The following is a 144,179-nucleotide window of genomic DNA, read 5'->3' as shown; positions in this document are numbered from 1 at the left end:
TAAATGTAAGACATTGATAAGACAGGCTAAGAGAGAATTTGAAAAGAAGTTGGCTGTAGAGGCAAAAACTCACAGTAAAAACTTTTTTAAATATATCCGAAGCAGAAAGCCTGTGAGGGAGTCAGTTGGACCGTTAGATGATCGAGGGCTTAAAGGGGCACTTAGAGAAGATAAGGCCATCACGGAAAGATTAAATGATTTCTTGCTTCGGTGTTTACTGAAGAGGATGTTGGGGAGGTACCCGTAATGGAGAAGGTTTTCATGGGTAATGATTCAGATGGACTGAATCAAATCACGGTGAACCTAGAAGATGTGGTAGGCCTGATTGACAAACTGAAGAGTAGTAAATCACCTGGACCGGATGGTATACACCCCAGAGTTCTGAAGGAACTAAAAAATGAAATTTCAGACCTATTAGTAAAAATTTGTAACTTATCATTAAAATCATCCATTGTACCTGAAGACTGGAGGATAGCAAATGTAACCCCAATATTTAAAAAGGGCTCCAGGGGCGATCCGGGAAACTACAGACCGGTTAGCCTGACTTCAGTGCCAGGAAAAATAGTGGAAAGTGTTCTAAACATCAAAATCACAGAACATATAGAAAGACATGGTTTAATGGAACAAAGTCAGCATGGCTTTACCCAGGGCAAGTCTTGCCTCACAAATCTGCTTCACTTTTTTGAAGGAGTTAATAAACATGTGGATAAAGGTGAACCGGTAGATATAGTATACTTGGATTTTCAGAAGGCGTTTGACAAAGTTCCTCATGAGAGGCTTCTAGGAAAAGTAAAAAGTCATGGGATAGGTGGCGATGTCCTTTCGTGGATTGCAAACTGGCTAAAAGACAGGAAACAGAGAGTAGGATTAAATGGGCAATTTTCTCAGTGGAAGGGAGTGGACAGTGGAGTGCCTCAGGGATCTGTATTGGGACCCTTACTGTTCAATATATTTATAAATGATCTGGAAAGAAATACAACGAGTGAGATAATCAAATTTGCAGATGACACAAAATTGTGCAGAGTAGTTAAATCACAAGCAGATTGTGATAAATTGCAGGAAGACCTTGTGAGACTGGAAAATTGGGCATCCAAATGGCAGATGAAATTTAATGTGGATAAGTGCAAGGTGATGCATATAGGGAAAAATAACCCATGCTATAATTACACGATGTTGGGTTCCATATTAGGTGCTACAACCCAAGAAAGAGATCTAGGTGTCATAGTGGATAACACATTGAAATCGTCGGTTCAGTGTGCTGCGGCAGTCAAAAAAGCAAACAGAATGTGGGAATTATTAGAAAAGGAATGATGAATAAAACGGAAAATGTCATAATGCCTCTGTATCGCTCCATGGTGAGACCGCACCTTGAATACTGTGTACAATTCTGGTCGCCGCATCTCAAAAAAGATATAATTGCGATGGAGAAGGTACAGAGAAGGGCTACCAAAATGATAAGGGGAATGGAACAACTCCCCTATGAGGAAAGACTAAAGAGGTTAGGACTTTTCAGCTTGGAGAAGAGACGACTGAGGGGGGATATGATAGAGGTGTTTAAAATCATGAGAGGTCTAGAACGGGTAGATGTGAATCGGTTATTTACTCTTTCGGATAGTAGAAGGACTAGGGGACACTCCATGAAGTTAGCATGGGGCACATTTAAAACTAATCGGAGAAAGTTCTTTTTTACTCAACGCACAATTAAACTCTGGAATTTGTTGCCAGAGAATGTGGTTCGTGCAGTTAGTATAGCTGTGTTTAAAAAAGGATTGGATAAGTTCTTGGAGGAGAAGTCCATTACCTGCTATTAAGTTCACTTAGAGAATAGCCACTGCCATTAGCAATGGTTACATGGAATAGACTTAGTTTTTGGGTACTTGCCAGGTTCTTATGGCCTGGATTGGCCACTGTTGGAAACAGGATGCTGGGCTTGATGGACCCTTGGTCTGACCCAGTATGGCATTTTCTTATGTTCTTATGTTCTTATGTTGGTGACAATATAATTTAGGTATCAGAATTGATTTAAGGGAGGCATGAGATGGGTGGGGGGGGGGAGAGGTCAGGGGGGGAAAGGGGTGTGTGGGTAGGTCATGGAAGGGCGGAAAGGAGGGTGAGATGAGATCTAACTCACATACAAGTATTTATTTACCCATCATTTAAAGAAACCATACATTATTAGTTTCTGTCCATAATCAATGCTCGCCATCAAGAAAAAGCCAACGAAACCAAACTTTCTTAAACAATCTATTAAATTAAATTCACTTTCTGTAAAATCCAACTCATTTCTCCACAACTTTAATACCTCATCGGTCTGTTTATAACTTTCAAACACAAAAAGCACTTAATATAGACCAGTTCTCCCCTCTGTTTCTACTTGCTTATGAGAATTACTTTGAGCTTTACATAACCCACGCTTCCTCTTATCTTCCAACACAGTTAACTCTCCAGCTTCCAGTGTCCTTTCAAGTTCTGAAACATCCACGGCAATTGTAAACTGAGACTGAGCTGTGATTCCTAGAGTGGATCCCCACTCACTGCGATGCATTACACCATGGTAGCAATCAGACATAAACAGAAAATCCAATTCCAAGCAATGCTTTTCCAAAAACTTTCCCTTCTTATGCTCCTCTAAAGGACTGAATGTTGCCATCTTAAACCTCTTTGTATTGTTTTCCAATACAAATTTATTAACAAATATACAGGCAAATGAACCAGAATCACTCTTAATAAGCTTTCACTAATTATGCTAGAAAGAACCTAACAATGAGTGGGTGTCCCCACGGCAAATCAAAATAAATAATGCACTTTTAACTACAATTGGCCAAAGAAAATCTTTTACTTACAAACAACAACAATTAATATACTTACATACAGATCTGTCTTTCACTCACGCTGTGGTGCGAGTGCATCTTCAAGTGTCTGCTTTCTCTCTCTTTCTCTGTCTGTCTGTCTCCGGGTATAACTTATCAATAGTCAAATATCCAGAACACATTAACTGGGTAAATTCCTTAGGACAAGAAGCCAATTGAAGTCCGAGTACCAGTGTTGGGTCTGAGCCTGACCAGCAGATTCAGACGCAAGACTGTGCAGTGCACAGTGGCCTCAGCCACCTCTGAGTCCTGCCGCAGTCACCAGATGTTAAGCGCCAAATCACGCTTAAGGCACTTCTCCACAGACACAAGGATACCATACCAAATTTTGTAGCAACAAATATCAATTTTGTATTGCATATCAATAAGCAATACAGGTACCATTGGGAGGAACAGAAGGGCAGGGCTTCTGCTTATGAAAAGCACTAGCCTCTGTCTCCCTCTCTATACATTAGTGAAGTCTTCTTTTTCTGGATATCCTAGACAGTCTCAATCCCTAAATTGCATGAACCTATGGGAGTATCACGTAACCAGTTTCTCATGTTAAAACAAGATGAATTAGACCTATGTTATCCTGATCCCCCTCCCAAATTGGGGCCCACTTGCTTGATGTTCACATCAATCTTCTGTTAGTTCTTTGTCCTGTCATTTTTTCACCCTCAGGGAGATCTCTAAGACTCTGTTGTCACCAGTGCCACTGTAGTTGAAATGTTAGCCTGTGAGATTCTGACCATTTCCTTCTGCCTTTTTGTGACCCTATGACCTGCCATCACAATTTTAGACAGCTCCGGCTGCTGTCCAGATGTCTCCTGTAATTTCTGCAAATTAGGGTCAATAGGGCATTTAAGGTTCCCATGGCCAGAACTGCAAGCAGGCCAAGGCAGCAGAGGATTCTGGGTCAATCATAGTCTCCATGCTGGTCTCAGACTCAGGCACACATATCAAGATGTGAAAATTGAACAAATTTGGAGCTATTATTTCTTCAAACGATTTTTTAAAAAGAATATTTGATGCTGTATAAAACATTCCCATTTAATGCCCATATTTCAGTCCAAGCTTTGATGTCCAGAATTCTTGTTTGTTCAAAAAAATGTTTAAAACAGGGAACCGAGCTACATCTGAAAATGGTATGGGAAGTCAGGAGGGAATCATATTAATCACTTTTCTATGATGCCTCTGTACAATTCACCACAGGAGAGAACAAAATCCAACTTTATCGAAGACAGTTTTTATTTTGTCTGTTTAGGAAATGTTAGACATTTTTTTATGACTGCACAAGATTGGCAGGAGCCATATTTGTAATGGCCCAAAGGTTTATTCTCTACCTTTTTGATGTCAACTGATAAAAAAGCCAGACTGAGCCTCTCCTTCAAGTTCTTACCTCTACCCATACCATACAAATAATAGTTCCAGATCTGTTCAATTTTCACATCTCAATTGTCGTTTTTGATTGGCCAGCATATCCTTTTATCTTTTTGGAAGTAGATGTCCAGCACGGAAGTTATCACTAGTGGGCAATTGGCAGCCATCTGAAGTTAACTGTTACTGCAGACTCACAGTCACGAAGAATATTAAGCTAAGTCTTTTAAGCATTCATATGGAAACCTGGCTGCAACACTCCCTTTGAACAAGTAATCTTACCACCTTGCTGATAACTGGAGGTTCCATACATTATAAGTAATTTAATAAGAAATAGCACAAACACGTTTCAAAAAAATTCTTTGTGGTTATGATAAATTTTGAAAAATAACAGCAACAAAACATTTTCCCTCTGGAGATTGTTTAAACTAATAATGGTGCCTCAATTCACCTCATCATCAGCAGTTTCTGCAGAGATCAGGCATCTGAAGTTTTTTCCTCCAGTTTGAGTAATCACCATTGAGTTTAAGTAAAGTTTATTGAGGGCTTTTTTTCTTTTCCACTCGTTGTATTATAGTCACTTAGTTCATTCTCCTTTTTCATATGAATTGATTTACCAAGGTCTCTCAACAAGTTTTAACCTGACTGATTGCTGAATCTGCTCCAATATACAAGCCTCAGCATCTGCGTTCTTAGCCACCTCTTTGTTTCAAGTAGTGCCAGCAAATTTGAATGGTTGGTAGAAGCAAGGAACCTGGGGACCAAAGGCTGTGAGATCTCTGGCCAGCATGACTTAAATTCATCTGGCCTGGCAGGCAGGCCCAGCAGACTGGTGTTTTCATGTACTTTCAGAAGGCAAAGGATCTAATTTCACTCATGAGGAAGATTACTCTATGTGTAACAATACAGTCTTACTTTTTTCAAATGATACTTATGGAATCCCAAAGGGTTGGGAGTATGAAAAAACGTATTTTATGTTTAACAAGAAACATGATGAACATTGACCAGTAGGTGTATTTTTCAATAAAACAGGTCTGTGCATGCTTAGATGGCTATGTGAGGGATGATGAAGAAATGGGTAAATTCTTAGCCTTGCCAATACAGAAAAGCAGAAAAGGTGACTAGGAGAAAAATTGGAAAGCTATGACCAGAAATGCTATGACCAGAAAAGCTATGACCAGAAATAAAATCCCAGACTTACAGGTCCTAAAGGTGGAGGCAGACTTGGATTTTGTTGCTGTTACATAGACATGGTTCATGGATTCTCATGATTGGGATATGGCCATACCAGGCTATAACTTGTTAAGGAAGGACAGAGCGGACAGAAAAGGGGGAGGAGTAGCTCTTTATGTCAAAAACAATATCCAAGCAACTGAACTGCAAGGAATGTAGGGTAGAGAAGAAGCATTATGGGCTGTTCTAAAAAAAGAAGATGGTGCATCCATTTGTACTGTAGTGGTTTACAGGCCTCTGACTCAAACAGAAGAACTAGACAGAGATCTGTTTGAAGACATCCAAAAGGTGGTAAAGAAAGGAGAAGTGTTGATTGTTGGTGATTTTAATCTTCCGGATGTAGGCTGGAGAATCCCTGCAAGGGACTCTGTGCAAACAATTGGTCATGGAACCCATGAGGGATGAACTTATACTCAACCTAGTGCTCACTAATGGGGATAATGTCTCTAATATTTGGGTGGGTGCCCACCTCAGCACCAGTGATTATCAAACGGTATGGTTTGATATTGCAAATAGGATACAGAAATGTCATACAAAGACCTGAGTTTTAAATTTCAAAAATATGGACTTTGTCAAATGGGGACATACCCAGAGGTAGAACTTAAAGACTGGGAGAAAATGAGAGAGGTGGAACAGCAGTGGGCCAAACTAAAAAGAGCAATTACAAAGGCAACAAATATACATGTTAGAAAAGTAAACTAAAGCAAGAGAAATAAGAAACCGATCTGGTTCCCAAAGGAGGCGGTTGATAACATAAAAGCAAAAAGAACAGCATTCAAGAAATATAAAGGATCCCAAAAAGAGAAACAGAAGGAAAAAAATCTGGTGAAACTGAGGGAGACTAAGAAAGAAATCAAGAAAGCAAAAGGTCAGGCAGAAGAAAGGATTGCCAAAGAGGTAAAGCAAAGTGACAAAACATTTTTTAGATATATCAGAGAAAGGTCCGAAGTGGTATAGTGAAATTGAAAGCTGACAAAGATCAATGTGTGGAGAGAGATGAAGGAATGACTGAAATATTAAACAAATACTTCAGTTCAGTGTTCACTAAAGAAGTTCCTGGAGAAGGACCATCACTATTTGACAGGACTGTGAATGGGAGTGAAGTAAACAAAATTCTATTTACAGAAGAGAATGTATGGGAAGAGATAGGAAAACTGAAAGTGGACAAGGCCATGGGGTTAAATGACGTACATCCCAAGATATGGAGGGAGCTCAGAGATGTGCTGGCGGGTCCATTAAAATCCTGTTGAATAGATCCGTGGAAATGGGAGTGGTGTTGCAAGACTGGAGAAGAGCAGTGGAGGTCCCACTTTGCAAGAGTTGGAGCAGAGAGGAGGCTGGAAAGTACTGGCTAGTTAGTCCACCTAGGTGGTGGGAAAACTAATGGGGACTCTGATGCAGGAAAGTATAGTGAACTATCTACAATGCGGTGGGTTGCTGACTCGAGGCAGCATGGATTCACCAGGGGAAGGTCCTGTCAGACAAATCTGATTGATGTTTTTGATTGGACGACTAGAGAATTGGATCAGGGAGGAGCACTCAATGTGATTTACTTGGATTTTAGTAAAGCTTTTGATACAGTCCCACATAGGAGTCTTGTGAACAAAATGAGTGGGTGCCAAGGTAGTAGCATCGATTGCAAACTGGTTGACTGATAGAAGTCAGAGTGTAATGGTAAATGGAACCTACTCTGAAGAAAGAATGGTGTTAAGTGGAGTGCCACAGGGATCGGTTTTGCGACTGGTTCTGTTCAATATCTTTGTGAATGACCTGGCAGAAGGGATAGAAGCTATAGTTTGTCTATTTGTGGATCATACTAAGATCTGTAACAGAATGCATATGCCTGAAAGAATAGAGAGAATGAAAAGTGATTTCAGAAAGCTTGAAGAGTGGTCGAAGATTTGGCAGCTGGGATTCAATGCCAAGAAGTGCAGAGTCATGCATCTGGGGTGCAGCAATCCAAAAGAGCTTTATAATGGGCGGTGAAATATTAATACACACGGACTGGGAGGAAGACCTTGCTGTGATAGTGTCTGATGATCTGAACGCAGTGAAGCAATGTGACAAGGCGATAGCTAAAGCCAGAAGAATGCTGGGCTGTATAGAGAGAGGAATAACCAGTAAGAAAAAAGAGTGATAATGCCCTTGTACAGGTCCTTGGTGAGGCCTCACCTGGAGTACTGCATTCAATACTGGTGCCTGTATCTCAAAAAGAAAAAAGAAAGGATAGAGGTGGTCCAAAGAATAGTGACCAAAATGGAGAGAGGTCAGCATTGGAAGACTTATGAGTAAAGGCTAAAGGATCTGAATATGTATACCCTGGAAGAGAAGAGGTGCAGGGGAGATATGATATAGACCTTCAGATACCTGAAAGGTTGTAATGATGCCCAATCGTCAAACCTTTTCAGTTGGAAAGAAATCAATAGAACTAGGGGTCATGAAATGAAACTCCAGGAAGGATGACTCAGAGCCAATGTCAGGGAATATTTCTTCATGGAGAGGGTATGGAAGGCCTGCAATGCCCTTCTGGAAGAGGTGGTGAAGATGTAAACAGTGAAGGAATGCAAAGGGACATGGGATTAACACTGCAGATCCCTAAAGGCTAAAGGATGGAAATAAAGAAAAGAATGCATGGGGGTAACTGGGGCTAACTTGATAGTGTGGAAATTGCTACCCTTAAACATATAAGCCTTGATAATGTTAATGCAACTCCATCACTGCTCTCTGCTTCAATGGCAGAGGGAAAGGGGGAATTGGATTCAGGCAGCAACCAACAAGGGCTATGACTTTTACGGTTGGGGTAACTTGCTGATGCGGTAACTTACTACCCTTAATCACTAAGCCTGATACTTTTGATGCAACTCCAACATTGCTTTCTGCTTCCAAACAGCATCTGAGAGCCCTGACTTTTATGGTCTGGGAAACTGATAAGCATGGGGTAAACTACACAGTACAGCAGATACTGGCATAAGCTTGCTAGGTAGACTGGGTGGATCATTTGGTCCTTTTCTGCCATCATTTCTATGTTTCTGTGTGTATCAGTGGCCAATTCTAAATTGTTCAGATGAACAAAATTATTATATAGACCCCCTTCCACAGTGGTTGAGTTTCATGATCCAAATGGGATATCAAATGTAATACTTGATACCACAAAGAATTATTCATATGTTCTATACCCTAATAACAGATGGGATAAGGCAAATGCAACAGTACATGCTAACTGGGACAATTCTTTTTAACTAACAAGATAAACTGATAAAGCATACAAATATAATGATTATCATTGTATTACCCTGGGGTATACTGTTTCAAATTTTTCTGTTTTCAAACTTCAAAACCTCACTCAGATCCATGATACCAAAGCACAAACCTTCCTAATTGCATTCCACTCTGGAAGAAGAGTAAAAGTGTCCTGGTCTTCATTTTGAAAAGGTTTTCTAGGTGTCATTTTGCTTGGCGCAGGGGTCATCACTTTAAATTTATCTGCTGTTGTGGAAAATATTTCACTGGAAACTGGCACAACACTTGCAGGATTGCAAGGGGGGGGGGATTTAAATCCTTAGCGGGATTGGTTCTTAATAATAGAATAGAATTGGATATTTTGTCAGCACACGAGGGAGGTGTTATGTCAGGTAATTAATGTCTCTCCTGCTGTACTTATGTTGATAATTCAGGATAGATAGCCCATTCCATAAACACCCTGAATGACTTACCCCATGAAGCCTATGAAAACCTGGGAAGGAATGACTGGGACATCCTGGGATTAGGAGCATTATTTGGAGGTCTCGGTGGAAAACTTGTAGGGTGGATATTAATTATTGTGGTGGGATTAGTTGGAGTGTTGTTCTTCTGAGTGAGGCAACAATGTGCCATGGCTATGTATAAAAAGAATGTGGCCACAGCCACTCCCATAATGGCCATGAAAACATCTGAGGTCACTACCGACTTGCCAATGTTCCAGAAACATGTTTAATGACTGAAGTCAGAGAAAAAAGGGAGAAGGAAAAGATGGCAAGGATCAGTGTTCAGATTTTGTCATATAGGGCCGGTGCTAGCTTTGTTGCTGCCCTGTACAAACAATTACTGTGCTGCCCCCCACCCAAAGCAATTAATTCATTCTCTGTCCCGGGCCCGTCAAATAAAGTCCTCTAGCAATCTATATTTTTAAAAACTGGCACCCATCCACCCTTTCATGGAACTCATGGTGAAGGGAAGGGTATTATATACAGTAAGGAAACCTTACAGCCTTGCTCACATGCCACCACCCCCACTCCCTCTATAGTCACACAAAATTTAATTATGCACCTATAACAAATTTTAAATGAAAAAGAATATTTAAAATAGTGTTCTGTGGCAAAATATCATAGTCTGCTGTGGCAAAATATCTTTTACAACATATATATTATATTTACATGCATTGCTGTGGTGCCAACCAGAAAACTCTTAAAAAGACACTTGGAACTCCCATGGAATTTCTAATGGCACCTCAGAAAGCCATGAATAAACAATTACCATTACAATATAGAAAACCTCCCATACCAAAACAACCTTACTGCCAACACTCAAACAGTAGCAACCTTATCTTTGAAAATGTAAAACTGCAAATATTATACCAGGCTCTTGAACACCAATATACCTCCTATTGGGAAAACAGAACAAACCAGGCTGCTATAGATCCCTACAAAGAAATTACATGCCAGCAAAATAACTCATCTTGGTCACATATGCAGAATACAGACAGATCCTAACCAAATACAGAATAAAGACTCTAGAAAGTATAGATAGAAACGTGCTGAGAACTGAACTGGAACCCACAACAACTCAACCTCTATATGCAGATCAACAATGGAAAAACAGAAACCAGACTGACTGCTGTCATAAAACATTAAATAATAAAATCAAGAAATATAAAACATAATAGTAAAATCATATTCACAAAAAGAATAAATATTTCAAACCAGTTAATGAATACAATATCCAACATTTCCTAAACACCAATACAATATTTCAAAAAATACAATAATTAAAAAATGTTCTATTCCCCCACCCCAAAAAAAAATAAAATATTTCAAAACAGAAAAAATGTCAAAATACCCCCAATAATTAAAACTAACAAGCATTAAAAAATCACCTGCTCTCCCTAACTGGGATCTTTTGATTTCCAATCAACCTGAGATTTTCGTGGATTCGGGGAAATAGGGCAGCACAAACTTTATCATCTCTCTTTCACACACTCACACAATAACAAATTGATTCTCTCACATACTCCCTGTCTCATATACATGCCTATACTCTCACACATACTCCCTCTCTCCCTCACAGACACATAGGGGCAGATTTTCAAAGGGGTACGCGCATAAGATATGCGCATACCCCCCGAAAACCTGCCCCAAGCTCCCCCTGTGCGCGCCGAGCCTATGTTGAATAGGATCGGCGGCGTGCACAAGCCCCGGGACGTGCGTAAGTTCTGGGGCTTTCCTGGGGGGCGTGTCAGGGGCATGTCGGGGGTCATGTCGTGGCGGCACGTCATCCGGGGTGGGGCCGTGTGCATGGTTCCGACTTGGGGGCGTTACAGGGGCGTGGCCGAAGCCTCCGAAACCACACCTGGGCCGGGGAATCGCGCGCCGGCCGGCTAGCCAGGGCGTGCAAGTTACGCCTCCCTCGGTCAGGCATAACGTTTCCAACAAAGGTAAGGGGGTTTAGATAGGGCTGGGGGGTGGGTTAGGTAGGGGAAGGGAGGGGAAGGTGCGGGAGGGTGGAGGGAACGGAGGCAGGCTGCGGGGCTTGGTGCATGCAGGATGCCGATTTTGCGCAGCCTTGCGCGCGCCAACCCCAGGTTTTAAAGGATACACGCAGCTACGCGCATATCTATTAAAATCTGGCGTACTCTTGTTTGCGCCTGGTGCGCGAACAAAAGTATGCGCGGGCATACTTTTATAAAATCTACCCCATAATGCCTGTTAGAGCCTATATGTGATACATAGGCTCTAACAGGCACAAACACACGCACATACACACATATATATATATATATACATATACACACACATATGCACACAAGCACTCACAGACACACACAAGAACATAGGTTCTCACATGGCCACACACTTGCATATAGGCTGTCACACACACTCACAAAAGCTTTCACACAGACACAGATACACACATACATGGCCTGTTTTCTTCGAGCCATGGTGGGATGAGCTCCATCATGGCCTCGCAGGCTCCTTTTCTCATCGCCCCACCATGACCCACTGGCCTTTCTGCTTTGGGGGGGCTGGTACTGAAGAGAGAAAAGTTGTGTGAGGGCACACATGCAGCATATTATAGGGAACACTGAGGCCGCACAGTATTTCATTTTCAGCCACCAGTGTGTTGAACTTTGACAGTGACTGGCAGCCTCTCTATCTCCAACCGCCAGCAGATTTGGCTCTACTAGGGATCCTGCGGCCTCTCCTGTTGCCATTGCCCCCACCCTGGTGTGCTGCCCCGTGCAAATGCACTGTATTCACACCCAGTCACGCCGGGCCTGATAACATACCAGTGTCTGGATTAATTGAGCCTTATGCTCATTATGGTGTGTAACTGACCTCCTAATGGAGACTCAACAAAAGGGAGGATGTGTACAATTAAAATAGAAAAGACCCTCTGGTAATGGTGGTTGAGGTCTTCATTACTAGGTCAGTCCTGCAGAGTGCAATGCTGTAGAACAGAAAAGCAAAACTAAGCATTTTCTTTATGCATGTGACCATTCTCTTGTTTGCCACCTGCCACTGACCTTGTTCTAGACCTGGACTACGCTCTTCTCGCTGCCTGTCCCGACCCTTGACCTGGACCCGGTGATTCTCTGATTGCTGCCTGCCCTGACTTTAGGCCAAACCCAGACTCTCTCTTTGTCATTGACCTGTTGAACCTTTGCCTAAGTCCTGCCGGCCCCTGGAATACAAGGACTCAACATGCAGGGAACAAGGCTGGTACAGATGAAGCTCTAGCTCTTTCCCAACCCATGGCACATCCGCCAGCTGTCAGCATGGGCCTAGCAGCTTCACCTGCTAGGCTGTGCCAATCACACCATAGCACAAAAGTCTAATTCGCTTACAAGATTGCTAAGGTCATGGACCCAGTGGCCCTGTCTGCCCTTCAAGCTATCCAAGGCCTAGCCCAGCATATTCAAAAAAAGCAAGGGATCCTAGATCAAGTGAGTGGACTGCTCGAAGTATTGGCAGGAAGGTTTGACACCATGCAGGCCCCACCAACAGTACTAGTCCCTCTCCTCCAGAGCCAGCTCGTCTCCCAGTACCTGTCCCGCATTTGCCACCATCTCCTCAATACCTTGAGGACCCTAAGGAAAGCAGGGGCTTTATAAATCAGTGCAGAATGCATTTTGAGCCAGTGTTGCCAGATGGGCGGCTTTCACACCCAATTAGGCTACTTTTTGTGAGCGGCTGCGGGAAAGTTTTAGCTTTTTTTTGGTTGCAGGATTTTGGACTAATTTCTTAAGCATGTGTGGTTTTTCGGGCGTTTTGCCGGAATGGGTGCAGAGTAGGCAGGATGTACCGGCTTTAAAGCCACAGTAAGATCTGGCATGGTTTCTTCACAGGTTATGATCACTTTATTGGACCAAGAAAAGAATTACCCAAAGATGTCAGTTGTGCCGGAGGTGGACCCTTGGGCCTAGGTGGGGTTGACGCAACCCATAGGTAGGGACCTACGGGTCCCCACCGTCAGCAGATGGAGAGGGCTGATGAACAGAGACCAGTTGGAGCTTCACCAATACCAGCCCTCATTCTCCACGGGTTGAGCCTTTGGGTGCCGGGGCTGGCTGGACTTAGGTGGGCCTCTATATGTAGTCGATGAGGGGATCAAGTTCAGCCTAGAGACAGCAGGAGAGAGGTGGTACAGTCTTACACTGGACAAGTAGTGTCCTAGAGACTTGGGTGCCTAAGGAACAAAGGCAGACAGGGGGCGCCCGAGTAATAGCAGGCCGAAACCTGAATTGTCCAAGTCCAGGAGGTAAACAGAAGACGCATCAAGGAACAGGCTTGAGTCAGGGCTGGTGGCAATCTGGAAGCAGTGACAAGCAAGGCTGAGCTCTGATCATGGAGATAGTCTAGAGGCGTAGTCAGGCAATGAAGAGATCTGGGTCTGGGGAGAGACAATGGCATATTCAGGCAATGCAGAGGACTGGGTCTGGAGAGAGGTAACAATGTAGTCAGGCAATGCAGAGGTCTGGGTCTGGGGAGAGGCAGCGGCATAGTCAGGCGATGCAGAGGTCTGGGCTTGGAGAGAGTCAATGGCATGGACAGGCGAAGCATAGTTAAAGTCCGTGTAGGCAATCTGTAGAAAGTTGTAAGGCAGAAACATAGGAACAAGGAGACAGGAACCAGGATCATATGAGGAACAGGAACACAGTAACAAGACGAATCTCTGAGGAGGCAACGAGTACTCGACCAGTGAGGATACCTGTTGCAAAGGCAAAGCTAGGGAGCAGCCCCCGGGCTTAAGTATAGGAGCTCTGCTGACATCAACATCCAGGGCCGCGGCTAAGTTCCCGCCGCGGTCCCTACTTAAACTTTGGAAATGCGCGTGCGCTGAGGGAGGGGTGAGCGCTGAATAGCAGCATCTCTCTGTGGGCCATGTGGAGAGGCCCGATGTGAAGCAATGAACGTGGTGCTAGACCGGGAAAGCCAGAGATAGCAGCTGACCCGGAGGCACCAGGGGAGGCCCGAGGACAGAGCTGGTGGCCCACCGCCGCCAGAGAAGAGGAACCAGGAGCTGGAGTCAGTGCAGAGAGGTGAGGGGGCCATGCCATGGGACTGCTGTGGATAACTGTTACAGTTTTGGCTGCAGTGCAACCGCCTCACCACCAGGGGTCCCTCTAGTGCTGGCTTTCCGGACAGGCCCAGTCCATCTTATCTGTCCACTCTGTGCTCTGGGTGTGTCCTTATAACCCTGCCTGACAGTTGCCTCGGTGCTTCGGCATCGAGCTCACCTGGGCTCCCTGCTCTAGCCTTGCGCGGCCTTCGGGCCTTTCCTTGCCTTGCCCTGCGCGGCCTTCGGGCCTTTCCTTGCCTTGCCTTGCGCGGCCTTCGGGCCTCCTTCCTCGTTGTTCTCACCTGGCCTACGGGCCTTCTGACCTGCTTGCTCTGCTTACGGTGTGTGGCCTACGGGCCTTCTGTGTGTGTGTGGCCTACGGGCCTTCTGACCTGCCCTGCTCTGCTTATGGTGTGTGGCCTACGGGCCTTCTGTCTGTGTGTGTGGAGCCTACGGGCCTTCTGACCTGCCTTGCCCCGCTTATGGTGTGTGGCCTACGGGCCTTCTGTGTGTGTGTGGCCTACGGGCCTTCTGACCTGCCCTGCTCTGCTTATGGTGTGTGGCCTACGGGCCTTCTGTCTGTGTGTGTGGAGCCTACGGGCCTTCTGACCTGCCTTGCCCCGCTTATGGTGTGTGGCCTACGGGCCTTCTGTGTGTGTGTGGCCTACGGGCCTTCTGACCTGCCTTGCCCGGCTTACTGTGCCCTGACCCAGCCTGAACTTAGACTCTGCTCATTGCCGCCTGCCCTGAGCCAGCCTGAACTTGGACTCTGCTCATTGCCGCCTGCCCTGACCCAGCCTGAACTTAGACTCTGCTCATTGCCGCCTGCCCTGACCCAGCCTGAACTTAGACTCTGCTCCTTGCCGCCTGCTCTGACCCAGCCTGACCTAGACACTGCTTATTGCTGCCTGCCTTGACCCAGCCTGGAACCAGACACTGTTTCTAGCTTCCTGTCTCTCTCCACCTGGAGCCACCCTGCTGGGTGGTGTTCACGCCTCCTGACCGGAGCCCAAGCGTAACAATAACATGCGTAACAGTACCCCCTTTACGCCCCCCTCTTGGAGGTCGGGTTTTGCCCGGATGGGCACGATGAAAGGGCAGGAGGAGGGTTTTGTCCTGGATGTTTCGAGCTGGTTCCCACAAGTTTTCTTCGGGACTATAACCCTCCCAGGAAAAGAGGTATTCCCACCGGCGGCCCCTATGATGGATGTCGAGGACTTCATGTGCTTTGAAGGTCGTATCAGTCTCAGCCACCAACGGAGGTGGTTCAGGAGCCTTTCGAGAAGGCCAGGACAAGACCACTGGTTTTAGAAGAGATTCATGAAATGTATTATATATTCCCAGCTTAGGAGGCAGCCAAAGCTGGTATGTAACTGGTCCAATGCGTCGGGTGACTGAGAAAGGCCCAATGTACCTTGGAGTGAATCTTTGAGATGGTATCTTGAGTTGGATATACCAAGTGCTTAACCTGACTTTCTGGCCGGGAAGAAATTCAGGGGCTGAGCGTTGGTGACTGTCAGCAGATATCTTGGCCCGAGAAGCAGTTTGACATAAGCGAAGGTTCGTCTGTTCCCATAGGGCATGACCTACTTCACTTTTCAATTGATTACTTATTCTTTTGATATATTGTAACTGAACCTTTTGCGGCACCTGTTAGAATGTACTATAGTATGCACTCAGTCACCTTAATTTATGTGCCAACATGTAAACCGTTGCAATGGTATTTAACTTAGCGACGGTATAGAAAAGATTTTAAATAAATAAATAAATAAATAAATAAAGCCTACGCTGCAGGAGAAGGTACTGATAATGGTATGGGTAATGGAGTTTGTGGTTTCCCATAGACGATGGAGAATGGTGACGTGCCTGTAGCAGGGGTGATGTGGGAGTTGGGAGAAAACTCCACCCAAGGTAGAAGTTCAGACCAATTGCCTTGGCGATCGTTAATGTAGGCACGGAGAAAGGCTTTTAAGGAGTGATTCATTCTCTCAGCTTGTCCGTTGGCTTGAGGATGCTAAGCGGTTGTTAGACTGATGTTAATGCCGTATTTTCGGCAGAGAGTGCGCCAATATCTAGCAACGAATTGTGGACCTCTATCAGAGACAATATCCTTGGGTAGGCCATGTAATCTAAAGATGTGGTGAAAGAACAGGCATGCCAGTTCAGGAGCAGATGGTTGGCCTGGTAGAGGGACAAAATGGGCCATTTTTGAAAATCAATCTATGGTTACCTATATGACAGTATGGCCCTTAGAGGGAGGCAAGTCCACGATGAAATCCGTAGACAGGTGGGTCCACGGTTCCTTGGGAGCTGGAAGTGGCTGGAGTAAGCCCCAGGTCGACCGACCGGGGGTTTTTGTTGTGCTAAAGCATATGGTTTCTGATGTATGCTTTAGCGTCAGAAACCATAATGGGCCACCAGAAGAACCGCTGGAGCAGCACCAAGGTTCGTACTCACCCTGAGTGACCAGCAAACTTTGAATCATGTGCCCACCAGAGGACTCTTTCTCAGAGTCTTCAGGGCACCACAGTCTTCCCAGTAGGGACTGGGTGAGTAGCAGATAAGTAAATGCAAGCTGGATCTATGATATGACCAGGTTCTTCCGGCGTACTTTCAGGCTCGAACGAGCGTGATAGGGCGTCTGCCAGGAGGTTTTTCTCAGCTGGATGGTAATGAAGCTCAAAGTTGAACCTGGAGAAGAATAATGCCCATCGGACCTGACGGGCATTGAGACATTGGGCGTGGCTCAGATGTTCCAGGTTCTTATAGTCAGTGAACACGATGAACTTGTGTTGAGCGCCCTCTAACCATGGGCGCCAGTCTTCAAGGACTAGTTTGATGGCAAGTAACTCGCGGTCTCCGATACTATAATTCTGCTCCGCAGGCGAGAACTTGCGAGAGTAAAACGAACATGGAACTGTAGTTCCAGAAGCAGTGCATTGGCTCAGGACCACCTCAGCCCCGTTCACAGAGGCATCCACTTCTACTTGAAAGGGACGATTTGGGTGTGGGTGATGGAGACAAGACCCCACCTGGAAGGCTTCCTTGAGGTGGCAGAAGGCTGTGATGGCTTCTGGTGTCCAATTTCCAGTGTCTTGGCCCTTGCGAGTCAATGCAGTCAGAGGGGCAGCCAAGGTTGATTAGTGTGGAATAAAATGGCGATAATAGTTTGAGAATCCTAAGAACCACTGGAGGGTTTTAAGGCCCACTGGTTGTGGCCAGTCTCGGATTCCTTTTAACTTAGCATGGTCCATAGAGAATCCTCATTGGGAAATAATGTACCCGAGGAAAGGCAGACTGGATTTCTCGAATAAACACTTATTCAACTTTGCAAATAAGTGATTTTCATGAAGGCACTGGAGGACGTGGCAGACATTAGTGCGGTGTTGGCCAGATCTGTAGAAAAGACAAGAATGTCATCCAAGTATGCCACAACCTTGGTATACAGCAAATCTCTGAAAATTGCATTCATCATTCATTGGAAAACTGCGGGTGCATTACAGAGGCCAAAGGGCATCCCCAGGTATTCATAATGCCCATCTCAGGTGTTAAACGCAGTCTTCCAAATGTTGTAGGGGCAGATTCATACCAAGTTATATGCTCCACGTAGGTCCAACTTGGTAAATATGGATGCTCCATGCAGGCGATCATATAGTTCCGAGATCAGTGGCAGAGGGTACTTGTCCTTACAAGTAATAGAATTCAGGCCACGGTAGTCAATACACGGACTGAGAGACCCATCCTTCTTGATCACAAAAAAGAATCCTTCCCCAGCAGGAGAGGTAGAGGAGCGGGTGAATCCCTTCGCAAGGTTTTCTTGAATGTACTTCGTCATGGCTTTTGTCTCTGGGAGAGACAGAGGATAAGTACGCCCTCAGGGAGGCATGATCCTAGGTAAGAGGTCTATGTGACAATCAAACCTCCAAAGAGGTCTGCTTTTTACTTGGAAAATACATCTTCGAAATCCGCAAAAGGAGCGGGTATGCCAGAAGAAGCGGCAGCCAGAAGAACCACTTTATGTAGACAGGACTGGTGGCAGGTGGCACCCCACGCCACCAGTTGCAGTGAAACCCAATCAAATTGGGGAGAGTGACTTTGGAGCCAGGGTAGTCCGAAGACCACCGGATGAATGGATTTCTCCAGCACTAGTAGTTCAATTTCTTCCATGTGGAGAGCACCAGTGCATAATTGAACTGGCTCAGTGGTGAGGAATATTCGACCGGGTAATGGTTCCCCATAAATGGAAGCTATGCACAAGGAAATCTCTAGCGGATGGGTTTTTATACCCAGGAGTTGAACTAGATCCTTAAGGATGAAATTACCTCCTGCTCCGAAGTCCACCAGAGCAAGAACTGGGAAGGACCAGGAGTCCCAAATCAGGGTAACCTGTACAGACAGTTGAGGGGCCGGAGATGTTGCACCCAAGTTCAGGACTCCTACTGAACTTAGGCTGGGAAGTTTTCCAGACAGACGGGGCAAGTCTGTAGATGGTGGCCAGGTGCTACGCAATACAGACACAGATTGGTTTGTTGTCCGCCAGAGGTGCTATTGGAGACGATGATCAATTCGGTCCGTCAAGTCTATAAGGTCCTCAAGGAAGGAAGGGAGCTCCAGTGCAGCCAGTTCATCCTTCAGCTGCAAGCCACCCTGGATCATCAGAGGTCCGTCGAAACACAGCCACGAACTGAGACAACTCCTTTACAAGGGAGTCCGATCGTTCCCATAGGGAGAAGCCCAGGCCAGCACTTCCCTTCAAGCCGAGAAGGATAAAGGTGACCTTGGTTAATTCGTCCTGGAAGACAGAGGGTTGCAGAGCAAACTGCATATAGCATTGGTTGATAAATCCTCTGCAGAGCTTGGAGTCATCGTTGAACCGTAGGGGCGCTGGTAAGGCCAACAAGGCTTGAAGCATAGAAGATGACGGCTGTGGATGAGGAGGAGCCGGTATTGGAACTGGATTACTGGTGAGAGTATTAAGCCGGGTGTGGATAAACCCAATGGAAGAGGCCAGTGCCTCGAGAAACTGCTGCTGTTCTTGTACTTTGGATGACTGGTCAGATATGGCCTAGAGGGCACATGGCTCCACCATGTCCATGGCTTTTGCAACCTGTTGCGTTGGTGGTGGACCCTTGGGCCGAGGTGGGGTTGACGCAACCTGTAGGTAGGGACCTATGGGCCCCCACCGTTGGCAGGCGGAGAGGGCTGATGAAGAGAGGCCAGCTGGAGCTTCATCATTACCAGTCCTCATTCCCCGCGGGTTGAGCCTTTGGGTGCCAGGGCCGGTTGGACTTATGTGGGCCTCTGTATGTAGTCGATGAGGGGATAGAGTTCAGCCCAGAGACAGCAGGAGAGAGATGGTACAGTCTTACACTGGACAAGATAGTGTCCTGGAGACTCGGGCGCCTAAGGAACAAAGGCAGACAGGGGGCGCCCGAGCAAGAGCAGGCTGAAGCCTGAATTGTACAAGTCCAGGAGGTAAGCAGAGGAGGCGTCGAGGAACAGGCTTGAGTCAGGACTGGCAGCAATCTGGAAACAGTGACAAGCAAGGCTGAGCTCTTATCACGGAGATAGTCTAGAGGCGTAGTCAGGCAATGCAGAGGTCTGCGTCTGGAGAGAGACGACGGAGTAGTCAGGCAATGCAGAGGTATGGGTTTGGAGAGAGGCAACGACGTAGTCAGGGAATGCAGAGGTCTGGTCTGGGGTGTACCAGCGGTGTAATCAGGTGATGCAGAGGTCTGGGCTTGGAGAGAGTCAATGGCGTGGTCAGGCGAAGCAGAGGTCTGGGCTTGGAGAGAGTCAATGGCATGGTGAGGCAAAGCAGAGGTCTGGGCTTGGAGAAAGTCAATAGCGTGGTCAGGTGAAGCAGAGGTCCGGGCTTGGAGAGAGTCAATGGTACGGTCAGGTGAAGCAGATTCAAAGTCCGTGTAGGCAATCCGTAGAAAGGTGTAAGGCAGGAACGTAGGAACAAGGAGACAGGAACCAGGATCACATGAGGAACAGGAACACAGGAATGAGACAAATGTCTCGAGGAGGCAACAAGTACTCGACCAGCGAGGAGACCTATTGCAAAGGCAAAGCTAGGGAGCAGAGCCTGGGCTTAAGTACCGGTGCTCCGCAGACGTCAACATCCGGGGCTGCGGCTAAGTTCCCGCTGCGGTCCCTACTTAAGCCTTGAAAATGCACACATGCGTGCCTAGGGAGGGGTGCGGCGCCGAGTAGCAGCGTCTCTCTGCGGGCCACACAGAGAGGCCCGACATGAAGCAATGGACGTGGTGGCTGGACCGGGAACACCAGAGACAGCAGCTGAGCCGGAGGCGCTAGGGGAGCCCGAGGACGGAGCTGGCGGCCCACCACCACCAGAGAGGAGGAACCAGGAGCTGGAGTCACTGCAGAGAGATGAAGGGGCTGTGCCGCAGGACTTCCACGGATGGCACACGTAACAATGTCCTTTCTGCATAGAGCTAAGTGATTTCAAAAGTTTAGTGCTCCTAACATTAATGTATATCTGACAATATTTTATTCTTTAGATAGACATAGCATAATATAATTATGATCAGCATAAGAGGAAAAATCAGTTTATAGTGCCAGTTCATACACTTTTATGCAAGTCAGCCTAATATAGCATTGTCATATATTATCTGATGAATTTTAAATTTTTTATATACTTTTTTGCTGTTTTGCATATGCAATATGCAGATAAAAATGTAATTTATCTCCAAGAGGATGTCCAAACATTTCTTATACACAATTCATAAAAAATCAAATGTGATTTTCTAGAAATTTCAAAATTTTAAACTGAAAGTCTCACAGTGCCATCTCACAAAATCAATACATGGGTCCTTGTTTCAAATAGTCATTCTTCTTTAGGGGAATATTAATGAGCTCTCTCATATATATATTAGTGGACAGTTGTTGGTTTTTTGTTTTTGTTTGTTTTTTTTTTGCAAAAGTTTATATGCAACATCCTCAGATAATTCTTATGCATTAGAAATGATAGAGGTCAGATTTCCCCAGGAGCAATATTGTTACTAAAATTCTGTACTAATTAATATTAAGCCTAGTGAGGGGGGAGGCATGGCCTACTGATTAGAACAATGGGCTAGGTAAACAAGAGTTAAAACCCTACTTTCTCTCATTGACATATCTTGAGCAAGTTACTTTATTCCCCATTGCTTCAGGTACCCACATAGGCCTAGAGTCATCATTTTGCTATAAAATTACAAAAAACAGTGACTGCAATAAAAAAGGGATGTGGTTAGGGTAATTTTTCTGATACAGCAAAGCTATTTTACCGTAACGTGTTAAATTCATCTAACCTTGCATTTTGGGGATGGGGAGAGAGAGAGAGAGAGAGCCTCTTTATAAGGCTTTCAAATAAGTAAACTATTTATACCACTTTAAGAGGCCAACGAATCTCGGGGTGAGGTTTTGGTGGTGAGCTAGGTTTTGGGGGGCAGTTTTACATGCACAGTCAGAGGTACGAGTTGCACAGTAGACATCAGTGAAGATTTTATATGATTTGGAATGATGAAAGGTACAAAAGATGAGATTTGTACGTTGTACTCTCGACCTAGCTCTATAGCTGCTAGGTAGAGAGTGCATCAAGGTAGGTCGAGAGTACATTGTACAAATCTCATCGTTTTATACCTTTCATCAATTCAAATCACTTAAAATCTTCACTGATATCTACTGTGCTGTTTGTATCCCTGGCCATGCCCCTGGTCCTGCCCACGCTCCACCCCCAATAGAAGTGAATTGAGTTGCCCCTGCCATGCCCCACCCCCAAACCAAGCCCCCTATGACATGACTGGTGGGCCCCCCCCATGCCCTGCCACAAGCCAAACCCCCTATGATGTCACAGATATGACATCACCAGAAGTCCAACCCCTCACCACACCCCCCAAAAACACAGCACCTAGAATGTCATCAGCAATGTCCCTGTCACTTTTTAATGATGAAAGAGCCGGAAGCATGCTTTTTTTTTCTAGCCACTCTGTTTTAAAAGTTATTAGCAGTGAGGTGGCAGGAAGCTCTCTCTCATTCTGTACACAGAGACAGGGAGAATCTCCCCCCTTCCCTCCTCCCCTCACTGTAGATACATATGGCCCAACTCCCAACAGCCCCTAACCTGGCAGAATGAAATTTGAGCAGTGGATAATTAACAGCCGGCACGAACAAATCTACGCCCGATTTTATAACATGCACGCATTACCACGCGCATGTTATAAAATCCAGGGTCGGCGTGTGCAGCGTGGGTGCACAATTGTGCAACCTGCGTGCGCCGAGCCGAGCAGCCTGCCTCCGTTCCCTCCCAGGCCATTCCGAAATCGGAGCAGCCTCAGAGGGAATTTTCCTTCAGTCACCCCGCACCTTCCCCTCCCTTCCCCTATCTAACCCACCTCCCAGCCCTAACTAAAACCCCCCCTGATCTTTATTTAAGAAGTTACGCCTGCCTGGAGGCGTAACTTGTGCGCCGGGCAGGTGTAACTTGCGCACGCCGGCTCTCCATTCTCCGGCCCGGTGGCTGTTCTGGAGGCCTCGGTCCTGCCCCCAGAACGCCCCCAGGCCGGTGTCCTATGCATGGCTCTGCCCACGGAACGCCCATTTTTTCAAGATCCGGGACTTATGAGCATCCTGGGACTTGCGAGCACCGTCAAGCCTATGCAAAATAGGCTCGGCGCGAGCAGGGGGAGGCAGGGATAGGTTTCTGGGGTTGCGAGCGTATCTTACGCGTATCTTACGCGCGCAACACTTTGAAAATCTACCCCATAGTGTCTGATGTGGATGCGCAATGGCAAGCTGTTCTGGTTGACCTGACCACCTTGTCCAGTTATACTAGCAGTTACAAATACATTTTGACGGTAATAGATGTTTTGCCATGGGTTGTGAGCCTAAAAACAAAAACAAGTCATGAAGTGGCCAAGGCATTTGAAAAAATATTTAAAGGCGGCCGTGTTCCAATAAAATACAAACAGAGGTAAAGAGTTTTTAAATAGCTCTGTGAAGAGTTTGCTAAAATACAGAGGGGTTCATCATTTTGTGACAATGATGTTAAGGCAGCGGGTATGGAGAGATTTATCAGGACTTTAAAATCTAAAATGTGGCAATACTTTACAGTGCACAACACTTTTCGATATGAAGATGTGCTTCAGGCTTTTGTGAACAGTTATAACCACAGCTTTTACAGAACAATACAGGCACGCCCCATCGATGAAACAGCCTCAGACTCTCTGCGGTTCTGGAAAGTAATCTACGGCCTTTTATAAAAAGGGGGATCATGTTAGACTGTCAAAAATGAAAGGGAAATTTGAAAAAAGTTATGAACAAACATGGACAGATGAGATATTTATAACAAGCCACGTCTTAAACAGGGGATATAAATCACTGTACAAGATGGAAGATTATGGTGAGGAAGTCATTCAAGGTTCTTTTTATCCTCAAGAATTACTGAAAGTCAATCCTTGACAGGACAGAATATACCGCATTGATAAGGTACTACAGATAAAGGGAGAGGTAAGAACAAGCAGTGCTTTGTGAATAGAGATGAGCTTCGTTTTTTCGTATCGGGACGTATTTCGGTTCGGGCGCTTCGTCGAAAATTTCATTTTCCGGCAGATCATTTTTTCTCGGCGCAAATTGGGAAAACGAGTCGGAAAACAAATAAAAAAAAACCGAATCAGTAAAAAAAAAGAATTGGGGAAAAAAAAGAATCGGGGAAAAAAACCATCCCAACCCTTCAAATTTACTGTATTACAATCCCCCCACCATCCCGATCCCTCCCCAAGACTTACTAAAAGCCCTGGTGATCCAGCGGGGTCCCGCGAGCAATCTCTCCCTCCAGGCCTTTGGGCTGTTGGGCCTGCTATGAATCAAAATGGCGCTGATGGCGTTTGCCCTTACGATGTCACAGGGGCTACCGGTGCCATTGGTCAGCCTTTGTCACATGGTAGGAGCAATGGACGGCCGGCGCCATCTTGTGTTCCTACCATGTGACAGGGGCCAACTAATGGCACCAGTAGCCCCTGTGACATAATAAGGGCAAAGGCTATCGGCACCATTTTGAATTCTGGCAGCCGACGGCCCGTGTACAGGAAATCACTCCAGGAGTCCCACTGGACCACCAGGGACTTTTGGTAAGTCTTGGGGGAGATTCCTGTGCTTCCATGTCACATAGGCTGAGGTGGAGGGACTCCTGCGGCCTCCTCCACTCAACTCCCGGCCCGGGCCGGCAGTGGGAGTCCCTCCACTTCGGCCCCAAAGGCCCGAAATGCGGCCTACCGTGGCGCTCTCCCTGCGAGGGAGACACCGATGATGATCCTTGGCTGGCCCCGCCCCCTAGGCACGCGCACGTGCCGGGGCTTCAGTCTTAAAGGGGCTAGTGCAGGAAACTCAGGGACAGCCTCCCACTGATATCAGACGATGCCGGGTTATTTAAACCCGGCAGTCACTGACATACCTCGCCTTGCAATGAGGTTCACTCAGTCCCCTGAGTTGCTAGTTGCTGCGTTGGATCTTGGATTGTCTCTTCTACTTCTGGCTTCCGACCTGACTTCGTCCATTGACTTCATCTTCGCTCCCATTCCTAGTTTTGGTTTGGACTTCTGACTTCTGGCTTCTGACTCTGCTTCGTTCCTGGACTCTGACTTCTGTTCCCACCACTTCTTCAGGTATCCGGTTCTTGCTGGCCCAGGGGATTCTCCTAAGTCCCATCTGCTCGGGCTCTCATGGGCTCCTCCTGGGGGAGCCGCGGGCTTCTGAGGGTGAAGATTCTTCCAGCCTCCTGGGCCCTACCGTCCTCATCGATCATCTCTTTGACTGCTTCCTGGATCCTTGGTCGCAGAGGGTCCCACCTATATCCAAGAGGCCCAGGTCCCTATGGGCTCCTCCTGGGGGAAGTTTGGACTTCCAGTGGTGACGTCTTCTCCGGAGTCTCTCGTCAGTGCTGCCTCCCGGCTGCAACACTCACTGTAGGTCCCCACAGTGCAACATCTGCAGTCTCAGCCGGCCCAAGGGTCCACGACCATAACATATAGCCATGCACACAGATGCCAGTGTTATATATGTGAAGGGATCTATACATCTTTTCACATTTTTAGATCTGCTACCCTGCTCTGCAACTGCCTCTCTCTCTGTCATTGCCATGATTTAAGATCTGTATAAGATGCATGCCTGCCTCAGAATGTTCACATCCTGCTGGCAATAATAGGCGAGTTTCTTTTGAAAATCAAAGGTGTTATATTGATTGTCCCTGTACCACTTTAAAAATTCCCCTCTTTCTCCAGGCATCATATTCCCATCTCCATAATATTCAATACCAGGCATGGGTCCCACATAATTTTGATTAGCCCTAGTATTAAAAAAATGTGGGAAATAGCCCTTACAGCCTTGAACCCCATGGATTGTAGAAGCTTGCTAAGCTTCATTGTCTGGAAATTTAAAGCATAAACTGTGTAGGAGAGAAGAAATAGCCTAGTGGTTAGAGCAGTGCGCTATGAACCAGAAGATCAGGGTTCAAGTCCCACTGTCACTCTTTGTGACCTTGGGCAAGTCACTTTACCCTACATTGCCTCAGGTGCAAACTTAGATTGTAAGCCCTCTGGGGATAGAGAAATACCTACAGTAAGAACATAAGAAAATGCCATACTGGGTCAGACCAAGGGTCCATCAAGCCCAGCATCCTGTTTCCAACAGTGGCCAATCCAGGCCATAAGAACCTGGCAAGTACCCAAAAACTAAGTCTATTCCATGTAACCATTGCTAATGGCAGTGGCTATTCTCTAAGTGAACTTAATAGCAGGTAATGGACTTCTCCTCCAAGAACTTATCCAATCCTTTTTTAAACACAGCTATACTTACTGCACGAACCACATTCTCTGGCAACAAATTCCAGAGTTTAATTGTGCGTTGAGTAAAAAAGAACTTTCTCCGATTAGTTTTAAATGTGCCCCATGCTAACTTCATGGAGTGTCCCCTAGTCTTTCTACTATCCGAAAGAGTAAATAACCGATTCACATCTACCCGTTCTAGACCTCTCATGATTTTAAACACCTCTATCATATCCCCCCTCAGTCGTCTCTTCTCCAAGCTGAAAAGTCCTAACCTCTTTAGTCTTTCCTCATAGGGGAGTTGTTCCATTCCCCTTATCATTTTGGTAGCCCTTCTCTGTACCTTCTCCATTGCAATTATATCTTTTTTGAGATGCGGCGACCAGAATTGTACACAGTATTCAAGGTGCGGTCTCACCATGGAGCGATACAGAGGCATTATGACATTTTCCGTTTTATTCATCATTCCTTTTCTAATAATTCCCAACATTCTGTTTGCTTTTTTGACTGCCGCAGCACACTGAACCGACGATTTCAATGTGTTATCCACTATGACACCTAGATCTCTTTCTTGGGTTGTAGCACCTAATATGGAACCCAACATCGTGTAATTATAGCATGGGTTATTTTTCCCTATATGCATCACCTTGCACTTATCCACATTAAATTTCATCTGCCATTTGGATGCCCAATTTTCCAGTCTCACAAGGTCTTCCTGCAATTTATCACAATCTGCTTGTGATTTAACTACTCTGAACAATTTTGTGTCATCTGCAAATTTGATTATCTCACTCATCGTATTTCTTTCCAGATCATTTATAAATATATTGAACAGTAAGGGTCCCAATACAGATCCCTGAGGCACTCCACTGTCCACTCCCTTCCACTGAGAAAATTGCCCATTTAATCCTACTCTCTGTTTCCTGTCTTTTAGCCAGTTTGCAATCCACGAAAGGACATCGCCACCTATCCCATGACTTTTTACTTTTCCTAGAAGCCTCTCATGAGGAACTTTGTCAAACGCCTTCTGAAAATCCAAGTATACTATATCTACCGGTTCACCTTTATCCACATGTTTATTAACTCCTTCAAAAAAGTGAAGCAGATTTGTGAGGCAAGACTTGCCCTGGGTAAAGCCATGCTGACTTTGTTCCATTAAACCATGTCTTTCTATATGTTCTGTGATTTTGATGTTTAGAACACTTTCCACTATTTTCCTGGCACTGAAGTCAGGCTAACCGGTTTGTAGTTTCCCGGATCGCCCCTGGAGCCCTTTTTAAATATTGGGGTTACATTTGCTATCCTCCAGTCTTCAGGTACAATGGATGATTTTAATGATAAGTTACAAATTTTTACTAATAGGTCTGAAATTTCATTTTTTAGTTCCTTCAGAACTCTGGGGTGTATACCATCCGGTCCAGGTGATTTACTACTCTTCAGTTTGTCAATCAGGCCTAGCACATCTTCTAGGTTCACCGTGATTTGATTCAGTCCATCTGAATCATTACCCATGAAAACCTTCTCCATTACGGGTACCTCCCCAACATCCTCTTCAGTAAACACCGAAGCAAGAAATCATTTAATCTTTCCGCGATGGCCTTATCTTCTCTAAGTGCCCCTTTAACCCCTCAATCATCTAACGGTCCAACTGACTCCCTCACAGGCTTTCTGCTTCGGATATATTTAAAAAAGTTTTTACTGTGAGTTTTTGCCTCTACAGCCAACTTCTTTTCAAATTCTCTCTTAGCCTGTCTTATCAATGTCTTACATTTAACTTGCCAATGTTTATGCTTTATCCTATTTTCTTCTGTTGGGTCCTTCTTCCAATTTTTGAATGAAGATCTTTTGGCTAAAATAGCTTCTTTCACCTCCCCTTTTAACCATGCCGGTAATCGTTTTGCCTTCTTTCCACCTTTCTTAATGTGTGGAATACATCTGGACTGTGCTTCTAGAATGGTATTTTTTAACAATGACCATGCCTCTTGGACATTTTTTACTTTTGTAGCTGCTCCTTTCAGTTTTTTTCTAACAATTTTTCTCATTTTATCAAAGTTTCCCTTTTGAAAGTTTAGCACGAGAGCCTTGGATTTGCACACTGTTCCTTTTCCAGTCATTAAATCAAATTTGATCATATTATGATCACTATTGCCAAGCGGCCCCACCACCGTTACCTCTCTCACCAAGTCCTGTGCGCCACTGAGAATTAGATCTAAAATTGCTCCCTCTCTCGTCGGTTCCTGAACCAATTGCTCCATAAAGCTATCATTTATTCCATCCAGGAACGTTATCTCTCTAGCGTGACCCGATGATACATTTACCCAGTCTATATTGGGGTAATTGAAGTCTCCCATTATTACTGCACTACCAATTTGGTTAGCTTCCCTAATTTCTCTTAGCATTTCACTGTCCATCTCACCATCTTGACCAGGTGGACGGTAGTATACCCCTATCACTGTAGTCTTCCCTGATACACAAGGGATTTCTACCCATAAAGATTCAATTTTGTATTTAGTCTCATGCAGGATGTTTATCCTGTTGGACTCTATGCCATCCCAGACATAAAGCGCCACACCTCCTCCCGAGTGCTCCTCTCTGTCATTGCGATATAATTTGTACCCCGGTATAGCACTGTCCCATTGGTTATCCTCTTTCCACCATGTCTCTGAGATACCAATTAAGTCTATGTCATCATTTACTGCTATACATTCTAATTCTCCCATCTTACTTCTTAGACTTCTGGCATTAGCATACAAACATTTCAAAGTTTGTTTTTTGTTTGTATTTTTATTCTGCTTTTTAATTGATAGGGATAAGTTAGAATTTTTTAGCTCAGGTGAGTACCTGAATGTAAACTGATGTGATATCTCAGATCAAATGTCAGTATATAAAAATAAATGAATAAAGCCTGTTGCTAAGATTTGCTTCAAGGCAGTGGTGGTTCAGTGGTAGAATTCTCACTTGCCATGCAGGAAACCTGGGTTCAATTCCCAGCCAATGCAGCAATAAACTCTTAACTTATGTTCTTGTAATAGAAGGACCAGGGGGCACTCCATGAAGTTAGCAAGTAGCTCATTTAAAACAAATCAAAGAAAATTCTCACAGAATAGTTAAGCTCTGGAATTCATTGCCAGAGGATGCAGTTAGTGTAACTTGTGTTTAAAAAAAAAGTTTTGGATAAGTTCCTAGAGGATAAATCCATAAACTGCTATTATGGTAATTAATAAGCAATAGTAGGTTATGATTTAACTAATGTTTGGGTACTTGCCAGGCTCTTGTGACTTGGATTGGCCACTGTTGGAAACAGGATACTGGGCTTGATGGACCCTTGGGGTCTGACCTAGTATGGCATATCTTATGTTCTTATCTTATACCCAGGGGTTCGATCATGATTTGTAAGAGCTTAGCATCCTGAGCTAACAAGCTTACTTCCATCTTTTCCTTTAGCAGCCCTCTAACTACAAAATAACCATCATAGCTTTTAGAATAATGTGCTATGAAGGTGTATCCTTTGAACTTTTTGTCACAAAAAATCTTAACAAACTCAGAAATACTCTCAAGATCTTTGCACTCCCAGTTTCTTGTGCTGTTTAAATCTGTTGCATATATATAATTGGGAACATAAAAGCCAATTTCTTGCATATATTCACAATAAAAAATTATATATTTTTCAGATATTTGTGCTTGACCAATAGGAGGCATAAAACACCAAATGCTTGTTGCCAGCGGTCAAGGGTTCAGAGCACAGCTTACATTGTCTGCCCCTGCATTTATGCCTCTTGTCCACATATGCTTCACATTTTTCACACATTATTTTAAACAAGCACTCAACATCTTTTTTTAAAGCCAGAACTGTGTATGCCTTTCTAAACACTCTTTAGAATGGCAATACAGTCTGCATTTAAGACATTTCTGTCATGCATCAACATTGTCTATACATGTTGCTGTTAAGTAGAGATGGCACCATACTGTGCAATTATGATCGTGACTGTATGGCTTCTGGCAAAATTTACAGAAATTTCTCTCATCATAAAACTATTTTACATCTAAGATTCCATAAAAATGATCATCATGTTGCAACAAAAAAACAATTTTATGGAATTCAGGTCTGTCATTTGTTTTAAAGCAACCCCATTCGTTTGTATAAAGCACAACTCTTATGTTTACACATAAATGTTGTTCAAATGTTGAGATATCATCTAACATGACCTTTTTATGCTCTAACCACCCTAGATCTGCATGAAGTTTTTTTTTAGCATGGTCTAACAGCTCGGCATCTGTGAGCTTTATTGGTGACATAAGGGTTGCAAGACTCCCTACAAAACATAGAATGTTACCTATGTTATTCAAGTCTATTAAATGTCTTCTCTTTTTATGCATGATTTGGCTGTATAGAATAGACATTAAAACCCTTCGTGCTCCTCTCCCTCTATTCCATATAACAAGAACAGCAGTACGAAATGTCTTACCAATCTGTATCTCTCTATAACTCTGCATGAGTTTACTAATTTGATCTAAGAAATCATCAGGTTCAGATCTTGAGGGTTTAACTTTCCTGAATACAAAGAATTATGAAAACCCATAGAATGTAAATGCACCTGAACATAATCATCGAATGAAACTCTGTTGCTTATTTCATTTAGAACATGCTGTATGCCTTGCCTCACAATGTGTTGTGCATGTCTGAATGAGATTATTCACTCTATATTAATAAAACAAAATTCCTCTGAATAAAGTACACCATTACATTTTTCTAAATCACGACTCCACCTTCTCACAAATTGCACAAAATTAACCAGTTCATTTTCTGCAGAAGCATTTACCAGCCCCCCCCCCCCCCCCCCCCCCCCCGAAACATCGTCATCAGTATAATTATCTAAGGCCATACTTTCACATTCTTTCTCTACTGTGTCACTGCGCTGGTCCACTGTCTCTGAGGTTCTCACTGTCTTTTCTTTCAGAAATAGACTTTTTTGTAGCATTTTCAAGGTTTAAAAATTAAAAAAAATAATAAAAAAATAACATGGAGGGGGGTCATACATTTTATTGATTTTACAATATTTTAAGAAGAATTTTGTAAAATTATAAAAGTATAAATTCTTACTATTTTGTTTATCTCTTAGTTTTTGGTATGGGCTTTTGTCAGATTTCTTTGACATATGCTACTCTTGGTCTGTTATGTAAAAAGCACATGGTAATATCTTTTTATTTTCACAGCTGAGAACTAATTGGAGATCTGCTTGTACGGATATAAAAAATGCTTCCTTACTTTCAATCGGTTCCCCCTCTGTTAAGATGGCGCTGTCTTTCCTTTTTCTTTTGGAAATAGGTTCTTTTGCATCATTTTCACATTCTAAAAATTAAAAATATAAAATATATGGTGTCACACATGTTATGGTTAAGCGGTGTTTGAGTGGATTCTCAGATACTATGGCAGATGACCACGCCCACAGGGAGGAGCCCCATGAGGCACCACAGTTCTGGGCTAAATGCAGGTCGCACAAACACAGAGTTAGTTCTTTATTTATACAGCTTGAAGTATACCACCAGAGGTGGCAGAAGTGAGGTAGTCTGGATGTAGCAGTCTCAGGAACCTCGGCAGAGGGGACCATTCTCACCCTGTTGGTATAGGGGGATTCTGTTGTAGGTTTCCCAGTCAGGCAGTACTGTGGATGAGATAGACTGAGAGTTAGATTACTCACTAGATGGTTGCTGTAGGTATGTGATTCCACCAGGTTGAAGAAGATGGTACAGGCACTGAGGCAGGAAGAACAGGCCGTGAACAAGGTGAGGCAAACGGGGCGAAGCCGTCTAGCACCGACGGATTTAACAGTACCCCCCCTTCAAAGGGCGTCCTCAGACAGGCGTAATGAAGAAAACAAAGGTAGGGGGGGATTTAGGTAGGGCTGGGGGGCAGGTAAGGGAGGGGAAGGGGGGGGAGTGAAAGGAAAGTTTCCTCCGAAGCCGATTTCGGAGCGGCATCGGAGGGAACGGGGAATGCTATTGTGGCTCCCCTAGGGCTCTGCGCGTGCAAGGAGCACAAGAGTGCACCCCCTTGTGCACGCCGACCCCGGATTTTATAACATGTGTGCGGCTGCGCGCGCATGTTATAAAATCAGGCGTAGATTTGTGCAGCTGAGTTGCGCGCACAAATCTACGCCCGCGCATATCTATTAAAATCCGGCCCTCGAGGATGGACGCTCAAGCCCATGAAAGTTCGCTTCGCTTCCAAGGCCGTAACTCAGCAGTCTTTTTTTTTTGGGGGGGGGGGGGGTAGCTGTCAGCCAGAAGTCGAGCTGGAGTACCTGCGGGAACATCGTCGAGAGCTAGGAGAACCGGGACCGGGGGGGCCGCTGCAAGCCGCTTTCGCCGCTGGCTGCCCCCTCCGGAGGACGGCAGAGAAGGTTGAAGGGGCTGAAAGCAACAAAAAGTAAGTTGATAACATGTCGAGTAGCTTCGGGAGGAGGGGATTTTAGGTTTTTAGGTTTCTTTTTGGGGGAAAGTTTGCTGTCTACCCTTACCCCTGCCTCTAATGCAGGGGTAGGGGTAGGCGGTAAATTAGCAGGTTAAACGCGTGGCTAAACTCCAGGTTAAAAAGGCAATAGTCGGGGCGCGGGTTACTGTATGGGAGGGAATAGCTAATTCGATGGTTTACATCTAATATATATGCCACGTGCGGAAGGGGTTACCCGGTGATTTAAAGAGGTGGTGAGGATGGGTTAAAGGGGATAGAGTATCGCAGGAAGGGCTAACGCGGCCGGAAAGTGAGTAGAAAGCGGGTTAGGAGCAGGGTAACCACGGCCCCACTTTACTGTATCGGCCTGTCAATGAGCTAGCACCATAATACAGGCTATATATCCAGATGGCATGACGTTAGTAGAGGGGAATGCCCCCGAGGTTCGCGCCATTGTTGGAATAAAGACATGGGTGGCGTCCCCTAGTAGGCCCTTGGGAGGAGCATGGCAGGAGGCAGCACCATAGCCATTCCGGGGACGCTGGAGAGGTCGGCTTGTAGTCGCGGCAGCAGCCATTTTCCCTAGGGATGCGGGAGAAGCCGTGAACAAGGTGAGGCAAATGGGGCGAAGCCGTCTAGCACCGACGGATTTAACAGTACCCCCCTTCAAAGGGCGTCCTCCGGACTTCCGACCTGGACTTGGTTTTTGAGGATGCATCTGGTGGAAATCCTGTAGCATCTCTTTATCCAGTATATTAGCCAAAGGTGTCCAAGAATTATCTTCAGGTCCATAACCTTCCCAAGACAGGAGGTATTCCCATACTCTGCCTCTTTTTCTTATGTCAAGGACAGTATCTACCTTGTACTTGATGTCTTCTTCTGCATCTATTGGTGTAGTTTCAGGTGTCTTGTTAAAGAACTCACTAAGGATCAATGGCTTCAATAGTGAGACATGGAATGCATTATGAATCTTCAATGTAGGTGGTAGCTTCAGACTATAGGTGAGATTGCCTAATGGTCCAACGAAGCGTGGAGTGAAGCAAGCTGAAAGTATTTTAAGTCTTAAGTGCTTAGTGGATAGCCAGACTTTGTCACCAGGCTGGAAATCTGGAGCCTTGCAGTGGTGAGCATCATATCCTTTCTTAGCTCGAAGTCCTGCTTTGAGAAGCATCTCTTTGGTCTGAGTCCAGAGTTGTTGAATATCTTTGGCAGTTGATTGAGCTGCCGGGTATGACACGGACAGTGGAAGTGGCAGTGGTGGCAATGGTAGTCATTTGTAGGGATGTGAATCGTGTCCTCGATCGTCTTAACGATCGATTTCGGCTGGGAGGGGGAGGGAATCGTATTGTTGCCGTTTGGGGGGGGTAAAATATCGTGAAAAATCGTGAAAAATCTAAAAATCGAAAAATCGCAAAACCGGCACATTAAAACCCCCTAAAACCCACCCCCAACCCTTTAAATTAAATCCCCCACCCTCCCGAACCCCCCCAAATGACTTAAATAACCTGCGGGTCCAGTGGCGGTCCGGAACGGCAGCGGTCCGGAACGGGCTCCTGCTCCTGAATCTTGTTGTCTTCAGCCGGCGCCATTTTCCAAAATGGCGCCGAAAAATGGCAGCGGCCATAGACGAACACGATTGGATGGCAGGAGGTCCTTCCGGACCCCCGCTGGACTTTTGGCAAGTCTCGTGGGGGTCAGGAGGCCCCCCACAAGCTGGCCAAAAGTTCCTGGAGGTCCAGCGGGGGTCAGGGAGCGATTTCCCGCCGCGAATCGTTTTCGTACGGAAAATGGCGCCGGCAGGAGATCGACTGCAGGAGGTCGTTCAGCGAGGGTTCCGGCGCCTCGCTGAACAACCTCCTGCAGTCGATCTCCTGCCGGCGCCATTTTCCGTACGAAAACGATTCGCGGCGGGAAATCGCTCCCTGACCCCCGCTGGACCTCCAGGAACTTTTGGCCAGCTTGTGGGGGGCCTCCTGACCCCCACGAGACTTGCCAAAAGTCCAGCGGGGGTCCGGAAGGACCTCCTGCCGTCCAATCGTGTTCGTCTATGGCCGCCGCCATTTTTCGGCGCCATTTTGGAAAATGGCGCCGGCTGAAGACAACAAGATTCAGGAGCAGGAGCCCGTTCCGGACCGCTGCCGTTCCGGACCGCCGCTGGACCCGCAGGTTATTTAAGTCATTTGGGGGGGGGTTCGGGAGGGTGGGGGATTTAATTTAAAGGGTCGGGGGTGGGTTTTAGGGGGTTTTAGTGTGCCGGCTCACGATTCTAACGATTTATAACGATAAATCGTTAGAATCTCTATTGTATTGTGTTCCATAACGGTTTAAGACGATATTAAAATTATCGGACGATAATTTTAATCGTCCTAAAACGATTCACATCCCTAGTCATTTGTAAACCACTTCGAATGGTGTTGATCCAGTGGATGTTGCTGGATGAGAGTTGATGGCGAATTCAGCCCAGGGCAACAGTTCTGCCCAATCATTCTGGCGAGTGTTCACATAGGCACAAATGAACTGCTTGATAGGGATGTGAATCGTTTTAGGACGATTAAAATTATCGTCCGATAATTTTAATATCGTCTTAAACCGTTATGGAACACAATACAATAGAGATTCTAACGATTTATCGTTATAAATCGTTAGAATCGTGAGCCGGCACACTAAAACCCCCTAAAACCCACCCCCGACCCTTTAAATTAAATCCCCCACCCTCCCGAACCCCCCCCCCAATGACTTAAATAACCTGCGGGTCCAGCGGCGGTCCGGAACGGCAGCGGTCCGGAACGGGCTCCTGCTACTGAATCTTGTTGTCTTCAGCCGGCGCCATTTTCCAAAATGGCGCCGAAAAATGGCGGCGGCCATAGACGAACATGATTGGACGGCAGGAGGTCCTTCCGGACCCCCGCTGGACTTTTGGCAAGTCTTGTGGGGGTCAGGAGGCCCCCCCCAAGCTGGCCAAAAGTTCCTGGAGGTCCAGCGGGGGTCAGGGAGTGATTTCCCGCCACGAATTGTTTTCGTACGGAAAATGGCGCCGGCAGGAGATCGACTGCAGGAGGTCGTTCAGCGAGGGTTCCGGCGCCTCGTCCTTGGGGGGCGGCGGGAAATCGCTCCCTGACCCCCGCTGGACCTCCAGGAACTTTTGGCCAGCTTGGGGGGGGCCTCCTGACCCCCACAAGACTTGCCAAAAATCCAGCGGGGGTCCGGAAGGACCTCCTGCCGTCCAATCGTGTTCGTCTATGGCCGCCGCCATTTTTCGGCGCCAGTTTGGAAAATGGCGCCGGCTGAAGACAACAAGATTCAGTAGCAGGAGCCCGTTCCGGACCGCTGCCGTTCCGGACCGCCGCTGGACCCGCAGGTTATTTAAGTCATTTGGGGGGGGGTTCGGGAGGGTGGGGGATTTAATTTAAAGGGTCGGGGGTGGGTTTTAGGGGGTTTGAATGTGCCGGTTTTGCGATTTTACGTTTTTTTGATTTTTCACGATTTTTCACGATATTTTACCCCCCCAAACGGCAACAATACGATTCCCTCCCCCTCCCAGCCGAAATCGATCGTTAAGACGATCGAGGACACGATTCACATCCCTACTGCTTGAGTGTCCTGTTCATCCTCTCTGTTTGACCGTTAGATTGAGGATGGTATGCTGAGGTGAAGTCGAGAGAAATGTCAAATTTCTTGCACAATGCCTTCCAGAATTTAGCTGTGAATTGAACTTCGCGATTGGAGACTATGTACTTGGGCATGCCGTTTAGGCGGAAGATGAGCGTGATGAAGAGCTGGGCAAGCTCCACAGCTGTGGATAAGCCAGGGAGAGCCACAAAGTGAGCCATCTTTGAGAACCGATCTACAGTTTCCCAAATCGTGTTGTTTCCTCCTGAGAGTAGTAAGTCCACCACAAAGTCTGTAGCGATGTGTGTCCATGGCTCATCTGGTACTGGTAAGGGTTGGAGTAGACCCCAAGGACGACCAGGTGGTGTCTTCTGTCTGGCACAATTTCACTATTTTCACTTTCACATTTCCTAACACAGGTATGTGCAAACAGGAGGGGGGGAGGGAGCATGAACGAGCTTCCGGGGGGTTTCCAGCAGCTGTTAGAAAAAGTTGCAATGCTGCGCTGGAGGATCTGTGAAGAGACACACAAGGAGGAACTGACAGATTTCAAAGATATGATTACTCTCAGGTGAATTTTCAAAGGTAAAGTGCATTTATATGTGCAAAACCCATGAAAATCAGGCCCTATAACTCTCACTTTACCTGTGAGAGTGGATATCTGAAAATTGCTACGATAGCAGGTTATGTTTACATGCATAACTCCTTTGAAAATTCACCCATGTATATGTGTGTGGACCCCCCTCCCGAGTCAACAACAATCTCAGGATGACATGAAGAGCAGTAATTTTTAAAATCATTATTAGTTGAAATTATTGGGTTTTCTTTGATGTATCTTGTTTTACTACTACTACTACTACTTAATATTTCACAAAAAGATTTTATTTAAAAATGGCGGCTAGCTCATTTTTTTGTGAGCTTGTCTGTCTGATAGAGGGGTAATCTGAATCCCTGAGGTAGGCATTGAGATGCTGATACATAGGTCTATGTCAGATGGGGCGTTAGTTTTATGAGCACAGCAGTTTTGAATTAGCTTACTAGGATGGACAGTTTTTGAAACTAAGTATTGCTAAATTTTCATAAACATTAAAGGGTAGAGAAGAATTTTCTTGGAACCAGCAAATGAATGAAATTTTGGTGCGTGTTTCAGAAACTGTTTGAAGCCCATTGCATGGCAAGAAATGGTAGATTGCAGAAAAGGCACCTGTATATACATCTGATGCTGTGTTCATATATATATGTGTGTGTGTTTGAATATGTAGAGTGAATATTAAGAAGCATTAGATTTTTTTGAACTTTTGTATTGTTCTCAGTAGTTTGGAGTAAAGGTTCCTGCTCTTTCTGTATTGTTACAATAGGCTTAATACCATATGGATTCCAAGTGCCTTTTTTGCATGTTTTTCTGTTAGGCACTATAGCAATACATGTAAATGTAATATATATGTTTTGTACATTATATTTTTACCTCAGAAGACTGCACTTTGAATGTCCTTTCCCATGTATAAATCTTTTATAAACACATAATTTTTAATTGTGTGAGAGGGGGGGGATCGCACATGGCTGCAAGCTTTGTTTAGGGCAGTGGTTCTCAAAAGGTGTGTCAGGTCACAATGGTGTGTGTTATGATTAGTGTGTATGTGCGAGTTGATACAACCTGTGGGGAGGAGCCCAACGGATCTGCACCATCAGGAGGCGAGGTGTTGCAGTGTAGGGAAGCTCTGTGCACAGTCGAAGGGAGAGCCCCAGAGACCAGGAGATGACCCCCCGTAGGGTAGCAGTCTATAGATGGCACTTGGAGAGACTGAAGAGAGAGGGCACCCGAACAGCCAAGCAGGATATTCTCCGATGGCGCAGCCCAAGGGGCGGAGCCACAGCGCAGTGGGAGTAGAGGGAGAGTGTAGGCAAACCGCCCAGGGCAGAGAGCCCGAGCCCAAGTCCAGTAGCTCACATAGACAGGTACCTGGAGATCGGAGGGTAGCTAGCTGAGTAATGGAGAAACAGGCCAGTGGAGCAGGACAGCTGTCAATTGTAGAATCACAAAGAGCAAGCCCCAAGGAGCGAGGAAGCTCAGGATGGTCTTGGAGTAGGTGAGCGCAGCCCGAGTTGCGGGAAGGCACAAACAGTCTTTGAAGGATACGGTGCAACCCCGAGGAGCGGGGAAGGCCGGCTGAGAACTCACAAGTCGCTGCAGTAGTTCCTAAGGAGAGCCGAGGTAGAACAGGAAGCCAGATGGAACCCAAGAGGTACGGGGCCAGCCCGAGAAGTGGGGTAGGCCAGGGAACAAGTCCCCGTAGAGCACACACTGACCCCCGAGGAGCGGGTGCCAGACAGGGTCCATGATACAAGCAGGAGCGGCATCTCAGGAGCAAGACAGGCATAGGACTCGTATAGAACTTGTTGCAAGTTGGCTTGCTGGGGGCGAAGCAGGAGCTTAAATGCCGGAGTTTGATGACATCATCAACAGGGGACGCCCCCAAGGTTCCTGCCGAAGTGGCTTCAAAGGCGGGACTTGTGACATGCACACGCCATTACTTCCGACATTGGAACCGGAAGTAATGGCGTCCATACCTCCATGAGAAGGCCCACGGAACACGACGATGCAGAAGGCCCATGCAGCGAGGAGACCCATGGAGGATAGGAAAGCAGAACAAGCTGTGAGTACTCGCAGTCGCAGCTGTCTGCAACCAACAGGCATAACAGTACCCCCCCCCCCTTAAGACCCCTCCCCGGGAGTATGGATTTGTAAGGTGGTCGGCGTGGAACTACCGAAGAAGATCCTTGTCAAGGATGTTAGCCATGTGTTCCCAGCTATTCTCCTCAGGATCAAACCTCTCCCATGACAGGAGGTATTCCCATCTCCGTCCATGCTTTCGGATATCCAAGACTTCATGAACTTGGTATCTGACATCAGCCTCTGAAGACACTTGCACAGTATCTAGGGACCCCTTGGAGAATTCGGAGAGAATCTGAGGCTTGAGTAGAGACACGTAAAAAGCATTGTGTATTTTAAGTGATGATGGCAGTTGCAACCGATAGGTAACAGGCCACAGACAATGTACCACTGGAAATGATCCAATGAATTTAGGAGCAAAACAAGCAGAGGGCAGCTTAAGGCGAATGGCCTTGGTGTTGAGCCAAATTTTATCTCCAGGTTGAAACTCGGATGCAGCACAGAAATGGGCGTAAAAAGCCTTTTTAGATCTCTGAGTGGCTTTCTCCAGCAGCTGTTGCGTATTTTGCCACAGTTGATGTAACTCTTGGGCAGTTGCCTGTGATGCCGGGGAGGCAACAGACAGTGGAAATGGTAGTGGAGGCAAGGGTTGATATCCGTAGACCAGCTTGAAGGGTGATGAACCCGTGGAGGTGGAGACATGAGAATTCAGGGCGAACTCTGCCCAGGGCAGAAGGCTGGACTAGTCGTCTTGCCGCAAACTTACGTATGCTTGGAGGAATTGCTTAAGGGTCCTATTTGTCCTCTCGGTTTGGCCAATGGCCTGAGGGTGGTAGACCAAAGTAAAATCTAAGGCAATATCAAATTTTTTGCAAAGGGCCTTCCAAAAGCGCGCAGTAAACCGGACCCCACGGTCCGAGAGAATGTATCTGGAGAGACCATAGAGCCGAAACACGTGCTTAAAAAACAGCTTAGCCAGCTGAGGTGCCATAGGGAGACATGGTAGAACCACAAATTGTGCCATCTTAGAGAAACGATCGATGGTAACCCATATGGTGATATTTCTATTGGAGACCAGCAAATCCACAATAAAATCTGTGGTGATATGGGTCCAGGGTTCGCTGGGGATGGGGAGCAGTTGTAAACTTCCCCAAGGTTTTCCTGCCAGAGGCTTATGCCACGCACACGTGGGGCAGGACTCCACATATGCTTGCATATTCTTGCGCATGGAGGGTCACCAATAGTAGCATTGCAGAGTGGAGAGAGTCCCGGATTCACCTGGGTGTCCAGAGGTCAATGAATCGTGGGCCCATTGTAAAACCTTGGGTCGCAGCGGACGACCTGGAGGCACTGGAAAGGTGGCTGAAAGGAGAACCCTTGCGGGGTCAATGATATGATGAGAAACGTCTGACTGATCTTCATTGAATAATGATCGAGAGAGAGCATCGGCACGGCCATTCTTATCCCCAGAGTGGTAGCGTAGGATAAAGTTGAACCCTGTAAAAAAGAGGGACCAATGGGCCTAGCGGCTGTTGAGGCGCTGAGCCTGGTGTAAATACTGGAGATTCTTATGGTCCATATATACTGTAACCTGATGTTGTGCCCCTTCAAGCCGGGGCATCATTCTTCAAAGGCCAATTTAATGGCCAATAGTTCTTTATCCCCGATGCCGTAGTTTCGCTCTGCAGGTGTGAAGCATCGGGAAAAAAACCAACAGCGATGGAGCATATGAGTGGGGGAGAACTGGCTCAACCCAGCACCAACTCCGACATCGGAGGCGTCGACTTCGACCACGAACAGGCGTGTGGGGTCCGGGTATCAGAGACAAGGTTCTTTCAGGAAAGCTGACTTGAGATCCTGAAAAGCAGTCATGGCCTCCGGTGACCACTGAGAAGGATTTGGCGCCCTTACGGGTCATGGCAGTGAGTGGTGCTGTCAAGGTAGAGTAATGGTGAATAAAAGAGCGATAGTAATTGGCGAAACCAAGAAATCTCTGGAGGGCCTTGAGACCCGTAGGCTGAGGCCAATCTCTGATACTTTTGAGCTTCTGGGGGTCCATCCTAAACCCCTGACTGGATACCACATACCCCAGGAAAGGCACGGACTCCTGTTCGAATGAGCACTTCTCAAGCTTGGCGAACAGTTGGTTATCTCGCAAGCGTTGAAGAACTCGAGAAACGTCTCGGAGATGACTCTGGAGATCTTGAGAGAAGACTAAAATGTCATCTATGTATATGATGACACATTGGTACAGCATATCTCTGAAAACTTCATTCATTAAATTTTGAAAAACCGCAGGTGCGTTGCACAGGCCACACTGTATCACCAAATACTCGAAGTAGCCATCGCGGGTGTTAAAAGCAGTTTTCCACTCATCACCCTCTCGTATTCGGATCAGATTATAGGCCCCACGGAGATCCAACTTCGAAAAAATCTTAGCCCCTTGAAGTCTGTCAAAGAGCTCCGATATAAGAGACAAAGGGTAGCGATCCATAACAGTTATTTCATATAGGCCTCGGTAGTCGATGCAGGAGCGCAGGGAGCCATCTTTCTTTCCCATGAAAAAAAATCCTGCCCCTGATGGTGACTTCGAGGGCTGGATAAACCCTTTAGCCAGATTTTCCCGAATATACTCTGACATGGCTTGGGTCTCTGTCAGCGAAAGAGGATAAGTCCTGCCCCGTGGAGGCTCAGTATTGGGCTTCAAGGTAATCGCACAATCATATGAGCTATGAGGTGGTAAGGTGTCAGTGGCCATTTTGGAGAAAACGTCGGAAAAGGACGCATATGGCAGTGGAAGGCCGGGCAGAGAAGGTACGGTCGTCATGCAAGGCAATGGTGAAACGGATTTCAGACAGTTCTGGTGGCAGTCAGGACCCCAATGGAAGAGCTGTAGGGTAGTCCAGTCGAACTGTGGAGTGTGCTTCTGAAACCAGGGCAGCCCCAAAACAACCGGGTGGATGGCCTTGTCTAAGATATGGAATGAAATGGATTCCTTATGCAAGGTTCCGGTTCGTAGTTGGATGGGAGCAGTGTTGTGAGTGACCTCACCAGGCAGAGGTTCCGCGTGAATAGACGAGAGTAGCAGAGGAACCAGAGAGCAAATAGTGGGAATCCGCAGATGCTTGGTTAGTTGCTTCAAGATAAAGTTCCCTCCAGCCCCGGAGTCCACCAGGGCTAAAGTGTGGAATTCCTGGTTGTTCATGTATATGGAAACAGGAACCGTCAATGGAGGAGTTGGCAAGGTCAGGCCTAGGAAAAGTCCTCCCGCAGGTCCTAGACCCAGCAGTTTCCCAGACAGACTGGGCAAGAGGCGATGGCATGCCCAGGTTGACAACAGTACAAACAAAGGCCGAACTGCTGTCAGCGATGACGTTCCTTAGGAGAGAGTCTACTCCTACCCATTTGCATGGGTTCTTCCTCTGAGGGGTTAGTCGAAGCAATGGATTTAGGAGAGGGCGAACGTCGAACTTGAGATGGCCCAGGAGTCGGTTTCCGAGAAGCTCTGGATTCAAGAGTGCGTTCTTGTAGCAGACGGTCGATGCGCGCTGTGAGGTCAATGAGAGAGTCCAAGAAAGTAGGGAATTCGCGAGCAGCCAATTCATCCTTAATATGTGGACTCAAGCCCTCCAGAAAGATAGATCGCAGACAGTCAAAGTCCCATTGTAACTCTGACGCAAGTGTTAAAAATTCAATGACGTAGTCCTTAAAGGGCGAGAGCCCTGCTGAAGGTGAAGGAGAATTGACCCAGAGATGGCACGCCGGCCAGGGTCTTCGAAGACGGACAAAAACAGGGCCAAAAACCATGGAGATCCTGAAGGATGGGGTCTGCTCACTCCCAGAGAGGTGATGCCCAGGCCAAGGCCTTGCCTTCTAAAAGAGCCAAGATGTTGCAAGCAGAAATCAATATTGCATTGGTTCAGGAAGCCTCAACACATGACTGGGTTTCCTGAATAGCATGGTGGTGCCGGCAGCGGCACGGTCAGCCAAGGAGCCGGTGAAGAGGTAGAGGCACTGAGCTTGATAGGTGTAGCTGAGGTAGTCACTGCAGCATCTAAACAAGAGCTCAGGTTGTCTATGGCAGCATAGACAAGCTCCAAGAACTTCTGCTGTTTGCTGATCCATTGTGCCAGGCCAGGAATGGCCTGCAGGGCTGAAACCTCTGCTGGGTCCATGTCTTGGCAATCTATTATGACTAGTGTGTATGTGGACCTGTGGCCCGAGGTGCGAGTTGATACAGCCTATGGAGTGGAGCCCCACAGGTCCGCACCATCAGGAGGCGAGGTGTTGGAGTGTAGGGAAGCTCTGTGCATAGTTGAGGGGAGAGTCCCAGAGACCAGGAGATGACCCCCGTAGGGTAGCAGTCTGTAGATGGCACTTGGAGAGACTGAAGAGAGAGGGCGCCCAAACAGCCAAGCAAGATATTCTCTGATGGTGCAGCCCGAGGGTAGGAGAGGGAGAGTGTAGGCGAACCCAAATCCAGTAGCTCACGCAGACAGGTACCTGGAGATCGGAGGGTAGCTGGAAGAGTAATGGAGAAACAGGCCCGTGGAGCGGGACATCTATCAATTGTAGAATCACAAGGAGTAAGCCCTGAGGAGCAAGGAAGCTCAGGGTAGTCTTGGAGTAGGTGAGCGCGGCCCGAGGAGGGGGAAGGTGCGAACAGTCTTTGAAGGATACGGCGCAACCCAGAGGAGCAGGGAAGGCCAGCTGAGAACTCACAAGTCACTGCAATAGTTCCCAAGGAGAGCCGAGGTAGAGTAGGAAGCCAGATGGAACCCAAGAGGCACGGCGCCAGCCCAAGGAATGAGATAGGCCAGGGAACAGGTCTCCGAAGAGCGCACACTGACTCCCCCGAGAAGCGGGTCCCAGACAGGGTCCACAATACAAGCAGGAGCAACGTCTCAGGAACAAGACAGGCGTAGGACTCATACGGAACTTGTTGCCGGCTTGCTGGGGGCAAAGCAGGAGCTTAAATACCAGAGTCCGATGACATTATCAACAGGGGATGCCCCCGAGGTTCCCCCCGAAGTGGCTTCAAAGGAGGGACTTGTGGCGCACGCGCCTAGGAGGACCCAACATCGGAGCCGGAAATAAAGGGGTCCATGCCTCTTCGAGGAGGCCCGTGGAATGCGACAATACAGAGAGACCCATGCAGCGAGGAGACCCGGGGAGGGTAGGAAAGCAAAACAAGCTGTGAGTACTCGCAGTCGCAGCCGTCTGTGACGGCAAAGTGTGCTGCGAGGACCTGGTTGATGTCACAGGCCCAACAAGACAAGACAGACAAGAGGGAGTAAGCTAACGTCTCCTTTATCAGGCCTGACAGAAAGCTACTCTTGCTTCCTTCTTTTCTTTCTGGCCCAGTGGAGGCTGTTTCCTCCTTCACCCAGATCAGAGAAAGACATTACCAACTCTAGCTCTTCTGATTCTGAGGTGACATCAACTTTATCTTCCCTTGCTGGGCCTGGAAGTGATGCTGCTGATACTCTCTTCACCCTGTGGGGGGAGGGGGGAAGAGTTTGGGATGTTGGGCAAGGAGAGATGGATGAAAGAGGGAATGTGATGGATACTGTGCAGGAAGGGATAGGAAAGTGGGGTGTCTGAGCAGGGAGGGGAGAGGGGAGGAAGGGGGCCGGGAGAGTCGAGCAGGGGAAAGAGGGAACATAGGGAAGAGGATGTGGGGAGGAGATGTCAGGAATGCTGAGCGTAATTGTGAGGGAATGATTAAAAGGAAGCAGTTGGGAGAAATGAGGGCTGATGGGGGCACGGAAGGAGAGTGATGGGGTTCAAGAGCCATAATACGTCGATTTTGGGAATGTGCTTTTCTTCTATCTTTGTACTTTGCTTAGTGGATTTCTGTTTCTAGCTCTCCAGTTTTGCATTGCATGCAGAGTGGCTTTTTGGGATTTCCATTCCAGTTTTCTTCTCCAGATTTGTAATTTGTGGTCTCTTATTCTATATTTGTGGAAGGTTGGTGTTGTGTCTCACCAAGGTGAGGTATTTTATTAGCATGTAGGCATTTGTATCAGTCTTTGTTTTCTCAATAGGACATGCATTGGTGGTGCACCTCTGCTTTTCATAGGTAGGCCTATTACTGTTTGAGTCCTTGGAGTTAGTGCTGCTATGATATGGCAAGTTTGCTACACATGTGCTGAGTGCTTTTTTTTTTCCAGGTTTTATTTACAATGAACCTGTTACTGAAATGACATCAGAATAAGAATATCATTTTTGTATGGCAAGCTGTACAGGGAAACATCCTAGTTCTGCTGTGCACCCATTCTTGGGGGTTGGGGGTTCCTGTGGATGCAGAGTATATGCTTATATGAGCCCCATGGTGGTTATGTGTTCAGTGTGTCATGCTTGTGAGCACTATCTGTCAGTTGTGTCCCGACCTAGTGCACCTAATGCCCTTGCACAAGCTCTGTGATGGCAGTGATGGATAAATGGGCGTGAATAGTGAAAAAGACAAGATAGTGGGTGGGAAGCTGGTGTTTGATTGCATGTGAGAATATGTATGCTCTTCTACCCAAAGCAGAGGAATCTTAACTGGGCAAACTGGATGGACCAGTTTGGGATTTATCTGCATCTTACTATGAGACCGATCATTGGTTCAAGGAATAAACAACAGTAATGGGGTAAAATAGTTTAATGGGTTATTAGAAAGTTTGTTTGACCAGATAAATGACAAGTATTTGTGATTCTTCTTCAAATCAAGTGCATGTTTTCCTAATGGTGAGGGTTGCAGTTATTAAGTAATTGCATTTTTCCTGACTGTTCTAATGGAATGTTATTGGTGTTTTTACATTTGGGGGTCTCTACCTCGCTTTGTACATAATTTATAATCCTACACTCCGTTTCCCATCTTTTAACCAATTTGCAATCCAAAAAAGGACACCGCCTATCCCATGACGTTTTAGTTTTCTAAGAAGCTTTTCCTGAGGGACATTGCCAAACTCTTTCTGAAACTCCAAATACAGCACATCTACTGGTTTACTTTTATCCATATGTTTATTCACTCTTTCAAAAGAATATAGCAGATTTGTGAGGCAAGACTTCACTTGTGTAAATCCATGCTGGCTGTGACCCATTAGTTCAGTCTGTCCATATGCTCTGCAATTTTATGCTTTATAATAATTTCCACGATTTTTCTTGGCACTGAAGTCAGACTCACCAGTCTATAGTTTCCCAGATCACCGTTGGAGCCCTTTTCATACCTCAGGGTTATATTTAGTCACCATCCACTCCTCAGGTACAACAGATGATTTTTATGATAGGTTACAAATTACTTGTAACATGACTGAAATTTCATTGTTCCTTCAGAACCATGGGGTTTATATCATCTGGTATAAGTGATTTGCTACTCTTCAGTTTGTCAAACTGGTCTACTACATCTCCCAGGTTCACTGAGATTTGGGTTCGTTCATCTGAATTGTCACCCATGAAATCCGTCTCCAGAATGGGTATCTCCCCAAAATCCTTCTCGGTAAACACCAATGCAAACACCTTCTTGGTAAACACCAATGCAAACACAAATGCCGACTTGAGCGCGTAAAAAGGGGGAATTTTAATAGATACGCGTGCCAATGCAATTACCTGTTTCCCCAGTTTGTTCCCAGTTTGCCCCACTAAAGGAGAGAACTTCCTAAACCCCCTATCTTACTTGCCTCTCTTTTACCCTATTAGCCCTGACCCTTAAAACCCCGCTGACTAGCGTTGTTTTTGTTTTACTACTTACACGTCGTCCATAGCAGAAGTAAACTTACGCGGTAAGGGACACTGGCGCGAGCTTGTGCGTGAACATACTTACGTGCAGATTTCATGGCACAGTCTCAGCCCACCCATGTCCCGGCTATTCCCCGACACTTTTTTAAGCTTTTTAATTGGTGCGCATATGAAGAGATATGCACGTACTTGCGTGGGTTATATAATCCATGCGGCACACGCCAGGCGGAGTCACGCACATATCTCCCGGCTTTGTGCGAGTAGTACTTTTAAAATCCACCAGTAAATGCCCTTTAACCCCTTGATCATCTAACGGTCCAACCAACTCCCTTGCAGGCTTCCTGCTTCAGATATATTTTTTAAAGTTTTTATTATGAGGTTTTGCCTCTATAGCAAACTTCTTTTCAAGTTTTCTTGTAGCCTATCTTATCAATGTTTTAGATTGAAGTTTCCAATGCTTATGCTTTTTCCTATTTTCACACCACTTTTTTTAATTTTATTTTTATTTCGATTAATATAATTATTCAATTTACATTGAATGCAAAAAAGGAAATTCAAACTTTCATTTTACAATACTCAAAATTGCAATCAAAATGTAATTATTTCTTGCATTCCTTGTTACAAAACAAATATAAGGGAGATCCATTACTAGAGCAATTTTAATTGAAACATTTTTACACAAAATGATGAGAGATTGCAGAGTTATTTTTGAAATCAAACTATTCAGGAATTGATGTTTTAGGCTCTGTTCTTTGATTCCGACGATCTTCCAAAAATTTTTTCCAGTTGATCTGGTTCATAATAGACGTATCTTATGCCATCTACTTGCATAATGCACTTACAGGGAAATCTAATCACTAATTGTATACCAAAAGTTCTTGCTTGGCTCGCTAAAACCAGAAATTTTTTACGTCTGATCTAGGTATCTTTAGAGACATCCGGATAGTCCCAAAGTTTTTGTCCCAGGTATTGAGAGGTTCTATTAGACAAATACAATTTTAAGACTTTGTCTCTATCCGAGAATAGAGCAAATTTAACCAAAATTTAACCTCTCTTTTCAACCTGAGAACTATACGAGGTCTCAAGTAATTCAGTAACATTCAGTGAAGCTTCCTCCACTGGTTGATTTTCCTCTTGTCTTTCATTTTTCCATGACAAAAAATACGCATTTGATACCGATGGTAAATTTTCAGGTTGTATTTGTAACATCTCCCGAAAGTAATTCTTCAATTGCTCTTTTGGGGAGACTAATCTGCATTTCAGAAAATGTATAATCCTAAGATTAGTATATCTGGTAACATTTTCTAAATTTTCAGTTTTCCTGTTTAGCAGAGATTCTCCCTGTATAATCGATAGCTGTACTTTTTTAATGTGACTTATCTCTTGTTCTACTTTTTCCAAAGTATCTGTATGTTGAGTCACAGTTGGATTCATATTATGTGAAGCTGTTTGCATTTCTTTTATTTTCACATTCAAATTCATTATGTTATTTTGTAGCGAAACAATTGCTTGCCACAAGACATCCAATACAATAGTTTTCAGTTTCTCAGTCACTGAAAAAGGTAAAAAAGTTACCGGTTGAGGCACAGATAGCCCATGCAGGTTGTGGGTCCTTGAAAGCTGAGCCGGTTCCCTTTCTGCAGCAGTAGCCGCCGATAGAAACTCGGCTTTTGCCGACAAGCTCTCCACCTGAGGGGAGGAAGTTGTCAGTCCACCTGCCATTTCTAGCGCCACCATAGATGCCTCCGGTTCCTCCTCGATCGGGCTCACCTCCGTTGATATGGTAAGCCTGGGTCTATGGTGGTTGCGGCATTCATCGGTGGTAGAAGCATAGTTGGAGCCCCGGGACTAAGAGAGACTTCTCCCAGGGGCGACGGTGCTTGCTCAACACAAGTTGCTCTCGTGGGATTCTCCGGGGACATGGACTCTGCTTGGGGGTAGAAGCCTGCTAGCATTGTCTGAACCAGCATAAGTCTCACAGGGGTCGAGGCGTCCTGTCTGGCGCTGCCTTTTCATTTAGTGTGAGGCATCGTTTGCACAACGCTCAGATAAGAGGAAAAAAAAGAACTGCAAGACAACGGTTTAAGAGCTCCTAATACCAGCTCCTCTCATACCTTTGCCATCTTGGATCTCCTCCTGGCTTCACCCCACTTTTTAACCATAACAGCAACCATTTGGCCTTCCTTCCACCTTTCTTAATGCATGGAATTAATCTCCCCAAAACTTCTATGATAGAAGTTTTAAACAATGTACATTCTTAACCTTTGAAGCTGCACCTTTCAGTTTTTTTCTGTTATTCTCATTTATCACATTTTTCCCTTAGAAAATTTAGCACTAGAGCCGTGGATTTACTTACTGTCCCCCTTCCAGTCATTATTTCAAATTTGATCTTGTTATGATCATTATTGCCAAGCGGCCTCCATCACTGTTGCATCTCTCACCAAATCCTGCGCTCCACTAAGAATTAGATCTAAAATTGCTCCCTCTCTCATCAGTTCCTGAACCAATTGCTCCATAAAACTGTCATTTATTCTGTCCAGGAATTTTATCTCTCTAGCATGTCCTGATGTTACATTTACCCATTCAATATTAGGGTAATTGAAATCTCCCATTATTACTAAACAACCAATTTTGTTAGCTTCCCTAATTTCTCTTAGCATTTCATCATCTGTTTCATCATTTTGGCCAAGTGGACAGTAGTATACTCCTATTGCTAAACTCTTCCCCAACACACATGGGATTTTTCTTCATAAAGATTCTATTGTGCATTTAGATGGTAACTTTTAAACAGTCACACAGTCATACAAGTATGCGCGTATGGTGGCTCACATGAATGGATGCGGCCATTTTATAACATTCACGTATATACACATATGATATAAAATCAGATGTATGAGCATACATGTGCATGCAATTTTGTATGGCCGCGTGCTTGTGTGTGCAATTGCCGGTTCTACTGCATAAATGGTGGTGGTGGGGGGGTGGGGGGGGGTTAGAGATGCACATTCACATAATTACCAGTTCCCTGTACGTACCCGGATCAGTCCAGACTCCTGGGTTTTGCCCCCCCTCTAGCAGATGGAGACAGAAGTTTACAAACAAAACTCCGCCTTATCTAGGCTGGTGCCACCTACAGTCTGGCAGTATTCTTCTGTCTCCTAGCAGGTGGAGAGGTGCAAAACCTACAGTCTGTGCTGAGGCCTAGTTAGTTGAAAAAAAAAAAAAATTGAAAGGAAAAGGAGGCTTTAGATAGCGGCTAGTTAGGAGTCTGAGACCGCAGTAGTTTTGCCTGCAGGTCCAGTTACTCGCCTCCCAGGGGGTTGTGAGGTCCTGAGGGGACCATCCCCCCTGGGGTTAGAGGCCGCTGATGTGTGGGCTTAGTGCCCTTGCCAGCGTCTATCTTCTCCCTGGGGGTGATACCGGGGAGCCCGGCTCACTCCCCCCAGATGGTCCCGGAGGCAGCGGTGAACGGTAATGGTATTTAAAAAAAAAAAATTATTTTCTTCTTCTTGTGTCTGGTTGCAGCCGCAGGTTTCCCTTTCGTTGCGCTCCGTCCGTGTTGGGGGCGCTGGGAATCGCCGAGGGGTCGCGTTGTTCTTTGCCTTCTCTCCCTCTCTCTCTGTTTGTTGGTTTTTTCACAGGGGTGGGAGGACAGGCTGCGACATTAGGTTGGCCGCGCTGGTGGTGCGGCTCGGCGCCTCTCCCGAGTCAGCCTCTGAGCCAGCTGCATCTCGGGAGGGGCGGGGGATGTCTTCACTCCCAGTGGGAGCGCAGGGTAGTGAGCCGTTGTGTGCCGCAGCTCTGGGTAGTAAGTTTGGGGCCGGTTTGGGACCGTCTCCGCGGAGCGCGGGAACGGGCGCCATCTTGGGTTCGGGTGCGCCGGCGGCGGGAACATCCGCCATTTTGTTTTCCTCGGGGCCCGCAATTCTTACAACCCCGTTGGATCGGGGAGGGGAGGACTCCCCACTGGGCTTATCTCCTCCGCGCAGAGTCCCTGAGGGGGACAACTCTGCGAGGACACACTGTGACAGTGATTTACCTCCGTTGGATCGGAGAGGAGAGGGGAGGTCTCCCCACTGGGCTTATCTCCTCAACGCAGAGTCCCTGAGGGGGACTATTCTGCAAGGCCACTCTGTGGAAGTGATTCGGTGGTCCCTGAGGGGGATCCGGCGGTCGGCTCATCTGCTCATTTGTTTTTTTTCCTCAAAGTTTATTTTAGTGTTGGCACCTGATGCAGTCGGCTGGCCGGTAAGAGGTCGCGGGGATCTCAGGAGCCAGGCCCGGCATAGGAGTCTGTTCAGCGGGCCAGGCCCATCCGGGTGTCAGATCCTCCTGGGGGGACCCGGCCTTTTCAGGCTGGGGACCCCCTGGGGGAGCCTGATACCGCCTCGGACTCAGATGACCCAGATGAGCGACAAATGGACCAGGATCTACCGTCCCGGCCTCCGAGGGGGGTTGAGGGGGTCGGGGATCAGCTAACAGGTGGCCGGAGTGGTTCCCATGGGCGGTTGGGGATGTCCCCACACTAGTATGGTTGTTCCACCGTGAGGAGTTGGGGCCCCTGATCCCGAGTTGGGCATGGAATTGCCATATACGGAGTCCAGATTAGGGGTCCCGGACCTGGTAGTTTTGGGACTAAGAGGTCCACCGTCTAGGGTTTTTTTCCTTGTATGTTGCAGCAGGAATTACTTACCCCAGAAGGTGCCTAAAGCCATGGATAAGCGCTACCCTCGGCCTGAGGACGCGCTGGAACTGCTGAAGGTCCCTAGGATAGTTTGGGCGGTGGCAGCAGTCACATAGAGGACCACCGTCCCGGGGACCGGAGGAACAGCTATCAAAGGTTTGCAAGATCGCAAGCTGGAGATACAGCTCAACAAGATATTTGAAGTCTCCGCGCTCGAAATTTGTGCGACTACCTGCAGCTCTTTCTCATTGCGAGGGGGGCTTCAGTGGGTTCAACAGTTGTTGGCCAATGCTCTCTTTCACAGGGAGAAGCACTACAGGCGGGTCGCTTGGAGGCTGTGAGTGTCTATAGTGCTGATGCCCTCTTGGGACTTAGTTCGCCCGTTAGCACGATCCATGGTGTCGTCGGTGTCGGCGCGGCGTTTGTTGTGGCTGCGCCATGGGGCGGCGGATGTGCCATCTAATGCTCGGTTGGGCTTTCTGCTGTTTTAAGGACCAGTTTTGTTTGGTAAGGAACTGGAGGATTTGATTGACCCGCTAGGCGAGAACAGAGTACATCGCATGTCAGAGGACAGACCTCCGTCCAGAGGGGCTCCGTCGTTGCGGTCCCGTTTTCGGGGTGGTCAGAGACCTCGCAATTCGCACGGGGCGGTTTTCTCTTTCGGCTCAGTGCCAACCGGCAGCGGTCGTTCTCCCAGTCATTTTATGGGCGCCGTTTAGTAGGCCAGGGACCGGTACCAGTGGTTGGCAGCAGGTTAGCATGGTTTCACAAGGAGTGGACCTGGATCACCTTGGATCAGTGGGGCCTGGAGGTGATATGTCGAGGTTACGCGTTAGAGTGTGTACAGAGGCCCCGCCATTGTTTTCCTGGTATCGGCCACCAGCAAGATGATCCTCTCCTCTCAGTGTCCTACTGGATTGTGAATCCTCACACATTCCTAATTGCGGCCACCCTGGTAACACCTTCATCCTAAACTCATCTATTTTCTCTGCATAGGAGGTGTGGAAGTTTTGTAGTGGTAATTTCCAATGTTTTTAACATCCATTTATTCAGGGAAATCTCATAGAAAATGTCCCCTTTGATGAATGGATACCGGGCAATCACATAATGCCTAAAAGGTTATTTTTAAGTAAAGCTGGTTTACTTTTCCAAACAAATCCTGAAATACAGTCTGGCCCTGTCAGCTCACAGGCTGATCTGGGAGAGGGAGTTGGAAAAACAGGATTGGATCAAAACTACATTATTCCATGAATGTGGCTTAGTTTTAGTGATTATGAAACAGAATATGAAATCCTGTGATGTTCAATTCAACTCATCTATTTTCCAAATTATTCTAGCCTGTCTTTGAACACATCCCCTTTCCTTCCATCCCAAAACATTATTCCTCATGTGAAGAAACACAGAAAAGGGTTGAAACAGCACAAAACTTTTGTCATGTGAGAAATCATAAAGACAAAATGAATGTAAAATTAAATTACTTTGATTACCTCGAAAAATAACTGTCAAATTTAATGGGTCATTAACACCATGCTGATGAAGAAGAAATCCTTTGTCATTTAATTTTTGTTAGAATATTGTTTCCCAATTAAATGCTCCCTTGTGTTCAGGTCTGGCCTGAGCAGAATAATGTAGCACTTGGGGATGAATATGCAGCCCAGCAGTCCAGCACTGGAAGCCAAGATGGCAAAGATCTCCACTGCCACCATGTATTTGCCTTTGGTGCTCAGGTACGCTGGTATGTAGGAGACCCAAACACTGCAGAACATCAGCATGCTGAAAGTAATGAACTGGGCCTCATTGAAACTGTCAGGCAAATTCCTTGCTAGAAAAGCCACAATGAAACTCAAGAGAGCCAAGAAGCCCATGTACCCAATCACAGCATAAAATGCAATGGTGGACCCCTCGTTACACTGAAGTATCATCTTCCCAGGTTCAGACTGTGTGTCATAGTCTGGGAATGGAGGAGAGATGAGCAGCCATGCAGTGCATATCACAACTTCACCCAAGGAGCAGAGAAGGACTAGAAAGCTGGAAAATCTTATCCCTACCCACTTCCTTAACTTGCTGCCGGGCTTGGTGGCATTGAAGGCAATGACAACTGTGACAGTTTTTCCCAACACAGAAGAAACTGCAGTTGTGAAAATGATCCCAAAAGCAACTTGTCGGAGCAAACAGGTCACTCTTCCAGGACGGCCGATGAATATCAAAGAGCAGAGAAATGACAGCATGAGACAGAAGAGGAGGACATAGCTAAGGTCCCGGTTATTGGCTTTCACTATGGGTGTGTCCTGGTATTTAAGAAAGATTGCTAGCACTAGGGCAGTTATGATGGAGAAGAGAATAGCAATGGAAGCCAAAGCTGCAGCCAAGGGATCCTCATAGGACAAAAAGTCTATGACTCTTGGGAGGCAATCATCCTTCTTCTCACTGGGCCATTGATCTTCAGGGCACTTCATGCAATTCTCTGCATCTATAGAAAACAACACATGTAAACTCTTATTTCCACACACATCTTTATTCCAAGAATTCCGACTTTTTAAGAAAAAGGGAAATGAAAGATAGGATTTTCAATATTATATGTATATGTAAGTTTCATTTTCATTTATTAAAGTTTTATATCCCAACTTTAAAACCTGTTATTCAGGCAGTTGTACAATAATTAGTCAATTAAACTGAACATGAACAATAAAAGCAGAAACACGTAATACATCCATCTCGCTATGCATGGTTAACATTAGGGGTGTGCATTCGGATTGACCGCATTAGTAAAACGCAACTCATATTTTTTTTTTTACTTAAAAAATTGATTCGACATAAACGATCGGATTTCCCACATATCGAACATAGATATGTTCGATATGTGGGAAATCGCGATTATTGAGCCAAAATAAAAATTTAAACCCCCTCACCCTCCTTAATCCCCCCCCCAGACTTACCACAACTCCCTGGTGATCGAGCGAGGAGTGAGGACGCCATTTCTGCAATCCTTGGCGAGAAGCATGTGACGTCGGCGGCACGTCGAGTGACGCCGGCGTCACGTGATTCCCGGCTCGTTCGCGCCGGACGGCTCGTTCGGCCCAAAAAGAACTTTTGGCCAGCTTGGGGGGGTCAGGAGGCCCCCCCAAGCTGGCCAAAAGTTCTTTTTGGGCCGAACGAGCCGTCCGGCGCAAACGAGCCGGGAATCACGTGGCGCCGCGTCACTCAGACGCGACGTCACGTGATTCCCGGCAAGTTCGCGCCGGACGGCTCGTTCGGCCCAAAAAGAACTTTTGGCCAGCTTGAGGGGGTCAGGAGGCCCCCCCAAGCTGGAGGCCCCCCCAAGCTGGCCAAAAGTTCTTTTTGGGCCGAACGAGCTGTCCGGCGCGAACTTGCCGGGAATCACGTGACGCCGCGTCTGAGTGACGCGGCGCCACGTGATTCCCGGCAAGTTCGCGCCGGACAGCTCGTTCGGCCCAAAAAGAACTTTTGGCCAGCTTGAGGGGGTCAGGAGGCCCCCCCAAGCTGGCCAAAAGTTCTTTTTGGGCCGAACGAGCCGTCCGGTGCGAACTCGCCGGGAATCACGTGACGCCGCGTCACTCGACGTGCCACCGACGTCACATGCTTCTCGCCAAGGATTGCAGAAATGACGTCCTCACTCCTCGCTCGATCACCAGGGAGTTGTGGTAAGTCTGGGGGGGGGATTAAGGAGGGTGAGGGGGTTTAAATTTTTTTTTTGCACATATGTACATATACCCAACTCATTGGATTTTTTTTATGTCCATATTGGCCGCAAGTGGGACCCCCTTTCGGACATAAAAAATATGAACATAAAATTTTGCTCTGCACATCCCTAGTTAACATTGATGGGTCATAAAAGAATTGTTACTTTTGGGACTGGATCACTCTAGCTAGCTCATACAAGTCTCCATTCTCCCAGGGTCTGAATCCTTTGTTAGTGAGGGGAAGGGATCGTCATTCAGGGCCTGGAGTGACAGGAGTGCCTCTGTACACTTTTCCCTGGGAGAGATACCCTTCTTTTCTCACTGTGAGAGCTTCAAGTGCCAATAAAACACCAGAGACTCTGAGGGTCCAAAAATAATACTTTAATGATGATGAATCAAAATGTGTTTATGGCATAGTAACACCATCCTCAGCATCACAGATGATCTTTACCTTTCATAGTCTTTTGCCTCTATCTGTGCATGGATCTCTTATTACCAGGGCTGGGAACACTCACCATCTGTTAGGAATCTGTTAGGAATCTCCTCCAGGAGAGGGAGGAGTTAGCAATCTGTAATGAATCAGCTCCCTTGGTGGGAGGAGTTAGCAATCTGTAATGTTCTTCTCCAGGAGAGGGAGGAGTTAGCAATCTTGTTAGGGTATAGACTGCGGAGTTAGCAATCTTGTTGTGAATCTACTCCTGTGGAAGGAGGATTTAGCAATCTGATATGCTCATTTCCTGTAAAGGGAGTAGATAACAATTTGTTATGAACTGTTGCTGAAGACCCCTGATGGAAGGAGTAGCAATCTGTACCAGCGGAGTGCTTGGAGAGGGAACTCAGCTGAAGAGGAAGGTAGATAGGTGAATCCTTGGGCCGATGGCAGATGACAGTGTCCGCAGGAGGATATCCTGAGAGGAACCACCAGCTAGGCTGGGTTATGGAGACAGACACAGATAGTTCTTTTATTAGACAGGTTAGTAGAACCACCAGAGGTGGCAGTAGTGAGCTGATATGCCCAGCAGGACTGAAGTCCCTCAGGTACTGGAACAGCCATCCCAGGGTGGCTGAGCCGAAGAGAGACTATAGATAGTGAGTAGACAGGGTATGCTGTGTTCATAGCCAGAACTAGATAACCAATTTCACATAAGGTCTTAAAGAGGCTCAGTAGCTGGAAAGGTTTAGGCCCTCGAGGAGCGAGGACCTGGTTCCAGGGAAAGCTCTAGAAGAGCGATGGTAACTCACAAATGGCAGGCAGTAGAGAAACTTCAGAGTATACAGGAACATGGGCCCTCGAGGAGCGAGTACCAGTTCCTATCTGCAATCTGAAATAAAGAAAAGAGAGTGAGGCCCCCGAGGAGCGGGTACCCCTGGTAAGTCAGAGGAGGCAGAGTAGATTGGACGAATTCATAGCGAGTCCATATTCTTGTCCTTGCTAACTCAATTAGTTAGCGTAAACTGAGACCTTTTATATTGGAAGCGGATGACGTCAGTTCAGGGGGACGCCCCTGAGGTTCGCTCCCTTGGTGGTACAATAGTCCGAGTGCGCGTGCACCCTACATCATCAGGCAACATGGCAGATCCGCAGCATCGAACCGGTCCAGGGATGCCTGAGGTAGATGGCATGGAGACGCCGCGGCTGTAGCCGTCCATCAGACCCGGAGGGAGTCACCACAAAGGTAGAGAGGGCGGAGTGAGGACGTCAAGCAGCGACGGACGCAACAGTACCCCCCTTCAAAGGGTGATCTCCTTTTTGGGTACCAGGCTTAGGTTTCAAAGGATGCATGAGGTGAAACTGATGAAGCATCTCTTTATCCAAGATATTGGTCTGAGGCTCCCAAGAATTTTCTTCGGGGCCAAAACCTTCCCATTTCAGAAGGTATTCAAAATTCTTGCCTCTTTTACGAACATCCAAAACCTCTTCGACCTGTATTCTAAGTCGACTTTTGCATTGATGGCGGTAGGTTCTTGAGATTTGGAAGAAAATTCGCTGAGTATGAGTGGTTTCAAGAGAGAAACATGGAAGGCATTATGAATGTTGAGTCCAGGTGGTAACTTCAAACGATAGGTGACGTTGCCAATACTTTGAAGGATTGGAAATGGTCCCATGTAGCGAGGAGCAAACCGAGAGGAGGGTAGTTTGAGTCTGAGATGCTTGGTTGACAACCAGACCTTCTCTCCTCGCTTGAAGACTGGAGCTTGCGCATGGTGTACATCGTAGTATTTCTTAGAACAATCACTCGCTTTGATTTGCATCTCCTTCGCCTGAACCCATAGTTTATGGATATTATCAACAGTGGATTGAGCTGCTGGGGACGTCACTGAGAGCTTCAGTGGAAGCAGTGGTATTGGGGAATGTCCAAAAACCACTTCAAAAGGTAACTTTCCAGTAGATGTAGCAGGATGAGAGTTAATTGCAAATTCAGCCCATGGAAGCAATTCGGCCCAGTTGTTCTGTCGGGACGTGACATAGGCTGTAATAAACGGCTTCATCGTCCGATTCATCCGTTCCGTCTGGCCATTTAACTGTGGATGGTAGGCTGAAGTATAGTCTAGAGCAGGGGTCAGGAACCTTTTTGGCTGAGAGAGCCATAAACGCCACATATTTTAAAATGTAATTCCATGAGAGCCATACAATATGTTTAAAACTAAATACAAGTAAATGTGTGCATTTTATGTAAGATCACACTTTTAAAGTACAATAAGTCTCTGAAAATATTACACCAGGCCTTAAGACACCAATACATCTCCTATTAGGAAAACGGACCAAGTCAGGCTGCTATAGAGTCCTACACAGAAACTACACGCCAGCAGAAAACCTCACCTGAATCACGTGCTGTCCCTCACCTAACATAGAATAAAGAGACCAAAACGCATAACAAGAAGCATGCAGACAAAAACTGAATTGGAAACTGCAACAAGCCAGAGTCTCTGTATGCAGTGTAACAAAGGAAAAAAGAAACATCACACATCCTTATAAAACAAATCAAGAAATATAAAATCATCAGCAGTAAAACTGTACTAACAAAAAGAACATATTTCGAAACAGCTGATGAGTGGAATATCCAATAATTAAAAACTCATATAAAACATTTCCAGATACCAACAAAATATTTCAAAATAGCAGACACAAAGATCCAGTAATGAAAAATAATAAGGATACAAAAATTTTTTTGCTCTGCATACCTGGGAACGTTTGATATCCAGGTGTCCTGAGATTGTTCTGAATTAGCAGGAGGTGGGGTGGTTTGCTTGGAACTTTCTCCTCTCTCAGTCACATACCAGCGCTCTCTCTCACACTGGCTCTCAATGACACACCTATACACACATGCTCTCAGTCACTCACATATACAAATGTTTTTTCTCTCTCACTTATATAGGCTCTTAATTACACATTTACACACATGCTGTCTATCTTTTCACGCTTACACACACACAGGCTTTCAATCACATAAATACATGCTGTCTTTTTCTCTCACACACAGACTCTCATTCACATGCTTACAAACATGTCCTCTCTTTCTCTCATTTACACACAGGCTCTCAATCACATACTCACATGCTCCCTCACCTAAATCAGCTCTCAATCACACACATACACACATGGTCTCTCTCTCTCTCATTTAAACACAGGCTCTCAATCACATACTCACATGCTCCCTCACCTAAATCAGCTCTCAATCACACAGACACACATGGTCTCTCTCTCTCATTTAAACACAGGCTCTCAATCACATACTCACATGCTCCATCACCTAAACCAGCTGTCAATCAGACACAGACACACATGATCTCTCTCTTACTTATACACACAGGCTCTTAATCATACATACACATGATCTCTCTCACACACAAAGGATCTCAATCATACACACATACTCTTTCAAACAAACAGGTTTTCAATTACAAACTTACACATACAGGTTCCCAATGGTAAACTTACATTCATGCTCTCTCTCTCACAGGCAGGATCTCAATCACAGACATACTCTCTTTCACATATACAGGCTCTCAATCATTCACATACATGCAATCTCTCACTCACACACACAGGATCTCAAACACACATGCTTGCTCGCTCATTCATTCACTCTCTCCCTCCCCCCCCCCCCCCCGGGAACTCGCGGCAGCAGCAGCCACCTCCCAACGCTAACCTCCTTCATTTTCAGCCCTCGCGGAGGCGAAGGCGGAGTCCCATCGGCCGCGGTTGAAGATTTTCATTTTCCTCCGAGCCGCGCTGCAGTCTTCTTCCCGTCGGACACTAGCGTGCCTGCGCGGGTCTTCCCGCGCAGGCACCCGATGCTCTCAACTTCCTCTTCCGGGCCGCGGGAAGAAGAGAGCACCAGCGTGCTCTCTTCTTCCCGCGGCCCGGAAGAGGAAGTGGAGAGCATCGGGTGCCTGCGCGGGAAGACCCGCGCAGGCACCCGATGACTCCAGCGCTGGCACCCGGCTGACACCCGATGACTCCCGCGCAGGCACCCGGATGACTCCAGTCGGCGTGCTCTCTTCTCCTCCCCCCCGCGGCCCGGAAGAGGAAGTGGTGAGCATCGGGTGCCTGCGCGGAAGAAGAGACCACGCTAGTGTGGGGGGGGAGAAGAGAGCACGCCGGTGCCGCTGACTCCAGCTGTCCTGCCGCGTTCCGCCCGGGCTGACAGCATTTTAAGCCCAGGCGGCGGAGGACCGGGGAGCAGCTGGGTCAGCGGGGAACCGCGAAGTATGGTGACACTTGTCTGCGAGCCAGATGCAACCCTCAAAAGAGCCATATCTGGCTCGCGAGCCATGGGTTCCCGACCCCTGGTCTAGAGTGATGTAAAATAATTTACACAAGGCCTTCCAGAACCGTGCTGTGAACTGAGATCCACGATCGGACACGATGTGTAAAGGCAGACCATGGAGACGGAATATGTGTTGTAGGGATGTGAATCGTTTTTTGACGATTTAAAATATCATCCAATATATTTTAAATCATCAAAAATCGTTAGAGCCGCGATACAATAACAATTCCCCCGATTTATCGTCAAAAAATCGTAAATCGGGGGAGCGCGGAGGAAGGTCAGAGAGCTGAGAGGCATCCGTTTTCGCTGCAGGAGTGCAGCCAGAGACTTACTATCCCCTCGAGAACGTGGTGAGGAGCGAGCCCAGACCGAGTGGGCGGACCCAGGCTGTGACGTCAGTGTCGGGCGCCACCCGGACACTATAAGATCGTGGGCCCTGCGGCGACTGACTGGGGAGCGCGGAGGAAGGTCAGAGAGCTGAGAGGCATCCGTTTTCGCTGCAGGAGTGCAGCCAGAGGCTTACTATCCCCTCGAGAACGTGGTGAGGAGCGAGCCCAGACCGAGTGGGCGGACCCAGGCTGTGACGTCAGTGTCGGGCGCCACCCGGACACTATAAGATCGTGGGCCCTGCGGCGACTGACTGGGGAGCGCGGAGGAAGGTCAGAGAGCTGAGAGGCATCCGTTTTCGCTGCAGGAGTGCAGCCAGAGACTTACTATCCCCTCGAGAACGTGGTGAGGAGCGAGCCCAGACCGAGTGGGCGGACCCAGGCTGTGACGTCAGTGTCGGGCGCCACCCGGACACTATAAGATCGTGGGCCCTGCGGCGACTGACTGGGGAGCGCGGAGGAAGGTCAGAGAGCTGAGAGGCATCCGTTTTCGCTGCAGGAGTGCAGCCAGAGACTTACTATCCCCTCGAGAACGTGGTGAGGAGCGAGCCCAGACCGAGTGGGCGGACCCAGGCTGTGACGTCAGTGTCGGGCGCCACCCGGACACTATAAGATCGTGGGCCCTGCGGCGCGCAGCCGTCGGCGCGCAGCCGAAGCCGCGCGCCAAAGGGGCGCGCCCCTGGTAAAAATTTTTCGTTGTGAGATAATTATGGGTAGAAAACGTAAGTCGAAAAATTTTTCTTCTTCCCCTATATCAGCGGTGCCAAGAACGATAGGACCCATGGACTCCCATATAATTCGTATTGGGGAGTCCATTGTAGAGGACGTGATAGAAGGTGATTCCCAATTGGGGATATCCTTAAGTCCTAGGCCCTTACAACCTCATATACAGCCTAGAAGGGATGGTACTCCTGAGGCTATTGGAGGTATAAATCCCTTGGGAAGTTCACCTCCTATTGAATCTAAGGGGGTGACAGTACCAAGTGGAAATATACAGTTGCAAATTAATAATGTGAATGGGGGGAACTTGGCTGTTAATTCAACAGTCAAATGTCCCGCTATAATTTTTAATGTAACTGATGAGGGATTCGAAAATGAGGTAGAACCTGAAAGTGTTACACTTTTGGATCTATGGAGGTTAACAACCAAAATAGACAAGAAATTGTCTAGTTCTGTTTCTAAGGTCCATACTTTCTCTGTGGAAACCAGGGAAAAGTTTGTGGAGTTAGAAGATAGAACTAATAAAATTGAAACTTTGATTGGAAATTTGAACCCTACAGTTACTAATATTCCAGCAATAGTGGCATCATCCATTAAAGATAATATCATCCTACATAATAGAATAGAATTATTAGAAAATGAGTTACGTTCTTGTAATTTGCGGTTGTTAAATTTTCCGAGAACTAGATTATTGTCATCTTTTGAATTATATAAAAAATATGTAGTTGAGATCTTGTCTTATGATTCTACACAGATTCCTTTACTCTCAAAGATGTACTATATCCCAAAAGGTAAAACATTACAGACACAAGAAGGGGGAATTGATATTTTAGAAAGTCCTGGGGTCTCTACTTTTTTAGAAGACTCCATGGACAATATCTCGTCTAGAGCAACTTTACTAATTTCATTTTCCTTGAGACAAGAGAAAGACCTATTCTTCGCAAAATATTTTCAATTTAAAGAACAGAATTTTTGTGGTCAGAAGATCCAGGTCTTTCCTGATGTTTCGCGTGCTACACAAGCGCGCAGAAAGCAGTTCTTGTCTCAAAAGCAATCAGTGTTAGATTTAGGAGCGAGTTTTTATTTGAAATTCCCCTGTAAGTGTCATATAGTGTATCGTAATAATAAGTTTGTGTTTAATGACCCGCTACATTTAGAGCGGTTTCTTAGGGATAAGACATCAGTAGAAATACCGGCTGTATAAATAATGGTTGAAATTAGAAATATATCAGTTTACCTGACCTCACTCCCACTCTCCCTAGATGTGGGCTAGATATCCTGAAAATGAGTGTTAAATAATAATGTGTGTATAATTTTTTGTTTTTACTTTCTGGAATTCCTGAATATATTCATTTGTTCAAAATGTTATATTTTAATAAAAAAATATAAATTATAAAAAATCGTAAATCGGGGGAAGGGGGAGGGCGGGAAAACCGGCACACTAAAACAACCCTAAAACCCACCCCGACCCTTTAAAATAAATCCCCCACCCTCCCGAACCCCCCCAAAATGCCTTAAATTACCTGGGGTCCAGAGGAAGGGTCCCGGTGTGATCTTTTACTCTCGGACCTCCGTGCGTTGTAGAAATGGCGCCGGCGCTACCTTTGACCTGTCATATGACAGGTCAAAGGTAGCGCCAGCGCCATTTTGTTTTTTTGTCCCCCGACGTCAGGAGCGTAGGAGATCGCTCCTGGACCCCCGCTGGACCCCCAGGGACTTTTGGCCAGCTTGAGGGGGCCTCCTGACCCCCACAAGACTTGCCAAAAGTCCAGCGGGGGTCCGGAACGATCTCCTACCGCGAATCGTTTTTCCGTACGGAAAAACGATTCGCGGTAGGAGATCGCTGTACTATTCTCTGTACTAGGTGGGTTACAATGTAAATGTACACAGTCAATGTTATGGGAGTCTCTGTTTAGTGGACCCTTGGGCCGACCGGCTGGAGACTTGGAAAGGTGGTCAATGTCTCTTTAAGTGAGCAGGCCTCAGGAGTCTCCTCGACCTCCAAGGAGCACGGGAGCGCATCAGCTCGCACCTTCTTTGAGCCCGGTAACAAGTCCATAGCGCAATCATGGGGATGGTGTTGCGGAGCGATCTCCGCCTTGGTGTTAGAGAACACATCCGTGAAGTCATCATATGGTGCCGGAGGACCCACGGCGGAGTGCGTCAAGGGAAGTGCAGAAGTCTTTGGCACCTTCATGCAATTAGCAAGGCAAAAGGAACTCCATTTGACAATCTGACGAGTGTCCCATTGAATTGAGGGTGAATGTTTCTGCAGCCATGGCAACCCTAGCACCACAGGGTGGAGAGCCTTCTCTAGCACTAGGAAGGCTATCTCCTCCTCATGGATCGCCCCGGTGCAGACTATAACGGGTGCGGTGGACAACTGAGCAGGTCCAGGCAGAAGCATTCCCTGGATAGAAGTAATTCGTAGCGGGACCTCCCGTCTCCGCATAGGAATTCTCAGCTGGGAGACTAAGTCCTGCAAGATAAAATTACCTCCGGCTCCAGAATCTAGGAATGCCATTGTCTCAAAGGAGCCTCCAGGGGTTTCCAACGTAAACGGGATAGTACCTTGAGGAGCAGTAATACAGCCTAGGAGGAGCTCCTCCCGGGCTCCTAGGCCTTGGTGTCTTCCCGCACGCTCCTGGCAGTGTGCAAAGAAGTGACCTTTCTGGCCAGAATACAAACATAAGCTCAGCGAACGACGACGTTGCCTTTCTTCAGCAGAGAGTGAGACCTGTCCCAGCTGCATTGGTTCGCAGGTGTCTGGGTAAGAAATCTCGGGTGTAAGTACAGGTCTCGGCCCACGAACTGGACTATGAGGAGAGGAGCGTTTCTGTAGGCAGTGGTCAATGCGGGCAGCCACCTCAATCAGGGCATTGAGGTCCTCCGGCAAATCTCGGGCAGCCATTTCATCCGTTATGCGTTTGGAAAAGCCCTCCAGGAAGAAGGCCTTAAGACTACCATCTTGCCAGCCTACCTCTCGGGAGAGTGTTCGAAAGTCCATTGCATAATCTGCCAAGGAGCGCGCCCCCTGGCGAAGTTGCAGCAGCTTAGAGGTAGTTGTGGCAACTCGGGCGGGCTCATCGAAGGCCTGATGAAAGCTCGTGAGAAACTGTTGTAAGTTCGTTAGTGAAGAATCATCATTTTCCTGAAGGGGAGAAGCCCAAACTAAGGCTTTCTCGTCAAGCAGGGACCGGATATATGCCACTTTAACCGCAACCGAGGGGAACTGCTGGGGCAACAAGGAGAACCGAACAAAACATTAGTTCAGAAAGCCGCGGTAGGTCCTTGCATCACCAGCGTAGCGAGAGGGTGCCGGTAACTGAGTCACAGAGGCGCTGTGACCTTCAGTGGTTCTGCCAGTGGACGTCAAGGACTCCAGGCGAGAGGAAGCTGGTCCACCGTGACTGCCAGGGAATCAATGCGGTCCTGGTGTAGCCGCATCTGCCGGGCCATCCGAGGGAGCAGGAGCCGCATCTGCCGGGCAGATCCGAGGGAGCAGGAGCATCCACCGAGTCCATGGCCTTGCAATCTGTTATGGGAGTCTCAGTTTAGTGGACCCTTGGGCCGACCTGCAGGAGACTGGGAAAGGTGGTCAATGTCTCTATAGGTGAGCAGGCCGGGAGGCGGATGATCAGGCAGGACAAGATGCTCTTCACCCTGGAAGCTGGTGCTCCCCCGGGAGGAGCCCGTAGGGGCCCAGCCGCTGGGACTTAGGCGGGTAGTGGGAACCAGGCAGGTACTGTAGCAGGATCAGGTACTGGAACCAGGCAGGTACTGTAGCAGGATCAGGTACTGGAAACAGGCAGGTACTGTAGCCGGAACAGGTACTGGAAACAGGCAGGTAGTGTAGCAGGATCAGGTACTGGAACCAGGCAGGTACTGTAGCAGGATCAGGTACTGGAAACAGGCAGGTAGTGTAGCAGGATCAGGTACAGGAACCAGGCAGATACTGTGGCAGGATTCAGGTGCTGGAACCAGGCAGGAGCTGTGGCAGGATTCTGGTATTGGAACAGGCAGGAACGGAGCGACGAGGCAAGCGAGTCACTCCGGGGCTCAACACAACTGGGATCAGGAAGCTTACCCAGTTGCAAGGCGCCGACAGGAGGGCCACGGCCGGCTTAAGTAGGCCACAGCATCAGACATGAGGATCGTGACGGAGTCGCCACTGGCGAGAACCGGCCTACAAAGAGGCCCAAGTGGCGTGCGCGCCTAGGGGCTGGACACCCTCCGGAGAGCGTGCGGCAGACCAGCCCCAGCGCGGACGCCGCCCAGCAGGCCGCGAGCCAGACCTAGGGACGCGGGAGCAGGACCCGGAAGATAAAGGTAAGGCCCTGGCCACGATACTCACAGTCAGGACCGTAACAGTCAAAGCATTTATTGTCTGTTAATCAATGTCTCTGTTATCTATTTATGCTGTGATTGCATGTTGTACCCTGGTTTCAGAGGAGTTATGCTTTAATTAATTTCCTATATATTATCCTTTGCAAACTGTAGTTTGACTAATTCTGAGATGATACAACAACCTTAAGAAACAAAGGAAATACATGAATCATTATTGATTAAAATTAATATGGAAGCACTATACTTGTAACTATAATGAGGATCTGCATGGACGTATCTGGTATATTTTGTGCTTGCTATTGAGTTTGTATTACATCTGTAGAATGTGCATGTGTGTATCTGTTTGTATGGAGTGCAGATATTTCAGATTTACCTGTTTTGTTGGAAAATTCTCCTTCAGAGCAAGGGATGCAGTCAAAGCAGCAGATCGGCTTCTGTTTCTGAAGAACTTTCCTGAATCCAGGAACACAACTCTCAGAGCAGACAGAACGGGGGGTCTGAGGAGAGACAAAAACGAGAAATCCAGTCATATTCCATGTTTAGCACTTGATTCTCTTTCTGAGGGACTCTGGGCCTGATTTATTGAGGCTTTTCTCCCGTTTTGAGTCCATGGGAAAATAACTTAATAAATGAAGCTCACTATTCTTTCTGATCCCAGAACTTATAGGGACAGATTTGCAAAGACTTTTATGCACAAATCGTGCTCCTATTAGAGATGTGCTTCGTGTTTTGCTACCGGGTCGTTTTTTGACTCGGATACTTCATGGTAAAGTTCGGTTTTCCCCGTTTAGTTTTTTTGAAAAAAAAAAAAAACTAAACGGGGAAAACCGAAACCGCGCCAAAAAACAACGCGGGAAAACAAAGCTAAAAAAAAACCCCCACCCCACGCATTTAAATTAATTTTAGTACATTACATACACCCCCCCATCCCGATTCCTCCCCCTCCCCAAGACTTACCAACATCCCTGGTGGTCCAGCGGGGTCCCCCCCGGATGCCATTTGACCCTCCGTAGTGTGCCCAGTGTGCTAGTGCTAGCCATGCTCAAAATGGTGCCGAATAGCCTCTGAACTACTATGTCACAGGGGCTACCGGCGCCATTGGTCAGCCCCTGTCACATGGTAGGAGAACTGACCAATGGCGCCGAAAGCCCCTGTGACATAGTATGGGCAAAGGCTATCGGCGCCATTTTGATTATTGGCAGCCGACGACGACATCGCTCCCGGACCCCCGCTGGACCCCCAGGGATTATTGGCAAGCTTTTTGGCCAGCTTGGGGGGGCCTCCTGACCCCCCCAAGGCTTGCCAATAATCCCTGGGGGTCCGGCGGGGGTCTGGGAGCGATGTCGTCGTCGGCTGCCAATAATCAAAATGGCGCCGATAGCCTTTGCCCATACTATGTCACAGGGGCTTTCGGCGCCATTGGTCAGTTCTCCTACCATGTGACAGGGGCTGACCAATGGCGCCGGTAGCCCCTGTGACATAGTAGTTCAGAGGCTATTCGGCACCATTTTGAGCATGGCTAGCAGGCACTAGCACACTGGGCACACCACGGAGGGTCAAATGGCACCCGGGGGGACCCCGCTGGACCACCAGGGATGTTGGTAAGTCTTGGGGAGGGGGAGGGATCGGGATGGGGGAGGGAGTGTTATTATATTTAATGTTTGGGGTGGTTTTTAATTTAAAAAAAAAAAAAAAAAGTGCCCCTCTCCCCACACAAACTCGAAAAACGAAGTTTCCCCGAAGTTCGGGGAAAATCCTTTTCGGGTTTCGGGGTCCCCGAACCAGGACAAATTAGGCAATTTCTTTGTAATTGCCTAATTCGTGATAAACGATTGCACATCTCTAGCTCCTATGTGTGTAAATGGCTGTTCTAAAAATTACTCGGGCTCAGTACACATAAATGTACACGTGTGACAGTTTGAAGTGAACTGGGGAAAGGCATTGAGGGTGGGGCACACTTTTCAATTTTATATTGTTTGCACATAACTTCACCTGCACAAGTTATAACCTCATTCCTACCGCTGAAGGATCTCCTCAACCATCACTGACTCTCACTCCCCCACCCCTCCCCAATCCCTTCCCCCCACCCAACCTCACCCTTTCCTTCTCCCTCTGGACATACCAGGCTAATAACTGCCTAGGATAAACCTATGTTTTTGTATCTTACAGTTTTTGTTGATTTATATATTTATCTCTCTCTAATTGTTTCTTAGTTTAAACTCTGTACTGTCTTCCATTGCCCAGGTTTTATGCTCCCTGTTTAATGTAACTTTACATTCTACCTTGATGTTAATTGGTTTCCCCTCAGTTACATTGTAAACCGGTACGATAAGACCTATTCTTGAGCATCGGTATAGGAAAAGAAATTAAATAAATAAATAAATAAATTTCTATGGCTGAGTTTGTTCGCGTACCAAAGCACTTACATGTGAGAATTCAAATTGAACTTATGTACATACGTTCACATATAAAATTTGGGGTAAAGTCTGTGGCTAGAAGGAACTCCACTCTGCACTGTTATAAAATTACCCTCCCAGTGTACTTACTGCAACATCCTCACAGTTTCTGCAGTGAAAAGAGCAGGTCCTATAGTGATGTCAGGTAAGATAGTTTTGGTTCAATTTGTTTAGTTCATTTTTGGCCCATTTTGTTGCTGAATTTCTGGTAGTGGGGAGATGGGTTCCACCATCCTCATCAACTTTCTTTATTACTGCCTTACCATAAGAGTGTTTTACAGTGGGATCTGAGTAAAAGCAAAGCTCAAGACCTAGAAGATTATTCTTCCACCTGGACCCTCGCCCCCACCTGTTCCCCTGTTCAGGGAATTCTGGATTGTTTGATAAAATTTAATATCATAGAAAGGTAGAACTTAAGAAACTGTTTAAGATGTGATTCCTGGGGTCTTTATTTAGGATTATCAGCCCAGGCATTACATATATATTTACAGTTTTATTTTAAAATCACCCTTGAATTAAGTATTCAATATTATGTGCATTATATTATTATTGATTTTATTTTTTGATTTGTACTATTATTATATACAGGATAATATCCAGAAAAGAGTTGAGTGGTCATGATCTGCAGCTACATTTACATGGAAAACTTCTCATGGATATTCAGCAGGACAAGTCTCCGATTGAATGTAGTATTTTTTATTTTTTATTTTTATTTAAAAGTTTTATATACCGACATTCATCAATGATATCACATCGGTTCACAGCGTAACATGAAACTAGTGCCTGTGGTGGCGCTTTACATCGAACATGTTTAACATAGTACAATTGAAACATATTGAAACATTATAACTAGAGAGTAAAGGAAAGGTAGGGGAAATAAAGATTTAAACTAAAATTAAAATAACATGTTTACAAGAGGGTAAAAGAGGAAAAAAGGAGGGGGGGAAAAGTGACAGAAGAAAAAAGTTAGGTTAATAAATTATTGTAGGCAAAGTGTGCAGGTATATACAATATGTACAATTATAGGGAATAACATAATTTAACAATTGTGCAGGGAGGGGGAGAAGGAGAGGAGAAGGGGGGGAGGAGAGATAGGAAGGGGGGTAGGGTAACACAGAAGGGAGGGAGGGGAGGTTGGGTGTATGCTTTAGTGAAAAGCCAGTATGTTTAGTATGTTTAGTATGTTTAGTGAAAAGCCAGTATGTTTAGTGAAAAGCCAGTATGAAAAGCCAGTATGAAAAGCCAGTATGTTCGCCTAACATTATTATTAGTATGTTCGCCTAACATTATGTGAATGACTTTAGATGGATAACTTTCAAATCTAACCAGCAAAGTTTGAATATAACTCATTAGGTGTACAGTTATTTAAGCATGTGTACATGGAGAACTTTAATCTTGATTGGCTATATTCAAACTATAGAACATACAAACTACAGGGATTTATTGTGTTGCTAAATAAACTCTGGCATCCAGTATCTCTGTGAGGAATCTCTCCAAGGAAACAGTTGAGATACCAACATGGGCAGGTACCATTTTTACTTTAAATTTGCAAGTAAGTTTTTGTGGTATAATGCTTGTAATTTACAGTCAAGTGTTCTGGCAAAGTGTCCTCTCACACTGAGGACAAGTCTCCCAGGGCTACTGCCCAGGAGGGAAGGGTTAGGTCAGCCATCATAGTTGGTGATTCAATTATTAGAAATGTAGCTAGCAGGGTGGCTGGAGGATGTGAGGATTGCCTGGTAATTTGCCTGCCAGGTGCGAAGGTGGCAGATCTCATGCATTACCTAGATAGGATTAAAGACAGTACTGGGGAGGAGCCGGCTGTCATGGTACATGTGAGCACCAATGACATAAGAAAATGTGGGAGAAAGGTTCTGGAAGCCAAATTTAGGGTTTTAAGTAGAAAGCTGAAATCCAGAATCTCCAGGGTGGCAGAGCTCCAAAGTTTCAATGCGTGGATGAGATGATGGTGCAGGGAAGAGTGATTTAGTTTTGTAAGGAAAGGAAAATTAGTTCTTACCTGTTAATTTTCGTTCCTATAGTACCACGGATCAGTCCAGACCGTGGGTTGAGCTGCAGGTTCAGCAGATGGAGACAGACCAAAACTGAAAGGGTATCCTATATCAGGACAGAGCCTATCCTGCAGCCCTTCAGTATAACCATTGTCAAAGCAGAAAACAACAAATGTAAGTAGGATCAAGCAAGTAACCAAAAAGCTCAATTGAGCAACTCAATAACCTTGTAAATAACATGGTACAACTAAGCGCTCTTGCATATACTTGGTTCTCAACAACAAAGGCTTCTGGTGTAATCGTCCGGTGTTCCGTAGAATGAAGTATCGACTTCCGAGAATCTGCAATAACAAGCTTCGAGTGGACAGTAAGAGAAGAAAACTGGGAAGGGCGTCTGGACTGATCCATGGTATGACAGGAACAAAAATTAACAGGTAAGAACTAATTTTCCTTTCCCTGTACATACCCAGATCAGTCCAGACTGTGGGATGTACCAAAGCTTCCCTAAACTGGGTGAGACCAAGACAGTCCCGCACAAAGCACTTGCCGCCCAAAGGAACCAAAAACCGGTGCTTGCACATCCAGATGGTAGTGTTGAGCAAAAGTATGCAGGGACGTCCATGTGGCGGCCCTGCAAATCTCTTGCGGAGAAACCGATTGGCTCTCCGCCCAAGAAGTAGCTTGAGAACGCAATGAATGAGCCTTTAAGCCCTCAGGAACAGCCTGACCTTGGCAAACATAAGCCGAGGAAATCGCCTCTTTCAACCACCACGCAATAGTAGTCTTAGAAGCAGGTTTGCCCCGATTGGGACCACTCGGATCATCTTTTTGTCCAGAAGACAAAAAGATGATCCAAGACCCGAAAGTCATTGGTGACCTGGAGATACCAGAGTAGAACTCGTTTGACATCAAGTCTGCGAAGATCGCCCCCAGCAGGACCCGCAATCTTTTCTGGGGAGAATGCAGGAAGCTCCACCGACTGGTTGACATAGAAAGCAGAGACAACCTTTGGCAAGAAAGAAGGCACCATCTTGAGAGAAACTCCTGAATCGGAAAAATGCAGAAAAGGTTCCCGACAGGACAATGCTTGAATCTCAGAAACACGTCGAGTGGAAGAGATAGAGCATAGAAAAACTGTCTTGAGCATGAGATCCTTTACTGTAGCCCGATGAGAGGCTCAAATGGGGCCACACAGAGAGCCCGGAGGATGAAATTAAGACTCCATGATGGGCAAATAGAATGAGCAGGCAGTCGTAGGTGCTTGACTCCCTTCAAGAACCGAACCACATCCGGGTGGCCCGCTAAGGGATGACCCTCGACCTGTCCAAGGAGTGAGCCGAGAGTGGAAACTTGCATGTGCAGGGAACTGAAGACCCTTGGAGAGACCCTTCTGTAGAAAAGAAAGGACCAACGAGACTGGATTGGAGCGTGCTGAGACGCCCGACTACGCACAAACAGTCTCAAAGACCTTCCAAACTCGCTAGAGAAGTTGACTGCTTCCGAGCTTGCAGCAAAGTGGAAATAACCTCCTCCTTATGGCCTTTATGCCTCAGGCGTCTCCATTCAAAAGCCAGGCCGCTAGACAAAAGCGATTGGCCTGGTCAAAAAATACAGGTCCCTGCCGGAGCAGATGAGGAAGATGGCCTAGCCGGAGAGGTCCGTCTGTCGCCAAGTTGACAAGATCCGCGAACCATGGTCTGTGAGGCCATTCGGGTGCTACCAGAACCACTGGATCTCAGTGAAGTTCAATTCTTCAGAGGACTTTTCCCACCAGAGGCCTCGGAGGGAACACGTATAGAAGGACGTTCGTGGGCCAAGGAAGAGCCAGAGCATCCACTCCCTCCGAGCTGTGCTCCCTCCTTCGGCTGAAGAAGCGGTTGGCCTTGGCATTGCGCAAGGTCGCCATGAGGTCCAGGTGAGGGAGACCCCACCTGTTGATGATCAGATCCATGGCTTCTTCTGAGAGTTCCCACTCCCGGATCGAGAGACTGACAACTGAGGAAATTGGCCTGTACATTCTCCTTGCCTGCTATGTGGGAGGCCGCCAGGCATTCCAGATGTCCCTCCGCCCATTCGAAGAGACGGCTGGCTTCCAGAGCTACCAGGCGACTGCGAGCGCCTCCCTGACAGTTGATATAAGCCACGGTGGTGGAGTTGTCGGAAAGAACCCTCACCGCTTTGCCGCGTATCAGGGGAAGAAACTCCTGCAGCACCAGACGCACCGCCTATGCCTCCAACCGATTGATGTGCCAACGAGACTGAACCGGAGACCAGATCCCCTGAGTGGACTGGGACTGGTAGACTGCGCACCAGCCCAAGAGACTGGCTTCTGTGGTTACTATTATCCACTATGGCGACTGAAGAGGCATTCCCCGGAGGAGATGAGGGAGCGAAAACCACCATTGCAAGGCAGCAGCGGTAGAGGCCGAAAGCAGGAGAACTACGTGAAACTGTTCCGACACTGGCTGCCAACGGGATAGCAAAGCATTCTGTAATGGTCGCATATGAGCAAATTCCCAGGGGAAGAGGTTGATGGTGGAAGCCATCGAACCCAAGACCTGTAGGTAGTCCCAGGCCATTGGAAGAGGCAGCGAGAGCAGATTCTGAACCTGGTCAATCAACTTGAGAGCCCGCGCATGAGGTAGGAACACCTTGCCGATCAGAGTATTGAAGTGGGCCCCCAGGAACTCTAGCACCTGGGAAGGCTGAAGATTGCTTTTGGGAAAATTCGCTATCCAGCCGAGCGACGCGAGGAGAGTTAGAACCCGATCCACCACCTGTCTGCAGAGACTTTCCGACTTGGCTCTCCTGAGCCAGTTGTCCAGATAGGGGTGGACTATGACTCCTTCGTATCGGAGGGCTGCCACCACCACCACCACCATGACCTTGGTGAAGGTGCGTGGTGCGGTAGCGAGGCCGAAGGGTAGCGCCCGAAACTGAAAATCACGGTTGAGGATGTGGAAGCGAAGATACCTCTGGGACCACCCGCACTCTAACAGACCCCTGGGGCTCTGAGACAGGGAGAATGGGCAGCGGGGTCGGACGTGGGATTTTTGGAGGGAGGGGACCTGGGGGGTATCCCCCTCCTCCTCCTGCAAGCTGGCCAAATAGGATTTATGCAGGAGGAGAACAAAATCCGAAGAAAAACGGGACCTGGATCTACTGGGGGGATGGAGGGGGAGGGGAGGGGGGTCGGGGACAACATCCTGGGGCAGCTTGGGGTTTAAATCGGGGGGAGAATCCGATAAATTCTGCTCCCCAGCCCCAGGTAGCTCCGAATCGGGAGCTGCCGAAATCCCCAAGATGGCCACCGTTTCCGCGGTTTACTGACCCTGGAAAGACCTGGCCATACGCGGGGGATTTCATCCCCGATCTAAATTTGCCTGCCCTGCTGAGGAGGGACCTTCCTCACCCAGCAGGTAGGCAGGCAGAGCAGAGCCCCTCGCGTGATGAGGGCTCTCCACAGGCTAGGCAGGCGTTTGGCCGTGGGAACCTCGAGCTAAGTAAAAAATCAGCTGGTATCTAAAAATAGATGATTGACAGCACTGTCGGCAGGAACGGAGGCAGGGGAGTGAAGCCTGCACGCTCCTCTATGTCTGGCTGCCCAATAAAAGAAACCTGATTATTTATTATTTATTTTACTTTCCTCCTTCTTTTTTTATGTATTTATTTATTTTTTTTAATGAAGCCCCACTGAGGGAAAAAGAAGCAGGCAATGGAGCCCTGAGCTCCCTAGGCAGCCAGAGGGGGGAGAAGAATGACTGGACCACCAGCCTCAGTCCCCACACTAGGGAAGCAGCCGCGGACTTAGGCCATGCCCAGCACAAGGGGCAAAGCCCCCCTAAGTCTGGCAAGAGCCAGGAGATGGGACCGTCTCCTGCAAAAACAACTAAACCTAAAAAATCTCTCTTAATTTTATTCTTTTTGAAAATCCTAATAGAATCCCGAAGGAAGTAAGTAATTGCTTGATCAAAAAGGAAGAAAGGAAAAAAAGGGCTGACTAGCCCAAATCAGGAGACTGCAGAGTGAGCTGATCCATCTGCTGGAGACAGACAAATACTGAAGGGCTGCAGGGTAGGCTCTGTCCTGATATAGGATACCCTTTCAGTTTGGTCTGTCTCCATCTGCTGGACAGGAGGCTCAACCCACGGTCTGGACTGATCGGGTACGTACAGGGAACTGGGGAAACATTTGGGAAGGGGGAGACATTTTTGAAAGGATGGGCTCCACCTTAACCAGAGTGGAACCAAGCTGCTGGCACTAACTTTTAAGAAGGAGATAGAGCAGCTTTTAAACTAGAACAAGGGGGAAAGCTGACAGACACTCAGCAGTGCATGTTTCGGAGGAACGTATCCTTGAGGGATACTAATGAAACAGGAGAGTTAGGGCATCCCAACAAAGAGGTTTCAATAAAAGCAAACGTAGTCCATGTGCCTATATGTAAAAATCACCTGAACTAAAGATTTCCGAATTATCCCTAACAACTGAAAAGCAGGTTGTTAATGCAAACAAAAAACACACTTTGAAATGTCTGTATGCCAATGCTAGAAGTCTAAGAAGTAAGATGGGAGAGTTTGAGTGTAAATGATGAGATTGACCTAATTGGCATCACAGAGACCTGGTGGAAGGAAGATAACCAATGAGACAGTGCTATATCAGAGTACAAATTATATCGCAATGATAGGGAGGATCAACTTGGTGGGGGTGTGGCACTTTATGTCAGGAAGGTTATAGAGTTCAACAGGATAAAGATCATACAAGAGACTAAATGTTCAGTAGAATCTATATGGGTAGATATCCCATGTGTGTTGGGTAAGAGTATAGGAGTAAACTACCGTCCACCTGGACAAAATGGGCAGACAGATGTTGAAATGCTAAGAGAAATCAAGGAAGCTAACCAATTTGGGAGTGCAATAATAATGGGAGATTTCAATTACCCCAATATTGACTGGGTAAATGTAACATCAGGACTTGCTAGAGGCAAAGTTCCTGGATGTAATAAATGACTGCTGCATGGAGCAATTGGTTCAGGAACCAATGAGAGAGGGAGCTATTTTAGATTTAATTCTTAGTGGAACGCAGGATTTGATGAGAGAGGTAACAGTGGTGGGGCCACTTCGCAATAATGATCATATCATCATTAAATTTAAACTAATAACTTGAAGGGGGACAATACGTAAATCAACAGTTCTAACACTAAGTTTTCAAAAGGGAAACTGATAAAATGAGGAAATTAGCTAGAAAAAAACTGAAAGGTGCAGCTGCAAAAGTTAAAAGCGTTCAACAGGCATGGACATTGTTTAAAAATACAATCCTAGACTGCAGTCCAGATGTATTCCACGCATTAAGAAAGGTGGAAGGGAGGCAAAACAATTACCGGCATGGTTAAAAGGTGAAGTCAAAGAGGCTATTTTAGCCAAAAAAAAATCCTTCAAAAATTGGAAAAAGGATCCATCTCAATAAAATAGGATAAAGCATAAGCATTGTCAAGTTAAGTGTAAAACATTGATAAGACAGGTGAAGAAAGAATTTGAAATGAGGTTGGCCGTAGAGGCAAAAATTCATAATAAAAACTTTTTTAAATATATCTGAAGCAAGAAACCTGTGAGGGAGTCGGTTGGACCATTAGATGACCAAGGGTAAAAGGGGCTCTTAGGGAGGATAAGGCCATTGCAGAAAGACTAAATTAATTCTTTGCTTCCGTGTTTACTCATGAGGATGTTGGGGAGATACCAGTTCCGGAGATGGTTTTCAAGGGTAAGGAGTCAGATGAACTGAACCAAATCACTGTGAACTTGAAAGATGTAGTAGGCTATATTGACAAACTAAAGACTAGCAAATCACCTGGACTGGATGGTATGCATCCTAGGGTACTGAAGGAGCTCAAAAATGAAATTTCTGATTTATTATTTAAAATTTGTAACCTATCATTAAAATCATCCATTGAACCTGAAGACTGGAGGGTGGCCAATGTAATCCAAATATTTAAAAAGGGTTCCAGAAGCGATCTGGGAAATTATAGAACAGTGAGCCTGACTTCAGTGCTGGGAAAAATAGTGGAAAATATTCTAAAGATCAAAATTGTAGAGCATATAGAAAAACATGGTTTAATGGAACACAATAAAATGGATTTACTCAAGGGAAGTCTTGCCTAACAAATCTGCTTCATTTTATTGAAGGGGTTAATAAACATGTGGATAAAGGGGAACCCAGTAGATGTAGAGTATTTGGATTTTCAGAAGGCATTTCACAAAGTCCCTCATGAGAGGCTTCTAAGAAAACTAAAAAGTCATGAGATAGGAGGTGATGGCTTTTCATGGATTACAAACTGGTTAAAAGACAGGAAACAGAGAGTAGGATTAAAAGGTCAATTTTCTCAGTGGAAAACGGTAAACAATGGACTGCCTCAGGGATCTGTACTTGGATGGTGCTTTTCAATATATTTATAAATGATCTGGAAAGTAATACGACGATTGAGGTTATCAAATTTGCGAATAATACAAAATTATTCAGAGTAGTTAAATCACAAGCGGATTGTGATACATTACAGGAGGACCTTGCAAGACTGGGCATCCAAATGGAAGATGAAATTTAATGCAGACAAGTGCAAGGTGTTGCATATTAGAGATGTGCATTCGTTTTTGCCGAATTGGAAAATTTCAACAAAATTGCCCAATTCGTCATGTTTCAGGGAGCCCGATAGCGCGCACTAACAAAAAATAACAAAAAGTAACAAAATCTAACGGTTTTTGTTAGTGCGCGCTAACGGGGAGTTAGCGCGCACTAACTAAAAATTGATTTTTCGTGAAAAAAAAGATCCAAACCGAAAAAAACCAACATTTTCCATGGCGGCCGAAAAACGAAAAATGACACGAAGACAAAAAACGATGCACACCTCTATTGCATATAGGGAAAAATAACCCTTGCTGTAGTTACAAGACATTAGGTTCCATATTAGGAGCTACCACCCAGGAAAAAGATGTAGGCATTAGAGATGTGAATCGTGTCCTCGATCGTCTTAATGATCGATTTCGCCTGGGCGGGGGAGGGAATCATATTGTTGCCGTTTGGGTGTGTAAACTATCGTGAAAAATCGTTAAAATCGTGAGCCGGCACACTAAACCCCCCTAAAACCCACCCCGACCCTTTAAATTAAATCCCCCACCCTCCCGAACCCCCCCCCAATGCTTTAAATTACCTGGGGATCCGGCGGTGGTCCAGAACGGCGGCGGTCCGGAACGGCCCCCTCAATAGAATCGTGTTGTCTTCAGCCGGCGCCATTTTTCAAAATGGCCGCCGCAAAATGGCGGCGGCCATAGACAAAAACGATTCGACGCAGGAGGTCGTTCCGGACCCCTGCTGGACTTTTGGCAAGTCTTGTGGGGGTCAGGAGGCCCCCCAAGCTGGCCAAAATTTTCCTGGGAGTCCAGCGGGGTTCCGGGAGCGATTTCTTGCCGCGAATCGTTTTCGTACGGAAAATGGCGCCGGCAGGAGATCGACTGCAGGAGGTCGTTCAGCGGCGGCCTGGTACCCCCGCTGAACGACCTCCTGCAGTCGATCTGCCGGCGCCATTTTCCGTACGAAAATGATTTGCGGCAAGAAATCGCTCCCGGAACCCCGCTGGACTCCCAGGAAAAATTTTGGCCAGCTTGGAGGGGCCTCCTGACCCCCGCCAAAAGTCCAGCGGGGGTCCGGAATGACCTCCTGCGTCGAATCGTTTTTGTCTATGGCCGCCGCCATTTTGCGGCGGCCATTTTGAAAAATGGCGCCGGCTGAAGACAACACGATTCTATTGAGGGGGCCGTTCCGGACCGCTGCCGTTCTGGACCACCGCCGGATCCCCAGGTAATTTAAAGCATTGGGGGGGGGGTTCGGGAGGGTGGGGGATTTAATTTAAAGGGTCGGGGGTGGGTTTTAGGGGGTTTTAGTGTGCCGGTTTTCCTGCCCTACCCCTTCCCCCGATTTACGATTTTTTAACGATAAATCGGGGGAATTGGTATTGTATCGTGGCCCTAACAATTTTTTGACGATTTAAAATATATCGGACGATATTTTAAATCGTCAAAAAACGATTCACATCCCTAGTAGGCATCATAGTGGATAATACTTTGAAATTGTCGGCTCAGAGTGCTGTAGCAGTCAAAAAAGCAAACAGAATGTTAGGAATTATTAGGAAAGGAATGGTTAATAAAATAGAAAATGTCATAATGCCTCTACATTGCTCCATTGTGAGACCGCACCTTGAATAATGTGTACAATTCTGGTCGCTGCATCTCAAAAAAGATATAGTTGTGATGGAGAAGGTACAGAGAAGGGCAACCAAAATGATAAAGGGAATGGAACAGCACCCCTATGAGGAAAGGCTGAAGAGGTTAGGGCTGTTCAGCCTGGAGAAGAGACAGCTGAGGAGGATATTATAGAGGTCTTTAAGATTATGAGAAGTCTTGAACATGTAGATGTGAATCGGTTATTTACACTTTCGGATAATAGAAGAACTAGGGGGCATTCCATGAAGTTAGCAAGTAGCACATTTAAGACTAATCGGAGAAAATTCTTTTTCATTCAACGCACAATAAAGCTCTGGAATTTGTTGCCAGAAGATGTGGTTAGTGCAGTTAGTGTAGCTAGGTTCAAGAAAGGTTTGGATAAGTTCTTGGAGGAGAAGTCCATTAACGGCTATTAATCAAGTTTACTTAGGGAATAGCAACTGCTATTAATTGCATCAGTAGCATGGGATCTTCTTTTCTCTGGAGGCCGCACCGAAGCCGGGCCTTGCCTAGACAGTCTATCCCGGTTTTGCTCCATGGCCTGGGAGGCCTTCCTTGCCATCTGGGCCAGCCTGAGGTCTGCTCTGCTTCCTCCTGGACTCTCTGGTTTGGGCCTTGCCCCGTCTTCCTAAGGGGCCGGCCCATAGCTCTTCGCTTTAGTTATAGGGCCAGCCGGGTGTGGCCTATCTAAATTCCTCCCAGGGAGTTCCCTGCTTCCTGCACTACAAAAGGACTTTGCTTTCAGTTCTGCCTTGCCTTGCATTGGAGTTACATGCTCCTGGATGTCTAGCCTTCCAGCGCTCCGTCAGGTCTTTGTTCTTCGTTGGAGCTCCATGTCTTGTCTTGATGTCCGTCACCTGTTCCTGATGTCTGCGATCCAGTTCTGATGTTCCTCGCCTGTTCCTGATGTCCTGTACCCCAGGTTCCTCGTTGCCTCCTTTCTAGCGTGCCATGTTGTGGTCCGTGACCAGCCCATGCTTACTGGCTGTGTAGGGCACTCATGGTACATGGCCATCTTCATCTGTGCATGTACAAGCCTCTGGAAGACTTCTGCTTCAGTCGTGAGTTGTCTTAGAATCCTTGCTTGCTTCCGTCCCAGTCTTCGGAGTTCCTTGCACTGTGTCCGTCCATGCCAAAGACTCTTACTGAACTTGGCCATTCCATCATGGTCCACGACCAGCCTATGATGGGCTGTGTAGGGCACGCCTTGGTACAGGCTTCTAAATTATCTTCGCCATGTTCCAGCTTCAGTTGTTCCACACCTCGTCTAGAGCCTGCTTCGCATGCAAGCGTGGTCCACGATCAGCCAATGGGTAGTGGCTATGTAGGGCACGCTGCGTCGCAGTCTCAACCCAGTCCTTGATTCTGCTTCTGAATACCTTGCCTCGTTCCTGAGCCTTCGTCTGTGCACCCAAGTACATCAATCCTGAGCCTTCGTCTGTGCACCCAAGTACCTCTTTCCTGAGCGTTCTGCTTCTGAATACCTTGCCTGCAGTACCTTGTTCCTGAGCCTTCGTCTGTGCACCCAAGTACTTTGTTCATGAGCCTTCGTCTGTGCACCCAAGTACTTTGTTCCCGAGTCTACGTCTGAATCTCCATGTTCCGGTCTTCGCTGCCCTGGCCTCCATCCGGCCTGCCACTTCTTGTCGTACCCTGCGGCAGGTCCGAAAGGGCTTGGAACAGTCAGAGGATTGTTCATAATACCACCATTGTGATGGTCTCCTGAAGCATGCAGGTCCAGAGGAGGGTCAGTATCTTTAGTCATCTGTCTTCAGTCCAGCCTCGCTCCTGTCCAGCCCATGCTGGGAGACGCCTCACCTACCCTCGGTGCTGCCTTGGAGTTCTCTGGAGTCGTGCCCAAGGCCCAAGGGCACACAATCCCCTCGAGTGGGACCGCTCCCTCAGCGCTTCCATAACAGAATGCAAAGCCTTCTCGAACAGGAAGGCCTCTCGTAACAGTAGAACATTTAAGACTAATCGGAGATAATTCTTTTCAGTGAATGCACAGTTAGTGCAGTTAGTGTAGCTGGGTTCAAAAAAGGTTTAAGTTCTTGGAGGAGAAGTCCATTAACTGCTATTAATCAAGTTGTCTTAATGAATAGTAACTGCTATTAATTGTGTCAGTAGCATGGGATCTTCTTGGTGTTTGGGTACTTGCCAGGTTCTTGTGGCCTGATTTGGCTTCTGTCGGAAACAGGATGCTGGGCTTGATGGACCCTTGGTCTGACCCAGCATGGCAATTTCTTATGTTCTTAAAGAACTAGCTAAAGTTTGGTAGTCCAAGGCAGCTCTCCTAAATGAACAATGTTTCATCGAACAGTTTCTGCAATGTTTCCAACTTATCTTATACTATCCAAAAACTGTCTTAAATGATGTCAATAATAGGTGTCTCCTTGAAGAGTAGAGCCTACCTGACACTGTAAATGTTTTGGCGCTCTGCGCCTGCTTCGGGGATCAAACAGCTGAACAATAGTAAATACAGTAACATTATTAAATGCATATTTCCCACAGAGTAGTATCAAAATACAAACAAAAATTTACTTGTGTGACATGACTTGTTTCACGATGCTGCCTTGTTAGTCAGGGACATAGTAGTCAAGTCCCAACTTCAGACTGGCAGCCCTGGTGCTGCCTTGGAGGAAGAAGGTCTCATAATGGGAGAGCACCAACCAGGTGTAGCAGGAAAGGATCCTGTAGCAAGGACCTGCTCTCTAGGTGATGCCTTGTCCTTTCGCACTGAGGATATCTCCCCAAGGCCTACTGCCCAGGAGGGAAGGGTTAGGTCGGCCATCATAGTTGGTGATTCGATTATTAGGAATGTAGATAGCTGGGTGGCTGGTGGGCATGAGGATCGCCTGGTAACATACCTACCTGGTGCGAAAGTGGTGAACCTCACACGTCACCTAGATAGGATTTTAGACAGTGCTGGGGAGGAGCCGGCTGTCGTGGTACTCGTGGGCACCAACGACATAGGAAAATGTGGGAGGGAGGTTCTGGAAGCCAAATTTAGGCTCTTAGGTAGAAAGATTAAATCCAGAACCTCCAGGGTAGCATTCTCTGAAATGCTCCCTGTTCCACGCGCAGGTCACCAGAGGCAGGCAGAGCTCCGGAGTCTCAATGCGTGGATGAGACGATGGTGCAAGGAAGAGGGATTCAGTTTTGTTAGGAACTGGGGAACCTTTTGGGGAAGGGGGAGTCTCTTCCTAAGGGATGGGCTCCACCTTAACCAGGGTGGAACCAGACTGCTGGCGCTAACCTTTAAAAAGGAGATAGAGCAGCTTTTAAACTAGAACAAAGGGGAAAGCCGACAGTCGCTCAGCAGCGCATGGTTCGGAGAGAGGTATCTTTAAAGGATACTAATGATGCATTAGAATTAGGGCATCCCGACAGTGAGGTTCCAATAATTAGAAAAGTTGTCCAAGTGCCTGTAACTAAAAACTCACCTGAGCTAAAAAATTCTAACTTATCCCTATCAATTAAAAAGCAGAATAAAAATACAAACAAAAAACAAACTTTGAAATGTTTGTATGCTAATGCCAGAAGTCTAAGAAGTAAGATGGGAGAATTAGAATGTATAGCAGTAAATGATGACACAGACTTAATTGGCATCTCAGAGACATGGTGGAAAGAGGATAACCAAAGGGACAGTGCTATACCGGGGTACAAATTATATCGCAATGACAGAGAGGAGCAGTCGGGAGGAGGTGTGGCGCTTTATGTCTGGGATGGCATAGAGTCCAACAGGATAAACATCCTGCATGAGACTAAATACAAAATTGAATCTTTATGGGTAGAAATCCCTTGTGTGTCAGGGAAGACTACAGTGATAGGGGTATACTACAGTCCACCTGGTCAAGATGGTGAGATGGACAGTGAAATGCTAAGAGAAATTAGGGAAGCTAACCAAATTGGTAGTGCAGTAATAATGGGAGACTTCAATTACCCCAATATAGACTGGGTAAATGTATCATCGGGTCACACTAGAGAGATAACGTTCCTGGATGGAATAAATGATAGCTTTATGGAGCAATTGGTTCAGGAACCGACGAGAGAGGGAGCAATTTTAGATCTAATTCTCAGTGGACCACAGGACTTGGTGAGAGAGGTAACGGTGGTGGGGCCGCTTGGCAATAGTGATCATAATATGATCAAATTTGATTTAATGACTGGAAAAGGAACAGTGTGCAAATCCAAGGCTCTCGTGCTAAACTTTCAAAAGGGAAACTTTGATAAAATGAGAAAAATTGTTAGAAAAAAACTGAAAGGAGCAGCTACAAAAGTAAAAAATGTCCAAGAGGCGTGGTCATTGTTAAAAAATACCATTCTAGAAGCACAGTCCAGATGTATTCCACACATTAAGAAAGGTGGAAAGAAGGCAAAACGATTACCGGCATGGTTAAAAGGGGAGGTGAAAGAAGCTATTTTAGCCAAAAGATCTTCATTCAAAAATTGGAAGAAGGATCCAACAGAAGAAAATAGGATAAAGCATAAACACTGGCAAGTTAAATGTAAGACATTGATAAGACAGGCTAAGAGAGAATTTGAAAAGAAGTTGGCTGAAGAGGCAAAAACTCACAGTAAAAACTTTTTAAAATATATCCGAAGCAGAAAGCCTGTGAGGGAGTCAGTTGGACCGTTAGATGATCGAGGGCTTAAAGGGGCACTTAGAGAAGATAAGGCTATCACGGAAAGATTAAATGATTTCTTTGCTTCGGTGTTTACTGAAGAGGATGTTGGGGAGGTACCCGTAATGGAGAAGGTTTTCATGGGTAATGATTCAGATGGACTGAATCAAATCTCGGTGAATCTAGAAAATGTAGTAGGCCTGATTGACAAACTGAAGAGTAGTAAATCACCTGGACCAGATGGTATACACCCCAGAGTTCTGAAGGAACTAAAAAATGAAATTTCAGACCTATTAGTAAAAATTTGTAACTTATCATTAAAATCATCCATTGTACCTGAAGACTGGAGGATAGCAAATGTAACGCCAATATTTAAAAAGGGCTCCAGGGGTGATCTGGGAAACTACAGACCGGTTAGCCTGACTTCAGTGCCAGGAAAAATAGTGGAAAGTGTTCTAAACATCAAAATCACAGAACATATAGAAAGACATGGTTTAATGGAACAAAGTCAGCATGGCTTTACCCAGGGCAAGTCTTGCCTCACAAATCTGCTTCACTTTTTTGAAGGAGTTAATAAACATGTGGATAAAGGTGAACCGGTAGATATAGTATACTTGGATTTTCAGAAGGCGTTTGACAAAGTTCCTCATGAGAGGCTTCTAGGAAAAGTAAAAAGTCATGGGATAGGTGGCGATGTCCTTTCGTGGATTGCAAACTGGCTAAAAGACAGGAAACAGAGAGTAGGATTGAATGGGCAATTTTCTCAGTGGAAGGTAGTGGACAGTGGAGTACCTCAGGGATCTGTATTGGGACCCTTACTGTTCAATATATTTATAAATGATCTGGAAAGAAATACGACGAGTGAGATAATCAAATTTGCAGATGACACAAAATTGTTCAGAGTAGTTAAATCACAAGCAGATTGTGATAAATTGCAGGAAGACCTTGTGAGACTGGAAAATTGGGCATCCAAATGGCAGATGAAATTTAATGTGGATAAGTGCAAGGTGATGCATATAGGGAAAAATAACCCATGCTATAATTACACAATGTTGGGTTCCATATTAGGTGCTACAACCCAAGAAAGAGATCTAGGTGTCATAGTGGATAACACATTGAAATCGTCGGTGCAGTGTGCTGCGGCAGTCAAAAAAGCAAACAGAATGTTGGGAATTATTAGGAAAGGAATGATGAATAAAACGGAAAATGTCATAATGCCTCTGTATCGCTCCATGGTGAGACCGCACCTTGAATACTGTGTACAATTCTGGTCGCCGCATCTCAAAAAAGATATAATTGCGATGGAGAAGGTACAGAGAAGGGCTACCAAAATGATAAGGGGAATGGAACAACTCCCCTATGAGGAAAGACTAAAGAGGTTAGGACTTTTTAGCTTGGAGAAGAGACGACTGAGGGGGGATATGATAGAGGTGTTTAAAATCATGAGAGGTCTAGAACGGGTAGATGTGAATCGGTTATTTACTCTTTCGGATAGTAGAAAGACTAGGGGGCACTCCATGAAGTTAGCATGGGGCACATTTAAAACTAATCGGAGAAAGTTCTTTTTTACTCAACGCACAATTAAACTCTGGAATTTGTTGCCAGAGAATGTGGTTCGTGCAGTTAGTATAGCTGTGTTTAAAAAAGGATTGGATAAGTTCTTGGAGGAGAAGTCCATTACCTGCTATTAAGTTCACTTAGAGAATAGCCACTGCCATTAGCAATGGTTACATGGAATAGACTTAGTTTTTGGGTACTTGCCAGGTTCTTATGGCCTGGATTGGCCACTGTTGGAAACAGGATGCTGGGCTTGATGGACCCTTGGTCTGACCCAGTATGGCATTTTCTTATGTTCTTATGTTCTTATGGCATCCATTATCGCTAGTGAGCATTTTAAAGAGGCAAAGGACCAATCAACTTTCTTGAGAGGGCTAGGTCCACCCGCACTATTAACTGATCTGGTAAAACTCGCCACAGAGGTGCTAGCAAACACACTCAGCTGCTAGTTAAACCGCTTAGTTTGTGGTAATGCAAATGTAGTAAAGGAAAAACCTTTTGTGCATTTTTAGCCAGCAAATTTGGCTATCGTATAGAAGGAAAAGATCACTTGACAAGTCTTCTATTAAATCCTCCTAATACATTGTATTGCTTTTTCATAGTCCTCTCCAAGGTTGAAGTTTTGAAATCAACTATAAAGGGATCTTTTGTAAGTTCTCTTTCACGTCATCATTAGCATTGTGAGCGCTGCAATCTCACTATTTTTCTGACGCTTTTGTATAATCTTTTACTAATGGATAAAATTTAGGAATAAATAGCATTATTACCGAAGTAAAGCTGACAATCACTCTAAGCTTCTTTCACGACGACCGCACCGAGGGCTGGCCTGCGCAATCGGCGCCGTGGACCCACTGGGATAAGGTCTTAAATTTCACTCTTACCCTCGGAGGGTCCACCGCCGATCGTGAGGCTTCCTGCGCCGTCTCTCCGCCGGCAGAGCTCACCTCCAGCCAGTCCCTCCTGGGACCAGCCAATCAGCGCGGCTGCACCCAGCATCCGACAGCCAATAGAGCCAGGCCCTGAAGGCCTTTAAATTCAGTCTTCTACGGCAGCCCTCACTCCTGAAATTTTAAGTCTCATCTATTCAAGCACGGCGACACCCCTAATCAAAATCAAAGAGCGCCAGCCTCCGGCCCCCGCTAACAGGGAGTTGCCCTCACATACCACAGGCTCATTAGAAACTTTTCTCCTCTCCCCTCACTGATGATTCACCGGTGAAAGAAGAACCTGCCCGGGCCTGCGCACTCGGCGCTAAAGCCCATCGGGGTAAGGCCTTCACTTCTACTCTCCCCCAATGAACACCTTCCAACAACGAGGCGCTATCAACCCTCCAACACCGCCTGCTGCCTTGCCTCCACCGCCGGCTTTCCCACCATCCCCCATGCTTAACCGCCCACACACCTACAAATCCCTCATCCCCATCATGATTTCCCCTACTACCCAGTTTTTAGGACTCACTCTTTTCACCATCATTCTTTTCAATGCCCAATCGCTCACTAATAAAACGCTGATACTCAACGACCTTCTTCTGGACACAAACAAAGACTTTTGCGCCATAACTGAAACATGGCTCAAAACTTCGGACATCGCCCTCATAAACCAATTACCAACACAGACCTACGATTTGTTCTCCATTCCAAGGCAAAAAAAAAGAGGCGGGGGTATCTTCCTAGCAGTCAAAAAGTCACTGAGATTCGCACAATATCCAATCAACTCATCTACCAAATTAGAAATAGGCCTTTTCAAATCTGAACATCTTCAAATTCTCCTTGTCTATGCCCCTCCAGGCCTGCTAGATTCTGATGCCTCTCCCATTCTCAAAATCATAGCATCTCACCTAAACCTGGACTCCCCAGCCATAATCTTGGGAGACTTTAACTTACATGTAGACAAATCCCCTTTCTCAACTAACTGCGAAGCTTTCCTCACTGCCATGTCAGCCATGGGTTTCAAGCAGCTAATCAACAAACCTACCCACAAAGCGGGTCATACACTGGATCTCATCTTTACAAACCCTGGCATTTCACGCACAGAGCAACCAGTATGCAAACAAGTCCCTTAGTCAGACCACACATTAATCTCCACCACCTTCTCACTGTCACAACCGGGCTAAAATCACCACTCCCTACCATCATTTCTTTACAGGAAAACTTGCTCCTCGGAGCACCTCACCAATCTCCTAGCCCCTGATCTCTCTCTCATTGACGTCTCCACTCCTAACGCAGCCCTCCAATCCTGGTCCAAAATAACTGAATCAGTAGCAAATACACTATGTCCCATGACAACAAAAAAACTCAAACACAATGCGACCAAAAGACAACCTTGGTTCAACGACGAACTGCAAAAACTCAAACATCTACTAAGTCAGAAAGAAAGAAAATGGCGTAAAGCCCCTTCACCGACCTCCCTATCTGAATACAAACGCTCCCTTCACTTATACAAGAGCATCACTTTGAAAACCAAAAGGGACTTTTATGCCCACAAGATCCACAACCTCATCTTTGACTCCAAAGCTCTGTTCACCTATGTTTCCAGTCTAACAAAAACCAACACTCCAGACATTCCATTCCACCTAGCCCAGACAAAAGCAGATGAGCTGGCTTTTTACTTCAGCAAAAATATCACCGACCTCCTCAAACAGCTGACACCAATTACGTACGCATCCTCTAGCACTTATCTACACCCAAACAAAAACATCTCTCTCAATTTCTTTGAACCCATCACCACTTCAGAGATACAATCGGTCCTGAAGAAAATGAAACTGTCATCACACCCTTTTGATCAAATCCCATCTAAACTTCTTTTACTAATCCCGGATACTATATCGAAAGCACTGGCCGACATTATCAATTGCTACCTTTCCCAGGGTATCTACCCAGATGACCTTAAAACGGCCTCAATTAAACCACTCCTAAAAAAACGAACCTAAATACCAGCGATCCTAACAATTTCCATCCCAACTCCAACCTCCCGTTCATAGCGAAAGTTATGGAAAAATTAGTAAACTCACAATTATCGAATTACATTGAGGATCACCAAATTCTGTTTCCCAATCAATATGGATTTCGCAAAGCATTAAGCACCGAAACGCTACTCCTTTCTCTTACAGACTTCCTCCTCTCCGGCATTGATAAAGGTCACGCTTACTTATTAATCCTTCTGGACCTGTCGGCTGCATTCGATACAGCAACCACCACATCCTCCTAAATCAGCTGTCAAACATCGGTGTTACAGGCACAGCACTGTCCTGGTTTAAAACCTTCCTGGAGAACAGAGGATACAAGGTCAAAATTCATAATAAAGAATCTCACTATCCATCCTCTCTAGGGGTTCCGCAGGGCTCCTCCCTCTCACCCACGCTCTTTAATGTTTACCTTCTCCCACTCTGCCAACTGCTAACAAAACTGAACCTGAAACACTTCCTATTCGCAGAAGATGTACAAATCGTGATCCCTGTAAAAGAATCCATTAAAAAAACATTAGAATTCTGGGAAAGTTGCCTACTAGAGATCAAACACCTCCTCACCAATCTAAACTTAATTCTCAATGCTTCAAAAACGGAATTCCTGCTTATATCCCCGGAAAACAACAACATCACTTCAAACCCACCAGCCAACCTTCAAACCTCTCACGTAAGAGACCTAGGAGCTATCATTGACAACCGTCTCAACCTAAAATCATTCATCAACCAAATTACCAAGGATTGCTTTCACAAATTACATATCCTTAAAAGAATTAAGCTACTCTTCCACTCCCAGGACTTCAGAACAATTTTACAAGCAATAATCTTCTCTAAGCTAGATTATTTAACTCTATTCTATTAGGTCTCCCTGCATCTCATACCAAACCTCTACAGATGGTGCAGAATATAGCAGCCAGAATTCTGACTAACTCCAGAATTGACCACATCTCCCCAATCCTCAAAGACCTACATTGGTTGCCAATTCACTACAGAATCATTTACAAGTCCATCACCACCATTTACAAAGTCATCCATCAACACGCCCCGCTCAACTTACAAATCCCTTTCAAAAAAACATACCTCCTCCAGACCCATTAGAGAGTGTTATAAAGAATCACTTCATGTTCCACACGCAAAATCCTTTCAACACAAATCCCTTAAAGTCAGAGCATTCTCAACAGCAGGACCACCTTTATGGAACACCATCCCATCCGACCTGCGACAGGAACCGTGCCCTCCGACGTTCAGGAAAAGGCTGAAAACATGGCTTTTTAAAAAAGCTTATCCAGACTTCAACTGATCCCTTCATCTGACATCACCAACTCATTGTTAACAATGGGTTCAAATAAAAACAATTAATTTACCGGACATCACCAACACATTGCTATCAATTTAATTCATTATATCAATTCTACTACATTGTAATTAATTTGGCAACACTGTAAATAATTTGCTGTCAGTTAATCTCCTTTTTCTACTCTCTCTTCCACTCCCAGTTGCGTACTTCCCTGTTTTATTGTAACTGCAATTCCTCTAACCATGCACTTGTTATAGTTCTTTGAGTTCTCTGTATATTGCACACCCTGTTAAATGTAAACCGGTTTGATGTGATACCTGTCATGAAAGCCGGTATAACAAAAACAATAAATAAATAAATAAGCTGCTAGGTAAAACAATAAATTTGTAGAGACATAAAAATAAAAAAGAAACCTATTAAAAAAAAAATTTGTATTTTTATCCAGCAATATCGGCCATGTAGAAGAAAATGATTGCTTTGCTGGTCCTCTATTCAGTCCTTTGAATTCACTTCTTCACTTAATCATAGACCTCTATAAGGTCCAAATTTTAAAATCGGCAATAGAAGAAGTTTTGTAAGTTTACTTGCATGTCGTTATGGGCTTGCAGAGCGCTACAATCACATACTATTCTAGCACTTCTTAAAGATCTATAATATTAAGCATTAAATAAGATCCTGATGGATGTTATCATCATGAGGCGTGTATAATCAGTGTTTTGAAGAATGAATTATATGGGGATGACTAGCTCTATTTTAGTAAAAATGTACCGTTATGTATGCTTACGACCAAGCTGGTTAAAAATACAAAAAAAAACATATAAAAGGGTTTATTTTTTATTTTTATGTCTCTGCAAAGTTATTGTTTTACCTAGGACCTTAGTACAATTGTCAGCTTTACTATATTCGATAACAGTGACATTAATTCCTCAATTTTATCCATTAGTAAAAGATTCTACAAAAGCATCAGAAATAGAACAAGATTGCAGCGCTCATAATGCTAATGACGACGTGAAAGAGAACTTACAAAAGAGTCCTTTATAGTTGATTTCTAAACTTGGACCTTGGAGAGAACTATGAAAAAGCAATGCAATGTATTTGGAGGAATTAATAGAAGACTAGTCAAGCGATCTTTTCCTTCTATATGATAGCCGAATTTGCCAGCTAAAAATACACAAAAGGTTTTTTCTTTACTACATTTGCATTACCACAAACTAAGCGGTTTAACTAGAAATTTGAGTGTGATTGCTAACACATCTGTGATGAGTTTTACCAGATCAGTTAATAGTGGAGGAAGAGCCAGCCCTCTCAAGAAAGCTCATTGGTCCTTTGCCTCTTTAAAATGCTCACTCGCATTAATAGACGCCATCTGACTAAAAAGGCGGCATCGTAAAGCAAGTCATGTCACACAAGTAAATATTTGTTTGTATTTTGCTACTATTCTGGGGGAAATATACATTTAATAATGTTAGTGTATTTACAATTCTTCAGCTCTCTGGCCCCTGAAGCAGGTGCACAGCACCGAATCATTGATAGTGTCAGGCGGGCTTTACTCTGCAAGGAGACACCTATTATTGACATCACTAAAGACAGTCCTTGGATAGTATAAGATAAGTCGGAAACATTGCAGAAACTGACCAAAGAAACATTGAATTGTTCATTTAGGAGAGCTGCCTTGGAATAGTAAACTTTAGCTAGTTCTTTGTCAGAACAGTTGACTGTAAATCACAAGTACAATACTGCAAATATTTATTCAATAATTTAAAGGAAAAATGGTACCTGCCCATGTTGGAATCCCAACTGTTACCTTGGTGAGATTCCTCGCAGAGCTCCAGGGCACCAGAGTTTATGTAGCAACACATTAAATCCCTGTAGGTTGTATATTCTTAGTCTAAAACAGGTTTTTTTGAGGCACTAGTTCATTTTGGTATATTCAAACTGAAGCCAGTTAAGTGGTGTAAAAAAAAGGAAACTAAAAATAAATTCTTACGGGCCTGCATGCCCAATCCCCCACCACCTCCCCTGCTAAATAATTTAAACTGTGGGGCATAGCTCCCAAATTCCTGCCCCCCCCCCCCCCCCCCCCCCACACACACACACACACAGACAAAAGAAAAGATTATTAAACTGTTGTAGGCCCATTGGTTCCAGCAGACTCCCCACCACCACCCCTCCTCAAATTCAGAAATAAACCTCATCCTTCCCCCTCCCACCCAAAATCTCATCACAAACCCTCCCACGTCACCCATCACCCCAAATGACCCTGGCTCCGTGAGGACAGTAAATGGTACCAATCCTGGTGCATCCAGTGTTGCTGGGAGACTACAAGTCTAACACCATTAAAAGCAGCTTTGCTGGTTCAGCTCTAAATGTGTGAAATGCCCTAAAACCTTACATCAGATGCATCCTTCAAAAAACTGGTGAAAACATGGCTATTTGAAGCATTATTTGGCTAAAATCATGAACCCTATTTAGTCTGCATATTTATAACTAAACCCTACCCCAACTATATTAAACTTGCTCTCTTCATATATTGCATCTGATGTTCCTGATGTGCTTGTGTAAAATCCTCTGTACTTCCCTGCACTAAATCATTCTGTTCTGAATTTTGTATTAGAAACATCTGCTACAGGCCCTGTAATATGTTTTGGATTCTGGTTGGAAAACTGTGACTTGCCTTGCCTTAACTGCAAAGCTGATAGCTTACAGTGCTATCCTCTTCCAGTTTCAGTTTACGTTTATGTTTATGGAGTGCCATAAATAGTCTCCTGAAAACTGAATATAACATGCCAAACCTGGTTATAGGAAGGATGCCACAAGATGGCACTTTGGTTCACAAAGAGCTGCTGCCCACTTGAAGCTGAAAAATTGAATTTTCCAACAGTGATGCTGCTTAAGGAACCATCAGGGAGCAGGACCCAGTTTATGATGTCATAGTTAGCTGGCCCATTCCCTTTGTCATCAAAGAAGATCTCATATCCATCAGTGGTTTTAAAGTGAATCTCCTTAATGTATTGGTTGAGCTACAAAGAGAAACAAATGGTTAGAAAATCTAGACCTGAAGCCTTGACAACTACTGCTACTGCTCACTTATTACATACTTTTGCCAATTCACCCCCTTTGTATGTCATTAATCATATATCCAATATAGAGGTAATTTTGAAAAGAGTTACATGTTAAATATAACATACTATCATAGCAATTTTTAAAAGCCATTTTTGCATGTAAAGTGCACTTACGCAATCAAATCCTATGGTCAATTCAATGGCATATATTGTAGCAATTTTCAAAAGCCCACTTACACGGGTAAAGTGCATTTACATGCATATAACCAAATTTAAGCAGGAATGCTTTTTAAAAAAAATACCCTGTATTAGGTTAATTTTAAAAGCACAGCATGCACCAAAACCTGGAGATACACACATAAATCGGCCACCGAGTCAATTTTAAAAGTCGCCCAAGGACACGCATATCTCCCACTGTGCACACAAGTAAAAAAGTTTCCAAAAGGAGGCAGGGCATGGGCGTGGTCTGGCCAAGAGATGTGCATGTAAATACTTATGCTCACAGGCACGTGCTGGGATCCCCTGCAGCGTAACTTTACTACTGCTATGGAAGACATGTAAATCATAAAACAAAACCATCTTAGCTAGTCAGCTGGGTTTTAAGGGCTGTCGGCTGCCAGTAGTCAAAATGGCACCGACGGCCCTTTGCCCTTACTTTGTCACAGGGACTACCGCCACCATTGGTCAACCCCAGTGACATAGTGAGGGCAAAGGGCCGTTGGCGCCATTTTGACTACTGGCAGCTGACAGCCCAAGTCCTGGAGATCGCTCCCGGACCCCCGCTGGACCACCAGGGACTTTTGGCAGGTCTTGGGCTGGTCAGGAGGTTGGGGGTTGTAGTAAATTAATTTTGGAGGTCTTGCGGGGCATCAGGAGGGTGGGGTTTTTTGTTAGACTTTTACTTTTTTATTAAAGATTTGTCTGCGAGCCCTGGACCCCCGCTGGATCACCAGGGACTTTTGGCAGGTCTTGGGGGGCGGGGTTAGGAGGATGGGGGGTTGTAGTAAATTAATTTGGCAGGTCTTGGGGGCATCAGGAGAGTAGGGGGTTGTAGTAAATTAATTTGGCAGGTCTTGGGGGAGTCAGGAGGGTGGGGGGGGTTGTAGTTAGTATGGCTCTCACGGAATTACATTTTAAAAAATGTGGCGTTCATGGCTCTCTCAGCCAAAAAGATTCCCGACCCTTGATCTATTATAACCTCCAGACCTCTCTTTAACACTGTCCCCTAATACTGTATAGTCCAGACCCAACATAACATACCAAGATAAAACCAGAGCATAAATTGGAAAGTATGAAGTCTTGGCAAAGCCCCCTGTGCATAAATTATGCTGAAGGCAAAATAAAACCCAATTTCAAAAAAAATTGCAATCCAAAACAAAAAAATACAATTTTTCCTAATAGTTTCATTTGCTGTCCTTAATATTAGGGATGTGAATCGTGTGATTGATCGTCTTAACGATCGATTTTGGCTGGGGGGGGGGGGGGAAATCTGATCGTCATGGTTTTTTTTGTTAAAAAATCGTAAATCGGGGGAGGGGGGAAAACCGGCACACCAAAACAACCCTAAAACCCACCCTGACCCTTTAAAACAAATCCCCCCCCCCCCCCAACCCCCCCCAAAATGTTTTAAATTACCTGGGGTCCAGTGGGGGCAAAGGTAGCGCTGGCACCATTTTGAATATTGGCAATACGGCCCGAGTGCAGGAGGTCGCTCTCGGACCCCCGCTGCACTTTTGGCAAGTCTTGTGGGGGTCAGGAGGCCCCCCCAAGCTGGCCAAAAGTCCCTGGGGGTCCGGGAGCGATCTCCTGCACTCGTGACGTCGGGTGACAGGAACCAAAATGGCGCCGGCGCTACCTTTGCCCTGTCATATGGTAAGGGCAAAGGGCCACCGGCACCATTTCTATTAACGCAGCCGTGGCCCAAGAGTGGGAGATCACGCCAGGAACCCCCCCCCCCCCCACTGGACCCCAGGTAATTTAAAACATTTTGGGGGGGTTCAGGAGGTGGGGGATTTATTTTAAAGGGTTGGGATGGGTTTTAGGGTTGTTTTGGTGTGCCGGTTTTCCCACCCTCCCCCATCCCCCGATTTACGATTTTTGATGATAAATCGGGGGAATTGCTATTGTATCGCGGCTCTAACGATTTTTGACGATTTAAAATATATTGGACGATATTTTAAATCGTCAAAAAATGACATCCCTACTTAATATTGCTCATTTCTGCTAGCACAACAATTCTAACCAGGAACTTCTCCTGAGGCCAAATCACCTCCCAATGTACAATAGGACAAATGATCCAAATTTGTAGTAACAAGTCAAAAAAGAAGAAAACATCTTTTAAGGTGTTGGAACAAATGCTTCATAGCAGATCTTGAACATAAAGCAGTTCAATCTTCAAATTATAAAACCTGGTAGACAAAATGTTGGGCCTCATAAAGCATCAAGCTCACATGACCATACAATACCGCACCAAGCCCTTCATCCTGAAGGCTGATTCCCAGAGGAAGACTCCTGCAATGATTTCTCAATTTCAAGTGCAAACTCTTTGGCTTCAAAGGTAGAGATAAACCATTTGATTTCTCCATGATAATGGACGCATAATTGCACAGGATAAAGTAGGGCGCATCTCAATTTGAGACCATGCAACATGGGACACAATGGAGAAAATTCTTAGCATTGTGTGGAGAGCTTGGGTGAGTATTCTTGAAAGATCACTCCCTTTTTATTATTACTAAATAAGCTTTATTCTACTTCAGACATCTTGGATCATCTCGACTATGTGCAAAATTTTCGACTTGTACTATTTCCACTCATGGTCTGGTGGATCTTGCCAGTGTACTTGCTCAATTCGAAAGCAGCCATGTTGTGTCTCTAGGTCCAACTCGCTTTGCAGTCTGTCCTCCAATAAGCCACTAAGGTCACTGTCCTGAACATTCTCTGGAATGCCAATAAATCTTAAATTATTTTGGCAGGACCTCTTTTCCAGGTCCTCCAGCCACTCTTCACACATTTTTAGTGCCAGTTTTACCATTACAAGCTCTGTGGTAGGGGTGTGCATTCGTTTTGAACTTAAATGTAAAACGCAACTTTTTTTTTTTTTAACTTAAAAAAGTGATGAGGCGAAAACGATCGGATTTCCAACTTATTCAACATAGCTATGTTGAATACGTTGGAAATCGCAATTGTTGATCCTAAATAAAAATTTAAACCCCTCACCCTCCTTAATCCCCCCCCCCCCCCCAAGACTTACCACAAAAGTTCCTTTTGGGCCCAACGAGGGTCCCGGAGCGAACCCGCGGGGAATCACGTGACGCCGCGTCACTCCGACGTGGCGCCAACATCAAGTGCTCCTCGCAAAGGAGTTCAGAAATGGCGACCTGACTCCCCGCTGGATCACCAGGGAGTTGTGGTAAGTCTTGGGGGGGGGTTAAGGAGGGTGAGGGGTTTAAATTTTTATTTGCACGTATGGACATAGACTCAACTTATGGAATTCTCCATATGTCCATATTGACCGCAAATGGGACCCCCTTTCGACTTATGGACTTATGAACATAAACATTTGCTCTGCACATCCCTACTCTGTGGCCAAGCCTTGCAAATCATCCTGAGTATCATAAACTCTTTGTTCCATGAGGCCCCCCCAAGCTGGCCAAAAGTTCCTTTTGGGCCCAACGAGGGTCCCGGAGCGAACCCACGGGGAATCACGTGACGCCGCGTCACTCCGACGTGGCACCGACGTCACGTGCTCCTCGCAAAGGAGTTCAGAAATGGCGTCCTGACTCCCCGCTGGATCACCAGGGAGTTGTGGTAAGTCTTGGGGGGGGGATTAAGGAGGGTGAGGGGTTTAAATTTTTATTTGCACGTATGGACATAGACTCAACTTATGGAATTCTCCATATGTCCATATTGACCGCAAATGGGACCCCCTTTCGACTTATGGACTTATGAACATAAACTTTTGCTCTGCACATCCCTACTCTGTGGCCAAGCCTTGCAAATCATCCTGAGTATCATAAACTCTTTGTTCCATGTCAGCCACTTTCTCTTTTCTGTCTATGTAACCCCCTCTTCAGGAAATACTGATGGGGCCATAAAAGTAATTCTTGTACTCTTGGTGCCAATGGCTAGCTCAAACTCCTTCACACAGTCTCTTTCCCTGGGTTTGGCTTCTTAATGACACAGGGGAGGATGGCTCCTCCAGGGCCCTATGTAGCAGGGGTGACACTGATTCTTTTCCCTGATAGAAGAATGCCTTTTCTATCAGTTTGGTGAATGTGAGTGCCAAACAAACAACACTGGAGACTATGGGTGTTTGTGAGAAATTAACTTTACTGAAGGTGATTCTGAATGGTAATTGGCACAGTTCACTCAGTTCTAATCTCACAGGTGGCTGTTAAAGTTTTTTCTCTTAGTATCTGTGCAATATGTCTTCTCTCTTCAGAGTGTAGATTGCCTTCCTGAGTTCCTGAGTTTTTGAGTTCCTGAGCTCCTTCCTGCCTTCTGTGCTCCCTGTCTCCTTCCTTCATTCCTCGGATTGATCCTGGCTTAACTTTCGACTGGACTTGGACCACAAGCTACACCGCCTGCCTCAACCCTTTCCTGGACCTTGACCACAAGCTACACCACCTGCCTCAACCCTTTCCTGGACCTCGACCATGAGCTTCACTGTCTGTTCCAGACCTCGGCCTGAGCACTGGCTTCATCTCTTCACCTGGATTTCCTTCGCTGCAGAGGTCCCACCTAAGTCCAGCTAGCCCTGGCACCCGAGAGTTCAACCCAAGAGGAAAGAGGGCTGGTTGTTGTGGAGCTCCAGCTGGGCTTCTGCTGTCCACCAGCCTCACCTACCGATGGTGGAGACCTGTGGGGCTCCTCCCCATAGGTAGTGTCAACTCTCTCTCGGTCCAAGGGTCCATCAGCATAACATTATTATAACTTCACATATGCACCACCATAGATGTTGTTCTCAGACAGTGAACCCTCTTTTCTTACAGTGTGTTGCTTTATCTCAGCTCAGGCTTTGGACAGTATTGCATAGAGGAGCTACCTTCCTCCTGGAGACCTGGGCCTGGTCTGGTTATATCCTCTCCTGAATCCCAGCTCTTATTCCCCAGTCTCTGGCTATATCCTCTGAGTCCCTGCTGCCCTACAGGATCCCACACCCAGAACATACTCTCCTTATTGGATTTAAGGTGGACCAGATGTCTAGTCTAGTCCTGCACAGGTAAATAGTAGAACACTAGAGGCACTGCCTTACATAATTCTCCCTTCAGCTTGGCCCCATTGGGCCAAGTGTCACTACTCCCTCCCTTTTATTTTATAAAACAATTTTGTTTACGCTAGTATTCTATCTAGCTATTATTATTTTATGTATATTTTATTCTTAATTTTATTTTCATTGTTTTTAATTATATTTGTAAATGCACCTTCTCCCAGCTACCCTTTTCATCTACTCTCCTATTGTTCCGTCTTTTTAAAAAAGCATTCTTAAATTGTGAGCCTGACTATTTAGAAACAGGCAATGCTTTTTTAATATTTATATTGTATAATTGTTTTAGCCTATCTCCATAGGAGTGGGTAAATGGATGTATTTAGTTTTGTAAATCATGAGCCACTCACTACAAAGGGAAAAGCAACCAAAGAGAGCAGTAGGGGGAGGAGTGAACTGTTTGTTCAAGAAACAGGGAATGAAGGGAAGGAGAGATGAGCTTCCATCTATCATTAAAACCCCTCCTGCCCCTCCCAGAGGATGCCAGTGACTGCCCATTGGGATCATGGGCTCTCGCAGCATTGGATGCCACATAGCACGCTGGGTATCAGATCCAACAGAAAGTGCTGCATGGTCATACAGTCCTGACCAACATGCAGCCAAGTCAAGGTGAGAGGGGTGGACCTCCATGTAATCAGAAGCTATAAAATAGTGTGGCAAACTCCCCCACTGACTGGTAGGTACAGATAGTGGGGCTTAAAGAGGAAGAGAGAACAGGGTACAGAAGTCCCATTACCAACAACTGCTGGGCACTCTTAGTGGAAAGCAAGGGTCATTTGTGGCAGTCCATCCGTATAGTCCTAATTCTGCATAGGGATATATTGTACTCTGTATTATTTAACAATTTGTCCCTCCCTCAAGTAGCTATGTTACACAAAATAAATATTACAATAAATAAAAAAATACATTATAGTTATTAGAAAAGAATCACAGGGTAATGCAGATGAGAATGAATTTACTCAATCCTACATTTAAGAAGTAATATCTCAAAGAGATAGTAACTCAATAATGTACCTGGACTTGACCAACATTACTCAAATAATGATTTTATTTATGAAATTGTAACCAAACTTTATTGGCACCTGTTAGAATGTACGATGTCCTACATTTACTTACCTTAGTCTATGTGCCTATTTGTAAACCGTTGCGTTGGTATATAACTTAGCAACGGTATAGAAAAGTTTTTAAATAAATAAATACATAAGTCAGGAGGGTTTACCTGCCATGGTGGAAATTCCAGTTTTAGATCCCCCTTAAGTTGAAATTTGGCTCTGTAAATGTTGTGCAAAGCATGAGCCAGTGCATAGACTGAGGCATAAAGACTGTAAGTGAACTGAAAATTATTTAAATCAAACTGCCAGCGTGAAAGGTTAGACAGCGTCTCCTGTCCTGTGCAGTTGGGTAAATCTGAATGTTTAGTCCCGTACAGGAGCTCACACTGGAATGCATCCCTCCACAGACGCTGCAGAAAGGAGGGATCTGGGAATGTGGATGGGTGGAGATTATAGAGGAAATCCTGGAAACCTGGAATTTCTCCTCTATGACTGGCAAATGCTACAGAGCCGTTCAATGTGCTGCAAGATGAAAGTATGCTTGGGGAAGAGATGGCAGCAGAGATGAGCCACACTTTGCCAGCAATCATTTGTGACCATATTAAACAGATTACTAATGCCAGACCATCCCGAGTACTGTAAATGATAACCACATTGGCTAGTGACTTATAGACTATGTCAGCAATCAGGTTAAATCTTGTGAACTGCTCAGCTGTTTTAGGTATGACCAAAGGTAACTTTTCCAGAAAAGCCACACAGTTTCCACTCCTGATTATCTCCCTCTTCAGGTCCTCACTGCCCCTCTGATCACTCCGATCATCTGATGTGAGAATCCCCACCCAGTTCCATCTGAAGTGGTTCAGGAGCTGAATCAGACCCTGGAACTGAGAATAATCATTAGGAACAGTGCGATAAAAGGACGGGAACTCAACCCGGTCATTGAAGAGCTGGTCCATAGATCCATAACTGATCTGTGATTAAAAAATATAAAATAAATAAAGCAGCATAAAACACAGGAGCTCTTCTGTTTTCTTACTTTAGCCATAGTCTCAACCAGTTTGTGTGCTGCACACAATTTTGAGGTTCAAACCAGCAGACATACTATTAAATCTGGTCACTCACCTAAGTACAAGAGCTCAACTGGGAAAAATAAGAGCTTTGTTTTCTTCTTTTTGTTAGAGAACTTAGAAGACAAAATTGGTAAAACCATGAAATTAAAATGATTGCACCATATGGAAGCAGAAGCCCCAAAGCCTACCACGAATATACTAAGATAGTTAAATATAAAGATATCTATGCTGTGTATTGTGGCAAACACTACTGATTTCTCAGACAATGCTGGAGTTATAAGTCCCTATATGCAGTGGGGTTAAACAAGGACTGCATAAGCCTGCCCTGAAATAAAGGAGACAGCGGTTAACCCTATTGTGCCAGTACATTTCAGAGATATTTTATGAGCAAGAAACAAAACAATCATTGTTTATATTTTTATTTCTATTATTTTCTTTGAGCCAGTGATATGCTAATAGTCTTATAATAACTGGTTGAGTTAAAAGAATAGATTTTTTCCTATAACAAACTTAGGGCTGTTAGGTTATATTTCCAGTTTTGCTTCAGATAGACACAGTCCTGGATCATCAAGAGCAGGTGAGGTGAGACCTCACTCCTGACAGGAGTTGGTTTTTAGTATCAGAGGGTGGAATGGGAGGCCCGGGATGGCCAAATGTCATCAACAGTTTCCATGCATGCATCAGTTGCTAGCAAGTTCCTAAAACAGCCCCTGCCCTCTCCTCTCACACACCCCCTCTCCTCTCTCACACAAACATTCACTCTCACGGGGGCCTTCATCTTTGTGCCCGCTCCGGTCATGGCATGCCGGGGTCTCCTCTGCTGTTTTCTGTGCAGAATTGGGGGGGGGGGGTAATTCTGTGCTCCGCTGTAATGCAGAATTCCCCCAGGACTAACTCATTGATCATCAAAAGAAGGAACTGTGCAGGGTCTGAAAGGCTCGGTTTGATCATTGTAGTGTTTGGATAATTCTCGTATCGCTCCAGTAGAGTGAGTCACAGCCAGTACAGACCTCAGCAGCCTTTCCTCCCATTCACCAGCATTTTTCAAGCTTATCAGCAAGAGAGAGACCCCTGATTAACATTCAACAGATGCCCTCTGGCTTCATTCCAGTAAAAAGTTTGAAGCAGATTGCAGTGCATTACATACCTAGAAGCATAGAAAGAGAAACAACAAGAGTTGGAAAGACTAAAGAGGTTAGGACTTTTCAGCTTGGAGAAGAGATGACTGAGGGGGGATATGATAGAGGTGTTTAAAATCATGAGATAATAGAAAGATTAGGGGGCACTCCATGAAGTTAGCATGTAGCACATTTAAAACTAATCGGGGAAAGTTCTTTTTTACTCAATGCACAATTAAACTCTGGAATTTGTTGCCAGAGGATGTGGTTAGTGCAGTTAGTATAGCTGTGTTTAAAAAAGGTTTGGATAAGTTCTTGGAGGAGGAGTCCATTACCTGCTATTAATTAAGTTGACTTAGGGAATAGGAACTGTTATTAATTGCATCAGTAGCATGGGATCTTCTTAGTGTTTGGGTAATTGCCAGGTTCTTGTGGCCTGGATTGGCCTCTGTTGGAAACAGGATGCTGAGCTTGATGGACTCTTGGTCTGACCCAGTATGGCATTTTCTTCTTATGGGAGCATGTGGCATGTGGACTGGCTCATTGCGACTGCAGGTGGGTGGGAGGGAGTGGGAGGAGGAAGCAGAATTAATACCTACATCTAAAAAGGAATGGACTAGAGGGGGGACAGCAATCTGGCCTTAGCCGGAAAGATTTGAAAATTGATTAAGTGAGCCGGATAACTTAACTCATCCCCAGAATGCCTCTCTTTTATGCAGCCAATTTATATCCAGATAATTATGTATCTGGCTATAATTTAGTTGGATAAATGGCCAAATATATAAAAAGTTGTCATTTATATGGTTATCCATCTAAATGGCTTTGATATTGACCTCTTCAAATCCTTAGATATCTGTGTTGGCTGGCAATGTCCAGTCCTGCTGTGTTCCTGTGGACTAATCCAGCCAGGTAAAACCTCGATTCTGCTGATGTATCTTGTGCTATCCTAGGCATGCTTTTCTTTGGTGTTCACCAAAATGAATTTCCTGTAAAAGCTGTACTAGGATTAATAATGACCTAAATCTAGGTGGTAAATTATTGCAACAAATATACAAATTTAGTAAGCTCTCATACCTAGAAATCACCAGCATTAATGAAGGCTAACAAAACAAGAACAGGACAAATCAGTCAAGGATACAGCAAACGCTAGAGATAACATAGGGAGACAAGTTCTTTCTATACCTGTGGATACCTATAGATCCCTGTAAGTGTTGCAATTGCATGTGATACCACTGAAGAGAGGCTTCCAATGAAACCAGCCACCTGTCCTTGATGGTGACAGCTAAAGCCAGGAACAGGGTCCATTTCCCCTGATAAGATAATCAGAGTATTACATAATGATAAACCTGCATTGCAAGAGTCAGCAATATGGAAACCCAGGGTGATGTTTGGTAATATCTCCAAATTTTGGTTGATCTCTTGAATGGCAAAATAAAAGGCCAACAGATTCCAATAGTTATGTAGATTCCATCTGTGAACAAGTAAACATATGTTTAATAGATATTAGAAAACGTCATGATTGATTTATATATTCAAATTGAGAGAAAGCGTAAACTAGGGAACTCTGCAAATTCACTGTAATCCTGAGCTGTAGCACTTTCTCCTATTCTACTACAGAACCCTATCACCAAAGTCTGCCAATGTTCCTCATCCCTCTACTGCAGCATGTTGTGCTTTTAGGTTTTGAGACCCCTCCCCCATCCCCATATCTGCTGATACATCCCAATCCCAACCTGCATCACCTTTGCTAGAACCTTCAAATACACATGGACTCAATCCTGATCTGTAGGCTCTCCTCCCTTGCTTGTCCCAATGAAGGACCTAATACCAATCCTTGCTCCTCAGCTCACTTTCCAATCCAATCCAATCTGTTTTATTTTGATAGCCCGCTAATCCAAAGTGTTCAATGTGTTAAGCATAGCAAATCAAATAAACATACAACCCTAATGCTTTATGCAGGATATCTGACACCAGACTGCTTTTAGAAACTGAGGTCAGAACTATATAATATAGGGGCAAGATGGCGGCGTGAGCAGTCGCACAGAAAGATGCTCCCGAATTTGTTCTTACCTAATTGAAGATGCCGGTGAAAAGGAAAGGCAAAGTCAGGGTTTTCCCCGTTGACCATCCATTGCCCGAAATACAGATTACTGATTATGCGTCTGCCCTGGTGGTGAGAACGGGAGACGAAGTCCCCGCTGCGGCGTTAGGAGAGGGAACTCCTGCGCCGCCTGGGGAGGTCAGCCTCAGTCCCCCGGATTACCGACCTCCACCAGCGCCTGTGCAGCAGGCGGACCTCCAGCAGCTGGCGCCCTCGGATGACATCATACACTCGACGGAGGGGGAACGCCGAGATGTTGGAGCAGTGCTGCCTTTGAGACTCTCTTCTAGCTTGCTGGGAGCAGCAGCTATGCCGGGATTAGAAGATACGGAGCCATCGATGTCTCCAGTTTGCCCGAGTGAAGAGGAGAAGAGACTGCTGGAGGTTTCTTCGGTGAGAATTTCAGCTGCCACGTTGGAGCAGGGAAGGGGTGAGTTTTCTATTCCCCCTAAGCCGGCCACGGTGATGCTGGACTTGCTGTGGGACTTAATGGCCAATATTGGCCAGTTTGTAAAGGAAGCAGATGATAGATACAAGAAAGTGGAAGCAGAAATGCAAGTCCTAAATCTTAAGGCGGAGGGACATTTTAAAGATTTGGGAAACAGGCTGAAAGAAGTTGAGAAAACATCTATGCAAGCTCAAATGGTCAATGTTAAAATGATCAAAGATTTGGGATCCCAGTCCAAAAGACTGGAGTCCTTGGAAAATTTCAATAGACATTTGAACTTGAGATTCTTGAACTTTCCACGTGCTTTAGGAGAGGATGTCCAAAGCACATTAAAAAAGTTTTTCTTAGAGAATTTAAAGTTTGAAGAATCAAAATTACCAATTGTGAATAAAGCTTATTTCCTGACAAAGATGGAGAGGAGAATTGCAGGAAACCAATTGGGAATGTTAGAGAATCTTACTCAGTTTATAGAAAGTTCTGCGATTGAGATACTGGGCAGGGGTACTTTATTAGTATCTTTTGTTACGGAAATAGATATTAGCAATGTGATGAAGGCGTACTTTCAAAATATGTCAGAAAATTTCTATGGTCAATTGGTAAAAATTTCCCTGACTTTGCTAGACCCACCCAATTAAGAAGGCAGGAATTTATTAAATTAAGATCTCAGATGGTAGCCTTAGGCTACACATTTTTATTAAGATATCCATGCAGATGTCTTATTGAAGGAAAAGGGGAAAGTTTTGCATTTACTGCTGTAGAACAACTTAAGTCTTTCTTAAATGCCAGGACTGTGACTACAGTCCCATAGCAAGTAAATAGAGGCAATCATTAATTAGACACCACCTGTAAACGTTAAGCCAGTTTTACTTTGTTAGTTTTTGCAATTTCTCCCATTGGATTCAGGCCCCACTCAAATTCTTTGTTTCTTCGAAGGGCATATATGTGATTAGATGGAATTTACTTGAATATGTAAAGTTTAAATGTATTTTTCTTTATGTCTTTCTGTAATATTTGCCTGAAAAGTATGAATTATGTATACTTTGGAAAAATCAATAAAGTGTAAATAAAAATAAAAAAAAGAACTATATAATATATGTATTTAAAACACTTTTATTCTTCCTAATTCAGCTTTCAATCTTTCTAAGCAGATCACAAATTAATACACACACAATATTATTTTTATAAATAACGTGTTACATTAATACACAACATTCATTCAAATAGAAAATCAATGATCATTGAAAATGCAGTCAGATGCAGAATAAAACATAATTTGAGAACATTTCATAAAAAAAGGCCTCTCTCTTCAGGTAAGTCTTTAATTATTTTTGTCAGCTTCTGTCTTAAGTTCTAGTGGGATCTAATTCTACAATGTGAATCTCACCACTGAGCAGGCTCGTTTGCGAGTTGTTTCCAATCATCACTTTCTTGCAGAGGGAACTGATAACAAGGACATATCTGTGGATCATAAAGTCTGGTGGAAAATATTTTCCTGAAATGTCTCCTTCAGGAAGAAAGAGTTCTCATTGTGTAATGTTTTTGAAACAATATTATTATTTTAAAACAAATTCAAAAACATACTGGGATCCAGTGTAGCTCCAATAACCAAAGCAAGATGTGATCTTCACATTGACAACCAATAGTTATTCTGGCTAAAGAATCTTGGATTATTTAGAAAGTATGCATCTGGACTTTTGGCAGGCAACATAAAGTGAATTTCAGTACTCCAATTTGTTGAAAACTTTATGTGTGTAAAATTAGCACTTACACATGTAAAATAGCACGTGCTCACGTATATGGTATTTAATAAACCCAAACATACAAGTATAAGTAAGCATGCCTGAGCAAACGAGTGCGTGTAAATAAAAGGGCGTCCAGGGCTGCTCCTGGAAGAGACCAACATTTATGTGTTCAAGTTGCTATTTTAGTTCCTGGGAAAGTGCTGTACATCTGTTACTTGCGTATATTTACATCTGCTAATTATCTGTGGAAGGGAGAATAAAATTCTTTAATGCCAAATATGGAATGGGTGAGGGGTGTAGGTAAACTGCAGAACCAGGAGTGCATCGATGACATGAAGAACTGGTAGACAAATTTGTAAAACTGGTAATTTCCTTGCCATATGCACATTATGAAATATCCTGATTTAAATGTGTAAAACCCGACTCTCTGGCAATAATGTTTGTAAATTGCAGAGGTAAAATGCCTACATCTATAAAAATATGTGAGTATAGAAGTTATGCGCTACGTATACAGATAATAATATGATTTATCCAGCTAAGTCTTGAAAGTGGTGCTTATCTGGTCAAGTTCTGATTTATCCTGCTAAGTAACAACAAAGCTGTAACTTAGCCGGACAAGTCTTAAAACGTAAAGTATCCAGCTAAATCAGATACCAGATAAGTCTAACAAAGCGTTACTTATCCAACTGGGCCAGAGAATCAGCTAAGTACCGCTTTTTAGATGTATCCGAACAGGTAATAAAGCCAGGTAAGTAGTGTTTGAAGACTTATCTGGATATTTTAGCTGGCTAAATAGCACTTTTAAGATTTATCCAGCTAGCAGTACCAAAACGCAGAATATAAATCAAATAAATAAATACATAGTGGCTTTGCTGTCGCTTATTCGGATAAGTCTTTAGAAGTACTACTTAGGCGGATAAGTAGCACTTTTTAGGGATTATATGGGTATGTTGAAAGTACATTCCATGTATCTTTTAAACACGTGCGAATATTCTAGCATAGATTTATGCAGAGTTTACATCATACATGTGTATTTAAGTGCACGAATTAAAATGAGCATGAGCATGTGTGCTTCTACACATAAAATGTAGATTTCAGCACTGCATTTAACTGGGGATGTAATGTGAAGTCTGCGTCCATCATAAATCACAGATCATAAACCTTATTTGAAAGAGAATGAACTTGATCATTCAATTGTATATCATGAAGGTCAGCAAAGGTTTTTTCCCATGATATCTAGAAAAGTTTGGTTTTTTAATGTTCAGAACTAAACTATTAAGCCACATCCACTCGTATGAATGCTTAATTTTGGTTTGTCCACATAAGTGTTCTAACATGATTGAAAGAAGGGTGTGAACAGAGAGCTGTAAACTCAAGATATGGCACAGCCCAGGACTGATGGTCTTCTCCTCTGCTGATCTATCCTCACATTGAATACTTTTACATTTCTTTCCCCACCAGGGTTCACCTGAGTGCTATAGCAGGGGAGAGGTCAAATTGCTTTGAAACATGGCAGCACACACACAATGTGGTGCGATTTTTGAAAGAGCTTAGCCAGTCAAATAGGCCTGATCTATAATTGCCCTTAGGAACATAAGAAATTGCCAATCTGTATCAGACCAAGGGTCCCTCAAGCCCAGCATCCTGTTTCCAACAGAGGCCAAACCAGGCCACAAGAACTTGGCAAGTATCCAAACCCCAACAAGATCCCATGCTACTGATGCCAGTAATAGCAGAGGCCATTCCCTAAGTCAACTTGATTAATAGCAGTTAATGGACTACTACTCCAAGAACTTATCCAAACCTTTTTTGAACCCAGATATACTAACTGCACTAACCACATCCTCTGGCAACAAATTCCCGAGCTTAATTGTCCACTGAGTGAAAAAGAATTTTCTTCGAGTAGTCTTAAATCTTCTACTTTTTATTAACTTCACGGAGTGCCCCTAGTCCTTATTTTATCCAAAAGTGTAAATAACCAATTCACATCTACTTGTTCAAGACATCTCATGATTTTAAAGACCTCTATCATATCCCCCCCTCAGCTGTCTCTTCTCCAAGCTGAACAGCCCTAACCTCTTCAGCCTTTCCTTATAGGGGAGCTGTTCCATTCCCTTTATCATCTTGATCATATAAAAGAAAGCTCATTCTTTCACAAGGTGCACACTTTTATCCTCATTGACATAAGGCATTCATGGGGGTGGAGAGAGAGCAGGGCAGGAATATAATGTACACCAATTTCATTTATTCTGCATAGAGCTTTTGCAGTTGTACAGTCCATCGGTACTTTCTAACAACAGAAAAACTCCACAAGGCAGTTGACCTTTGAATATTAGGTCCAAGGTCCATGGGAACAAAAGTACCTATGAAAGGCAAAACCCGAGCAATAAACAGAGAAGATTTTCCATGCTGGTACTGGAGTCTATCCTCACCTACTGCGTGTGCTTTTGGGTAACTCCCATATTTGAGAGATAGAGTACGCTTGCTCACATGAATCCCTTGAAATCCTCTCCTATGGCTGTGTTCAGTGTTGTAGAATTAATAAATCTTATTTCTGTGATACCCTTCGTATTTAGCAAACACTGGGTTCTATTTACTAGGCATTTTTCCATTAGACACAAAATAGGAGAAAACCTTTAGCATACAGCCCCCACAGATTTCAGTTTACAGATTGTTGTCTCTCACTCTCAGTTAACTTTGCAGGGGAAGAGCCTAATATTTTCTAATGCAGGGGTTCTGAACCCAGTACTCGGTGTCCCGAAGACTGGGTTGAGAACCATAGTTCTAAGGAAATGAAAGCATTCATAAAATACTGCCAGAGAGATGCAAATAAAGTTAGAAAACTACTTACACAATGCATTTGTGGGCACCAGGGGTCGTTCTATAATAATCTAAAGGTATATCGGTGAGATCAGATATTCGCATTATCCCACCCAAGATCAGTTCCCCTCCACTGAAGTAGCCCTTGGCTGGATTATCATTTGGAAAACAGATGGATCTGAGTCTCTTATTTTGAGTAACAACTGCAGAAACTATCATCAAGACCCCACTCAGTCCCAGAAACATGGGATGCTGAATCATTTCCTCTTTCCCAAGACTTCTGTACTGGTTCCAGTTCAGTCTATTGTTTTATCATATCTTTGAATTGCATGAAGCACAAGTTGAATGCAGTGCGAGCAGAAGATATTTGGAGACTTTTAAAAAAATGTGATGTTTGCCAGCTCCCATATAACCAGGGATGTGCTTCTTGATCCATATGGATATTAGTTCAGGCAGCTGCTGTTATATGTAGCTTTGGACCCTGCTACACTATAATTGCAGGGCAGAGGCAAATAAGGTGCACAGCTGTGATGATATGTTTCTTCATATCTCTTGTGTATTGGAGATAAAATTGTTATTTGAATGAATTAATATAATTATTATTATTTCAGCAAATTTATCAGAGAAGAAACTGAACCTAAAAAACATGTTTTGCTCTGAAGTCTGTTTTGAATCTTGCATTCTGCTGGATTATGTTTGCATGATGAATGATACTGTGACCTTGAAATTGGAGGCAAACACTGTAAGCCAAGGCTTCCCAAATCAATGGTCAGGACCCCAAAAGGGGTAATAAAACCTTCAACTGGGGTCACAAGTTCCTCAAATGGCAATGCGCTACAGGCACTAACAGCAGCAGCAGCAGCAGCATTAGTAATGGAAGTCAGCCTGAGGCCTACAACTCACTTTGATTTGTGACCGGGTGTGCATACCATGCATTTGCACAGGATGGCACATCTAGTGGGGAGGCAGCAGCAGCAGCAGGAAACGTTGTGGGGTTGCCAATGGAGCCCAACTCACCAGCAGCCAAAATGAGGAGAGGCCATGGGCGACAGCAGCCAAAAATGAGGAGAAGTCCAATGCCAGAGACAGCCGTGGAACAGCCTGTTTGCATATGCGTGTGAGAGAGAGACAAGGGAAGGAAGCCTGCCTGTGTGTGTGTGTGTTTGTGTGTAACAAGATGTCTGCCTGCATGGGTGTGGATATATATGTGAATGGGATCCTGCCTGTGATGTATTTGTGTGTATGTGTGAATGGGAGCCTGCCTGGATTGTGTGTGTGTGTGAATGGGAGCCTGCTTTAAATATGTATGTGTGAATGGGAACCTGCCTGAGATGTGATTGTGTGTATATGTGAATGGAGTCTGCCTTGGGTGTGTGTGTATGAATGGAAGACTGATTTGGATGTATATGTGTGTAAATGGGAGTCTGTCTGGGATGTGCGTGTGTCTATGTATGATTGGGAGCCTGCTTGGGTTATGTCTGTGTGTGTGTGTGTGTGTGTGTGTGTGTGTATGTGATTTTTTTCCCTCCCCATTAATCCACAACAATCTCAGAGCATCTGGAAATAAAACGTTCCCAGGACAAAATTATTTTAAATTCTTGTTTTAATTATTGCTTGGTGTTTAATGTCTGTTTTGAAATATTTTTTTGGTGTTTGGGAAATTTTGCATATTCTATTTGTTAACTGGTTTGAAATGTTTATTCTTTTTATGACTATGGTTTTATTACTATAATTAATCTTTTATATGTCGTGATTTTATTATTTTATGTTTTTTGATGAATTGTAAAGTTTTTGTTTTTCATTGTTACTCTGCTTATAGAGATTGGCTTGATGTGGGTTCCAGTTCATTTCTTCTCAGGACATTTCTATTTATACTTTCTAGTCTCTTTATTCTGGTTTTGGTTAGAGTCTGTCTGTGTTCTGTAGATGTGATTGAGGTAAGGTATTTTGCTGGCATGTAATTTATGTGTAGGGATCTAAAGCAGTCTGATGTGTTTTGTTTTCCTAATAGGAGGTGTATTGGTATTCTAGAGCCAGATGTAAAATGTGCAGTGTTGCCTTTTCATAGATAAGGTTATTACTATTTGAGTGCTGACAGGGTTGCTTTAGTTTGGGATTGTAATTGTATTTATGTGTCTTGTAATTGTATTTATGTGTATTCATGGCTTTCTGAGGGCCAAGCCAACACCGATCATGCATTACAAAAAATCTAATTACATAACAGTTCCAAGTATCTTTTTTTTGCAGAGTTTTACAGTTGGCACCACAGCAGTACATGTAAATATAATATGCATGTTGTCTTTGATATTTTTTTACTCAGAAGATTACTTTTGAAGGTTCTTTTTCATGTAAAATCTGTTATAAATGAATAATTTAATTGTATGTGTCTATAGCGGGTGTGGGAATGGGGGAGGCTTGTGGGCAAGGCTGTTGGTTTTGCCTGGGGTACTTAATACCCTTCCCTTCACTAAGTGGCCTGTGTCCAATCTGGACTTTGTCTCAATCACATGAAAAATCTTGCCCTGGGCCCCTTAGAGGGATTGAGGACCAGTTGTTAACATTTGGTGGATTGGGGGGGATTTGGGGGTGACATTAAACATCAATGAGTTTTCATATTCTTTTGGGGGCTTCTGGAGGGAAGAGGGGCTCTATACCCCCAACTATTTAGGGGGCTCTTGTGGCAGGAGGGAGGGAGGGGGATCTTTGTCTATAATAATTCAATGGTAAGGGAGGGTGGGAGTCACTTTATTGATGACAGGGATGAGGGGGGGGGCATCGCTGTGCATGGCACTTATGCTTTTTTTCATCTTTTGAGGTGTTCACGGCTGCTTTGATTGGCGGCTGCAGATTGAGTCAGGGGTCAGCCCTGAGCCCTGCTCAACTTTTTCTTTTTCAGCTGCAGCAAGTTTTATTTTAGGTTGCCAGCACTTTAGCTGTAATGTGGGAGCATCAGGACCCATGTCAGAGTCCCGGGGCTCCCACCTCACATTTACCACATTTCAAAAAGATGTTATTTTATCAAGAATGACCATTCTCTCGGTTGGCCATGATAAAATATTTACATCAAGTTGTCTTTTAATGACCTTCTTTGCATCCATTTGCATTATTCATGCATGAAATTCATATGGAAAGAAGGTCTTTGTAATAGGGAAAGGGTTACCAGGGTGGGGACATGCAAAACATGAAGAATATCATAGTTATCATGCTGTTTAACGTGTTAGAGCACTTGGCTTGATGCATCACCCAGTTGACTGGGTAATGTTAACAATCAGCACTACATCTTCTTTTTAAAAAATCCAACAATTCCTAAACACCCCTCCTTCCCAATACCCACCTAAATAAAATTCAAATGTTTCCTCACATAACCCCATCCTCCCACCAAATGAGAACCCAATTTAACAAATGCCATATTTCCCCTGTGGGCATCCAGATCTTCTTTCCTGCCTGCAGCTGTTAAAAGAAGTGAAAGAAGGGAAGGCCAATACTCCCCCCTGATCTGCCTCCCTTCCCTCCCCTCCCTTCCTATCCCTCCCCTCCCCCACACTCCAGAACTCCCCAAATTCTCCTCCATCAGAGTTGGCTAACAGTGGGGCCGATGCAATATTATTCGCGGAAAGCGGGCATTGACTTTTTAGCGCCCGCTTTCTTAATGCAGGCATGGCACCCGCAAGAGGGGGCGCCATGCAATCCACAAATTAGAGGGTCGCGCTAGCACAGAGGCACTAGGTTCGCACAAGCACACAACATTTTTCAATATGAAGATGTTCTACAGGCTTTTGTGAATAGTTATAACCACAGCTTTCACAGAACAATACAGGCCCACCCCATCAATGTAACAGCCTCAAATTTTCTGCGGTTCTGGAAAGTAATCTACGGCAATAACAAAAAACATGAACCTGCTAAGCCTTTTTTTAAAAGGGGGGATCATCTTAGACTGTCAAAAACTAAAGGGAGATTTGAAAAAGGTTATGAACAAACATGGACAGATGAGATATTTATAATAACCGACGTCTTAAATATAGAAATCAGTGTATAAGATGCAAGATTATGGTGAGGGAGCCATTCAAGGTTCTTTTTATCCTTAAGTATTATTGAAAGTCCCCCCCATGACAGGATATAATATACCACGTTGATAAGGTTCTAAATGTAAAACGGAGAGGAAGGAATAAGTAGTGCTTTGTGAAATGGCGAGGGTGCCTGAAAAATTTAACAGCTGCATAAAAGCATCAGAAATTCAAGACATTTAATTTGAGCAGGCCTTGTATCATAAAAAAGAAAAAAAATGAATGAAGGGGGATTTTACATAAAGCTGCCTAGTAACTCCTCTGTGAGAATATTTCCACAAAATACCAGCTCTAATTTCACCACATAATTAGCTAGGTCTTTGGCCCAACAGGGACCGTGGGAAGTGGGCCTGGTGGAAATACAGTACCCGCCCACATGGGATACTATTAAAGAAGACCATAAGTATGTTGTCACCACAGGAGAAGGAAGCATGGAACATCACTTTGTTGTACAAAGAGGGTATTATGCAACCATTCAAAGCCTTGTGGACCAAATGAACCACGACATGAACAGTCTCCTTAAACCCATGCCACCACAAATCATTTATGATCCCAATATACGAAAAATCAAATTAAAGTCAGAGGAAAATGCAGCAATTTCCGCAGAGGGTGATTTAGTGACCATTTTGGGGCTAGAAGTTAAAGTGAATATGAGGCGCTCGCTATTTCCAACAGATATCACAGGTGGGTTTAATACCCTATACCTGTACACAAATATTGTAGAGAACCAGCTGATGGGAGACCATTTTGTGCAGCTATTTCGCTGTGTTCCCGCTAAAGCGGGTAAGGTCGAGTTTATCACCTTCACTTATGATAAGCCGCATTATGTCCCTGTAAACAAGCAGCACATTGACACCATAACATTTGAAATAAAGACAGTCCAGAATCAACACATCTCATTTCACTACAGGAAAGTGATCCTTAAGCTACACCTGCGACCCTGGAAAGCTGATTTTTAAAATGGTTGTGTTAAAGACTATGGGGACCCTGACACGTACAGAAATTATTATGCAGCACAGGCTGGTCAAGGTCTTTCGGGGTATTATTTATTTATTTATTTAACAGTTTTATATACCGAAGTTCTGGTAACAAAGTTACTAATCACTTTGGTTTACATTACAACAATAGATTGACAGTATAAAGAATAATGTCTTACAATGAACAGGGTAAAAAGAACTTGGAAAAAAATAAATAATAATAACTTAATAGGAGTAATTATATACAGAGTAGTGGAACGTCCTGGAGATCAAAGCTTAGATATTGAGTTTAAGATTAAGAGAATGCTTGGTTGAACAACCAGGTCTTTAGTCTTTTTTTAAAGGTGGGAGTCGATTGTTCAATTCTAAGGTCTGGTGAAAGTGAGTTCCAAAGATTAGGACCAGCAGTGGAAATAGCTCTTTTGCTAAGTGAAGTCTTGAGAGGATGGGCTCTTAGCGTGCCCTTCTGAGCTTGTCTAGTCGGACGAGAGGTGGAGTGAAGCTGTAAAGGTATGGTGAGGTCCATTGGAGTGGAGTTATAGATGGCTTTGTGGATTATTGATAGGGATTTATAGAGGATTCTGTGTTTGATTGGGAGCCAGTGAAGGTTCTTTAAAATGGGAGTAATGTGGTATTTATTATTATTATATTATTATAATTATAGTATTATGGGGCTCTGGTCATGTATGGGGCGGGGATAGGCTGTGTGTTTCGCAGTCTCTTTAGAAAAGCAATACCTCTTTTGAGAAGGGGTTTTGAGATTTTTAAACCTCATGTGACAAGTGCAGCAAAAAACATCACCAAAGATGTTATGGGCCGTGTCACAGCAGCGATTCTGAATAAAATGAACAATAACACAGAGCAGGAGGTGTCACGATTAGTGGTTATTAGAAGAGCTGTTAAAAGAAAGAGAACAGATCAACAGGGTCCTCCTGAACCTTTTAAAACAAAGAAGCCCAAATGTGTCAAATCTCAAAAGACTGACCGCAAGGCTAAGAAGAGAAACCTCTCCACCAAAAAGCAAGATATATTCTAAGGCACTATGGGGCGGATTTTAAAAGGCGCGCGAATAGCCTACTTTTGTTTGCGCTCCAGGCGCAAACAAAAGTACGCTGGATTTTAGTAGATACGCGCGGAGCCACGCGTATCTGCTAAAAACCTGGATCGGCGCGCGCAAGGCTATGGATTTTGTATAGTCGGCGCGCGCCAAGCCGCGCAGCCTACCCCCGTTCCCTCCAAGGCCGCTCCGAAATCGGAGCGGCCTCGGAGGGAACTTTCCTTTGCCCTCCCCTCACCTTCCCCTCCCTTCCCCTACCTAACCCACCCGCCCGGCCCTGTCTAAACCCCCCCCTTACCTTTGTCGGGGGATTTACGCCTCCCAGAGGGAGGCGTAAATCCCCGCGCGCCAGCGGGCCTCCTGCGCGCCGGGCCGCGACCTGGGGGCGGGTACGGAGGGTGCGGCCACGCCCCCGGACCGCCCCGGGCCGTAGCCATGCCCCCGTACCCGCCCCCAAAACGCTGCCGACACGCCCCCGAAACGCCGCGACGACCAGGCCCGCCCCCGACACGCCCCCCTCGGAGAACCCCGGGACTTACACGAGTCCCGGGGCTCTGCGCGCGCCGGGAGGCCTATGTAAAATAGGCTTCCCGGCGCGCAGGGCCCTGCTCGCGTAAATCCGCCCGGTTTTGGGCGGATTTACGCGAGCAGGGCTCTGAAAATCCGCCCCTATGGCTTTTGTACAGCAGGGGTCTGAAGAATGCTTGAAATCAGAACTGGATCTGTTAACCACAGAAGGATCGTCCTTTTTGATTATATATGATGATGAACATCGTACAGATCTTCTGTATTTTCAAGAAGGATCCGTATGTTACAAAATGTTTTGTAGACGTCCTGCCTAGTGATTGGCTGTCTGATGCACAAATAGAAATTAAACCTGCAAGTTTGGTTGTAAATATCCACCCCCACAACCTTACTGGAGAACACTGGTTATCAATTTATGTGACTGAAAATGGCATAGGAGAATTTTTTATTCCTATGGGCCTGATAGCTTATTCTTCCCTAACAGTATTATGAACGTTTTCAATAAATATTGTGAGGATATTTTATACAGCAGCAGACAATTGCAATACCCGGCATCTACAACCTGTGGTTACCACTGTGTGTTATCCTACATCAGTGTTGTAAAGGGCTGTCTTTTGAAAATATTTTAAAATTGTATTCTGAAGAACCATTGCAAAATGACAAAATGGTTTTACAATTTGTACAAAAACAACAAACAGAGAACATATTGTATGTCTAGATCTTTTCGCTGTCTGTTTCATAACCCCCAGATGAGTGTACCATACCAAGAATGTTGTACTAATCCCAAATAAAAGCACCCCTCTCTCTTGAAGGTTTTTTGAAAAATGAGCCATAGTCTATTTTTAAAAGTATTTTTTATTGAAAAGATATAATTACACATTCAACCATTTGTATGTGTCAAGCACTTTACACTTTTACAGGGAAGGGGGTCTTTGCACTTTAAAGACTTTGTGGACATTTCAGCAGGTGTCACAGAAGGATTTTCCTTGAGTCGTACCAACAGATCCCTGTTGGCTCTTCTCCAAGCTGAAAAGTCCTAACCTCTTTAGTCTTTCCTCATAGGGGAGCTATTCCATTCCCCTTATCGTTTTGGTAGCCCTTCTCTGTACCTTCTCCATCGCAATTATATCTTTTTTGATATGCGGTGACCAGAATTGTACACAGTATTCAAGGTACGGTCTCACCATGGAGCAGTACAGAGGCATTATGACATTTTTCATTTTATTCACCATTCCCTTTCTAATAATTCCCTATATTCTGTTTGCTTTTTTGACTGCCGCAGCACACTGAACCAACGATTTCAATGTCGGTTCAGTGTGCTACTACCCAAGATCTCTTTCTTGGGTAGGAGCACCTAATATGGAACCTAACATTGTGTAACTATAGCATGGGTTATTTTTCCCAATATGCTTTCTCATATTCAGACATACCAGAACTTTGAAGAATACCTTTCATTTCTTCATCGAGTCTTTGAGCCACGATGGTTCTAATATTTTACTCTAGAAATGAAGGACTTCTCAAACGATCAAATTGTTCACTAGGAATTAAATACATTTTTTCTGTGTACTGCATTAGTGCTTAGCTCAAAAGAACTGTGATGAGTGGCAATGCAAAACCTAGCAGAGGCCCGATAACTCCCCCGCCCGACTGCTTCACCAGCTTCTTTTTCTTCTTAAGTGTCAGCCTTTTATCACCCAGAGTTCTTATGGCTTGACGTTTCCTTTTCAAGATGTTTATCTGCTATTGTAATAAAGGAATATTACCTTTCAGAGTGTTTAGTGTGATCTTCGTTATGGCTCCCACTACAATGTAGGCAACCAGGACTATCTCTTCCCTCCACCCTCGCCCTTCACAGAATAACCACACAATCAATACAGGACAGCCAAATTGGAATCAACAAGGCCGCAGCTTTATTTAACAAACCAGCAGTGCCCGAGCCAAACTGTATCACCACCACCACCCCCCCCCCCCCCCAATTAGGAACTCCATAGAGAAAATCCACCACTTCCCAGCAAGATGATCACCACTAGTTCACCCGCCTAGTGATTCTGGCAATGTCCAAATCTCACAACTCCTGCTGCCACCCAGCAAGAGGCTGAAACCTTCAACTACCGCCACCGCCCAGCAAGGATTCAGGCAGGGACAACTGCACCCAGCTGTGCCCTACTGTAACTGGAACTTGGCACCTGCCAAGTCATACAATAAATCAGCATGATGCTGCCCCCCAAGTAGGCTCGGGCGACCCGCCCCCACCCCCAACAGCTGCAACATAAACTTCCCCTATATACACAAGAATAATAAATAGGACGGGCGGGAGGGAACGCCAGTCAAAGACGGCAGAAAAGACAAGGGGGGGGGAGCACGGCCCTCGCACGACAAACGGCTCCTTCCCTTGCTGCCGCCTCAGCTCAGCTCGGCCAATAGACTTTTCAGACTTAGATAATAACCACTGCTATAACCACCGCTATTCAAATGGAAAAGAAGCTGATTCCCAAGGGAACCAGGCTGAAGGCGCACATGTCACAAACGTTCCAACCAGAGAGCCACCACCTCCCCTGCCTCCTCGTGACATCAGAGCTCGCGCTGGGAGAGAGCCTGGCACCACATTAGAGTGTGCCCGGGGGCACTAGGCCTGCCTGCCCGACCATAATGTAGGCAACCAGGACTATCTCTTCCCTCCACCCTCGCCCTTCACAGAATAACCACACAATCAATACAGGACAGCCAAATTGGAATCAACAAGGCCGCAGCTTTATTTAACAAACCAGCAGTACCCGAGCCAAACTGTATCACTCCTCCCCCCCAATTAGGAACTCCATAGAGACCATCCACCTCTTCCAAGCAAGATGATCACCAAGAGGTCACCCGCCTAGCGATTTCAGCAATGTCCAAATCGCACAACTCCCTCCACCGCCCAGCAAGTGGCCGAAACCTTCGACCCCCATCATCACCCAGCAAGGAGTCATGCACGGACAACTGCATCCAGCTGTCCCTTTTGTGACTGGAACTTCGCACCTGCCAAGTCATAATATAAATCAGCACGATGCTGCCCCTCCAAATAGGCTCGGGCGACCCACCACAGGCGCAGGTTGGGAACCGACCCTGCAACACCCCCAAAGATGCAGCCCCAGATTCCTTTCACAACAGGTCCTCCAAGGCCTCCTGAAATGAGTTCAGAAATAAATTCATGCCAATGAAGGACAGATGAATACTGTCTGCATAGTCCCAGTTCCACATCCCACGACTATTGATCTCTGATGTGAGAGCCCCCTACCCATCGTAACCAAGAGCTAATCTGCTGATTGGCCTTCGCCCGACTTCTGCACCATCTTAGTTTACCCATCTCAGTAGGCCTTGGTATTATGTCAGACCAACAAATCATAGTGCCCGGTGACAAAATAGAAACCAAAATCAGGTTCTTGCGGACCATACTAATAAAATTACGCCACAAAATTTTACCCCAGTCATTTCCCCCAAGGTGGATGATCAAGATCCTGAGCTGACCAAAACATTCCAGAACCCAACGCAAACAGGGGATCAGATCATTCCATATCATCCCTCTGCGTCCAATCCAACGAACTCATATCCCTTTGGCATGCAAGTCCAAATGAATGCCATATGGGCAGCAGCATGCATGCCAAAATGTGCGGGCGATAAAAAAGTGCACCAGAATCCAGACCTCGCAACTTGAGCATGTGACACCTGCAAAGAGAGTAAAATTAATATCATGTCTACTGCTCGCCCTGCCCCAGTCAGACATAGCCCTTGAAGACCTCAGACCGCCATCTGACGATCGAACAAATCATATCTCCAGGTAAACCGGATCTGGCAGCTGAAGTTGCCGCACCAATCCTGAAGGAATGTGTACCAAAGTTTTTTGCCTCTAAGCCCAGATCTATTAAACAAGCTCGCAGTACCACAGTGAACTGAAACTTTGTCAAAGGCCGGAGATCCTGGTGAATCAGGAAATGATGACCGCCTGCCGGATGGAGGCATACATACACCTGTGAATTATGCACCGGGCAGGTAACCAAGCCACCAACCGCCCGCTTGGTGGGGCAGGGTAACCAAATTACCCTGCCCCACCTGGTCAGTTTTAGACTTAGAAATATATAATATTACATAATCTGGACCCAGGGTTACATGTTTATAAAGCAACCCCAAGAATTCTGCTCCTTTCATAGCCCTAGCCACCAGTTCACCGATTCGGAAGGCCCCAAAGAAAGCCAGTATGAAAGCCTACCAAAAGAGCTAACTCTTGTAAGCAGATGTACAAATTCTGGACAATATATGGCAAAGTTGAATCAAAAGGTCGTGAGTAATGGGTAATCGTCCATCAGTACTAGGTATCAGACTTCTAGACCAATCGAGTAACACCCGACAAATTACAAATCTCACCATTGGGAACCTCCAACCATGAACCTGCAAGAAGAACGAATAACCCGTTAACTGCCTGCTCACTGTTGATTTTGATATCCCCTCCATTCTCGCTTTCTCGAACTGTAACAACTATATGTCTGAGACTGGTCCCCAACGCCAACCTGCAGACACAAGGAACGACACCACCTTACAAGCACCATTCACATATCTCATCCAAGTAGATGGGGCTAGCAAAGCCCATAGCAATCTCCATGCTTCGGAGAACGAAAACACCAGAGGAAAGACGGGACGACTGCTTCGACAGGGTCAAAACTCCAGAGGAAAGACGGGACGACTGCTTCGACAGGGTCTGCCTCCAGTGCAAACTGGTGAAACAAATCCCATTTAGCATGAGAAAGAGAATCCGCTAAACTGTTTGCTACTCCTGGTACATGTCGAGCCCAGATAATGATATTTAAAGACATACATCGGAGAATTAATTCCTGCAGCAAATCAGATATAAGCAGACACTTGGCGGAACGCTTATTGATGACTTCCACTTCACCTAAATTGTCACACCAAAATATAACTTTCTTGTTACTGTGTCTCGAACCCCATAAGCACACCGTCACTACCATAGGGAATAACGCTAAAAATGTAATGTTCTTAGTAACACATGTGGCTGTCCAGTCCTCCAGCCAAGGAGCGGCGCACCAGGATCCCTGAAAATAGACCCCAAATCCAACCGAACCTACCATATTTGTAAACAACTCCAGGTCGTGATTGGACAGGCCGTTGGCTTGCCAAAAGGAGTTTCCATTGAAATCCCATAAGAATTGATCCCAAATTACCAGATCCTCTCTCATACTTTTAGAAATCCAAATATGGTGGTAACTCCTAAGGACACCTCACATAGCAAAAGAGAATTGCTGGATAAAGGCTCTTCCCATCGGAATGACATGACAGGTGAAGTTCAGACTTCCTACCAATGTCTGAAGCTCCTGCAGTGTCAATTTAGCATGCCTTAGCAGGCCCTTCACCATCTGCTTTAATTAGCAACCTTATCATCCAGCAGCCAGGAAACAATCTCAACTGAGTCTAGTTCCACCCCTAGAAAGACTAATTTTGTAACAGGGCCTACCATCTTATTTTCCACAATAGGAATCCCAAAGAAATCAGCCACCGCACAAAAGCATTGCAGCAGTAGGATGCATTCCGCTGTACCCTTTCGCCCTACCAGGAGGAAATCATCCAAGTAGTGAACGATGCACGTAGAACCTGAGCACTGCCCTACCGCCCAGTGGACAAAGGAACTGAAGGCTTCAAAATACGCGCACATGATCGAACAGCCCATATTTGTCGAAATAGAAAGCATGGTCGAAGCGAAAACTAAACAAATGAAAATTATCTGGGTGAATTGGCAACAATATGAATGCAGACTCTATGTCCACCTTAGCCATAAGTGCTCCCTCGCCTTGCCCATGGACCAACAGAATAGCTGATTCGAAGGAAGTATAATACTGCACTGTACAAAGCTCATAGAAAATTAGAAATGATGGCAGAAGAAGACCCAACGGCCCATCCAGTCTGCCCAGCAAGCTTCGCACTTTTTTTTTTCTCATACTTATCTGTTACTCTTGGCTCTTAGTAACCTTTTGATTCTATTTCCCTTCCACCCCAGCATTAATGTAGAGACCAGTGATGGAGTTGCATCTAAGTGAAATATCAAGCTTAATTAATTAGGGGTAGTAATCGCCACAATAAGCAAGCTACACCCATGCTTATTTGTTTACCCAGACTATGTAATTCAGTCCTTGTTGGTTGTTCTTCATTCCCCCTGCCATTGAAGCAGAGGGTTATGCTGGATAAGCATTGAAAGTAAAGTATCCGACTTTCTCCCCTGCCGTTGAAGCAGAGAGCTAAGCTAGATATGCGTGAAGTATCAATCTTTCTCCCCTGCCGTTGAATCAGAGAGCTATGCTGTATATGCATTTAAAGTGAAGTATCAGGCTTATTTGGTTTGGGGTAGTAATTGCTGTAACAAGCAAGCTACTCCCCGCTTTTTTGTTGAATGCAAATCCTTTTTTCCACATTTCCTCTTGACATTGAAGCTTAGAGCAATGTTGGAGTCTTAGAGCAATGTTGGAGTCGCATTAACCTTGTGTATGTTTATTGAATAAGGGTATTTTCTCCAGGTAGTAGCCATCATTCCTGCGAGCCACCCAGTCTTCATTCATGTCCTCTAGACTTTATGGATGCACAGTGTTTATCCCATGCCCCTTTGAAGTCCTTCACAGTTCAGGTCTTCACCACTTCCTCCGGAAGGGCATTCCAGGCATCCACCACCCTCTCCATGAAGAAATACTTCCTGACATTGGTTCAGAGTCTTCCTCCCTGGAGCTTCACATCGTGACCCCTGGTTCTGCTGATTTTTTCCAACGGAAAAGGTTTGTCGTTGTCTTTGGATCATTAAAACCTTTCAAGTATCTGAAAGTCTGTATCATATCACCTCTGTTCCTCTTTTCCTCCAGGGTGTACATATTTAGATTCTTCAATCTCTCCTCATAAGTCATTCAATGAAGACCCTCCACGTTTTTGGTCACCCTTCTCTGGACCGCCTCCATCTTGTCTCTGTCTCTTTGGAGATACGGTCTCCAGAACTGAACACAGTACTCCAGGTGAGGTCTCACCAAGGACCTGTATAAGGGGATAATCACTTCCCTTTTCTTACTCGATATTCCTCTCTCTATGCAGCCCAGCATTCTTCTGGCTTTAGCTATCGCCTTGTCACATTGTTTCAGCGACTTCAGATCATTAGACACTATGACCCCAAGGTCTCTCTCCTGCTCTGTGCAAATCAGCCTTTCTCCCCCCATCGAATACGGTTCATTTGGATTTCCACTCCCCATATGCTCCTTTGGAATGAAATCGTTAACGGAGTTACCCTCCAGGTAGGACAGGTTATGGATCATCCTGAACTTCCCGGCCTCCTTTTTTGGGATGACCGCTAGTGGTGACAGTACCAGGTTTGGGAAAGGGGGCTCCAAAAAGGGGCCCGCGATTCAGCCAAGATCGATTTCAGCTATCAGTTTTTGCTTAACTATGTGCGGCATATGACAACCTGATAGGTGATTGTCCCCACCCCCAATTAAACTGGGACCGTCAAAAGGAATATAGAAACCCCTATATAACTTGAGGCCCACGTCGATAACAGGATATTTCTGCAACCATGTCCAAAGCACGTTAACTTTAATCGGCGTTGGGGCCCTACGGGCGAAGTCACTTGCCAGCCCCCTTGCTGGGAGGTCCGGCCGCAGATCCCTCACGCTTGACACACTTGGTAATGAGGTGACTGGAATGACAGTGGGAGCAAATGTGCTTGAAGTTGCAGTCAGGGAACAAACATCCCAATTGATTGAATCGCCAGCACACATCTGGGATGCTGGTCGCTGCCCATCCCACACCTCCCAGTGTGGGACTTGGTCGAAAGGGCCAATTGCCCAAATCTGGGAGGTTGCTACCCAAGGCCACGGGGCCTCTGCCCTTCATTTGAGTCAGCCACAGACCCATATCACGTATGCCTCACACAACCGCTTTGTTCTCTTCCATTGAGTCCCTAAAACGCTCATCATAGTTGAGCCAGGACCATCCCTCGTAATCTTTGCTAGCAGCCAGAATAGCATCCACATAAGCCAGCAAAGGGCCATATTGTGAAGAGTCATGATGCCCTACCACACTGGCTAGTCGGAGGAATGACCTGGTCCAATTAAGAATGTTACGTGATACTTTCTTTTGAGTCCCGTAACGATGCTCGCCGTGCCTTTCTCCATTTTTCGCGTCAGTTGCCCCTCCATCCTTCAAGCAGCTTGAAGATATCTATGTATTTGCATCGCTGAATCTTTTTTCTAATGGCTCGTGGTACATCCTCCCAAAGTTCCATACACATTACTAGCGCTGGCACATCCCTGGCACCACTCTGACCTAGGAATAGGGAGCGCTCCGAAGCTAGTGAAGAACTCGAGTTACCTGAAGATGTATGGGAAGACATAGAGGAACTAGAGCTACGGATTTTTTTTTTATGTTTGGACTTCGACTGCTTCTTGTCTGATTTGCTGACTTTGACAGCAGATGTACTACCGTCCACAGTACTGTCCCTCTCACTCACTGGCTCTGCGCACCCTGTGTCTCTCACTTCACTACTCACCTTCTCTATCCCCGCATCCTCCCGAGCCTGCACTAATGGGGGCTGTTCGCCCTGCCCCGCCGGAACCTCACCCCTAGTAACTTCGGTTGTCGAGATCTTACCCCTGGCAGCCTCTGCTGTTGAGACATCGCTAACTCCTACCATGCTGGGAGGTAACTCACCAGGTTGATCGGACGAAGAGCTTGGACCCAGGATCACAACAGCGGTTTCCAAAGCCAGAGCTGGAGTGATGCACCACACCTCTTGGCGCGAAGTACCTGGCTTTTCGCTTGAAGCTTGTGTGACTGGACCCTGTAAAAGGCAAACCCGAGACAGCAGCAACTGAACCAGCACTGCCTGCAGCCCCACTTGTTCCTTGACCCTCCCAACCAGGCAGGTAAAACCCACTCAGGAAAGGCCTCGAGCCAGGGTGCCAACCCCATTGCCCAAAATTACCAGTGGCTGGGTCCCCAAACTCAGGTCTGAAAGGCCAGCTGAAAGTGTTGCAACCGTTGATGCCCAACATCTCCACTCCGCCCACCTTACCGCATTGGCGACTCCCTCTGGGGTTGATGGAAGGCTGGCTGCCGTGGCGTCTTTCGGCCGTCCTCGTATGGTGTCCCCAGACCGGCCCGACGCTGCAGTCCGCCATGTTGACCTGATGCCTAGGGGCGCGCGTGCCCACCTCAAGTACGAGAAGTGGCGCGAACCTCAGGGGCGTCCCCCTGAGATGACATCATCCGACGTGGCGCCGACGTCACATGATTCCCCGCGGGTTCGCGCCGGAACGCTCGTTCGGCCCAAAAGGAACTTTTGGCCAGCTTGGGGGGCCTCCTGACCCAAGCTGGCCAAAAGTTCCTTTTGGGTGCAACGAGGATTCCGGAGCGAACCCGCGGGGAATCACGTGACGCCGCGTCACTCCGACGTGGCGCCGACGTCACGTGCTCCTCGCAAAGGATTTCAGAAATGGCGTCCTCACTCTTCGCTGGATCACCAGGGAGTTGTGGTAAGTCTTTGGGGGGGGATTAAGGAGGGTGAGGGGTTTAAATTTTTATTTGCACGTATGGACATAGACTCAAATTATGGAATTCTCCATATGTCCATATTGACCGCAAATGGGACCCTCTTTCGACTTATGGACATATGAACTTAAACTTTTGCTCTGCACATCCCTAATATCCATAGGGCAGCGAGTTAAATCCCTCTTTTATCATACTTTTATCGTATACAACCCTTTGCGTTTTCATAAATAGGCCAGTCTCTATCGACAAATCCTTTGTGTTTCTTATGATGCCGGACTGTTGTACCTGTATCTTTTTAGGATTCTTGTCCACATTATCAGTTTTATAGTCAAAGACGAGATCTTTCAAATTAGTGAAATTGATCTTTTTACAGTTTTCTACATGTAGCGTAATCCCTTTCACTTTCATACAGGTTTTTCCGCTTGACAGTTTGTAGCCATATGTTTTGGACCAAGCCGATACAAATTCTGTGATATGCTCATCTGCAAATATCTCACTCGTCAATTGGCCTAAATAATCTCCCAAAGGGGGGTCACTGTCACCCTCACGACTCACAAATATAACAAAGTCTGTATCGTGGAACAGACAACGTTCTTGCAAACTGTCAAGTAGGTTGTACAGTTCTAGACGAGCATAAGCAGTTGTGAAACAGGGAATGAAGATGTTTGTATTACCTGACAAAATGCTGCAGTCTTTTGAGTGCTTCTATGTCACACCAGGCTGTTTCATCATCAATAAACTTGCATGATGAAACCTCATGTTCAGGTGAAAACAAATACTTATACAAATCATCAGGATCTCTCACCATACTTGTTTCAGGTAGGTTTGCTCTTTGGCCAAACTTGCCCTACAAAGAGTTTAAGGAAAGTTTAGCAATTTGGCACTTTGCGGGGTTTATACTAATCTGTTCTGTTCTTAAAACTACACCTTCTTTTTTGTGAAAATCAGATATATACATGTTTTGTTTTTCTACATCGGTACACCACTGAGGGTAACCAGAGGCCTCCTGTTTTTGATGGAGATGCATTTTTATGTATTCAGAAAACAGACTGTCAGATTTATGTTCAAAATGCCATATTTCACATATTTCAGCAAGCACATACCCTTTTGCAACAGCCACATCCATCTCCACAGTGCACCAAGTCCCTAAAGGGCTCTCTCCTCATTCAAGTGGGTGCACATTTCCTGCTGACTGTTGTCAGCACATGTATGACACAGTGGGAACATGAGCTTACCACCCACATGGACTGGTATATAGATTTTCCCTAGTGGTTACACTTTGGCTTTAACAAACCGAAAATAATCTGAGAGGGAGCCAAAACTGTCATAAATGATTTGCAAGTGGCCTGATAGATATTCCTTGGTTTTTTTGACAAATGGGTATAGACGGGTAAAATCATAGAAATATATTTTTTCACCAGGCCTGGCTTTATAGTACAAGCAAACAGCATTGGTTCTACCACCAAAAAGGGTTTCTCTCGGTACTATTGGCTGTGGTAGGTCAGATTTAACCAGAAAGTCTGCACAACCCCTGATATTTTCTTTCATCATTCTTTTCCATTCATGTACCCACAAGCTTATGACCTTAAACCCTCTTCTTTTCAGGAAATCTGCTTTGATTTGTATTTTGTTATTGAGAAAACCAAATGTAATAGCCCTTAAAGGGTTCTGGTCTTTATCATTGTAACAGCTCGGACAACCATGGAAAAAACAGCCATTAAATTCAAAAGCTGTTTGTACCCCATCAATAAGTGCATAACCATCAAGAAAATAGGGACCCACCTGCTTTTCACCCCCTTTTAAAGCATGGGTGATCTGTATTTGCTCTGCAGCCTCTGTATACATCAGCCACTGGATAGAGGATGTTGAACGTCTCTTTGTGTGCCTGTGATAGTTGTCTGGAGGGAAGAGTGCCATGGTCTTGGGTTCTAAAAACATAAACCTGTATATAGCCATGCACACAAATGCCAGTGTTATATATTGGAAGGGATCTATACATCTTTTCACAGTTTTAGATCCGCCACCCTGCTCTACAACTGCCTCTCTCTCTGTCATTGCCATGATTTCAGATCTGTATAAGATATACGCCTGCCTCAGAATGTTCAAATCCTGCTGGCAATAATAGACGAGCTCCTTTTGAAAATAAAAGGTGTTATATTGATTGTCCCTGTACCACTTTAAAAATTCCTCTCTTTCTCCAGGCAACATATTCCCATCTCCATAGTACTCAACACCAGGCATAGGTCCCACATAATTTTGATTAGCCATGTTATTAAACAAATGTGGGGATTAGCCTTTATAGCCTTGAAACCCCATGGATTGTAGAAGCTTGTTAAGCTTCATGGGAAGGAAATTTAGAGTCTTTAAAACGTATACCCAGGGATTCGATCATGATTTGGAAGAGCTTAGCATCCTGAGCTAACAAGCGTACATCCATCTTTTCCTTTAGCAGCTCACTAACTACAAAATAACCATCATAGCTTTTAGAATTATGTGCTATGAAGGTGTATCCTTTGAACTTTTGTCACAAAAAATCTTAACAAACTCAGAAATACTCTCAAGACCTTTAAACTCCCAGTTTCTTGTGCTGTTTAAATCTGTTGCATATATATAATTGGGAAGAATTTTGGAAAACTATAACAGTATAAATTCTTACTATTTTGTTTATCTCTTGGTTTTTGGTATGGTCTTTTGTCAGATTTCTTTGGCATTTTCACAGCTGAGAACTAATTGGAGGTCTGATTGTATAGATAAAAAAAATGCTTCCTTACCTTCAATCGGTTCCCCCTCTATTAAGATGTTGCTGTCTATTCTTTTTCTTTTGGAAATAGGTTCTTTTGCATCATTTTCACATTCTAAAAATTAAAAATATAAAACATATGGGGTCCAACATGCTTTTGATGCCTTTGCAACACAGCTCTCTGCTTCGATGGAGGTTGTGGAGGTAAAGAGGCATTTGGGCACAGACATTAAGGAAAAAAATGTTTCTTACCTTCATTTGTATTATTGTCAGAAATGTCATGGGTTTTTTGTTTTTTACTCTGAGGCCTTGCTGCACCCAGGCTGCTGGTCTGTGCTCAACACTGTATCTGTTCTTGTAATATTTTCTTGTTCTCATTATAAAAAGAAAACAGACTCACACTTTGTTTTTTTACCACAGTTTTAAAATCATATCTAAAAAGAAAAGATTCAATAAAATTATTAACTCACCTTTCAGTTTTCTTTGTTGCCTCCATTTAGTGAGTGACAATTTATTAATAAATCCAGACTTCTGCCTTTCTTTGTTTGAAGAATCCATTTCTGTTTCAAACTCTTCAGGCCTTACAAACTGCAGACTGGTAAAACTTTCTGGTCACTGACTATACCCTTTTATCACCAGCATAAGGGCATAACCACCAACAACCCTCAAAACTTGTGTATTGTAACACAAAAGCTACCTGGCCCCTCTCTGTCATGTGATGGACATCTGCTACAACTATCCCAGACACCCCCTTATAGTATAAGATAGTTCTCTTGATTGGATTATCATTGACATGCTTTATGTGTGTATTATCAGTATCTCTTTAGATCTGAAGACATTTCACAAAACTACAGTCTGTTGAACCTTCTGTGATTTAATGGTTCCCAGTCATTGTTTCTCCCTGATTAGATTAACTATTTACAGATCTTGAGTCCAGACAATGTTCCCCACACCTATGTCATTACAATGTCCATTTCCCCTTTTGTTCATGAAAGGCAGTGTGTTATCATTGTCTCTTTAGGTCTTGGAAGTATTTTACAAACTGTAGACAGATGAGCTATTTAGTGTTTTAATGGTCACCCTCTGTATATTCCTTCATCCCCCCAGACAGCAATCTTAAAAAATATTGTGTATTGTAACACAAAACTGACTGCTCAAACTGGCATGTGTTGAACAACTGTATTGTCTACAGCAGCCCCACCATCCCCTTATGGCAAAGGTCTTTCTCTGGCTTGTCCTCCAGGCCTCTTGTTTTTTCCTCCAAAGATTACAGATTATACATTGTCTCACTCTGATTAGATTAACCATTTACAGATCTTGAGTCCAGACAGATTCCCCCACACTTAGGTCATTGCAATTTTCATTCCTTAGTTAATGAAATGGTTGCTGTATCAAAAATGTTACAGTCTGTGCATTGTTATCAATGAGACTTAATAAACCATAAGCAATACTTGCTATTCTTGTTTTGTGTGTTTGTGGGGGGGAGTGGGGGTACACCCCTTTGTAGCCCCTAAAAAATCTTCCATAGTGCTATATCACAATTGACACATTTTGATAATTCAGATATTTGTTTATTAGTTGTTTTTATATTTTTGTTTATTAACTAATTTATACACATGGCAAAATTTATTAAATATCACAAAGTATTTCATGTTCAATACACACTTCTGAAAATACAGACAAGAAAAACATTACTAGCAAACATTGGTTGTTTTATTATGCATTTTTAAAAAAGGACTGGTGCTTTCTCCCAGAGATGATGGCATTTACATATTTCATCATTAACATCTCATCTGTAGGTCTAAGCATACTGTTTAGTTTTTCTACAGGATTTAGAGCACTTTTCACACTATATATAAGGTAAATGGTCAGATTCAAATCGTCATTGTTTAGACTTAATACACCTCTGTTATATGCTGCTAATACAATAAGATTCAAAACAAGTTCTAGGCACAAACTGGTACAAACGATCCTTAATTTTTCCTGGGTATCAAGGGCTGTCCAATAAACACAACTATGGCCGGCCTGACTCAGTTCATCAATGAGACAGCCATTGCAGTCATCATGGTGAATGCCAGCCAAAAACTTTGTAAGAATGCTGTATACAGCCACCCTTATGATTGACCTAAATGTCATTTTTTGAAAAAGGCCATGTACCGGCGGGGGTTTTGGAAATCCTATACATCCTCACCAGCTGAAATCGTGTGCATCTTCAGTGGCTCTTTGATGTTTTGGGCAAAAACAGCACAAACAGGTCATGTTGCTATCTGGTATGTCCCCATATTCTTCTATTTGTGAAGATCCATCATTTTTCTATAAACGTAATGTAAACATTAGGGATGTGAATCATTTTTTGACGATTTAAAACAATCATCAGATATATTTTAAATCGTCAAAAATCGTTAGAGCCGTGATACAATAGCAATTCCCCCGATTTATCGTCAAAAAATTGTAAATCGGGGGAGGGGGAGGACGGGAAAACCGGCACACCAAAACAACCCTAAAACCCACCCCGACCCTTTAAAACAAATCCCCCACCCTCCCGAACCCCCCCAAAATGTTTTAAATTACCTGGGGTCCAGTGGGGGGTCCCGGCGCGATCTCCAGCTCTCGGGCCACGGCTGCGTTAATAGAAATGGCGCCGGTGGCCCTTTGCCCTTACCATGTGATAGGGCAAAGGTAGCGCCGGCGCCATTTTGGTTCCTGGCACCCGATGTCACGAGTGCAGGAGATCGCTCCCGGACCCCCGCTGGACCCCCAGGGACTTTTGGCCAGCTTGGGGGGGCCTCCTGACCCCCACAAGACTTGCTGATGTATTTTGATGGCTTCTATACTGTGATGGGGGATTGGACCTTATTATTTTTTTCTCTAATGTGACCTGGGTTCCTTCATTGATGTTATAGACATTGGCTAGACAACAAGTTCGTTTGATTTCTTGGAATGTATGTGGTATTAACTCTCCTATTAAGAGAATGAAAATTCTCACCTTTTAAAGAAAAAATCGGCTGATTTAGTGTTCCTTCAAGAAACACATCTCACGGATACAGAACATCAAAAACTATGCCGAGATTGGGTGGGGTCGGTGCACTTTGCTTCCGCCACCACTAAATCCCCTGGTATCGCTATTTTGATACACAAACGACTGCCTCTTTCTATTACACATGAGATCAAGGATCCCCTGGCTAGATATATTATATTGATTGTTGAGTGTTTCCAGCATACGATGGTGCTATGCAATTTATATGCCCCAATAATCCAGGCCTGGCATTTTTTCAATCTATTCATGATCATTTAGTGCCCTATCTGCATCATGGTCTCATAGTTGGGGGTGACTTCAACACTATTAAAGATCCCCAGTTAGACAGAGGGGGTGGGGGAGACACTGGCCAAAGTAGGGGTCACTGAGGTAAACCTTTTTCCTTGTTTGAACAAGAATTGGACTTATTGGATGCGTGGCACATTTTAAACCCCACAGCTACTGACTTTACACATCTCTCCTGTGCGCATGCCACCTATTCTTGTTTAGACTACATCTTGCTTAGCACTGGTCTGTTTTCCCAACTCACTGATGTGGGCATAGATGACATCCTGCTTTCAGACCATGCCCCTGTCTGGGTGGAGTTGAACTGGTCGTTGGGGACCCGTACTATGTTACACTGGAGATATCCATACTACTTAGCCAAGGATAATGATTTCCAAGCACACCTCCAGGCTAAGTGGAAGGAGTACGCTTCTCATAATGTACAACACACAGAGGATCCGGTGCTCTACTGGTACTCTTCTAAAGCGGTTATGCGGGGGGAAATCATTTCTTATGTGGCGCATAGGAGGAAAATGTTAGACAAACTGATCCTTACTTTAAGCTCTCAACTCCGTGGTGCTAAACAGACTTTGATTTCTGACAATTCCCTGACTCACAGGGCCCAGTATCTCTCAGTGCAAGCTACTCTTAACACTTTACTCCATCAGCGGGCAAAGGAAAGTATGTTGTATTATGAGCACAAGCTCTTCCAAATGGGGAATAAACTGGATAAAATAATGGCCCCTGTGACATTGTGAGGGCAAAGGTAGCGCCGGCTAACTTAATTAGAGCCCGGTGGGCATCCAGTTTTGTGGTGGCCCTGAAGTCCTCCATGGGACAACTGGTTACGGATACTCCCAATGTCCTCAAAGTTTTTAGAGATTATTATGCTACTCTATACACTGCTGAATCTCGGTATTTAGATAGGTACCAACATTTTTGTGATGGGTTACAGTTGCCACAAATTACTCCGGAACAGCAAGGTCAGCTGAACCAACCGATTTCAGAGGGGGAGACAAGGCGGGTTATTTGGCAGGCAAAAAGTTTCAAAGTACCGGGGCCTGATGGCTTTACAGCTGAATACTACAAGGCCTTAACAGATGCCTTGATTGGTCCCCTTACTAATGCTTTTAACGCCTTGATCGAACAGGGTACCTACCTGGAGCAAAGCAATGAAGCTTCTATCACGTTGATCCCTAAACCGGGGAAAGACCCGCAATCACCTGCTGCATACCATAAGAACATAAGAAATTGCCATGCTGGGTCAGACCAAGGGTCCATCAAGACCAGCATCCTGTTTCCAACAGAGGCCAAAACCAGGCCACAAGAACCTGGCAATTACCCAAACACTAAGAAGATCCCATGCTACTGATGCAATTAATAGCAGTGGCTATTCCCTAAGTAAAATTGATTAATAGCCATTAATGGACTTCTCCTCCAAGAACTTATCCAAACCTTTTTTGAACCCAGCTACACTAACTGCACTAACCACATCTTCTGGCAACAAATTCCAGAGCTTTATTGTGCGTTGAGTGAAAAAGAATTTTCTCCGATTAGTCTTAAATGTACTACTTGCTAACTTCATGGAATGCCCCCTAGTCCTTCTATTATTCGAAAGTGAAAATAACCGAGTCACATCTACTCGTTCAAGCCCTCTCATGATCTTAAAGACCTCTATCATATCCCCCCTCAGCCGACCCACATTGTTATTAAACCTTGACCAGAAGTTGTTGGCAAAAATATTAGCTGATAGATTAGCTTTGATCCTACCTTCTTTAATTAAACCAGATCAAGTGGGGTTTGTACAAAAGCGTTATGCCCTTACAAATATCATACGGATACTGACTGCAATGGCGTTATGTAAGTAGTTCCAAGAGCCCTTTTTGGCCATAAGCTTTGATGCAGAAAAGGCCTTTGATAGGGTGGAGTGGGGCTACTTATTTCACATTTTAGATGCAATGAATATCACTAGCTGGTTCCAAGAGGTGATTCATCTCCTCTATCAAGGCCCAATGGCAAGGATAGTGGTAAACCAATATTATTCTGACACCTTTTAAATTCATCGGGGAACCAGACAGGGTTGTCCTTTATCTCCTTTGTTGTTCTTACTACAATTGGAGCCGCTTCTATTAGCTATTCAAGGGGCTCAGCAAGTAAAAGGGGTTCAATTTCAAAATCAGACCTTCAAGTACCGATGACCTTCTGGTCTTTTTAATGAATCCTGAACCATCTTTGTCACATTTAATGTCTCTCTTTAGCAAATTTGTCTCCTTTTCAGGTTTTTGCTTAAATCCCGACAAAAATGAAGCACTGAAATATTCTGATGCGCTGCAAGATAGATGGGAAGGCCCCTTTCATTTGCTCTGGGTACAGGGGCGCGTACGATACTTGGGGGTCTACCTTTCCACTGATTTATCTATGCTCTATGACCTGAATGTGCATCTAATAACTTCCACTCTGGAACGGATGCACCGTTGGTGGTCTCTACCATTATCCTTGGGGGGGTCTTATTCATCTTTTTAAGATGATCATTCTGCCCAAATGGCTTTACGTTTTTCAGAATTTTGTGTTTACTTTAAAGATTAAAGACATTAAACGATTGGAAAGTGGCATGCAGTGTTTCTTTTGGCATGGAAAAAAATCTAGAGTTGCACTACACCATTTGCAGGGTAAGTGGGGGACTGGTGGTCTCAGTGTTCCTAACTTACGTTGTATAATTGGGCGAGTAACTTACGGGTGATGCGGGAGTGGTTGCTACGGGAGGGGTTTTATACGTATCTAGCGGCCGACTGTACGACCTTGGGCACCAGTGACTTAAGGTTTGTTTTACAGACCACTTGGGATAAACTGATCATGCCCGTACCGTTGACGGGTTTCATTTCCTCGTTTTGGCGTGCCTGGACCCGCTTATTAAAACTATTGCAGCTTCCTTAGGGGTGCGCTTATTTTTTACCTTTACAAGGTAACCCTGATTTCTCTCCCGGTTCAACCTCTATGGTTTTTCAGAGATGGGCGGCCCTAGGGATTATGCAATTGGGTCATATTTTGGACGATGCGGGGCAATTACTAACCCATCAACAGATGTCTGACCTTTATGGTCTGAGGAATTTCTCTGTATTCTCTTACCTGCAGCTTTAATCTATACCGAAAGCTAGTCTAGTGCCCAGCGGATTCCGGGCGATTGTGGATTGCTTCCTGCTGGAACGGACACAAGTGCCCTCACTTTCGCACTATTATAACAAGTTGCGGAGTATAGTCTCCCAGACTCCATGTTCAGCCCTGGCGGAGAGCTGGAACAAGGAGGGGTTGTTTAATGTCACAGCCACACAATTAGGAGCCTGTTGTAGGCGCATTGCAAAAATCTCCTCCAACTCCAATTATCGAGAAATGCAATTTAAATTACTCTGGCGAGCATAGGTGTCCACGCAGGTAGCATTTCACTCTACCCTGGTACCGGTGGCCATGTGTGGGAAATGTAATCATGAGAGGGGCACTCTATCTCATTTGTTCTGGGGCTGCTCTGTAATTCAACACTTTTGGAGACGTATCATATCTTACTTGGCTGGGTTATTGGGTATTTCCATAAAAGCCTCTCCTCTATTGATTCTTTTTGAATGTATCTCTCTATTGCGTATTCGAGATGCCGGGAATCGTATGCTGTTTATGAAAGCTTGTTTTGTTGGGAAGAAGTTGATACTTCTGCAGTGGAAGAAAGCGGTGGTGCCCTCTTTCTGGGCCTGGAGGAACCATTGGCATTGCCTGATGCAGATGGAGTGGCTGACAGCTTGAACATCTCCACGACATCGCCACCAGTTTCTGCAGATCTGGGATCTATATCTTCAGGCATTGCCACACAGAGCGCGGAGCTTGATCCTCAATGACTGACACATCTTACCATTTGATATTGGACTATGGGTCGCGGGGCTTCTCTACCCCACATCACAGTATGTTTTGTATTGTTTTGTCTTGGGTAGGGGTGTGGGGGGCGGGTATTTAGTTCCATTCTGGAATATTTGCCTTGCATTTTTGTATTTCTACTTCCGGTTGTTGGATGCTGAAGGATACCTGTGTTCAACATGCTGTTTGGTTCTTGTTGATAGGTGAAAAAAGCAATAAAAATTGTTTAACATAAAAATAGCGACAGGGCCCATTCTGATGATGTTCCAGAGGGTGTATTTTTGCGGGGGGGGGGGGGGGTATGGTGAGGGGTTGGCCTTCCGGTGATGTCATACCTATGACATCATGGGGGGTTGCCTTGGGGCATGGCGTGGGAGGGGCCACTAGTGACATCATAGGGGGATTGGTTTTGGGGCGGGGCATGGGAAGGGCCACGCCATTCACTTCTAGTGGGGAGAGGAGCATGGGCCGGGACCAGGGGTGTGGCCAGGGTGAGAGCGGGGCTATGTCCCATTCACTCCTATGGGAGTGGGTGGGGAATGGGCGGGGCTTGGACCGGAAGTGAACATAGATTGCCTGACATCGATTTTGATTGACAATGTACCCATAGACTACTGCTGTGTCCAGAAAATTTTGTGCTATAACAGTTTCAAGTCAACAACATCCATGTTGATTCACTTTACATCTCCTATGTATAGATGTTATGGCAAACCTGAACATGACAACCTCGATTTTTAGGCTTTTCTAGCATTATTTTTAAACATTTTAATATACTTTGTTATTTTTGTCTTTTTTTTTTTTTATTTCTCAAATTTTCAAAATTTACAATCAAGAATTTTTTTATAACAATTCTGGCCATTTTCATACATAAACAAAGTTTTAAAATGGAAAATTAACAATTCATCTCCCATCTCTAAGTCCCCTACAAATGGGAGAATTGAATTAGAAATATTATAAAGGCATAAAAATCCAAAAAGATCAAAAGGAAATAACAGACGGCCTTACTAGGTTAGCCAGTTTTCTATACTTTAGAGCCCTTTGTTATATTACTAAGGGGTTGTTGTCTCCAAGTTTTGTTCACTTTGTTTATCAATTATAAATTTGTTCAAATGAGAAGGTTGAAAGAAACAGTACTTAACACTGAGGGGGGACTGAGAGGAGAAGGACTGCCTTAACTTTCCTCTTCTAAAGAGAACTGGGGATAAGAGGTGCCCCAGTGCCCCGACGGCAATTACCAGCTGAGACTAATTCGACGCAGAGGGCAGGTCCCCGGAAGTGGCCTTATAAGATCGAGCTGCTGATCTCCTCTTGGGACTGAGAGGAGAAGGAATGCCTTAATTTTCCTCTTCTAAAGAGAACCGGGGGTAAGAGGTGCCTCAGTGCCCCGACAGCGATTACCAGCTGAGACTAAATGCGATGCAGAGGGCAGGACCCCGGAAGTGGCCTTATAAGATCGGGCTACCTGCAGCACGCAGTTGACGCCAGCGCGCGACTAAGGGGCTCGTGGCTTACCGGGCTTCGCAGGGATTTGTAAGGATTCACAAGCAGTGTGCTGATTATTTTATTTTTGTCATTTTGACGGCATATAATTCAGATATTTGTATACACTCTTGCTACATTTGAGTTTTGGGCTACTTTTGGCCTAGATTTTGTGACTGGTTAGGCTGTAAAATGTTTTGGCATCTGGCAACAGTGCTTTGAGCTCTAGTCTATCCTGCTTCCTTCCAATCCAACTACGATAACCTACATACTCTCCTTAATGGGAGGTACAGTTCTTGCTTGGGCCTCTGTATTGTGGTAGCGCAATGACCCGATTCTTCAGAACCTGCAGATGTTTCTGCATCAGTTCCACTTAGTATTGGATGAGCCTGGCCTCATCTACAGCAGCTGAACTCCTACGAATCTGCAAGGTATGCGCACAGTAGGAGAGTATTTCATACACTTCCATTCCTTGGCTTTCGAACTGTGGTGGGACAAAGACAGCCATCTTCTGGCAGGGGCTGTCTGGCCGGATTTGGGATGAGCTGGCTGGGCATCACTTTCCCCCTACCTTAGACAGGTTAATCGACCTAGCCACTAGAGTGGACATGAGATTCCAAGAATGGGCACAGAAGTGCAAGACTTCCCGGCACACTATCCAGCTGCCCTCTTGCTTCCAGTGCACCCTGGTATCTATTAGAGATGTGAATCGTGTCCTCGATCGTCTTAACGATCGATTTCGGCTGGGAGGGGGAGGGAATCGTATTGTTGCCGTTTGGGGGGGTAAAATATCGTGAAAAAATCGTGAAAAATCGTAAAAAAATCGAAAAAACGTAAAATCGCAAAACCGGCACATTAAAACCCCCTAAAACCCACCCCCGACCCTTTAAATTAAATCCCCCACCCTCCCGAACCCCCCCCCCAAATGACTTAAATAACCTGCGGGTCCAGCGGCGGTCCGGAACGGCAGCGGTCCGGAACGGGCTCCTGCTACTGAATCTTGTTGTCTTCAGCCGGCGCCATTTTCCAAAATGGCGCCGAAAAATGGCGGCGGCCATAGACGAACACGATTGGACGGCAGGAGGTCCTTCCGGACCCCCGCTGGACTTTTGGCAAGTCTTGTGGGGGTCAGGAGGCCCCCCCCAAGCTGGCCAAAAGTTCCTGGAGGTCCAGCGGGGGTCAGGGAGCGATTTCCCGCCGCGAATCGTTTTCGTACGGAAAATGGCGCCGGCAGGAAATCGACTGCAGGAGGTCGTTCAGCGAGGGTTCCGGCGCCTCGCTGAACGACCTCCTGCAGTCGATCTCCTGCCGGCGCCATTTTCCGTACGAAAACGATTCGCGGCGGGAAATCGCTCCCTGACCCCCGCTGGACCTCCAGGAACTTTTGGCCAGCTTGGGGGGGGCCTCCTGACCCCCACAAGACTTGCCAAAAGTCCAGCGGGGGTCCGGAAGGACCTCCTGCCGTCCAATCATGTTCGTCTATGGCCGCCGCCATTTTTCGGCGCCATTTTGGAAAATGGCCCCGGCTGAAGACAACAAGATTCAGTAGCAGGAGCCCGTTCCGGACCGCTGCCGTTCCGGACCGCCGCTGGACCCACAGGTTATTTAAGTCATTTGGGGGGGGGTTCGGGAGGGTGGGGGATTTAATTTAAAGGGTCGGGGGTGGGTTTTAGGGGGTTTTAGTGTGCCGGCTCACGATTCTAACGATTTATAACGATAAATCGTTAGAATCTCTATTGTATTGTGTTCCATAACGGTTTAAGACGATATTAAAATTATCGGACGATAATTTTAATCGTCCTAAAACGATTCACATCCCTAGTATCTATGTCTATAGCCCTGAGCTGACATCTCCCATGGAAGAGCCCATGTAACTCATGTGCTTGAAGCTCCCTGAAGAGGAAAAACACAGGTGTCAGCAAGTCGGGCTATGCCTGTATTGAGCAGGCCAGGGGCATTTTCCCAGTCGCTGTCCTGAAAAGTTGTGAAACTCCCGTGCCTAGGGTTCACTGGAGAGACAACCCTAGCATGGATACCTTCCTCTCCACAGATGTTAGTACCTGTCTTCTTCACCACAGGAAAATCTTCAATCTACACTGAGGGGCGGGAATGTTTGAACAACTTGCCCACAACTTCCTTGGTGAATGCCGTTATCATCTCCTCACTCTATGGTAAGCCTTCCCAGATCAGCTCACTGAAATAACCTTGCCACTTACTATGCAGTCCGGGTTTCTTCACAAGGAGACCCTCGCCTTCTACATCTTATCCATGGCAGTCAACCCCATTATCTGGGGTCTTCCCTGGCTCCAGCAATACCAACCGACTATAGATTGGGCACGCTGCAATTGGCACAATGGGGGCCTGCTTGTGCTGAGACGTGTCTCTCCACCATCCTGCCTCCGGTTACCATGAACCTAGCCACAGCCATGCCTGGTTGGCCACCCAAGTAAGCCGCTTACACAGATGTCTTCGATAAACAGGTAAAAACCTTGCCCCCATAGGTCCTATGACTGCCCTATAGAAACGTTACTAGAGAAAATATCATCTTGGGGCAGGGTCTATACCTTATTGGCAACAGAAACTGCCACTATATCTCAGTACATCAAGGAAAACCTAGAAAGGGGTTTCATCTGGCCTTTCTCATCTCCTGTGGGCACAGGTTTCTTCTTTCTTTCTTTGTGAGAAAAAAGAACGAATCACTCAGGCTATTTATTGTAGGGGTCTTAATGCTATCACCAAAAAGAACTGGAACCCCCTGCCCCTTATCATAGAGCTGTTTGATTGTCTTCAAGGAGCCTGAATATTCACCACACTTGATCTTTGGGGGACATGCAATCTCAAAATCATAAGAGAGGGTGACAAGTGGAAGACAGCATTTAATAACAGGAATGGACATTACGAGTAACTTGTCATACCATTCGGACTATGCCATGCTCCGGCAGTATTCCAGCACATGGTCAATGAGATCTTTTGGGATGTTTTGTATTCTCACATGATAGTATACCTTGATGATATCCTCATCTTCTCCCTGTCACTGGATCAATACTGGGAGCACATCAATCAAGTGTAACAGAGGTTGCAGGAACATTACCTATATGCAAAGCTGGAAAAATGTACTTTTGAGCAGGAAGATCTCCCTTTCTTGGGATACATCATTTCTGGATATGGGTTTTGCATAGACTCCGCAAAAGATAAAGGCCATTCTGGACTGGCCCCCAGCCTGCGGGACTCAAGGTGCTATAATATTTCTTGGGCTTTGTGAATTATTACCAACAGCTCATACATGGATATTCCTCTCTTGCAGCTCCTCTTACCACCCTTGCCAAAAAGGGCATGTACAATAAGCACTGGCAGGAAGAGGCCACCCGGGCTTTCCAGTCTCTCAAATCAGAGTACTCGCAAGAGTCTTGCCTAAGACACCCAGATCTTCTCAAACCTTCGCCATGAAGATGCCTCTAAACATAGGGTAGAGGATGTCTTCTCTCAACATAGGGGCGGATTTTAAAAGGCGCGCGAATAGCCTACTTTTGTTTGCGCTCCAGGCGCAAACAAAAGTACGCTGGATTTTAGTAGATACGCGCGGAGCCGCGCGTATCTGCTAAAAACCTGGATCGGCGCGCGCAAGGCTATGGATTTTGTATAGCCGGCGCGCGCCGAGCCGCGCTGCCTACCCCCGTTCCCTCCAAGGCCGCTCCGAAATCAGAGCGGCCTCGGAGGGAACTTTCCTTTGCCCTCCCCTCACCTTCCCCTCCCTTACCCTACCTAACCCACCCGCCCGGCCCTGTCTAAACCCCCCCCTTACCTTTGTCGGGGGATTTACGCCTCCCAGAGGGAGGCGTAAATCCCCGCGCGCCAGCGGGCCTCCTGCGCGCCGGGCCGTGACCTGGGGGCGGGTACGGAGGGCGCGGCCACGCCCCGGGCCGTAGCCACGCCCCCATACCCGCCCCCAAAACGCTGCCGACACGCCCCCGAAACGCCGCGACGACCGGGCCCGCCCCCCGACACGCCCCCGACACGCCCCCCTCGGAGAACCCCGGGACTTACGCGAGTCCCGGGGCTCTGCGCGCGCCGGGAGGCCTATGTAAAATAGGCTTCCCGGCGCGCAGGGCCCTGCTCGCGTAAATCCGCCCGGTTTTGGGAGGATTTACGCGAGCAGGGCTCTGAAAATCTGCCCCATAATGAACAAGGGACTCTTACCATGCTCACACTTCTCCAGGAAATTCATGCCAGTGGAAAGAAACTATATGATCGGGGATCAGGAGCTCCTGGCCATAAAACTTGCATTAGAAGAGTGATGTCATCACTTAGAATGAGCCAAGCATCCAATTACTATTTACACCGATCACAAAAATCTTTAATACTTGTAACAGGTATAACGCCTCACTCAAATTTGCACCCAGGGTTTAGTGGACCATTCCCCATTCTACGGTAGGCTGAAAATACATAATGTTTTTCATGTATTGCTATTGAAACCATTATTTCTCTACTCGCTGTCATGACCACAACCCAGTCCCATGGAAGCCATATCCAAGACGGATAATGAATTTGAAGTTCAGGAGATTATAGACTCCAGGAGAAGCTGAAACCAAATAGAAAACCTCATCTCCTGTAAGAATTTCAGCCCAGAGGAGAAGTCATGGGAGCCCACATCCAATCTTCAGGCCTCCCAGATGGTGAAAGAGTTCCATCAGCAGTTCCCATAAAAGCTAAAGCCAAGAAGCCTGAGAAGGAGGCCTAGGAGTGGGGGTACTGTTACATTTGGATGGCTGAGGGAGGGCCCCAAACTGGCCACACTCACTCCCAAGACTGCATCTCCTCTCTGATGCAGCACAGATGCCGTTGATGGACACCGCTCATGGCCTCCCTTAGGCATGTGTGCATCAGACCAAGTCTTAAGGGTTCCATGGTGGGAAAGCCCACTTCTGGCGCTCCCTGAGGACATCATGTGGCTATTTAAATTCAACTGCGACTTCAGCAATTCACCTCAGCAACAGGTCTCCCTGCATAGCAGTGTGTGTTATTCTTCTGTGCCTCGACAATGGTTGCCTTGCTCATTGTCCTGCCTTGTCTTGCCTCTGTTGCCCTGTTCCCATTGTCCTGCCTTGTCTGCCCTGCCTCACCTTGGTCCTCCATTTCCTATCTCCTCCCCTGATTTTGTCTTAGTCTGATTCCTGCCTTTGACCATTGCTTCGGACACTGACCACTCTCTTGCTTGCTACCTACTTCTGATCCGTGCTCTGGACTTAGACTATGCTCTTCTCGCTGCCTGCCCAGACCCTTGGCCTGGACCCAGTGATTCTCTGTTTACTGTCTGCCCTGACCTCTGCCTGGTACCGGATTCTCTTCAACTTTGCCCTGTGGAACCATCACCTAATTCTCGTTCGCCCCTGGAACACATTGGCTCCAACTGCAGGGAACAGGGCTGGTACAGGTGAAATCCAGCTCTGTCCCAGCCCAGGGCATGTCTGCCGGCTGTCAGTATGGGGCTAGCAGGTTCGCCTGCTAGGCTGTGTCAATCACGCCACAGCACAAGAGTCCAATTTGCTTACATGAACATTTGATATTCTGCTTTTCCCCAAGCTCTGGATGCTCCTCTCCTCAGGTAGGAAGGGGACAGCAAAACTCTTCCTCCTGGTTTTTCTAATAAAATTCCTTTCCCTAAAACCAAAGTCTAAAACACCAGAATGTTCTTGTATCATATGATGACCAGGAGAGGAGGTGCAGAGGAGATATGATATAGACCTTCAGATATCTGAAAGGTTTTAATGATGCACGATTGATGACAAACCTTTTCTGTTGGAAAAAAATCAGAAAAACTAGGGTCACGAAATGAAACTCTAGGGAGGACGATTCAGAACCAATATCAGGAAATATTTCTTCACAGAAAGAATGGTCAATGCCTGGAATGCCCTTCCGAAGAAATGGTGAAGACAAAAACAGTAAAAGATTTCAAAGCGGCATGGGATAAACACTATGGATCCCTTAAGGCTAGCGGATTGGACTAAAGAAAAGAGTACATGGGGGTAACTTGCTGGTGTGGCAGCTACTATCCTTAACCAATAAGCCTTTATGCTGTTGATGCAACTCCATCATTCCTCTCTGCTTCAATGGCAGGGGAAAAAAGAATAAAGGGGAATTAGATTCAGACAGCAACCAACAAGGACATTGACTTGCACAGTCTGGGAAAACCAATAAGCATGGAAGTAACTTGCTGCTATGGCGTTTAGTACCCTTTAAACTACCCTTAACCAAGAAGTCTTTATGCTGTTGATGCTTGGAAACTCATAATTATAAAGGTGGCTTGTATGGCCAATAGTTAATTCCATAAGCTTGCTGGGCAGACGGGACGGACCATTTGGTCCTTTTCTGCCATCATTTCTATATTTCTATGTTACCATTCCTCTGGTCTTTCCCAGGCAACACCCAGGAGTCACACAAGGCTTCCTACCACGAAAAAGTGTCCAAAATCCCAACACAACTCTGGATATTTATTTATTTATTTTTATTTAGTTAGTTATTTTATATATCATCGTTCTAAGTGAAGGTCATAACGGTTTACATCATGACATAAATATTATAGGTACTAATTACATTCACTTGATGTGTTCATATTTCATATATGTTAGGCATAAGAAAAAATTTAAGCGAAAGACACAGATATTGACATTTAAACCCTACCACCCAGTAAGTGGACTGGAAGAGCAAATCCTCAGCTTTGTTCAGGATCCCCAGGCAGGGCTTGCCAGGCCCTCCAAGTAGGCCCAAAAATCCAAAATGGCAAAATCCACCTCCCCCTCTAATTTCAAAACTCAGGCTGCACTGCCCCACTCTCAAAGGGAGAGAACTGCTTTTATCACTTCCCAGCTGTACTGCATGATGCTTCCCCTAAACTCTACCTCTCTATTCCTAGCTAAAAGAGTTAAACTAAGGGCACTGCTGGTAATGAACCCAGTGGGACATTACACTTCATAGAGAGTTCAGGAAATTGGGCTTAATATTTGGGTTTTACAGACCTGGTTAAAAAGCGATGCCTTAGCTTTTTTCCTGAACTTAAAGTGTTATGGCTCTAGGCACAGGGTTACTGGAACTTTGTTCTAAATTTTCGGTGTTAACAGATGAAAGCATGGAGTCTCTTGCGGGGCAATCTGGCAGCAGTCAAGGAAGGAGAAGAAAGAAGAGACATTTCGTTGGACCAGAGTTCCTTTGAGGGATTGTAGAGGGAGTGTAAAGGGAGAGGATTTGAGAGAGGTATTCAGGGCCCTGTTTATTCAAGTATTTGTAGACAAAGCAGAGAGTTTAAAATTTTATCCTGCTTTCTACTAGAAATCAGAGAAGATTATGGAGAATAGGCTTGATATGATCAGTTGCATTTGCATATACCAAGATTCTCACTGCAGTGCTTTGTAGGAGTTAGTAGGCGCTTCAGACTTTATTGTGAGATGCTGTTAGGGTTGCCAACTGTGTGGATTTTCTCCAGACAGTACCGCATTTCAAGGTACTGTCCAGAAGCTAGACGGAGGGCTAAAATGTCCAGAAATTGCCCAGATTTTAACCCTCCATCGAGCGCAACTATTTTCACTTTCACATCTCCTATCACATGGATGCACAAATGGGAGGGGGGGAGGGAGCATGAACGAACTTCCAAGGGGTTTCCAGCAGCTGTTAGAAAAAGTTGCAATGCTGCGCTATGAGGATCTGTGAAGAGACACACAAGGAGGAACTTCCATATTACAAAGTGCCCTGTATCGTAGCTCTCAGGCCAGTAGCCAATCAGAAGTAGAGGCATTGGGGGAAGAAAGGAAAAGACCTGAGTGGCTAGAGGAATTCGAAACAACCGTTGCCTCCGAACTTTGAGAGAGAGAGAGAGAGAGAGAGATCCTGCCAGTTTTCGAGGGAGAGAGAGAAGCCTGGTACCGGAGTCGTCCCCCTATTGATGTCATCAGCAGGTGCCCGGAACACCTTAAAAGTCAGGGCCCTGCGGCTCTCAGGCCGGGAAAGAGAGGAAAAGACCTGAGTGGCTGGAGGAACTTGAAAGCGCCACTGCCTCCTAACATTGAAACTGAGAGAGATCCTGTCGGTTTTTGAGGGAGAGAGAGAGGCCTGGTACCAGAGTTGGCCCCCTACTGATGTCATCAGCAGGTGCCCAGAACACCTTAAAAGTCAGGGCCCTGCAGCGTGCAGCCAAAGTCATGCGCCCCTGGGTGCAAAATGGGAAAGAAGAGAAAATCAAAGACATGGATCTCCTCGCCCGTTCCCTCCTCGTCAGTAAGGCAAGGACCAATGGACGCTCACAATCTTCGTGTAGGTGACTCTTTTTTAAGGGACTGTACTGAGCGGAGTTCCCCCTCTGGGGTATCTAAGTCCCAGACCTACTCAACCACCCCTTCAACTACCATAGTGCAACTAGCTAGTGAGTCTATTATAGCTAGTTCTGCTCTGAGTTCCCCAGCTCTAGCATCCCAAACCCCTTTGCGAGATGAGGGTGCCAGAGTTGGTAATAATCAACTGAGACAAATTTCTTTGGGAATACAGGGGACAGAAAGTGCTTCTGTATTGGTGCCTTGTCCTTTGATAATTCCTGTAATGAGTGATGTAATTGTAACCCTTAAAGTTCAATTTTCTTTATGACTCCTTGTGTCTGAAACCTGCACTTTGATTCCCAACCCAGTATCAGAAATGAATCCACACGCTCTTTAGTGAGTAACAGTTTTATCTTTACTGGAATGAATGACTGAAATAAATCTGTTCACTTCCTAAGCATCTGCATTTATCATATAAACACATGTATATAGTACAAGAGAAAACTCAACTTTGTCATAAACTCATGTTAAGTATTTCAACCAGAATCAGCATGTGATATAGCACCCGACCTTAAGCAGTCTCTGAACAAGCAAAGTCCCAGATTGTATCCTACTGTGTGTCCATTTGAATTTAGAGCTGAAGAGGGCGTCAGTACTGCTGCTTCAACTGCCAAATCCACAATACAGCAGCCTCTATCCAAAAGAAGAGCTTCAAATCCTGACAGGGCACAGTTCAACTACTCCCAAGTCGTCCACAGCAGGGTTCCAGAAAAGAGAACCTTAATCAGCACAGATAATATTTATTAGTTCAGAGCAGGGCAGGAACTCTGTTCAAGCTGAGCAGTGATCTGTTCGCACACGCTCAATACAATCAAATTTTGAATCTCCTTTCCCCCCCCTCAGCTCTTAAAGAGACAGCACTCTATTGTCAGTCTTTTCATGTCACAATGATGATTCAACATTTCTCTGCCCTAGTTCCTAGAGGTATGTTACATGGTCCCCTCCTAAAACCTGACGTCCCCGGCAGGTATTTATGTCCACAGCTTATATATTAACTCTGTTTGTTTGCTCAATATCTCTTGCATCATACTACTTAGTTGCTGCATGGATATACACGTCTCCAATGGATTCCTTGAATATGACTGTCTCAATATGTTGTGGCTGTGCAACCCCTTGGGCAATTGCACTTCAAAGTCATCGAATCTACTAGGCAGTCTCCTTGGTCTCTGCGATCTTTGAGGTAACGGTAGAAGTCC

General features: G+C 45.3%; 1 protein-coding gene across 1 annotated transcript; it reads right to left on the bottom strand.

Annotated features, from left to right (window-relative positions):
• Positions 1-52,794: 52,794 nt before the first annotated feature.
• Positions 52,795-101,575, bottom strand: LOC115083301 (vomeronasal type-2 receptor 26-like). The gene is made up of 6 exons (XM_029587105.1): positions 101,568-101,575; positions 101,091-101,379; positions 97,888-98,691; positions 91,133-91,360; positions 65,538-65,661; positions 52,795-53,708 (listed from the first exon to the last, which is right to left on the bottom strand). The coding sequence occupies exons 1-6, from the start codon at positions 101,573-101,575 to the stop codon at positions 52,795-52,797; spliced, it is 2,367 nt and encodes a 788-aa protein (XP_029442965.1).
• Between the last annotated feature and the right edge of the window lie 42,604 nt (positions 101,576-144,179).

This window comes from Rhinatrema bivittatum, chromosome 2, assembly GCF_901001135.1.
Source record: "Rhinatrema bivittatum chromosome 2, aRhiBiv1.1, whole genome shotgun sequence".
Lineage (NCBI taxonomy): Eukaryota > Metazoa > Chordata > Amphibia > Gymnophiona > Rhinatrematidae > Rhinatrema > Rhinatrema bivittatum.
This window is presented reverse-complemented; position numbering and strand designations above follow the sequence as displayed.

Bases quoted from the DNA above. Each gene is read 5' to 3' on its own strand.
- LOC115083301 (XM_029587105.1), bottom strand. The intron at 98,692-101,090 runs GTATAGAAAGAA...TTTTAATCACAG, and splicing joins GGATCTATAGGTATCCACAG to ATCAGTTATGGATCTATGGA. The intron at 53,709-65,537 runs GTAAATCTGAAA...TGTTTTCTATAG, and splicing joins AGAATTTTCCAACAAAACAG to ATGCAGAGAATTGCATGAAG.